The following is a 133,166-nucleotide window of genomic DNA, read 5'->3' as shown; positions in this document are numbered from 1 at the left end:
GTGACCAAAATACGAGAGAAGAAACAACACTGCAAAAGTGTCGTCTCAAACACACCTTTAAAGTGTTGTTATTTTTCAATCAAAGACAACACTTACCAAGTGTTGCTCTCAAAAGCGTTGCTTTTGAACAAAAAAGTGTTGCCTTGATCTAAGGCAACGGCTGCATATGCAACGCCGTCCAAAAATGTTGCCTTAGGTCCAAAAGTGTTGCCATAGATTAAAAGTAACTTTTTGTCAGCCTTTAGGCAACACTTTTTAAATGTTGCCTCAACCTGAAAATATTGTAGTATAAACTAGAAAATAAAAGAGATCAAATAGATTGAAATTGAATCCAAAGAGAATTATTTTACTTTTTATCCAATTTTCTGACGTAATAAGAAATGGACTCGTCAACCTAACTTATCCACGCTATAGTTCAAAAATTGAATTGAAGAATCTCCTCAACTTTTTACTAAATTTCCCTATATATACAACACTTTAAAATATATCAAATTAAATTAAACACTTTAAAAATATCAACTAAGAACTTCTAAGTTCTAAATAATAATTGAGTAAAAAGATGAAAAAAAAAATATTAGGAGAGAGAGAGAATTGCGGGATAGCTCTGAGTTTCTGAAATGGATGTGATTTAACGTTAAATACTGAGTGAGATACAATAAAAAGAACACTTGGCATGCCTATTTCATACTCTCTATGCCCTTTGTCACATCTTAAATCGTACTCTCGTGATGATATTTCATTCACTTAATTATGCTTAGCATTGATTAAAGCAATACAACTAACTCTATATTCTGCTAATTCTATTAAGTTGACAAAAGTACAAATCAAAGCATGGTTGGTTGATATCGTGCCTAGGCTGTGTTTGACAAATACATAATACATTGAAAAAAAAGAAGTATCTTTAAAATTTTTTGAATGTTTTATTTGTATGTTTGGTAATTTTTTATTATTTGAACGCAGAAATAATTTTACTCTTTAAAAAGTTACAAATTCTTACTTTTTTTTTTCACTTTTTACGTTAGACTGAAAACAAATTTTTGTATCAATTATATTCTTCATTATTCGTATATTTGTTATTTATTTTATAATATTTTTTTTCAATATTCTCCCATACATATTATTTTTTATAAAACTCTTATTATTTTTTTGTTTATATAAATTTTTTAACTGTTATTGTTATTTTTTTTATAGAATATTTTTTTTGTTTTGTATTATGATTCTATTAATTCTATTAGAATAAAGAATACTAAAAGTACTAAAAAAAATTAAAATTTATTTAAATATCTAAAATAAAATTATAATATAACATAAAATAATTATTTAAATTTATATCTTTTTTGTAATTTTTTATCTAAAAGTAATTTTAAATAATGTAATTCAAATAATATTTAATTTATTATAATCTATTTTAAATGAGAATTACCAAATATAAATTACGTTAATACCAACTTACTTTTAATCTAAATTAATTTTACAAACTTAATTTTATACAAACTTTTATTTAAAAACTGTAATCTAAGCACACAATTATTAGTTAGTTTTGAATGAAATCTATAACATGCTCCACCGACAGAGCTTGTTCTTCTTCCAATTGAATGCAGAAATTTCTTAACATGTTCTAACTTCTAAGAAAAATGAAATTGTTACTGTTTGTAATCATTTATGAAAAATAAGTAAATAACCAGGGCATTGGGCAAGGGTGAGTGACATGATATATTTATGAACAGTAAATAATGTAATATCAATGATGTTTTTACATACCTCTGATCATGTTACACTTTCTGATAAGATTTTAAGTCCAAGGTTATTCTGTATTCATATTCATTGCTTAAGCTCAAAAATAAACATGTGCTAATAATAATAATAATAATAATAATAATAATAATAATAATCTATGCACTCATCATCAGTAGATCAGGAACAGCTCAATGATGATGATTATCATGCAGGGCAAGAATCTCAATTAATTAAATTTTTATAGCTTCATGTCACGGTCTTGTACACACTCCAACGCTATTGTGTTGGCACTCAAATTTATTCAACCTCTTAAGCTAAAACCAAGTCAGCCTAACTCTTGGTATTTAACAAAAAAACTAAGAACACAAAAGAAAAAAAGTTTTGGTGGAAAGAATACTTTATTACTCAAGTGTTTGTTATAAATGACTTACACACGACTTACACACTCAAACTCTAACTCTCACCTCTTATTTATAGCCATCCATCTCCTTGATGGATGGTTAGGATTAAATCCAATCAACGGTCCAGATTAATCATCCAGAACCTTCATTACAAATATCTATCCTACCATAACTTTCTAAATACTTCTAGATTATTCCATACTACTCTTTATACTTCTATATACATCAAGACTCCTATAGATTACTCTATGTCTTTCCAAAGTCTTCTAGAATCTTATAGAGTATTCTGAGATCTTCTAGGACATTCTAGAACGTTCCGAAATGATCTAGAACATTCTCAAACACTCCAGAAAACTATACAAACGTCGTTAAATCTAATTAACTTTCTAAAATTTACCGTGACATTCTCCCCCACCTAATGCGCAGACGTCCTCGTTGCGTTCTGTTCATGATAGCGCTCTAGGTGTTCTTGGAATTGCGATAGATCTTCACGAGCTTTCCAACTAGTTTCAGTTATTGGGAGTCCTTTCCACTTGATCAAGTATTGGATACTTGGTGATACTCCTTTTCGTCGCACGACAAGATTAGCTAAGATCTCTTCGATTTCTTTATCAAAGGATCTAATCACCATAGGCGGAGCACGACTCAGTTCACCTCTACTCGGTTCATCTTGGTCTTCATGATATGGTTTAAGCATACTCACATCGAAGACCGGGTGGATCTTCATAGAGGGAGAAAGTTGTACTTTGTAAGCAACCTCCCCAAGACGTCCAATGATCTCAAATGACCCTTCGTATTTTCGGATTAAGCCCTTATGAAACTTGCGAAAGGCTTTGAATTGTTATGGAAGAAGTTTAGTCATTACCTTGTCTCCCACTTGATAGCTTGCATGCTTCGTCTTCTTATCTGCCCATTTCTTCATCCTCTTTGTAGCTTTGTTGAGGTAAGAACGAGTGACATTTGCTTGTTCTTCCCATGAATTAATCATTTGATAAGCTCTAGGGATCTTTCCTGAGTAAGAGGAAGAAAGAGAGTGTGGTGTAAGCGGCTGTTGTCTGGTCACAATCTCGAATGGACTCTTCCCTGTGAATTCGCTCCTTTGCAAATTGTATGAGAACTGAGCAATGTCGAGGAGTTTTGTCCATTCCTTCTTATTAGCGCTTACAAAATGCTTCAAGTAACACTTAAGTAAGGCATTCACTCTCTCAGTCTGCCCATCGGTTTGAGGATGGAAGCTTGTTGAAAAATGAAGCTCCGACCCAAGGAGTTTGAACAGCTCTGTCCATAGTCGTCCTGTGAAACGTGGATCTCAATCACTAATGATGTTCTTTGGCAATCCCTAGTACTTCACCACATTCTTGAAGAATAGTCGTGCTGTATCCTCTGCAGTGCAGTCAGTAGGGGCAGGTATAAAAGTAGCATACTTAGAAAATCGATCCACTATTACAAGAATAGATCCAAACCCCTCGGACTTCGGTAAGGCAGAGATAAAATCTAGAGAGACACTTTTCCACGGTTGCTCTGATGGAGGCAGAGGTTCCAACAACCCACTTGATGTCTTATTTTCAATCTTATCTTGTTGGCTCATAAGACAAGTCTTCACATAGCTCTCCACTTCATCTCTTATTTGAGGCCAATAATAAGAAGATTCAATGAGTGCCAAGGTCCTTCGCTGACCTTGGTGACCAGCCCACTTGGTGTCGTGGCATTCTCTCACTAATTTTCTTCTTAGATTTTTCCATTTAAGGACGTATAGTCTTCTCCCTTTAGTGTAGAGAAGGTCATCTTCTAGCCAAAATCTTTTGGTCTTACCTACTCTAGCCAACTCCACCAACTTCTTGGCTAATAGATCATAATGCAACCCTTCCTTGATGGTATGCACAATATCTCCTTCGACCATGAAAATGACTACCAACTCAGCCTTGCGGCTCAGCGCATCTGCTACTACATTAGTCTTGCCTGACTTGTATTCGAATTTGAAATCAAAATCAGCTAAAATATCTTGCCACCTAGCTTGTTTGGGGCTTAATTTCATCTGAGTTTGGAAGTAGCTTGTAGCCACATTGTCTGTATTGATGATTGGGTGTGAACCAAGCAAGTAGTGACGCCAAGTTCTCAGAAAATGTACTGCCACGGTCATCTCCTTCTCTTGGACGGTGTATCGCCTCTCTGTATCATTCAATTTGCGACTCTCAAAGGCAATAGGATGTCCTTATTGCATCAGAACCCCCCCAATAGCGTTGTTAGAAGCATCAGTGTGGACTTCAAACACCTTTGAGTAGTCGAGCAGTGCTAATACTGGCCCTTTTGTGATAGCAGCCTTCAACTCATCAAAGACTTTTTGACACTTCTTTGACCATTCCCAAAAGTGATTCTTATTGAGAAGATCAGTTAATGGGGCATTCTTGGCGGAGTATCACTTGATAAACCTCCGATAGTAATTAGCTAACCTAAAGAGTGACCTCAATTTAGATACCTTGTTTGGCGGATCCCATTCTTTGATAGCCTTCGCCTTTTCTTGATCCATACAGAGAGTTCCACCTTTAATGATGTGTCCCAAGAAGTGGACTTCGTCCCTTACAAAGGAACACTTTTCCTTCTTCACATATAGGTTATTCTCTCGCAAGATCTTAAACACGGTTCGTAAGTGTTTTACATGTTCCTCCAAGGTATTGCTATAGACAACAATATCATCCAAGTAGACCAATACAAACTGATCAAGATAAAGATGAAAGATCTTGTTCATCAAGGTACAGAAGGTCGCAGGAGCATTGGTCAAGTCAAAAGGCATTACCAACCACTCATACGATCCATACCTCGTGACACACGTGGACTTAGGCTCATCACCATCAGCAATCCTCACTTGGTGATATCTTGACCTCAAATCCAACTTTGAGAACCACTTGGCTCTACCAAGTTGATCAAACAAACTGGCTATCAAAGGAATAGGGTATTTATTCTTGATGGTTACCTTGTTAAGTGCTCAATAATCAATGCATAGTCTCAACGAACCATCATGCTTCTTTTGGAACAAGACTGGTGTGCCATAAGGTGCCTTTGATGGACGGATGAACCTAGCATCTAGTAAATCCTTGAGTTGCTTCTTCAACTCCTCAAGTTTTGGCAGTGCCATCCTATAAGATATTGAGGCAGGCGGCTTTACTTCTGACTCCAATTCAATCTTGTGGTCCACCTTTCTCCTAGGTGGTAGTTTTTTTGGCAACTCGGGAGGCATCACATCCTTATTTTCTTCAAGAACTTTCTTAATTTCGGGAGGAACGTCTTCTCTTTTAGATGTTGACTCCTTTTGTAATAGAGCCAAATATGTAATCTCTCCCTTCTTGAACCCTTTCTTGAGTTGCATAGCAGAAAGCATGGGTAGTCCTCCAGCTTTAAAGACCGTAGGGACCATGCATAGAGACCCTTTCTCCATAACGCATACTATGTCATAGTATGACATAGGTATTATATTTTCCTTCCTTTGCAAATCGAGTCCGATGACTATTTTGAAATCGTCCATGTGTGCTACTGAAAAATCCACAAGGCCCTTCCAAGAACCAAGAGTCATCTCAACTCATTTTGCTACTCCTTTAAGAGGTTCACCCTTGGTATTCACGGGTTTGAACTAGCCATTCTTTTTTGTGATCTTCAATCCAAGCCTCTTTGCTTCATCAAGCGTGATGAAGTTGTGTGTAGCACTAGTGTCGATCATAGCCATGACGGATTTTTCATTGATAAAGGTTTTGACATATCATCAAGTCTTTATTTTCTGTAGTGCTTCCCTCTTTGCCCTTCACAGAATTTATGAGTTGGATAGATCCAACACACTCATTTACTTGAGTTTGGGCCTCTCATTTCTCAGCGATAGATGCCAAAGTCCCTAGCTTAAGACATTCCTTCATTTGGTGTGGTCCCTTGCACACGAAGCATCCTCTTTTAGGCACAAAAGCCTTTTTCTTTTCCTCGTACTCTTTCTTTGAAGAGTATTTCCCTTCCTTCTTAGTTGAGAAACTCTTCCCCCTTGTCTCTCCCACCTTTAGTAGAACTAGGTTTAGAGGAAGACTTGGATTTAGAGTCTCCCCTATGATACTCAGTAAGTGATTCGACCACTACGATGGCCTCATCGACATTCTTAACATTCCTTCTTTGTAGTTCTTGCTTTACCCAAGGTTGGAGTCCATCAATGAAGAAGAACAATGCATCCTCTGATACTAAGTTGGGGATTTGAAGCGTGAGAGTAGTGAACCTCTTTATATAGTCGCTAATCGTACTCTTGTGCTTCAACTCCCTCAACTTCTTCCTTACTTCATAAACCACATTCTCAGGAAAGAATTGCTTTTTCAACTCCCTTTTGAAATCTTCCCATGTAGCTATGTTGCAAGTACCATTTTTCATATCTACGCACTTTCTCCTCCACCACAAAGTAGCATTATCAGAAAGGAAGAGAGCTGCAGTGTGTACCTTTATTGCTTCTTTGACCACCCCTTGGCATTCGAAGTACCTCTCCATTTGCCATAGGAAGTTCTCCACCTCTCGAGCGACTCTCACGCCCTTGAACTCCTTTAACTTTGGGAGATCAATCTTTGTCCTCTCCCTTACAATGGTTGGTCGAGATTTTGCCTTCTTGAACCAAACTCGAACTTCTTCAAATAGCTTCAAGGAATTATCAAGCTTCTCTTCGATTTGGAGTATGCTTTCTTTGAAAGCATCTAGTTCTCCTAACACGTGACCCTCGAGAGTCTCCTTATCATGTTCTATCCTTTGTAAGTGCTCATCCATAGAGGATAGAACATTCTCCAACATAGAAACTCTCTCCTCTAAGAAGCTAGAGTCCTTACGTCCAGTCTTACTTAAAGAACGGGCCTTCTTGCCTCCCCATCGAGAAGGAATAACATCCCTTCCTCTTTGAGACTCAACATGCTCCATGATTACACTAGAAGCCCTACCCACAAACCACTTGTGCTCCCTCTCGAATGTTGCTCTGATGCCAAATTATCACGGCCTTGGACACACTCCAATGCTACCGTGCCGGCACTCGGACTTACTCAACCTCTTGAGCTAAGACCAAGTCAGCCTAACCCTCAGTATTAGATAAGAAAGCTAAGAACATAAGAGAACACAAGAAAAAGAAAGCTTTGGTGGAAAGAACACTTTATTACTCAATTGTTTGTTACAAATGACTCACACACGACTTACACACTCAAACTCTAACTCTCACGTCCTATTTATAGCTATCCACCTCCTTAATGGATGGTTAGGATTAAATCTAATCAAAGGTCTAGATTAATCATCCAGAACCTTCATTACAAATATCTATCCTACCATAACTTTCTAAATACTTCTAGATTATTCCATACTACTCTTCATACTTCTATATACATCAAGACTTTTCTAGAACCTTCTAAGATATTCCGGGACCTTCTAGAACATTTTAGAACGTTTCAAAACCATCTAGAATATTCTCAAATACTCTAGAAAACTATACAAACGTCGTTAAATTTAACCTTTTAAAATTTAGCGTGACATTCAGGAAAACAGTATTTTTTTTAAAGTTCAATTTAATGTGAACTTCTAAGTTCTAACTTTTAAGTTCTAAGAAAAAAGCAAACTTTTCAAATTTTTTTTTTGAACCAACAAATAAACATTGTCAAAGTAACCAAAAAATCAAGCAACAATGCATCACTCAGAATGCAAAGAAAAATTCAAAAGATTAAAGGAACCAACTTTAAAAAAATGCAAAACAAAAAGGATGCACAACATAAACAGTAATATACATGCAATCCAAAGTTTTCAATAAATGAACAAAAATACCCAAACAAAAATTTAAGATAAAAAAATCTTTAATTAAGAACAGGGGTTACGAAAAAATTTTGAAAGCAAGAACAATTACAGAAGATGAAAAGTTTTAAAAAAGGAAATGGTGAGTGCAAACGTCTCAGAAAAGAAGTGAAAAAAAAAAGAAAGAGAAATGAATTTGAATTTTTATAAGGGACAAAAAAAATTTTATTCTCCCTCATTAATGAGGCACGGTTAATAAGGTAATCATTGAGTAACGTGCAGAATTACAAAAAGATGTAAGGCTTCAAAATCCTAAATCACATCGAACACCCGATCTAATCCTAGGTAAGACTGTCTGTCTGATTTGATATCTTACTCTACAAAGACGAATCGGATTTATAGATGCTTGAATTCGAGTTAACAAAGTTTGGACTCAAATAGAAACACTATTCATACTCTGGACAAAAAAATATAGTCAAGCCCAAAAAGAATAAAAGCTCACCCAATAAAAGTGACTTCATCTACTCCTATCCGACCTCACAAAGATTGGATGTAACGACGACAGTTTGACTCTTCTTATGTGAATAAATAATTAATTCTTAACATATCTTCTACTTATCTAAAAAATAAAAAAAACCTAAAAGAAAAAGTGGAGAAAAGAAGAAATGTGCGGTGGGTGTTGTCGTTTTGCTATGGATCATTAGACTTAGAGGACAATCTTTACCCAACTTCTCTCTCCGAGAATCGAATACTTTGTCACTCAATAGTCAATGCATCTATGGAAAGATTTGAATTTAATAGATTAGCAAGACTTGCTCCAAAGAAAGGGTTTATCCCAGGAGGAGGAGGGGCTGATTCGGGCATTACCGTTAACAACAACCCCACGACCACTTTTTAATTTATTTTATATCACTTTTACGTGAAGCAGGATTATAAATTTTAGACAAATATTACAAATCAATTTTTAAAAATTTGTTAGCAAAATATTTAGTCTTTAATAAATTTTAATTATTAAATTAATATTCAAAATTTTATTTTGATAGATAAATTAATCCTCACATTAGATTGGTCGTCTATATAAAAAGAAAATTTTAAAATAAAAAAAAACTGTTATATTTTTTATTATTTTTTATTAAAAAATGACGGAAATTTTATCTATTTTTTTAACTAAAATTTGACGTGAGAATTAATATATCAAATAAAATAATTAAAAAATCAGAAATTAATTAAATTATTTGACTAAAAAAATATTTAAAGACTGATTTAGGATATTATTCTAAATTTTATCATACATTATATATAGTTCCCTTTACAACAACGAACCTTTACTTGGACTTAGTATGTATTTGGTTCTTAATTATCTTTTTATGACTTCTTTTTATTTATTATCACTAAATGAAAATATTAAAAGACTAACTTTTTTCAAATTAAATAGAAAAACTGACAAATTTTCACTTGCCATGTATACAAGGATTGATTTTAACTGCATAATTAATTATAAATTTTTGTTCAATTAAAAAAATATTATCTACAATATATAAAAAGGATCAATAATTCAATCTGTGTTGGCCTAATATTTAATAGAATTTTAATTATCATAAACTGATTAATTTATTATTGGGATAAAATTTTGTTGACATAAATTTATATTTGACATTAATTTAATAGAAAATATTAAGGAATTAAGATTTTTATTTAATATAAAAAATACGAAAATTAGCTAGTAAATAGTATTAGTTTATATATAAGGTAAAAACAATAAAAGATTGTTGGCCACTTATAAATTTTTTCTTTTCAATTTTTTTATTACATTGCTTTCTCAAAAGATTCAATCATAAAATTTCAAAGAGATCTACTGGAACCTTGCTAGATCATACCAACTCTGTCATTATAAATCTCATCCTATTGAATATGACAGTTGATTATTTCAAGTTTTCAACATTATTTAATTTAAAACTTAAAAAGTATTCCATCCGTTAATATTTTACAAATCGCACACAACACGTTCATAAACCTAGGGCATCTTCCTTCGCTCTTTCTCTTTGAAATTAGTCCCATCATTATAACTTTTCTATTAATTGATATATCTGTGTGGAAAATTTTTAAATGTTACTGAAATACGAATGTTTTAGTAATTTTAATCATTAATTTTAATTAATATATATTATATATATTTTATAATTAAAATTAACGGTTAAAAATATTAAAATATCAGAAGAATTATGTGTTAAAAGAAATCTATAATATGTGTTAGAAAAATTAAAAAAAACAATAAAAAAAAATATGTATATTTTAATTATATATAATGATACAATATAAAAAAATATTTATAAATATTAAAAAAATTAAAATAATAAAAATATAATATTTTATAATAAATATTTAAATATATTAAATAATATTAATTAATCTAATTGATTCTAATTGTATTTTACGTATATGTATAAACACAAAATGTAGATGAAGCTTCGTTCTCTCCAGCCTCAATGATTTATGGAGAAAGATGCACACGCTTGTTTTGTTTCTTGCATGTCACGAATGCAAGCTGTGGAATCAACCACACATATTTATTAGATTAAGTTATATTCATATTATATTCATATTAAGTGTGACTCTTCTCTAAATCATACCTAAAACCCAAGTTATTTAAATTGAATTGTCTTCTATATATATAGAGAAAAACTTATATATCCAGTGGACCATATAAACCATTAGCACAAGAAGACACGGGATTCCCTAGATTTTAAAAGTAAAAGTTTTGTATATTTAATTAAATAATATAAATTTAATTTATAAATTAAATACAATTTATTTCAACTTATTTTAACTCGATCTAATTCATAAAATTAAATACGGATAATTCCATTTAGAGTTGGGATAATTTCAGTGTTCGAGATTTTCGTGTTGAATAACATAAAAAGCAAAATAATTTTATTTTTACATTTTAAAAATTGAAATATAATTAAGAGTAATTTACATATATTATTATTAGAAATTTTTTAATTAATAAAGAGAAAAATATTGGAATAAGTATCAACATTTTTATAGATTAGTACTATAATTGATCACAATTCAATAATAATTTTTTCTTGAAAAAAAATTAGAATGACATCTTGTTGAATAAGAGGATTGAGGAGTACTGAATGAATAGAGAGAAATTGGCAGAATAAGTAGAAGATGATTATTATTGTTCTGCATAAACTGGTTTATATACATGAGGTTACTTGCACTGTAAGCAATACTATCAATAACTACTAACTGTTATTAACTTCATCTAATAACTAACTCAAAACTAACTTAATAAACTAGTTGACAAATATTACAGTAAGCAATATCACAGTAAAATATCACAGTAAGCAATATTACTAGTAACTAGCTAATGCTAACAAAAAAATAAACTAAAATAATGAAAAGAAAAACCCATAGCAATAAGACTCTAATAATTATTGACGTATTGCACTATTGTACATGTTATTTTTCTTAGTGGCAGTTCCCGAAAGCATTGGCATAATTTATTTATTTATTTATTTATTTACTGGGTTGAATAAGGACCATTAGCTAAAACTTAGTCAAATTTGGCGACCTCATTTCTTAATTCAGTCAATGTTTATTAGTTAATTTGTCGTATTCTCAGTTCTTAATATGGGACGCGCTTCTCGTCCTTTATTCAATGCTCTATAATAAATTATTATCTGCACTTACAAAATAAAGAGAAATTTATCACTATTTAGAGAATAAAATGCCCAATGAGCAAAACATACTAAATTTATCACTATTTTTCTATTAATTATATATGAAATTAAAAATTAAAATTAGTTATTTGGATAGAAATATATATAGAGCACATATTCATATTGATGATTAATGATAATCAAATTTCATAAATAACTAATATTTTTATTTGTAATAATGGAAATATAAATTTTTTAAAATTATGGTCCACTTTGTTCTCACAGTATAGATTATTATGTATGGCACAAAAAAAATTATAAAATTAAAATATTTTTACAAAAAAAAATCGTTGATTGACAAAAATTTCTAGTTAAGAAAACCGAGGTATCTGTAGATAAAAAATCAAATAACAAGATTTTTAGTTATTTTTTTATATGAAAAATCTAATTTTTTATTAATAATTAATTTTAACATTTATTATCTAAAATTTAAAATAATTTAACGTATATACTTTTACATTTAATTAGGTATTAACTGTTAAGTCTGTTGCACAAATAGAAATAATTAATTCTTATACTTGCTATTTAAAAATAATATTTTTCCCTGTGTATATAAAAATATAATTAGATATTAGCATAAAAAATTATACTAATAATTATAAAATTAACTCAAAATTAATTTTTTTAAAAATAATTGAATCTTGATTCTAACTTTTAATTATAACATTAGTATTCTCTCTAAATTATATGTAATAAATATTTGAAAGAAAAGAAATACAAATATAAATATAGATTAGAAAGATAAGCGGTGAAAATTTAAAATTAAATAAAAAATTATGTATATAATAACAATAATAATAATAATATTTTTTATTTAAATTATATTATTTTGTTAATTTTGTTTTCTGTAGAAGTGAAAGATAGAAAAAATAGAGTATGAAAGAAAAGAGAGAGAAAGATAAAGATGAAGAATGAGAGTGAGAGTGAGAGTTTGTTAATTTTGGAAGAAAAAATTTTACTTTAACTATAAAAAAATATCGGATGACATATTTTGATTTGTTAAATTACTAATATAAAATATAAATTATATATAGAGTAAAAATAGTAGAGAGAAATAAAAAAATGGAGATAGATGAGAGAATTTAGGAATAGAGTTTATTAAGTTTGAAAAAAATATTTTCTCTCAATTTTAATAAGAGAGTGTCATGTGACACATTTAATTATTAAATTAGATAGTAATATATGATACATAATATAGGTATATTTTAATTTCAATTTTAATATTTTAATTTTAATTTTAATACAATTAAAGAATGTCATGTTGTATATTTTGATTGTCAAATTAGTAATTAGTCATTGATATTGATAATGATATATAAAATAGATAGAGTAGTTGAAGGAATGAGAGAAATAGAGAAAGGAAGAGGGAGGAGGGAATAACTCTTTAATTTTTGAGGAAAAGATTTGATTTCAATTGCAATGAGGGAGTGGCATGTGACACATTTTGGTCGTAAAATTAGTAAGAAGGGGGGAAGAATTCTTTAATTTTGGAGAGAAAGATTTAATTTCAATTACAATGAGAGAGTGTCATGTGGCACATTTTGGATATAAAATTAGTAAGGAGGAGAGGAGAATTCCTTAATTTTGGAGGAAAAAATTTGATTTCAATTGTAATGAGAAAGTGACATGTGATATATTTTAGTTGTGAAATTAGAGATATATAATAGAATAATAGATAATAGATATAATTATACCGTCAAAAAATTAATTATTGTATAATAAAAAATTTTAAAATAAATACTCAAATTTAGTTTTAAAAAATCAGATTAAATAATTTGATATTTAACAAACTTTTATTACTTTAAAATTGTTCAGAATAAATTAGTCTTTTTTCTATAAAAGGGTTAAATTATAACAATAAGTTTATGCATGGCCATCACTTCATGATCATTAAGGCGCCAGACCATATCATGTATTATATAAACATGAAACCAAGAGGGTTTCTGCTACTACAACAACCAAACCACACCGAACCAGACACAAACAAAAACAAAAAGAAAAATGGCCTTTTCTGATGTTTATTCTCCTCCTACACCTCCACCTCTCACGAAGTACGATGTTTTTATCAGCTTCAACGGTAAAGACACTCGTAACGGCTTCACCAGCCACCTTCACTCTGCTCTGTGCAGAAACCAAATCGAAACATTCATAGATTACAGAATTGAGAAAGGTGGTGAGATCTGGGAAGAACTCGTGCAAGCCATAAGAGACTCGTCCGTGTATCTGGTCATCTTCTCAGAACACTATGCGTCTTCAAAGTGGTGCTTGCGCGAGCTTGCTGAGATCATAGAACTCACAAACATGATGGAAAAGGGACACCACCGTATTATTCCTGTGTTTTACAGGATCGAACCCACGCATGTTCGGAAGCAGACTGGAAGCTACTACAATGTGTTCGCGGATTATGACAGAAATTTGAATTATCGCCTTGTGCGCCAGTGGAGGAAGGCACTCTTCCATGCAGCCAATATCTCCGGCTTCGAATATCAACCTCACCATAGCAGGTAAAATAAATTCACTGTAATTTAACTAACAATCCCCCTAAATAATTAACAGGAATATAGCTAATAACAAGTCAACAATTATTTTTGAATTGTATTTTATATTAATTAATTATCATTAATTAATAATTATTTAAATTTTATTTGTTAAAAATATAAAATTAATAATTATTAATTATAATTATTTAAAATTAGCTGATTAAAAATTATTTACTTATAATTTTTGTAACTAATTACTAATTAGGGTGCTTTTGTTAATAATTTATGTCTAAGTTAGAAAAGAGTATTAGAGACAGCAAGTTTTGTGATTTGTAACCATCAATTAGTTATTATTGGTATTTTTAATGGTATGAGATTCTTCTTTTTTCTTTTATTGGTTAAGTGTTGGCCAAATTTTAATAAAAATACTGGCCTCCTAAACTTTTTCAATAAATTAAGCAACTAATGTTTTAGGGTTGATATTATCAGTCTTCTTAAATTATTTTTTATTTAAATAATACAAAATCAAATAAAATATTTACTTTAAAAAAGTAACTAAAATCTATATTTATTCATAAATAAATCAAATAAATATATTTGAATATATTTAAATTTATTTAGTTTGATATTATATTGATTCATTATTATAATTGAATTATATTATATTCTTGATTTATAAATTAACACTCTTCGTTATGCTGATAGATAACATAATAGCAATACTGCAATAGCACTTGATATATTTAAGATATTATATATTTAAATATTAATATATAATATTTTAAATATATTCTAACAAAATTAATGTCCAGTCTTTATATGCCAACATATTCCATCTTTATAATTGTTATTATCTACATGCATGTTTTAACAAGCTACTTACTAACACACCAAAACAAAAGATCAGAACAAAAGGGTTCTTGTTGCATTGGTAAGGGGCTATCTAGGGTCGCGCACAAATTTAAACATCAATAATATATAATTATAGAAAAAGTATAGGTAAGCAACAAGATTTTTGAACAATGTGTAAATAATGTGAATTAATAGGGTTAAAAAAGTAAATTTGATTAGTAGCATTAAATTATAGTGTAGTGTATTTTCATTTGATTGGTAGTTATTCATATTATTCAAAATTTTCATTATTCCCCTAACACTGTCCATAATTATATACTCTTTAATAATTAAGATTAAGAAGTTCCATGTATTTCCACCGTTAAAATAGAGTTATAATAATATTTTTGTCCAATCCTCTCCTCTACACCTGGCCTATAATATTTTTAATTAGCGTTATCATAAACTTAAGCACGCACATACGCAACAAATATAAAATATATACTACTTGATGTATACAGCCATTAAGATAGCTAGGATAGTATATAACTTTTTATTAGAGTAATCAACCATTAGATACACCTTGGAGGAAATTGAAAACAATTTAAAGATTTGTAAGGATTTTTAATTTATTTAAAAATCTTATAATAGATTTAAAATATAACTACTGAATTGTTGTGGAAACCACAAATACAAATAAAATTTCCATAAATGAGTAAAAAATAAATAATGGAGTATAGATAAAACAGAGTAAAAATAAACGTGGTTAAAGGTAGAAAATTTGAGAGTTAATTTGATTGTTGAAAATTTAAAGGACTGATTTGAGTAATGGATAAAATTTGAGGGATTATTTAGCCATTTTGATACGGATTTGTCCTAAGAATTAGAGAGAAATTAAAAATAATCAGAAAGAATAAAAGAGAAATTTCTAGAATTAGAGTCAAAAGAGGAAAAATATAGTTTCTCGTTAGATTATGGATATCTTATATTATTACATCATACTCCTATTTATAGTATAATTTTCTAATTAGGTTAGCCAATACTAATTATATCATTACCCTATCTTTTAAAACAACCTTATCCTCAAGGTTGCGAAAAAAAAATATAAATCCTAATAAAAATTATAAAAACTAATTACAAATAATAAAAAAAAAATCAGCAATCCTAAAATAATATTGTCTATGTTACTGCTAAAAGAAATTTTAACCATCAAAATTCTATTAAAAAAAAATTTGTTCAATCCAAAACTAATAAAATATAATTACTGCAACAATCTGAAAATGAACCAAAAAACTGAAATCCTTAAAATTGAGTTTGAAGTCATTGTACCATTCATCACCTTCTGATTTTGGATTTCAGAAGTTAAAATAGGAATTGATTGCGCTAATTTTTATCTAATTTATTTTTTATAATAAATTTTAAATATTTAAAAATAAATTATTTTTATTTTTAATTAAATATTAATTTTTAATTTTCTTTTATAAATTGGGTATTATTTTTAGTTATTAAAGCAATCAATTTGTTATATACTTTTTTCTTATTTTTATTTTTCTATTTTTTGTTTTATTATTTCTTCTTTTTTCCCTTAATTTTTCTAGTCTTAAAATAATTTAAGGCTATTATAATATTTTAGTTATCTGAATTAAAATAATCTAACTAAAAAAAGTCCAATTCTAAAAAGAAAAATGTAGTAGAACTAGTCTAAAATATTGGCTTAAATTATAAATTATAGTTCATTTTATTATTTGTACAAAAATCAGTTTATTACTACTATTTTTATCCGTAATACTATTACGGGAATATAAATCTTTTAAAATTACGTAGGTCCTGGTATTGTAGATTATGACACAAAAAATTTATAGCATTAAACTACTTTTATAAAATAGTCGTAAGGGACAAAAGTCTTCGTCGGCTAAAAAGACCAGAGTCTTAAATAAAATTAAATAATAAATTTTTTATTAGTTATTACTTTCAAATGAAAGAGTTTAATTTTTTTTACTTAATTTTAACATTCGTTATCTAAAATTTAAAAGAATTTAACGTGTATATTTTTATATTTGATTAAGTATTAAATTTGTTAGACAAATAGAAATAGTTAATTTTTATGCTTGCTATTTAAAAATAATATTTTTTTTCTATATATATAAAAATATAATTAGATATTAACATAAAAAAATTTATATTGATAGTTATAAAATTAACTCATTTTTTTAAAAATAATTGAATCTTGATTCTAACTTTTAATCACAATATTAGTAATTTTTTTAAATTATATGTAATAAATATTTAAAAAAAAGAAGTAAAAATATATTTTAAAAAGATAAGCAGTAAAAATTTAAAATTAAATAAAAAATATGTATATAATAATATTTTTTATTTAAATTATATTATGTTGTTAATTTTATTTTTTGTAAAACATAAAGGTAGAGAAAAATAGAGAATGAGAGAAAAGAGAGAGAAAGATAAAGAAGAAGAATGAGAGAGGAAATTTGTTACTTTTAGAAGCTAAGAAAAATTTTTATTTTAATTATAATGAAAATATCTGGTGACACATTTTGATTTGTCAAATTACTAATATAAAATATGGATTATAAATTATATATAGAGTGAGAAAGATAGAGAGAAATAGAAAAAAAAGAGAGAGGTAGATAAGAAAATATAAGAAGAATGTTTTTACTAATTTTAGAGAAAAATATTTTCTTTAAATTTTAATAAGAGAGTGTCATGTGACACATTTTAGTTATTAAATTAGTTAGTAATATATAAATATGATATATAATATAGCTATATTTTAATTTTAGTATTTTAATTTTAATTTAATTTAAATACAATTAGAAAATGTTATGTTATATATTTTGATTGTCAAATTTATAATTAGTTATTGATAATGATATATAAGAGAGATAGAGTGCGTGAAGGAATGAGAGAGATAGAGAAAGTAAGAGAGAAGAGGGGAGAGTTTTTTAATTTTGGAGAGAAAGATTTGATTTCAATTGCAATGAGGGAGTGGCATGTGGCACATTTTGGTCTTAAAATTAGTTATAATAGATAATAGATAGTAGACAATGACTTTTATGAATAATGTGAATAATAGTCTCTAGAATTGACTCAATAAAGTAAAAAAATACTCAACTCCAAATTACCTCCTAAACCTTAACATTAGGATAACCATCGCACACTTAGTGAATTAAACATCCAGTCATTGGTAACTGTGCATAAATAAACCGAATCAATAGAAATAACCACCGTCGAACTAAGAATCAATATAATCATCTGCATACCTATTGAATTGAACATCTAATATATTCATTATTCATATTTTTTAGTAGGTAACCACTCAGATAAAGCCGCCTATTTCATCTTTTGCTAAAGATGTTTTCATGTTGTGTTTTAATTGGTTTCTGTATAATTTATTCGGTGTTCCTCGTCACATATTATTAAATTCTTCAAAAAATTTTCTTTTCAAAAATAATAAAAAATATTTAATTTGAACTAAAACCAAAAAAGTATTATATTAACTATTAGATTTTTTTAAAAAAATTATTTATATAAAAAAATATATCACATTCATCAAAAAAAAAAAATATATATATATATATATATATATATATAAAACAAGCTCAAGCCTCTTAAAATTTTTACAAATAAAAAAAATAATTAATTTATATTCGTACAATATATAAAACAATTACTATATTATTATATTATAGGTTAAAATTTATCAATTTAAATTTTTTTTTTCATTTTTAATATAAGCATTAGAAATAAATAAAATTTTTATAACTAAATGTAGTGTAGCAAAATATATATAATATTAATTAGTTCTTATAAAAAATTCTAAAAAAATAGTTTCTTTCATTTTAGTAAAATAACTATTTATTAAAGTAGACAAATTAATTATTTTCTTCTTATATACAATTTTTTTAAGACATAAAAGTAATTAATTAGAATATTGGTTAAGATAATTAAAGTCACTACTTCATTAAATTTTTAATTTAAAGAGAAATCCTAGTTAATTTTGGTATAGAAATTTCGAATTTGAAAACATTGATAAAAATTATGTTGAATTTTGATTTATTTGATTCTCATTTAAATTAATCACTATATAAGTCAAAGTTCTGTTTTAAAGTTATATTCGAACTTTAATATGATTTTTAAAGTTTCAATTTACTTAGTTTAATTTTTTAACTTAGGTATCCGTGACTCATATTAGAGTTTTAAGTGTTTAGTTGAAAAAAAATTAAAGTAAAAAAATTTCAATTGTCACATCATATAGTCGCTAGAATGTATAATGTAGCAGTCGTTAATCCATCTCAGCATATCGTTAACGATTTTGTGAGACAGTGACAAAAATAAGATCAGGAACCAATGTGAGTCATAACTATTAAGTTGGGAGACTAGATTGAGTAAATCGAAATTTTTGAAATTAGATTGAAATACGAACATAATTTCAGAGATCAATAAGTATTATCTCTTTGTTGACAATTAAGTTGTTTTAATGGTAATTAAGATCTAATAATGGTTTATAATAAAAAAAGCATTCTTTTGCAACAATGAACCTATAGTAGTAGTTAGGGGTGTTCATAGATTAGATCATATCCATAAATCCACAGTATTTATCCGTATCTGATCTGTAAGATGATCGAATTGGATCGAATCGGATCCACACTCTAATCAGATAGAAATAAATATGTTTAAAAAAGTAAACAAAAAAAATTATTGACTTTTTTTATAAAAATTAAATTTTTTAATATTTTTTATTTTATGAATATATTTGATATCTAATCCAAACATAAAAAATGCGAATATCGAATTTGATCTAATGAGTTTAGTGCGGATTGGATCCAAATTTCAGCCATATCCGATCTGTGAACACCCTAACAATAATAACTAAAAAATTATAATGATTATATTTTTAACTAAGAGGAAGTGCCAAAAAAAAGTATTAAATACAAGAACATTTAATCAAATATTAAAAGAAAATTTTACTTTAAAACAGTTGGACTTTTTTTGCTCATATATATATATATATATAATGTAATAATAATAATATGATAATTGTTTTATATATCACACAAATATAAACGTTTTTTCTGTGAGCCTAAGAAAGGTTTTGTAATAAGTCCTTAACTTTGTTATCGATTTTTGTAGTGTTAGTCCTCATATTATCAATTTGATTCATATATAATTCGAATGATAAATTATTTAGTAACGTGCTTCCTTTTTTACTGTGACATACTTGTTTTTTTTTTTTTTTTTATTATTATTATTATTATTATTATTATTATTATGTACATTAAAAAATAAAGGCCAAATTATTGCCATAACATAATAGAAGTATGGAAGTTTATCATTCTTCTCTAATGGAGGAAACAAAATTCTTTTCAATAGTTTATTTAATGTTTAGTAGAATAAAAATAAATTTTATTATAATAAATTTTAGTACGAGTTTAATATTTTTATTCATCATAAAATAGTTATAAAATTACTTGTAGATAAATTTTAGGAAAAAGAAAAAAAACATGATTTTTAATTTATTTTTAATTTTATTTTTAATTTTAAAATAAATTTTAATTTTATTTTTTAATAATATTAATTTTTTACCGTATATAATTATTCAATTATTTTTTAATTATATATAAATAAATTACTCTTAATAAGACTCTTTTGTGTTATTCAATTATCTTTTTTAAAAAATAATTAATTATTAAAATAATTAAACTTTTCACAACAAAAATAATAAAAAAAATTATGAACGAAAAAATTAACCATTATGATAATTTTTTGTATTTTTATTCATATTTTAATTATAAACATAAATATAATTTGATTATATTATTTATGAAATGTGACTATAGATGTAAATAAAATTTAGTTATATTACTTATATATAGTTTTATTGTATTGTATTGCTTATAAAGTTAGATTACAATAGAATTATTCTGGTATTTTTATATGTGTGACTAATTGGTGGTGTTAAAATATTACTCTTAATTATAAATAAGGTTTATAATTTAAAAAAATCAAAGACTCAATTAAAAAGATAAAAAAAAAGATGATGTTAAAATATTCTAACTCTTTAAAATAAAAATATTTGAAATTCAATTAAAAATTATTTAAAATTTAAACTCAATAAAAATTTATATTCAATGTGTTTTGTATTAAATATATTTAATAACCTATTATATTATATTGGTTGAAATTAGCTTTTATAATGTTAATTTTCTAATAACATTTTATTAGAAAAAACTATTTTTTCAGAATTTTTTAAAAATTAATTAATATTATATATATTTTGTTACACTACATCTTGTTATAAAAAAATTATTTATTTCTAATACTTATATTAAAAATAAAAATAAAATTTAAATTAGTGAATTTTAATCTATAATATAATAATAATAATATAGTAATTATTTTATATATTGTACGAATATAAATTAATTATTTTTTTATTTGTAAAAATTTTAAGAGCTTGTTTTATATAAATAATTTTTTTAAAATAATCTAATAGTTAATCTATTACTTTTTTGGTTTTAGTCTAAATTAAATATTTTTTATTATTTTTAGAAAGAAATTTTTTTGAGGATTTTAATAATATGTGATGAGAAATACCGAATAAATTATATAAAAACTAATTAAAATACAACATAAAAATATCTTTAGTAAAAAATGAAATAGACATCTTTATCTAAGTAATCACATTTTTAATATTCTTATTGTCTACCTATATTTTTCCTATATATATTATATATGTATTGATATTGGTTCAATTAATTTATTTAACCCAAATAAATAGGATACGTGTTACCTTGTTTAGCCTCGTCCTCACAAGAAGATACTTTTACCGAACCTTAATTATACATTTATACTATTAGTCTATTACTCTTTCCTATCTTTATTAATTAATTGGTTTTATTGCCATTTGTTCAATCTCCTCTTTTTTGGTGTGTATACATTTTAACTTTTTTGGGTTAAATTACACATGCCAGGACTGAATCTGACCTCATTGAAGGCATAGTCCAAATGATTGTCCGAAAATTGGATCAGAAATACACAAATGAACTCAGGAGCCCTTTTATACATGACCAAAATTATGCATGCATTGAATCTGTTTTGATCAACTCACAAGAAGTTCGAACCATTGGAATCTGGGGCATGGGCGGCATAGGAAAAACAACTATTGCGGCTGCCATTTTTCAAGAGTTCTCTCCCAAGTACCAAGGTAGTTGTTTCTTGGCCAATGTAAGAGAAGAATCTTCAAGGCATGGCCTCAGCTACATATTCAATAGACTTCTTTCTGAGTTGCTGCAGGAACATGTTCATATTACCACTCCAAAGATTGTGTCTTCTGCTATACTCCGCAGATTGAGGCGTAAGAAAGTTTTCATAGTGCTAGATGATGTGAATACTTCTGAGCTTTTAGAAAATTTGCTTGGAGTGGGACAAGATTATCTTGGAGTTGGTAGCAAAGTTATTGTTACCACCAGAGATAAGCATGTTCTTCTGAGTAGATCGGTTGATCATATCCATGAAGTCACAGAAATGAATGAGGAGAACTCTCTCAAACTCTTTAGCTTGAATGCCTTCAACAGAACCCATCCTCCTGAAAATGAATACTGGGAGCTATCAAAAAGGGCACTTGCTTATGCCAGAGGAAATCCTTTAGCATTGAAAGTTTTGGGATCATTTCTTCATTCCAAAAGTGAAAAGGAATGGGACAATGCATTGACAAAACTAAAGAGGATTCCTAATGCAGATATTCAGAAGGTGTTGAGGTTGAGCTTCAATGAATTAGATGATACAGAGAAGGATATATTTCTAGATATTGCATGCTTTTTTAAAGGAGAAGAGAAAGAAAAAGTGATAAGAATATTGAATGAGTGTGGCTTCTTTGCAGATATTGGAATAAGAAACCTTTTAGACAAGGCTCTTATATCAATAGCTACCAATAAAAGCATACAAATGCATGACTTGTTACAGGAAATGGGTCACAAAATTGTATGCGAAGAATCTCTCAAGAACCCTGGAAAGCGTAGCAGAGTGTGGCACCCAGACGAAATTTGCGACATATTAAAAAATGATAAAGTAAGTAAATGACATTTTAATAGAACATGTTTTTTGAAAAATTAGTTACACTAACATTGATTATTATTATTATTATTATTATTATTATTATTATTATTATTATTATTATTATTATTTGTCAGGGGTCTGCTACAATTGAAACCATATATTTGGATATGACTGAGCGGACAGAAATATGTATAAGCTCCGATGCACTTAGAAAGATGCCAAAGCTAAGGTTACTTGCTTTTGCTAACGACAATGGCTATGGACAAAAGAGAGTTGATTATACATTGAGTCTTCCAACAAATCTGGAGTTGCCGAATGACTTGAGATATATCCAATGGGATGGATGTCCATTAAAATCTCTGTCAACCACTTCTTGGCCTAGCAAGCTTGTTGAACTCTCCATGCCATATAGTGATCTTGAAAAGCTTTGGGATGAGCCCCTGGTATTTTCTTTTTCCTTAAGAAAGAGAATAATTAAAACTTATGTGATTATACAAGAATAATTCTATCTATTTAGAGTTTCCTAATTAACTTACTTGATCCATTATATGCTATTGCAGAATTTTCCAATTTTGGAGCTAATTTATCTGGCTAGCTCGAAACGAATGATAGAGTGTCCAGATTTATCCGGTGCTCCAAATCTAAAAGAAGTGTGGGTGAATGGTTGTGACAAATTAGCTCATCTTCACCCTTCTATTTTATCTCTTCCAAAGCTTTCAGGGTTATGTGTGTTTGGATGCACAGAACTTAAGAGCCTTTCTTGCACCACTTGTTCACCATCTCTTAAAGATGTCGTTGCTTATAATTGCCCAAATATGCAAGAATTCTCTATCCCAATTTCAAAAGATAATTCTCATATTAATCTGCATTTGAGGTCAACTGCCTTGAAACAACTACCTTCATCAATTGTGCATCTTCAAAATCTTGATAACTTCTCATTTCCAATCAGTGATCTCCTCATGGATCTTCCAGAGAAGTTCACCAATCAAATCATTCTTTCAGACCCTAATAATCATGAATGTGACACGGTGGCCACCTTAAGCACAATCCTACCCAGCCCAATGTTCCATTATCTAAAAGAACTGAAATTTGATAGATGTCCAAGTTTAACTGAACTCCCAGACAACATCTCTTTGTTATCATCATTGTTGTTGATAACCATTCATGACACTAATATCATGACCTTTCCAGAAAGCATTAAGAATCTTCCTCGGCTCAAACTTCTTTTTATTTGTCACTGTGAAAGGTTACAACTTGTACCAGAGCTTCCACCTTCCCTTCAAGCTTTTAAGGCCTGGGACTGCAAATCTTTGAGCACAGTATCAAGTTCCACAGAACAATTAAAAAGACAGCAGGGTACTACTTTTGCATTCCTGAACTGTGTGAAGTTGGAGGAAGAGTCATGCTTTACCATTTTGAAGGATGCCATTGTTAGGGCTGAAGCACAACAACTATCACCAACATTAGAAGAAAACAGAAATGAAGAATTCATTGTTGATTATGGTGATAGTTTTCTTAGTGAGCATGACGTCAGTGTTGGCAAGGTTTGTTATTTCTTGCCAATTAGAGGAAGTAAACTTGATGACTTGTTCCATCATTGCTCTTCACAAAATTCCATCAGCATTCAATTGCCGCTAAGTTCCAATTTCTCTGGTTTCATTTTCTACTTGGTTGTTCCTCCGATACAACCATGTGATAAGGGTGACATTGAAATGAGTTTTGGCTTTGAATGTTACTTGGAAACAAGTTGGGGTCAGAGGATCCATAAAGCAAGTTTGTCCTCACTGAGGTGGAGAAACTGTGTTTACATTGGATTTCAGATGAATCTTTTGTCGGATCATGTGCTATTGTGGTATGATTCGCAATGCTGTAAGCAGATAATGGAAATAATCAGAAGAAGAAAGGCCATTGATGATGATGACCAGAATGCAAATCTGGAAGTTAAGTTCTTTGCTCGGCTACCAAACAAGGAGCAAGTGGCGATAAAAGCGTGCGGCATCCGTTGGATATACCCAAATATGGAGGAGGAATCAAGAGGGTGCAGATTCAAGAGAAGCAGGGATGTTTTTGAGTTAGAAGCCATTGCATCTCCACATAAAGAAAAGGGGTTCGAATCTGATGATGAAGGGGAAGAACTAGTTCCTCCAGCAAAGAAATTTAAGCATAGCTTAATGGAAGTTGAATCAGTAGAAAACTTGAGGTAATCTTTTAATTAATTGGTTACTATAACGGAGTGTTAATCAGTTTAGTTTAATTTATGCATGCTTTAGCCAAGATATGCTAATAATATTTTCCTCTTTAAACAAAAAATTGAACAGGAAAAAACTTGAACAACTTTTGCACATTCAATTTGATGGAGGCTCTCTTAGCGCGGAGATCAAATTGGGGTACAATGTGTACTCCATTTACAATTAATTCTTATGAGCAATTTCAGTTTAAAGGTACATATTTTGATTACATTCCTTTTATTAATAACCTAGGACTGGATATTCTATCTAATATTGTATTATGTTAGTATCTTCTTTTTTCTTTATATGTATATATAAAGAAAGTGTGCTTCCCAGTTCCCAGGGTTTTTTTTTTTTGGGTGTCAGACCTTCTCAGTTATATTTCTAAAGATACTATTCTCTTTCTATTTGTTATTTTCTATTTTTCTTCCAATTATATTTCTAAAGATAGTAGCTAGTTTGGATGGATCCTATTAGGGTTTAAATTGCAGCTGCAATTATAAATGTGATCATGGTTATGATGGTCGTAATTACGGATATTTGAATTTTGTGATATTTATCACAGACTATTCCATACACGCTGCTGCAAAACCGAAAAAAAAAAAAAAAAAAACGCTGCCCTATCTATATGAATAACAATGAAAGAAACAAAAGCTTGAGCTTGCTGTTAATGGCCAGAGGTAGAAGACGCCATGCTGACTAGACCGGATCGTGAATTGCTACACTTTCTGTTGGGCTTGGGGCCTCGGCCAATTTCCATAATCAAAACAGGCTAGTGCTATTAGTCCATTTCAATTTGATAGACTAGTGTAGAGTCAAAAAACAAATATTTGATTCCAAAGAAAAAAACAAATATTTGATAGATTAAGATTAGTGTGCTCCATTATCTTGTTACTTTTGATTTTGACCCCCTTTTTTTTCACTTTAACTTTTGGTTATAATTTTATAACCTCACTATTTTAGAACCAAATATTAATTATTAAAAAAAAAAGAGAAATGAAAAAGAAAAAGGAGAGGAGCTATGCATGCATGTCAAATATTAATTATTAAACCCAATTAGGCTCGATTTATTTTGTTTATTAAATAAAATCGTGGATATTTATAAAGTCTATTTAATTATGGTTAATCTGTACAAAACAAATCTTTACACTAGTGCTTCCCATTAATTATATAGGTCAAACTGTAGAATTTTAAAATCCAACAAACAGACCAACTTTAATAAAACTGCTACTAATCCCTGCTTTCTAGGGGTGGTAATGGCGCAGGGGCGGATTTTTGCTCTATCTAACCCCGCTCCACCACACAACAACTCGTATAGAATCCGCCTCACTTTTATTTGCGAGTAATAAAATGTTAAACTCTAATCCGTCTTTGTGGGTATCTGTCCCGTCTCTATAATTATTAAAATTCAATAAATAAAATTAAATTTTAAAATTTATATAATCATCATCACATATATAACATAAATTAAAAAAAATTTAAATATAATACAATATTATTAATCATTTACTAATTATTTTACATATATTATACATATTATATATTAAAATTATATATATTATATATATAGAAGAGTGGGTAGGGACAAGTATTACCTAAACCTGATCCCACCCCGCTAAAAACCTGTCCCGGTGCAGAACGAGTAGGAACATAATGAGTACCTGCGAGTTTGGATGGTATTGCCTTTTCTATCGCTTTCCTTGTAGCATGAGAAACTGGCATTTCAATAAGTTCTTGAATCGAATTGAACCTTCAAAAAAAATTTTTTAAAATTTTTAATTCAAAGGTTTTGGACCACAAATAGTATGTTACCACATATGAAACTTCGCCTTGTTCCTGTTACCTTTGTTACCACATGTTCTCGTATTCCAAAGCAAAAAAAAATGTCTATTTTATTGGATTCCTTCAAAATTGTGAGAGAGACATTACAAGAATATTATCTCGTATTGGTATAGCTTAACTTAATGCTATTCAGAATATTTTTTTATTTTTTAACTCTGCGAATCTTCTAACAATGGAATTCATGCAACCTTTGGTATATTATTTTACATTCCTTATTTCAGTGTCAATACCGTGTGTAGTATGTATGTGCAGATGCTCGTTTCCATTTTGCGTGATAGTTTGTTTATCCATTTAATTAATTTGTACAATTTTCGAGTCCAGTTTAAATCCCTGGATGGTATTCAGTGGAAGATCTCACCCTTCATTGTATTCTCTCTCACATTTATTTCTGATTTCACTTGTAAAATTAAAGGTGAAAAATTACACTTTATTCTTTTCAATGACCAAAAAAATAGAAAGAATCCATTTCCTAAATCCCAAACCTAGTGTGCCAAGACTCAAGGAGCAAAATAGAATTGCTTCTTGTTATTACTATATATATCACTTCTCATATTGATACCAACAGCATATTTATATCTTAAAATTTATATATTTTGGTGAGTACACAATAAATTATTACTTTTACACTGTAATCCAACTCACACACAATATAACCGCATGTTATTATGTTAACAATTTCGTTACATGATCAATAAAAAATCTACTAACTTTTGCCAACTTTTACTTATAGCTTGTATTTACTGAAAGTATTTTTATAAATGTATTTAATAGAAGTATTTTTTTTATGACAGTATTTAATAGAAATATCTTTGTAAATATGTCTCGTGAATATGTCTACTTATACATGTATCTTCTAGTAAAAATATCTTTAATATTAATTATTGTTGACAATAAATTGACAGATAATATATTAGTACCTTATATTTTTTCTTATGTTAATTAATATAAAACATTTTGAAAGTGAGCTGGCTATTGAAGGATAAAAATTAAGCTCAGTTACTTTAATTTTAACTAAAAATTAACAGAATTCTATTAAAATTATATTGGAGTGAGCCCCTTTATTTGCACCTGGTTCTATCAATCTAATTCAAAAAAATATTTTATCCCTAGCACCATATATATGTAGGGAGATATATAAAAGTGCTTATATATATATATATAAATATAATTAAGATTTGATTAATTTTTTATACGTGTTAAACAATTTTTATCTCATGAATTGGTTCTTAAAATTAAATTATGCCCACTTAATTTCTATATGATATTAGAACTAATATTATACACAAATTCAAGCCATCAAAATTCAAGTTTCAAATTCTTGTTAGTTCTAAGAATAAATAAGTTAGGAATTGAACACTTTCTTACACGTAATACAAATTATTTCAGTTTTATCATTTGAAAATAATCAAATTATAAATAACTACTACTGTATTATATTAAACCACTCTTCCACCTTAGCCCATGACAACAATAAAGACGTCTCACGGCCCACAAATTCAGCCCAATAGAATACACAAATTAAATTATAATTTAGTCTTTATCTTATCTTATAGTTATCTTTATCTTTATCTATATCTTATCTTTATCTAATTTTATCTTTCATAGGCCAATACTCTATATATACTTAGTTTTACCTTCATAGTTTACAATTCATTCAATCAATAATCAATAAAATTTCTTCGTCTTTTTCTTTCACAATTCTTTTATTTTCCTATTCTTTCACAATTTTATTATGGTATCAGAGCTCCTCTTGAGCTCTGTTGACATCCATGGATCAAGGAGAAAGGGCACACCAGCAACTTCATCCGGAGTCTCTTTTGGACCTTTCGTCAGCCCAACACTTTTCTTTCATGGCACTTCCTTTCAATGAAGAAGCTCGTCCTTCAAACCAACTTGAGCTTCTGCCAAGTCCAACTACTCATTATCTTTGTTCTTTCAATACCTTTTCTACTGTTAACAATTCTTCAAATCGAGATTCATTCTTGAATACTTGGATCATTGATTCTGGTGCCACAGATCACATTGCATCAAATTTGTCTTGGTTTATTTCTTACACACAAATTTCTCCTATTATTGTTCATTTACCAAATGGTTCTCGAACTACTGTTTCTTATAAAGGCATCGTTCAATTTTCACCATCCTTGGTTCTTCATGATGTTCTTTATTTACCTCATTTCAACTTTAATATTATCTCTGTTTCAAAAATTACTTCAGCACTCATATGTGAACTCACTTTTTCATCTTCTTCTTGCACTATACAGAGCAACAATTTGGGGACAATTGATTTGGCCAGAATGAGAGAGGGATTATATGTCTTTGAACCTAATTTCGGTAAAAATTCATCCACTACACACTCCATAAATTCCATCCAATCTCCACCTATTACACCTTCCAATATATGGCATTTTCGTTTAGGACACCTTTCTGGGCAAAGACTTAATCATTTACATAAACAATTTCCTTTTATCTCTATGCATCATGACGAGGCTTGTGACATTTGTCATCTTTCTAAACAAAAGAAACTTTCTTTTTCTCAAAGTTTTAACAAAGCCAATGCAAGTTTTGATTTATTACACTTTGATATTTGGGGTCCGTTTCGACAAAATTCTATTCATAATCATAAATATTTTTTTACTATTGTTGATGATTTTAGCCGCTTTACATGGGTTACTTTATTAAAATCAAAAGGAGAAGTACAGAATCAAATAAAAAATTTTATTACTTTAATTGAAACACAATTCAACTCCAAAGTCAAAACTATTCGTTCTGATAATGGACCAGAATTTATTTTACCTGATTTTTATGCTTCAAAGGGCATTATTCATCAACGTAGTTGTGTTGAAACTCCTCAACAAAATGGAAGGGTAGAACGCAAGCATCAACATATTTTGAATATAGCTCGTGCTCTTATGTTTCAATCTAATTTACCATCATCTTTTTGGTCTTATGCTGTTAGACATGCTGTTTATTTACTTAATAGAGTTCCATCATCCGCAATTAATTTTAAAACACCATTTGAGATTTTACTCAATCTTCCACCAAATTATCATGACATTAAAGTTTTTGGATGTTTATGTTTTGTTTCTACCCAAATGGCAAATAGATCAAAATTTGATCCAAGAGCCAAAAAGGCTGTATTTATTGGCTTTCAATCTGGTTTTAAAGGGTATATTGTTTATGTTTTAGAAGATAAAAGAATTGAGATTTCTAGAAACGTAATTTTTTATGAAAAGATCTTGCCCTTAGTCACAAAAAATGTCCAATTTCAGACACTTAGCCCAACATTGCCAAACACACCTTCTCAAAAACAAGATTCGGTTAGTCTTCCAGTTGAACCCTCACCTATACCCATTGACCCAACTCCACCTAGTTCTTTATTTTCTCCAGCAACCTCTCCTTCTTCCTCACTATCGTTTCCTAACCAAGTTGAACCCATGACCACCGAATCCCTTTTAACACTAGACACCAGCCCACCATCACCTTCTCATCCCCCGTCACCTTCTTCACCACCTGAGCAACCCCATCCTCGTCATTCCGATCGGCCTTACCGACCTCCAGCATATCTCTCTGATTACTTGTGTAATTCCTCTCTCATCTCTACAAATCAATCTCCCTCAAAGTGCAAGTATCCTTTATCTTCAGTCATGTCTTTTTCTTCTCTTTCATCTTCACATAAAAAGTTTCTTTTATCTCTACATTCTGACGTTGAGCCAAAGTCTTTTAAGGACGCCAATCAACACTCTAATTGGCGTAGTGCTATGAAAAATGAGTTGGATGCTCTTGAGCTGAACAAAACTTGGCGTCTTGTTGATTGCCCTGCAGGGGTTAAGCCGGTTGGCTGTAAATGGGTCTATCGCATCAAACGCAAGCCTGATGGTTCAGTTGATCGATATAAAGCACGCCTTGTGGCTAAAGGGTTCACTCAAACTGAAGGTGTTGATTTCTTGGAAACTTTCTCCCCTGTTGTCAAGCCTGCCACTATCAGATTAGTTTTGGCATTGGTCTCTATGAAGCATTGGCCTATACATCCGTTGGATGTCAATAATGCTTTCTTACATGGGGATCTTTCTGAGGATGTTTATATGACTCTGCCACCCGAATTTATATCTCCTCAACCGAATCAATGCTGTAAGCTACTAAAGTCACTGTATGGTTTACGACAATCTAGTCGTATGTGGTATGACAAACTTTCTCATCTTTTGCTATCTCATGGATATCAGCAGACCTCATCTGATTATAGTTTATTTGTCAAATTCATTGGTGATCAAATTTCTATCCTTTTAGTCTATGTTGACGACATTGTTCTCACTGGTAATTCTATTTCTGAACTTGCTGCCATCAAGTCTATTTTACACCAACACTTCCGAATTAAAGACTTGGGCCCATTAAAATATTTTTTGGGTATTGAAGTTGCTCAATCAGAGAAGGGAATTTGCTTATCTCAGAGAAAATATTGTCTTGATCTTTTGGAGGATTCTGGTTTATTAGGTGCTAAACCTGCCTCTGTTCCAATGGATAGTACCACAAGACTATATCAAGACCAAAGTCCCTTGCTATCCGACCCTTTTGTATATCGTCGTTTGGTTGGCCGTCTTATCTATCTCACCACTACTCGACCGGACATCATGTATGCTACTCAACAATTAAGTCAATTCATGGCATCTCCTACTGAATCTCATCTTCAAGCTGCCAAGCATGTGTTACGATATCTGAAAACTAGTCCCGGCAAAGGACTTTTCTTTCCAAGGGAATCAGAAATTCAGCTTCTCGGCTTCAGTGACTCTGATTGGGCCGGATGTCCTGACACTCGGCGATCTTTAACAGGTTATTGTTTCTTCTTAGGCAGTTCTTTAGTCTCTTGGAAGACCAAGAAACAAACCACCGTTGCCCGCTCTTCCACGGAAGCAGAATATCGTGCACTTGCCAACACAACTTGTGAACTTCAATGGATAATAAATGTGTTACAATTTTTACGCATCTCTCCTATTCGCCCACCAGTTTTATATTGTGATAATCAGAGTGCTCTTCATATTGCTGCTAACCCGGTTTTTCATGAACGGACCAAACATTTAGAGGTTGATTGTCACTTGGTTCGACAAAAAGCTTAAGCTGGAGTGATGAAACTTCTCCCAATTCCCTCTTCTGGGCAACTAGCTGACATCTTCACCAAGCCTTTGTCTCCTCAACCCTTCCATCTTAATCTGAATAAGCTTAGTGTTCTTGACATCTTTCATCCTCCAGCTTGCGGGGGCGTATTAAACCACTCTTCCACCTTAGCCCATGACAACAATAAAGACGTCTCACGGCCCACAAATTCAGCCCAACAGAATACACAAATTAAATTATAATTTAGTCTTTATCTTATCTTATAGTTATCTTTATCTTTATCTATATCTTATCTTTATCTAATTTTATCTTTCATAGGCCAATACTCTATATATACTTAGTTTTACCTTCATAGTTTACAATTCATTCAATCAATAATCAATAAAATTTCTTCATCTTTTTCTTTCACAATTCTTTTATTTTCCTATTCTTTCACAATTTTATTATATTATAAAACACACGCATACATATGTTTTTATTGTTCTTAACTTTTTGATACATGATAGTCTTATGGTTTTTTGAATACTTTATTCATTTATTCATTTTATGCGTTACCATTTTATAATTGTTTAACGGATTGGTCTTTTCCTTTATTTTTTGTTCCCTTCTTCTTTATCATCTGTTAATTGAACTATTTTTATCATAGGGTTAATGTCAAATTTACATTATGTGAACAAGGACCTAAAAAGTAACTTTCTGGAAAACAATTAATAAGCATTTTAACCAGAACGATAGTGACCGGGAAACTGCGAGTAAAGAGCATGAAATGGAAACACAAAAGTGAACAAAAATTGGTGTTTCTAGTTAAGCTGGGTCCTTAACTTTACATCTGATTCTGCTGATTGTGAACAAAGAATTATAAAAGATTATTTACCATTTGGACGGGAGAATATTTTGAATGATCATTATATATATATAGCTATAATTACTTTGAATCTAATTCCGCTTAAGATGCTAACCTATATATAATTATTTTGTATTAGAGAAAGTATAAAACAACAACAAAATAATGCGAAAAGATTAGAAAAAAGGTAAAATTAATTTTAAAATTAAAAAATTCATTAAAAAAAAGCACTACGCCAACTGATTCTAATTTTATTTTAGAAAGAGAAAGTATAATTAATTGTGTTATTGTGTACCATGTGTATAATGAATTAAAAAAAGGTAAAATTAAAATTAAAAATTAGATCATTAATTAATTATTTAATTTTAAATTTTAAAATTTTAAAATTAAGATTAGTATTTAAATCCATTCACACTATATATGGTTATTTCTAATCTTACCGTAACCTCCAATACACGTCCAAAACTCACCGTCATCTTCTCTGGTTCTCACCTCGTGTCACTGAATTTCTCGCCGGCCATACCGAGGCCGCCGCATCCTCCCACCGACACTGTCCTCACCTTCGCCATTCATCCGATGCGCCTCGCCCTCTGACGTTCAGCCTAACGTTGCTACCGCTGTTTTCGTGCCTCTCTTCTGAACCGGTTTCGCTTTCTCCCATTCCTTCAAGCCTCTTCTCACCGATGATACCACCATGCATGCTATTCTTCTTCTTCGGATCCACGCATGGTTAGCTTCTTTCATAATTTGAGCCCTATGCTTCACAACAGTGCCGCTTTTGTCATGACTAGTCCTTCAAAATTATGTTTTACCACAATAATAGTTTCTTCTGTTTATTCATCTTCTTCTTCTATTTTAATGGTCAATTTAGGATGGTCATTTTAGTAGGTATGCGGATGGTTATTTTATTTTTATGTAGATGATTATTTTGATTGGATTGAGTTTAGTTATCTATAATTAAAATATATTTGATGTTCAATTCATTAGGTATGCGGATGATTATTTTTATCCTTAAGTTGATGGTTATTTTTATTAAGGGTGAGTGGCGTGTGGCAAACCAAGTAGCGACGGTGAAATGGGATGATTATTGATGAAGGTGGGGTGGCCGTCGGTTGAAAAAGAAGAGAGTATTGGAGGATTTCACTGGATTTTTTAAAAATTTGAAATTTGATGTGAAATAACTGAATAAGAATTTTTAAATTTATTATTTCGTGGATAATTTTTATTTTTAACTAATATTGAGCTAAATCAGTAACCCATTGTACACATTGTACAAATACCCCATTGGCTCCCTAGCGGGACTCAGAAAGAGAACTTTCTTTTTCTCTCTCTAACCGCACTTCCCATCTCTCACTAGCTGTCGCCCAATATCCTTCGTGGCGCCGCACGTATTCCTCATTGCATCACCCCCGCCCCGCCCCGTCGTGCCATCACAACATCTTCTCCTGCGCGCTGCAGCAACTATCGACCATGCAAGTGCAGCCACCGTTTGTCCTCTTCTCCCCTGCGTCGCACCGCACGTTCTGGACGAAGACTTGCCCACCCTGTCGCGCCATCACAGCTTCCTCCCCACGCGCCGCAGCAACCACTGACCATGCAAGTGAAGCCATCATTCGCCCTCTTCTTCCTTGCGTGGCACTGCGCGTTCCAAACTAAGATGCTACCGGTCTACTTCCGCATTCTCCAGTCGCCACCAAAGGTAGCCATCACATGCGGTACTTATCTTTCTGATGTTAGAATATAATTAGGATCAATTAGTAATGGGCAAAGCAATTGTTGTCGAGATGGGTGAGGAGGTGAAAGCAATTGTTCCCGAGTCTGTGCTTAAGAAGCAGAAGAGGGAGGAGGAATGGGCCTTGAAGAAAAAGGAGGAACTTAATGCTGCAAAGAAGAAGAGAGCTGAGAGCCGCAAGCTCATTTACAGCAGGGCAAAGCAATATGCAAAGGAATACCAGGAGCAGGAAAAGGAACTGATCCTAATTATATTCTAACATCTGAGATGCTGTCGTCCCGCGAAACCCGCGCAGTTTCTGCCATAATTAATTCATGATCTTTTTCTTCTACAGTTGCTATTGTTACCTTTTCTAGATCGCCACCTTTAATTGCTGTTTATGACTCCATGATCGCCGCCTTGAATTGTTATTCATTTTATTAGGTATGCAGATGATTGTTTTTATTCTAAAGTGGATGTTTATTTAATTTGGATTGGATTTAAGTAGAATTACAATAAAATTTGATAGATGTTCATTTTATAGGGACGGATCCAGAAATATTACTCTGAAGGGGCCAATAACATATATAATATTAAAAAATTATACAAAAAATTATAGAATGTAAAATATTTTATAAAAATATATTGATAGAGAATATATTTTAAAGTACAAAAAATATGTATGTACTTTTTATTAACGAAGTTGTCAGTTTTTTGTATCATAAAATTTATTGATAATAGAATCTGTGTCAAATTTTTCAGTAATTTTCTTTTTAATATAATTAAAAGACAATTAGCAAGAAATTAACCTTTCATTTTGTTTATGAGTTATTTTTGACAATATTCATCACTAAAAAAGATCTCTCACTTGTAATAGTTAAAACAGAGAGAATTAATACCAAATAAATCAAGAAGGATGTTCACAAGAAAAAAAAAATCTACTTTATGAAATTTGAAAAAATTTATTTAATTAAAAAATATTAGTAATAATATCTTTTCAGATTTTTTTTATATTGTTACTTACTTTTTTAGATATTAAAAATCATTAATATTTTGGTTAAGCTAGACTTTTATTTATATTAGACTAAATACTAAACAAATTTTTAAAAAATTAAATCATACTTAGTAACTTATTACTATTAATTTTTTTTTTTAAAAGTTGGGGTGGGCCGAGGCCTCTACTCGCCTCCAATAGATCCGTCCCTCTATATATATATATATATATAGCCAAACAATAGACACTACTCGCCTCCAATAGATCCGTCCCTCTATATATATATATATATATATATATATAGCCAAACAATAGACATTTAATTATCGGGACTTTCCAAATTAACCTAACAAGTAATAAGCAAGAAACTAAACATTAAATGAAAATATATATAAAAAAAAATAACACACAAACATCCCTAAGCCACAAGTATAAATCCTATAGCTAGAAGGCCAAAAAAGAAGAGAGAATCCCAGTTTTATTAATTTATTACCAAGTAAAAAGAGATGGGTTTGGTAGATATTGTTTATTTAAATTAAGGGTACTGTTAAGGAGTCAATGACCTAAGTGTACAATGTGTATAATGGGCTAAATCTTTAGTTTATGAATAAAATAAACATTATACGCTTAGGCCATTGGCTCCCTATACTTCCTCTTAAATTAAACGTTGGAATATATCTTTTAACAATGGGTAATGATAGGGAGACAAAAATACAGCAAGAACTTGCCTTATTTAGCATTCATTAATTGTCGCAACAATTAATAAATGATAAATAAGACAAATTATGATTATTTTTGCCTAATTTTCTTTGGTTACCAAACATTTCGGTTAACAATAATGTCCTTTATTAATTTGTAAGATAACATCATCCGGTGACGTCAACATAATAAGATCAGGCTAACCGCGGTTCAAATATAAAGGTGTTGTCTCCATTTGCACTCATGAACCCTAATGTGCAACAACAGGATCGGAGAATAATTCTGAATTGATTATTATTGACCAATATTGGGACCTGTAGAAAATTAGCAAACATGTAAATTAAACCTCTAATTTGATAATGGTTTCTCACTAAAAGCTTTAATTTCGAAAATAAGTGAATCAATTCAAAATTTAGTTAATAAAATAAGTTCTATAAAATATTACACATAAATAATATAATGCTCCACTTCATTGATTCCCACGGAGAACAGGTTCTTTTTCTTTTATATATATATATATATATATATATATATGAACCAGGATCAAAACATATATACAAACTATAACAAGCAAGAAACTAAACAAACCTAAAATCGAGCAAAATAGACGACTTTGAGAGAAACCTAACTTTAATTTACCAATAACAAACTAAAGATGGTTTTTGTGGATCCTTATTATTCATCCCCGTCTCTAATTTCTGATGATCTCAAGAAATACGATGTGTTCATCAGTTTTAGAGGCGAGGACACCCGCGAAAACTTCACAAGCCATCTCCATGCAGCTTTGCGCCGAAACCAAATCGAAACTTACATAGACAACAGGCTTGAGAAAGGAGAAGAGGTTTGGACATCACTTGTCCAGGCCATCAAAGACTCCATTGTTCTCCTTGTTATCTTCTCAGAAAACTATGCTTCTTCCACGTGGTGCTTGAATGAGATCGTTGAGATCATGGAGTGCCACAACAAAAATGGAGGACAACATGTTATTCCTGTGTTCTATAGAGTGGATCCTTCGCATGTTCGGAGGCAGAAGGGAAGCTATCATGCAGCGTTTGCCATGCACGAGAAGAGTTCTAAGCACTCTCATGAGATGTTGGAAAAGTGGAAGGATGCTCTCCTTCAAGCAGCAAATTTATCTGGCTTTGATTCAAGAACTTACAGGTACGTACTTAGTTTCTAATATCAAACTAACCTACTACTTAATAAGTTTTAAACCATAGTGATATTTTTCTTTGGTTTTTGCTAGGAAATTATTTTTTTTACTAATAATTAGTGAACAAAATAATGAACAAAGATTAGGTTTTTGTTATGAGAAAAAAGAAAATTAAAATAAAAAGAAAAATATTCACAAATTATTAGCTGAAAAAAAAAAGTTAGTTTCTAACTAGCTAACATTTTCTTGAGGACAGATACTGAGAGGAGTTTGATCTATAAATTTTAGGAAAAGTATGAGTCAATGGAATATTTGTATAATGTGAATAATAGAGGTTTATGGAGTATTAGAGATATAATCATTAGTCTTACCTTTTTTCATCAGCGTAAGTTTTTGGGATGAGTGGTATCATGACATAGTATCAAAGCTCTAGATCCAAAAGGTCGATCCTTGGTGAATCCCAAAATCAATAGATATTATGGAGAATATTCATTTTGTAACTCATATAACCCATTGTACATATTGTATAAATATTCTATTGTCTCACTAGCAGGATTCTAAATTTTATTTAAATATTTCTTATTTTGACTAACATCATATATTTATATTATTATTATTATTATTATTATTATTATTATTATTATTATTATTATTATTATATAGATAAATATGTACATTACTACTTATTAATCTACCATATAAAATATTTTTCCAAAGATAATAATTATTCCTTTAGAAAATTAAACCACAAAAAATTTATCCCAAAAAATTTAGCTACGATAAAATTACTGTTGAAAGATCAAAACAATAAAAAGAATCTTAAAATATTTTATAATATAATAAAAATAATTAAGTATTAAATATATATTCTTTGAAAGAATTTTAAAATTAAATTTTAATGTATTCTTTGCAAGCATAATTCAAAAATAATACATTTTATTCATTTTAAATTTGGTGATTTTACGATCTTATAATTATAAATGATTACAAATTTGAAAATATAAAAAATCTAAAAATCAAATTGTGTTCTAATTTTTTTTATGTATATTTTAAATAATTATTTAAATATTTTCATGAAAATTTCGATCAAATGCACAGTTATAACTGTGCTAAATATGAAATCTATTTGTCAATTATAAAGAAGTTTTTTTTAATCATGTTTTTAACCCTTTTTAATCTTTTTTTTTCTTTTCATAGTAAAAAGCATTTTTAATTATCAGCTTTATCTATGGTTATAACAAATAAACAAAATAAAAATGTATACGTTTTTTTATAGGAAAAAGTATTTTTAATTGGGAGTCGTTCAGATAAAAATACTTAAAACGTCTTTTTCTAAAGATATTTTTTAATAACTAAAATTTAATATATATAATTCATTAAATTATATTATTTTTATCAAAATTAAAAAGAAGAGAAGGGTTAGGATTTAGAGTTCTTAAAAAAAAATATATATATATATATATATATAAGGAATATTGTAGTCATTTTTTATAAAAAATATTAATTTAGACTAGTTCAAAATTTGGTTTATTAATTTTTTTAGTTAAATCGATTTGTCCGGCCTGATTTTAACAAAAATACTATGGTTTAATTGATTATATGTGTTAAATTTTAATGATTAAAAAATATCTTTAAAAAAAGATGTTTTAAGTATTTTTAGGTAAATGACTTCTTTTTTTTATTGTCTCCCTGTCTTGGATTTGTATTTATTTAAGAGGAGTGCTAGAGGCCAACAAATTTTGTGATTTGTAGCCATCAATTAGTCATCACTAATATTTTTAATGGTGTGAGATTTCATCCCATAATGTAAAATTACTCACTTTTCTTTTGATTATGACTAAATTTTCATAAAAGTTCTGTTCGTCTTCATTTAATAATTTTGGGTTACATTTACACATGTTAGGACTGAATCTGATCTTATTGAAGACATAATCCAAATGATTGTCCATAAATTGGACCACAAATATACAAGTGAATTCAGAAGCCCTTTCATATATGATCAAAACTATGCATGCATTGAATCTGTACTGACTCACTCAAGGGGTATTAAAACCATTGGAATCTGGGGCATGGGCGGCATAGGAAAAACAACTATTGCGGCTGCCATTTTTCAAGAGTTCTCTCCCAAGTACCAAGGTAGTTGTTTCTTGGCCAATGTAAGAGAAGAATCTTCAAGGCATGGCCTCAGCTACATATTCAATAGACTTCTTTCTGAGTTGCTGCAGGAACATGTTCATATTACCACTCCAAAGATTGTGTCTTCTGCTATACTCCGCAGATTGAGGCGTAAGAAAGTTTTCATAGTGCTAGATGATGTGAATACTTCTGAGCTTTTAGAAAATTTGCTTGGAGTGGGACAAGATTATCTTGGAGTTGGTAGCAAAGTTATTGTTACCACCAGAGATAAGCATGTTCTTCTGAGTAGATCGGTTGATCATATCCATGAAGTCACAGAAATGAATGAGGAGAACTCTCTCAAACTCTTTAGCTTGAATGCCTTCAACAGAACCCATCCTCCTGAAAATGAATACTGGGAGCTATCAAAAAGGGCACTTGCTTATGCCAGAGGAAATCCTTTAGCTTTGAAAGTTTTGGGATCTTTTCTTCATTCCAGAACTGAAAAGGAATGGGACAATGCATTGACAAAACTAAAAAGGATTCCTAATGCAGATATTCAAAAGGTGTTGAGGTTGAGTTTCAATGAACTAGATGATACAGAAAAGGATATATTTCTGGATATTGCATGCTTCTTTAAAGGAGAAGAGAAAGAAAAAGTAATAAGAATATTAAATGAGTGTGGCTTCTTCGCAGATATTGGAATAAGAAACCTCTTAGACAAGGCTCTTATATCAATAGCTACGAATCAAAGCATACAAATGCACGACCTGATACAGGAAATGGGTCACAAAATTGTATGTGAAGAATCTCTCAAGAACCCTGGAAAGCGGAGTAGAGTGTGGCACCCGGACGAAGTTTGCGATATATTAGAGAATGATAAAGTAAGAGAATGAAACTCCAACGTTTTCTAAGTTAAAACAGTACATGTTTTCGTATAGAAAATTTAGCATGCTTACATTATTGTGTATATTTTTCAGGGATCCGCTACGATTGAAACCATATACTTGGATATGACTCAGCATACAGAAATTTGTATAAGCTCCAACGCATTTAGAAAGATGCCAAAGCTAAGGTTACTTGCTTTTGCTAGCAGCAGCATTGATTATGGGAGAAAGAGAGTTGATTATACATTGAGTCTTCCAACAGCTCTGGAGTTGCCTAATAACTTGAGATACATTCAATGGGATGGATGTCCATTAAAATCTCTATCGACTACTTCTTGGCCTAGCAAGCTTGTTGAACTCTCCATGCCATACAGTAATGTTGAAAAGCTTTGGGATGGGCCACAGGTTAGTCATATTCTTCATATAAATGGTTTCTTTTTTTTGGTAAATTCTAAGGGCCTAGGTGCTTAAAGACTGAAGAGGATAGCGTGTGTTTGTTTTGGTTTTATTTGGTAGAATTTTTTTTTTCAAAAAACAATCTTTTTGTTAAATAGATATCATAGTTGTTAAAATTAAACTGATGATTAAATCAATCAAATTATTAGTTTACTAATTTATTGGTTCAATTAGTGGATTACTGATTGAACCAGTTAATTTGGTCTCATGTAAATAGAAATTATAAAATAGTTAAAAATTTAAAATTAAAATTTAAAATATATATTTTTACTAATATTTTAAAAAGTCTCAATAAGTTATAATTCATTTATTATTAAATAATTATATAAAATTCTAATATTTTAAATAATAATTTTGTAATTTTACTTTTATATTAAAGTAATTTTTTTTATTTTAATAACTAACTAATTAATTTATATTTATTATATTATATACTATATATTATTAAAAAATAATATTAATAAATATTATATAAACATAAAAAAATAATTATATTGTAATTAATAAAAATATATAATATTTTTATTTATACATGTTTACTAACATTTATATTCATATTAATAATTATATATAACAAAAATATAATTAATTTAAATATAAAATTAAAATAATTTCTAATAAAATTATTGTATGTTATTATTATATAATTAATAATCATTTAAAATGATAAAGAACAGCATAATCTAATAGCAAAGAGAGTTTGAGTTCAAATCTCATCTTTATCAATTTTAAAGTTTTCACTTGTGCATTCTATGTGATTGCAGAGTTTACCGAGCTTGGAGGAAGTTTATCTCAGTGGTTCGAAGCGAATGATAGAGTGTCCAGATTTTTCAGGTTCTCCAAATCTCAAAGCAATATGGCTAAATCATTGTGAAAGCTTGCCTCATGTTCATCCTTCTATTTTCTCCCTTCCAAAACTTGGATTTTTAGCTGTGTATGGATGCAAAGAACTTAAGAGCCTAAGCAGCAACAACTGTTCAACTTCCCTTGAAAAAGTTGTTGCCTATGGCTGCCCAAATCTGCAAGAATTCTCAATCCCAATTTCAAAAGATCATTCTGATATTCATGTGCATTTGAGGTCAACTGCCTTGAAACAACTACCATCATCAATTGTGCATCTTCAACATCTTGTGAACTTCTCCTTTCCAATCAGCGATCTCCTCATGGATCTTCCTGAAAAGTACACCAATCAAATCATGCTTTCAGACCCTAATAACCAAGAATCTGACTCAGTGGCCACCTTACGTACAATCCTACCTAGCCCTATCTTCCATTATCTAAAACAACTGAAATTTGATGGATGTCAAAGCTTATCTGAACTCCCAGACAATATTTCTTCATTATCATCATTGTTGTACCTAAGCTTTCATAACACTAATATCTCAGGCTTTCCAGAAAGCATTAAGAATCTTCCGCGGCTCAAAGTTCTTTTTATTTGTCATTGTGAAATGCTACAACTTATTCCGGAGCTTCCACCTTCCGTTCATTGCTTTAGGGCTTGGGATTGCAAATCTTTGAGGACGGTGTTAAGTTCAAGTGAACCACCAAAAACACGGCAAGGTATTTTCATATAGAAAATTGCATAAATATATAGAAAAGTTACACGTCTATTCAATAATACTAAATTATCATAAATATATTGTTGTACATGTTCAATGATTTTTTTTTCTTCCGTTCAAAACTCAAGCGAAAATAAACACGGAACATCTTCTCGTGTTCTGTGTACTTTTCTATGAATAATTAATTTTGTTACTTTAAATAATAGTCACTTATTCTTGTAGTAGAATGAATACTGTAGAAAAAATTGATACAATATATTTTAGAACTTTATGTAAAGTTAATAGTTAAGACTTGAGAACCATTAAATAAAAATTTAGTCAAATCAATTAAATTATTTAAGCAGTTTTCAAAACCTAAATTTTTACTTATATTTTAATTTGTTTATTTTATTATTACTATAAAAAATTGGCATTATATGCTTCTGTAATATATTTAAAAGGTTGGTAAAGTGATTTTTTATTTTGTTTTTCTTTTCTTTTTTTCATATATTCATTTCAGCCACTTTTATATTCCTAAATTCCTAAATTACTATACCATTCTGAAAGATGCCATTGCTAGGATGGAAATCAGGGCAAAATCACTATCAGCAACAAGAACAGAAAACAGAAATGAAGAATTCACTGTTGTTGATAATGATAGTGATGATTATATTTATGAGGATAATATCAATGTTGGCAAGATTTGTTATTTCTTGCCAATTAGAGGCAATAAACTTGATGACTTGTTCCATGCTTCTTCTGCACAAAATGCAATCACTATTCAACTGCCCCAAGGTTCCAATTTCTTTGGTTTCATATTCTACTTGGTGGTTCCTCCAATACAACCATGTAACATGGTTGAAGAACTTGAAATTAGGTTTGGATTTGAATGTTACTTGGAAACAAGTTGGGGCCAAAGGACCCATATAGCAAGTTCGTCCTCAATAGAATGGCACTGCGACTTCGGGTCTGGATTTCAGATGGATGTTATGATGGATCATGTGTTGTTATGGCATGATTTGCAATGTTGTAAGCAGATAATGGAAATAATTGGAGGAAGAAATGCCATTGATGATGACAAGAATGCAAATCTGGAAGTTAAGTTCTTTGCCCGGCTACCAAACAAGGAGGAAGTAGCGATAAAGGCGTGCGGCATCCGTTGGATATACCCATATATGGAGGAGGAATCAAGAGGGTGCAGATTCAAGAGAAGCAGGAATGTTTTTGAGTCAAAAGCCATTGCATCTCCAAATGAAGAAAAGGATTCGGGATCCGATAATGATAAAGGGGAAGAACTAGTTCCTCCAGCAAAGAAATTTAAGCATAGCTTAACGGAAGTTGAATCAGTAGAAAACTTGAGGTAATTTTTTTAATTAATTAATTAATTGGTTACTATAGCTGAGTGTTAAACAAATAAGTTTAATTTAATTTATGCATGCTTTAGCTAATATTTTCAATGAACAGGAAAAAACTTGAACAACTTTTGCACATTCAATTTGATGGAGGCTCTCCGCTCTCTTAGCGCGGAGATCAAATTGGGGTACAGTGTGTAGTCCATTTACAATCAATTCTTATGAGCAATTTCAGTTTAAAGGTACATATTTTGATTACGTTCCTTTTATTAATAACCTAGGACTGGATATTCTAGCTAATATTGTATTATGGTAGTATCTTCTTTTTTTCTTTATATATATATAAAGAAAGTGTGCTTCCCAGTTTTTTTTTTTTTTTTGGTGTCAGTGCTTCTCAGTTATATTTCTAAAGATACTATTCTCTCTTTCTATTTGTTATTTTCTATTTGTCTCCCAATTATATTTCTAAAGATAGTAGCTAGTTTGGATGGATCCTATTAGGGTTTAAATTGCAGCTGCAATTATAAATGTGATCATGGTTATGATGGTCGTAATTGCGGATATTTGAATTTTGTGATATTTATCACAGACTATTCCATACACGCTGCTGCAAAACCGAAAAAAAGAAAAAAACGCTGCCCTATCTATATGAATAACAATGAAAGAAACAAAAGCTTGGGCTTGCTGTTAATGGCCAGAGGTAGAAGACGCCATGCTGACTAGAGGAGATCGTGAATTGCTACACTTTCTGTTGGGCTTGGGGCCTCGGCCAATTTCCATAATCAAAACAGGCTAGTGCTATTAGTCCATTTCAATTTGATAGACTAGTGTAGACTCAAAAACAAATATTTCATAGATTAGTGTGCTCCATCTTGTTACTTTTGATTTTGACCCCTTTTTTTTCACTTTAACTTTTGGTTATAATTTTATAACCTCTCTATTTTAGAACCAAATATTAATTATTAAAAAAAAGAGAAATGAAAAAGAAAAAGGAGAGGAGCTATGCATGCATGTCAAATATTAATTATTAAACCCAATTAGGCTCGATTTATTTTGTTTATTAAATAAAATCGTGGATATTTATAAAGTCTATTTAATTATATAGGTCAAACTGTAGAATTTTAAAATCCAACAAACAGGCCAACTTTAATAAAACTGCTACTAATCCCCGCTTTCCTTGTAGCATGAGAAACTGGCATTTCAATAAGTTCTTGAATCAGAGTTGAACCTTCAAATTTTTTTATTTTTATTTTTAATTCAAAGGTTTTGGACCACAAATAGTATGTTACCACATATGAAACTTCGCCTTGTTCCTATTACCTTTGTTACCACATGTTCTCGTATTCCAAAGCAAAAAAAAAAAAAAAAGTCTATTTTATTGGATTCCTTCAAAATTGTGACAGAGACATTACAAGTATTAGGGGTGTTCGCGGTGCGGTTTGGTTCGGTTTTTAAGAGAAATGTCATCCGATCCGATCGTTTAATTAAACTGCGGTTCGGTTTGGTTCGGTTTTTTTGTCGAAGCCATCCGAACCAAACCAAACCAATTAAAATCGGTTTGGTTTGGTTCGGTTTGTTCGGTTTTTTCAATCAATTCAAAAAAAATACAATACTATTATAAATTACCAAAGTTGCAAGAACAAATTAGAAAGAACAGAACCAAACTAATTCATTGAATAGCATTACTGTAACAACACAAATACACAATCCACATCATTGACGAAACTTAACTCTCTTTTCAAGTTAATAATTCTCTAAGTACATAAATTCTTTTCTGGAGTCCTACTCTTTGTCTGCACAAAGATGTGGTACACAAGTATCCATATTTGCTCAACACACTTTCTATTTTTGAATTATTGCACATCACCACAAACAGTAAAATGTTTGCCATCGGGAACATTTATATCAACAAGAGAAGGCAAAGCTTTCAACATTTCTCTGGTTTGCAATACAATCTGGAATGCATAACTAATACAAGAACCAAGACAAAACAAGCAAAGTTAGTAAGTGATAACACTTAAAGAAATTCAAAGTTATTAATGAACTCCTATGCTTAAGTACCATTTGTGTAAGCACTTTTGATTCTTGAAATCATCCATCATTTTCTTCACAAAATCCAAAGTAACAACATCCCCCTCTATTCTTGCTCCTGAATATTGTGGCTCCACATCTAGCATCAAAACAAACTCCAAGTTCTCTTCTTATATCCTGCCAAAGACCAATACCAGATAATGAAACAACAAATACTAGGAATCAACAACAATGAACAAATAATTAAAAAAACAGAAGTAGAAACACAACAAAATAGGATTACCAGCATTCAGCAACAATGAACAAATAGATTGAGCAGAAATTGAATACAGATAAATCACAAAATCAACCCAAGACAAGCAAAAATAAATTAAACCCAGTAGCTCAAAATCACAGAATCAGAATTATTAATAAATTAAATCACAAAATCAACTCAAAACAAACAACTAAAATTAACAAAATCAGTAAACAAGCATAGTAACTCATCAGTATTATTAACAAAATTTCAAAACAAGCAAAATAAGTGCAGAAAACCAAAAATCAATTCAGAATCACATAATCACAGAATCAGAGAATCACAGAATTTGAACTAAGTAAAACAAGCAAATTTGAACCCAGCAACTCAGAAGCACAGAATCAGAGTTATTAAGAAGAAAATAACAAAACCCTAAACAAATCCAGCAACTCAGAATCACAGAAATTATAATTAACAAAATCATACCCTAACTATTTCATAATTATAAACCTAATATGTCTAATTAGCTTCAGATACATAGAAGGAGAGAAAATCATGAGAAGGAGGAAGAGCACTGGAAGAGGGCCAACCGGTGCCTGCTGTGTTGTGGGTGGGAGATTGAGGAGTGATGTGTTGTGGGTGCCTGGGTGGCCAGAAACACTGCTACGCCTGGGTCAGTGGGTGCTCTGCCGGGTCAGTGGGTGCTCTGTTAGACTGCTACGCCTGGGTGCGAGGGTGGTGCTGGTGTTGGGTCTTCGTGGTGCTCTGTCCGTGAAGAGGTTCGACGGCGTTGGGAGGAAGGGTCTCTCGCGGCGCTGGGAGGTGCTGCAACGTGAGTTCGCTGCCGGGTGGCGTCTCCGCGAAGAGGAAGGCTTCGGCGTGGTGCTGTGGGTGGCGACGGCGTCGTGCTTTGGCGATTTGGAGAAGAGAGAGCAAGAGCGACTGGGATTGGCGAGAGCGAGAGCGACTGATGATAAAGACTAGAGAGTAGAGAGCGCAGCCGCAGGTTAGGGATTGGGGATTTGGGGGGTTAGGGTCAGGGACGGCTGGGGGAGGGGGGCGCTCTCACACTCGCGCAGCAACCTTTGTTCGTTTGGGGGTGGGGGTCTGGGGGGGTAGGGTTAGGCATTTTTAGGGCTTTTTTTCGAACCGGTTCGGTTCGGTTCGGTTAGGGTTTTGAGAATAAAAACCGAAAACCGAACCGAACCGCACAAAAAACAGCAAAATGAGTTTTTTTCGGTTTTTTCGATTTTCGATTAATTTAATTCTCGGTTTTTTCGATTCGGTTTGGCGGTTTAATTCGGTCTGGATCGGTTTTGAACACCCCTAACAAGTATATTATCTCGTATTGGTATAGCTTAACTTAATGCTATTTAGAATATTTTTTTATTTTTTAACTCTGCGAATCTTCTAACAATGGAATTCATGCAACCTTTGGTATATTATTTCATTCCTTATTTTAGTGTCAATACCGTGTGTAGTATGTATGTGCAGATGCTCGTTTCCATTTTGCGTGATAGTTTGTTTATCCATTTAATTCATTTGTACAATTTCCGAGTCCAGTTTAAATCCCAAACTTAGTGTGCCAAGACTCAAGAAGCAAAATAGAATTGCTTCTTGTTATTACTATATATCACTTCTCATATTGATACCAACAGCTTATTTATATCTTAAAATTTATATATTTTGGTGAGTACACAATAATTTATTACTTTTATACTGTAATTCAACTCACACACAATATAACTGCATGTTATTATGTTAACAATCTCGTTACATGACTAATAAGGATTCTGGTAACTTTTGCCAACTTTTACTTATAGTTGTATTTAATAGAAATATTTTTGTAAATGTATTTAAAAGAAATGTCTTTTTTATGATGGTATCTAATAGAAGTATCTTTGTAGATGTATTTTTTAAATATATCTCCTTATATATGTATCTTCTAGTGGAAATGTCTTTAATATTAATTGTTAAAAACAAGAGACTAGACTGAAGAAAGAATTTGTGTATTATTGAGTGTATTCAAATTGTCTATAATGATATAATATAGAATGGTATTTATAGGTACTAAAAGAATCGTAATAATAAAGACGTAATATTCTATAATAAATATTCCGATATACGAATTGGTCCTAATTGATCCTAATTATATTCTAACATCCCCTCAAACTCAAGTGACAACTTGAGTTTGAAACTTATTTAAAACAATGAAATAAAGAGAAAAAAAAACTGCATAAACTGATAAAACAGGTGCAGACAGAATTGCCGGAAGGAAGCGCAGATGGAACTGCCGCTAGTCTGAAGAAAGCACAGACGGAATTGCCGTTAGTCTGAAGGAAGCGCAGACGAAACTGCCGCTAGTCTGAAGGAAGCGCAGACGAAAGTGCCGCTTGTCTGAAGGAAGCTCAGACGGAACTGCCGCTATCTAAAGGAAGTGCAGACGGAACTACCAGAAAGAAACGCAGACGGAACTGCCACAAGGAAACACAGACGAAACGCAGACGGAACTGCCACGAGAGAACGCAGACGGAACTGCCACGAGAGCAAAAAATATATGATTTCTTCATGAGAATAGGTAAGCAGCGGATGACAATGGCGTTTGATCATTCGACTCAAAAAAACATAAGACAGAGAAAATAGGCTAGTCGGTGAGGTGAAAAAGTATCAAAGGAGTGATAAAAGGAAAATAAGAATGACATAGAAAAAAAATGCAAAAACTACGGTGATTTCACCGCAAGGAAAATAATCTATCCTCTTCAAGGAGGATACCATAGCTCTGATACCATGTTAAAAACAAGAGATTAGACTGGAAAAATGATTTGTGTATTATTGAGTGTATTTAAGTTGTCTATTCAAGTTGTCTATAATGATACAATATAGAAGGATATTTATAGATGTTAAAAGAATCGTAATAATAAAGACGTAATATTCTATAATAAATATTCAGATATACTAATTGGTCCTAATTGATCCTAATTATATTCTAATATTAATTATTATTGACAATAAATTAACAGATATAATATATTAGTATCCTATATTTTTTTTATGTTAATTAATATAAAATATTTTAAAAGTGAGCTGGCTATTGAAGGATAAAAATTAAGCTCAGTTACTTTAATTTTAACTAAAAATTAACAGAATTCTATTAAAATTATATTGGAGTGAGACCCTTTATTTGCACCTGGTTGACTGGTTCTATCAATCTAATTCAAAAAAATATTTTATCCCTAGCACCATATATATGTAGGGAGATAAAAGTGCTTTTATATATATATATATATATATATATATATATATATATATATATATATATATATATAAAATTAAGATTTGATTAATTTTTTATACGTGTTAAACAATTTTTATCTCATGAATTGGTTCTTAAAATTAAATTATGCCCACTTAATTTCTATATGATATTAGAACTAATATTATACACAAATTCAAGCCATCAAAATTCAAGTTTCAAATTCTTGTTACTTCTAAGAATAAATAAGTTAGGAATTGAACACTTTCTTATACGTAATCCAAATTATTTCAGTTTTATTTGAAAATAATCAAATTATAAATAACTGTATATAAAACACACGCATATATATGTTTTTGTTCTTAACTTTTTGATACATGATAGTCTTATGGTTTTTTGAATCAGTTCTGCTACGTTACCAACAGCATATCTGCCAACTTCTGCCAATTTTTATTTATAATTGTGTTTTATGGAAGTGTGTTCGTGGATGTGTCTAATAAAAATGTCTTTTTTATAGCTGTGTTTAATAGAAGTGTTTTTATAGATATATTTTCTGGATGTGTCTATTTATATATGTATTTAAAATATATTAATTATTAGACACATCCACGAACACACTTCCATAAAACACAATTATAAATAAAAGTTGGCAGAAATTGACAGATAATATATTGGTACCCTACTTGAATACTTTATTTATTTATTCATTTTATGCGTTACCATTTTATAATTGTTTAACGGATTGGTCTTTTCCTTTTTTTGTTCCCTTCTTTATCATCTGTTAATTGAACTATTTTTATCATAGGGTTAATGTCAAATTTACATTATGTGAACAAGGACCTAAAAAGTAACTTTCTGGAAAACAATTAATAAGCATTTTAACCAGAACGATAGTGACCGGGAAACTGCGAGTAAAGAGCATGAAATGGAAGCACAAAAGTGAACAAAAATTGGTGTTTCTAGTTCAGCTGGGTCCTTAACTTTACATCTGATTCTGCTGATTGTGAACAAAGAATTATAAAAGATTATTTACCATTTGGACGGGAGAATATTTTGAATGATCTCTATATATATGTAGCTATAATTACTTTGAATCTAATTCCTCTTAAAATGCTAACCTATATATAATTATTTTGTATTAGAAAAAGTATAAAAGAACAACACATATAGGAAATAATGCGAATAACAGATTAGAAAAAAGGTAAATTAATTTTAAAATTAAAAAATTCATTAAAAAAAATATTACGCCAATTAATCCTAATTTTATTTTAGAAAACCTTCTTTTTCTCTCTCTAGCTGCACTTTCCATCTCTCACTAGCTGTCGCCCAGTATCCTCCGTGGCGCCGCACAAATTTCATTGCATCGCCTCCACCCTGCCCCGTCGTGCCATCACAACTTCTTCTCCTGCGCGCTGCAGCAACTATCGACCATGCAAGCGCAGCTGCCGTTTGTCCTCTTCTCCCCTGCGTTGCACCGCACGTTCTGGACGAAGACTTGCCCATCCTGCCGCGTCATCACAGCTTTCTCCCCATGCGCCGCAGCAACCACTGACCATGCAAGCGAAGCCATCATTCGCCCTCTTCTTCCTTGCATGGCACCGCGCGTTCCGAACGAAGACGCTGCCGGTTCACTTCCGCATTCCACAGTCGCCACCAAAGGTAGCCATCACATTCGGTACTTGTCTTTCTGAGATGTTGTCATCCCGCGAAACCCGCGCAATTGCTGCCATAATTAATTCATGATCTTTTTCTCCTACAGTCGCTGCTGTTACCTTCCCTGAATCGCCACCTTTAATTTCTGTTTACGACTCCAGGATCGCCGTCTTGAATTGTTATTCATTTTATTAGGTATGCAAATGGTTGTTTTCATTTTAAAGTGGATGTTTATTTAATTTGGATTGGAATTAAGTAAAAGTACAATAAAATTTGATAGATGTTCATTTTATTAGGTACGTGGATGGTTATTTTTATTCTAAAGTCGATATATATATATATATATATATATATATATATATATATATATATATAATAGCCAAACAATAGACACTTAATTAACGGGACTTTCCGAATTAACCTAACAAGTAATAAGCAAAAAACTAACACTAAATGAAAAAATATATATATAAAAAATAACACATAGACATTCCTGAGCCACAAGTATAAATCCTATAGCTAGAAGGCCAAAAAAGAAGAGAGAATCCTAGTTTTATTAATTTATTACTATGGTTCTGAAAATCGAATCAGACCGGTCGGTTCAACTGGAAAAACCGAAAATTGGTTACCTAGCCGGTCCAAGTAAGGTCAGAAATCACCTAACAAAAAATCGATGAGAAAATCGGTCGAACCGACGGTTAACTGATGAACCGGGAGAACCGTCCGATTTTTTAACAGTTTTTGGTTTGGATATTAAACTACTAAACGACGTCGTTTTGAAGGTAAAAAAAAAAAAGAGAAGTTAAACGCAACGAACCCTAATCCTAATCTCAGTCTCACACTCTCACAAGAGAAAGCACAACATAGCCACCACGGGAAGAGAAAGCACCCACGGGCCACGATCGAGCAGCCCCTCTTCGCCGTCGCATAGCCACCACCATCGCCACCGCATCCCACCGCCATCGCCACCGCATCCCACATCCCACAGCCCCTCTTCGCCGTCCCACGGCCCCTCTTCGCCGTCGCCGAGCTCCCCTCCTTGTTAGTCATCGCCGAGCTCACCTCTTCCATCGTCGTCGCCGAGCTTGCCTCCTCCTTCGTCGCCGTTATTCGCCACCGGTAATACTCTGTTCTTATTCGTTTGCGCCTTCCACCTCGCCTCCTGTTTAATCGTCGCCTCCTCCTTCCACCTCGCTGCCTTCTGATTTTCTGTTCTTGATTTTATGATTTATTAGCTTGCGATTTGTTCATGATTTGTTATCTGTGCTTGATTTTATAATTTTTTTGTTCATGACTTGTTATCTATGTTCATGTTTTGTTATCTGTGTTCATGTTTTGTTATCTGGATTCATGATTTGGTATCTGTTCATGATTCATTATCTGGATTCATGATGAGGTCATCAGAAAAATTCTGTTTGAGTTGCTGTTCATGATTTGGTATCTGTTCATGATTTGTTCACGATGAAATGAGTTGCTGCTTCATGATTTTGGTTGCTGAATTATTTATTTGTTCATGTTGGATTACATGATTTTGGTTGCTGCTTCATGTTTATATGGATTACATGGTTTTCTGAAGTTATTTTTTGGCCTTTGATTTTCTGATTGTTACAGATGGAACAATCACAAAGTAACCCACAGCCACAAGATAATGCTATTCAAGATTCTCAAACTGGTTCATCCAGAGGTAAATCTAATTCAGCTTGGCAATATTTTATAGTGAAGTATGACAAAAATAACAAGGCTCAATATGCATGTATTTTCTGCTTGAATACTTACAATGGAGGGGGGATATATAGAATGAAATATCATCTTGCAAAAATCCCTGGACAAATTAAAGTTGATAACAAAGTAACTGAAGATATTGAACTTTAATTCAAAAGGCTTTTGGAGGAAAATAAAAAAAAAGGCAGAAAATTATGAAGTTGTTTGTGAACCTCTAATAATAAACTTTGATGTTTGAAGTTGTTTGTGAACCTCTAATATTAAGTTATGGATAATTTATTATGTGAAATTTTAAATTTTATTAAGTTAGAAATTATTGAATTTATATATTTAAAATTATTTTTAGGGTTTTTAATAATTTTATTTAATATTTTATTAAACCGGTTCAACTCCGGTTGAACTCCGGTCGAACCAGTGAACCATTGAACCAGCGACTTCACTGGTTTATTGACCGGTCCGGTTCTCGCAACCTTGTTTATTACCAAGTAAAAAGTGATGGGTTTGGTAGATATTGTTTATTTAAACAACAATGTTAGGGAACCAAAAGGGTATTAGCCAAATATCTTTGGGTGAATCTAAAATCTCTACGAATTAATATATATGGATGTTTCTTCTGTTAAGTATCAGAATATTTCTTTTTCATACTAAATGGATGTTCTTTTATATATTTTTCGAATTTTTTTTATTACAAATGTGGATGTCTCTATTTCTTTAAGAATTTCATAATTTTTTTTAAATTTTATAGATATTTAATTATTTTTGCTAAAATATAACTAGATATTTCTTTTGTTAAGTATTAGGATGTTTTTTTTCATATTAAATGAATATTTTTTTTATATTTTTGTAATTGTTCAAGGGCTCCTTTTGGCTCAGATCAAGTGTGTAGTTTGCAGTTTCTTTAATCATCAAAACGGCACCTAATATCCCAAAACGCAGAGAGCAACGAAGTGACATAAATATCCACCAAATTATAGGAGAACTAAATGCGCATTCCCCCTCATCATTGAGAAGATCTGAGGAATATCACTCCAAGATGCATTCTTTTGCTACAACACATGCAATGTTTCTTCAACTTGCGTTTGAAATCATACTAACATTTCTATGCTTTGTACATACTTCGGAATCTGCACAAATCACAATCTCACCGAAGTGTGATTCCATGTGTGGAGAATTTGAGATCCTTTACCTGTTTGGAATGAATGATCCCGCGTGCTATGCGGGTAAGTGGTTTGAAATAGAGTGCTTGAACACATCCATGAACAACGTTCCCACTCTCACCCCTTACCTGAAAGCCGCAGATCTGGAAGTGAGATCCATCGATGCGTTGCGCAGCACGGTTACGGTGGGGAGGCGGAGAGGCCTGACGATGGAAGAGAGGGGTCTGTGTGTGTGATTGTTGGAGGTGGGTAGGTTAATGTGAGAGAGAAGACGAAGGTTTTTATAGGTTTTAATTAGATTTACCTAATCAATTTTAAATTTTTTAAATTTTGAATTTAAAAAATTTAAAATTAATTAATTATTAATATAATTTTAAACAATGCTAGGGAAACAAAAGGGTATTAGCTAAAAACCAGCCAAATACCTCTGGGTGAATCCAAAATCTCTACGAGTTAATATATATGGATGTTCTTTCTGCTAAGTATCAGAATGTTTCTTTTTCATACTAAATGGATATTCTTTTATATATTTTTCGAATTTTTTTGTATTACAAATGTGAATGTCGCTATTTTTTTAAGAATTTCATAATTTTTTTTAAATTTTATAGATATTTAATTATTTTTGCTAAAATATAACTGGATATTTCTTTTGTTAAGTAATTAGGATATATTTTTTTTATATTAAATGAATATTTTTTTTATATTTTTATAATTGTTCAAGAATTCTTTTTGGCTAAGATCAAGTGTGTAGTTTGCTGTCTCTTTAATCATCAACTACCAACGTGAAATGTGGCTGTTATCCCTTTAATGAATGTGGTAAAGGCAATGTTTAATATTAGGAAAAGTATAGGGTACCAACATATTATCTGCCAACTCTTATTTATAATTGTGTTTCATGGAAGTGTGTTCGTGGATGTGTCCAATAATTAATATATTTTAAATACATATATAAAGAGACACATCCAGAAAATATATCTATAAAGGCACTTCTATTAAACATAGCTATAAAAAAGATATTTTTATTAGACACATCCACGAACACACTTCCATGAAACACAATTATAAATAAGAGTTGGCAGAAGTTGGCAGATATGCTGTTGGTAACTTAGTGGAACCGTTAATATTATTGTTGCTGGTGTAATGGTGTGCGCCTAGTATAGCTTTTGTGTGCCAGCTGGCACTTGGAGAACCTGGGGTCGCTCACCTTCTTGCACCCCTCCTCCTCCATTCCAATATTGATGAGATCGTCTGCCGGGTGGACCTTGGTGTCATAGGCCACGTGGTACGACTCCAAGCCGGGAATCCTCTGTTGGACTTGGTTGATCTAGGCCTTGTCCTCCTCCAGGAACACGGTACGCCCGCCGTAGTTGAGGGACGTCCACATGAGACTGTCATGACCCAGGCTGAACAAGTTCAACACCAACTGCAACGGCGGCTTCAGTAACACATCTGGTTCATGAAAGAGAAGTGATTTTTGTCAATGGTGGTGAATCCGACGAGACAGATGTCGGTGATAGAAGAGGAGTGGATCGCGGTGGGGAGGCGGAGAGGGCCTGACGGTGAGAAAGAGGGGTCTGTGTGTATGATTGGAGGTTGATAGGTTGATGTGAGAGAAAAGAGGAATGTTTTTATAGATTTTAATTAGGTTTACTTAATTATTTTAAATTTTTTAAATTTTAAATTTAAAAAATTTAAAATTAATTAATTATTAATATAAATTAGAGAAAATTCCACTCCCCTCTCCTGCGAGATAATAAAATGACACTCCCCTCCCCTCTATTTTATAAATGTACATTTCCCTCCCTTCTAACTTTTAAAAAACCTCCTCTTTAATCCATTTTAAATTTTTTGTGTTAACTAATGTTAACTTTATCCATTTTTAAAGAAAAAATAAATTATTTTTTAAAAAAATATCAATTAAACAAAATTTTATTTTTTATCATTAAATTTTACTTACCAAAATATCCTTTAATAAATTATTCTTTTATTGATTAAATTGTATTTTACCAAAATATTTTTAAAAAAAATTAATAATTAAATTATTTTTTTCTAAGATACCTACCCTTCAATAATTTTAAATTATTAAATTGTGATTTTACTAAAATTTTTATTAACAATTATTTTTATATTTATTATTAATTTTTTGATATCAATATATATTATTTTAACATTAAATAAAAAAATCTTACCACTATTAATATGTATAACAATTAATATATATTGATATTAAAAAAATAATCTTACTAAAACTTTTTTTTAATGTTAAAATAATATATATAGATATCGAAAAATTAATAGTAAAATATAAAAAAGATTATTAACAAAAATTTTGGTAAAATTATAATTTAATAATTAAAAAATTATTGAAAGATATTTTAGAAAAAATAATATAATTATTAATTTTTTTAAAATATAATTTAATCAGTAAAAGAATAATTTATTAAAGAATATTTTGGTAAGTAAAATTTAAAGATAAAAAATAAAATTTTTGTTAATGGATATTTTTTTAAAAATAATTTTTTCTTAAAAAATGGATAAAGTTAACATTAGATAACACAAAAAATTTAAAATGGACTAAAGAGGAGATTTTTTAAAAATGAGAAGGGAGATGAATGTACATTTATAAAATAGAGGGGAGGAGAGTGTCATTTTAGCATCTCGCAGAGAAGAGGAGTGGAATTTTCCCTATAAATTAATGTGATTTTGTTTAATTTTTGGATAATCCTTTATTTTCATATACTTTTCCTCAAATTAAAAGTTGGAATATATCTGTTAACAATAATGTCCTTTAATTTGTAAGATAACATCATCCGGTGACGTCAACATAATAAGATCAGGCAAACCGCGGTTCAAATATAAAGGTGTTGTCTCCTTTTGCACTCATGAACCCTAACGTGCAACAACAGGATCGGAGAATAATTCTGAATTGATTATTATTGACCAATATTGGGACCTGTAGAAAATTAGCAAACATGTAAATTAAACCTCTAATTTGATAATGGTTTCTCACTAAAAAGCTTTAATTTCGACATGAATAAGTGAATCAATTCAAAATTTAGTTAATAAAAAAAGTATTATAAAATATTACACATAAATAATGCTCCACTTCATTGATTCCCACGGAGAAGAACAGGTTCTTTTAATTTTCTTATATATATATATATATGAACCAGGATCAAAAGAGTAGTGCTAGGGAGCCAATGGCCTAAGTGTACAATATGTACAATGGGCTAAATATTTGGTTTATGAATCAAATGAACATCACCTATGATGCAGAATAATCATCTGGATAGTAGGGATAATAAACATCTCATGTTATAAAAAGCTAATTTTGGGTTCACCAAGGTTCGAATTCCTGACCTTCCGAATCTAGAACTCTTATACCATGTCCTGAAACCACTCATCCCAAAAGCGTAACCTAACAGGACAATGTAATACTAATAATAATATCTCTAATACTTTTTAAACTTTTATTGTACACATTGTACGCTTAGGTCGGTCATTGGCTCCCTATACTTTCTCGGATCAAAAACATTTGATACAAACGTAAAATCGAGCAAAATAGACTTTGAGAGAAACCTAACTTTAATTTACCAAGAACAAACTAAAGATGGTTTTTGTGGATCCTTATTATTCATCCTCGTCTCTAATTTCTGATGATCTCAAGAAATACGATGTGTTCATCAGTTTTAGAGGCGAGGACACCCGCGAAAACTTCACAAGCCATCTCCATGCAGCTTTGCGCCGAAACCAAATCGAAACTTACATAGACAACAGGCTTGAGAAAGGAGAAGAGGTTTGGACATCACTTGTCCAGGCCATCAAAGACTCCATTGTTCTCCTTGTTATCTTCTCAGAAAACTATGCTTCTTCCACGTGGTGCTTGAATGAGATCGTTGAGATCATGGAGTGCCACAACAAAAATGGAGGACAACATGTTATTCCTGTGTTCTATAGAGTGGATCCTTCGCATGTTCGGAGGCAGAAGGGAAGCTATCATGCAGCGTTTGCCATGCACGAGAAGAGTTCTAAGCACTCTCATGAGATGTTGGAAAAGTGGAAGGATGCTCTCCTTCAAGCAGCAAATTTATCTGGCTTTGATTCAAGAACTTACAGGTACGTACTTAGTTTCTAATATCAAACTAACCTACTACTTAATAAGTTTTAAACCATAGTGATATTTTTCTTTGGTTTTTGCTAGGAAATTATTTTTTTTTTTACTAATAGTTAGTGAACAAAATACTGAACAAAGATTAGGTTTTTGTTATGAGAAAAAAGAAAACTAAAATAAAAAGAAAAATATTCACAAATTATTAGTTGAAAAAACCAAAGTTAGTTTCTAACTAACATTTTCTTCAGGACAGATACTGAGAGGAGTTTGATCTATAAATTTTATTTAAATAATATTTCTTATCTTGACTAGCATCATATATTATTATTATTTTTCCAAAGATAACAATTATTCCTTTAGAAAATTAAACCACAAAAAAAATTTGCCAAAAAATTTAGCTACGATCAAATTACTGTTGAAAGATCAAAACAATAAAAAGAATCTTAAAATATTTTATAACATAACAAAAATAATTAAATATTAAATATATATTCTTTGAAAGAATTTTAAAATTAAATTTTAATGTATTTTTTGCAAGCATAATTCAAAAATAATACATTTTATTCATTTTTAGTATTTTAAATTTGGTGATTTTACGATCTCATAATTATAAATGATTAAAAATTTAAAAATATAAAAAATCTAAAGATCAAATTGTGTTCTAATTTTTTTTATGTATATTTTAAGTAATTATCTAAATATTTTCATGAAAATTTCGATCAAATGCACCAGTTATAACTGTGCTAAATATGAAATCTATTTGTCAATTATAAAGAAGTTTTTTTTTTAGTTTTTTTTATCATGTTTTTAACCCTTTCTAATCACTTTTGTTCTTTTCATAGTAAAAAGCATTTTTAATTATCAGCTTTATCTATGGTTATAACAAATAAACAAAATAAAAATGCTTACGTTTTTCATAGTAAATAAAAAGCATTTTTAATTATCTCCCGGTTTTTGGTTTGTATTCATTTAATATTTTTGGGTTTTATTTACACATGCTAGGACTGAATCTGATCTTATTGAAAACATAATCCAAATGATTGTCCAGAAATTGGATCACAAATATACAAGTGAACTCAGAAGCCCTTTCATATATGACCAAAACTATGCATGCATTGAATCTGTACTGACTCACTCAAGGGGTATTAAAACCATTGGGATTTGGGGCATGGGCGGCATTGGAAAAACCACTATTGCGGCTGCCATTTTTCAAGAGTTCTCTCCCAAGTACCAAGGTTGTTGTTTCTTGGCCAATGTAAGAGAAGAATCTTCAAGGCATGGCCTCAACTACATTTTCAATAGACTTCTTTCTGAGTTGCTGCACGAACATGTTCATATTACCACTCCAAAGATTGTGTCTTCTGCTATAATCCGCAGATTGAGGCGTAAGAAAGTTTTCATTGTACTGGATGATGTGAATACTTCTGAGCTTCTAGAAAATTTGCTTGGAGTGGGACAAGATTATCTTGGACTTGGTAGCAAAGTTATTGTTACGACCCGAGATAAGCATGTTCTTCTGAGTAGATCAGTGGATCACATCCATGAAGTCACAGAAATGAATGAGGAGAACTCTCTCAAACTCTTTAGCTTGAATGCCTTCAACAAAATCCATCCTCCTGAAAATGGTGGATATTGGGATCTATCAAAAAGGGCACTTGCTTATGCCAGAGGAAATCCCTTAGCTTTGAAAGTTTTGGGATCATTTCTTCATTCCAAAACTGAAAAGGAATGGGACAATGCATTGACAAAACTAAAGAGGATTCCTAATGCAGATATTCAGAAAGTGTTGAGGTTGAGCTTCAATGAATTGGATGATACAGAGAAAGATATATTCCTAGATATTGCATGCTTTTTCAAAGGGCAAGAGAAAGAAAAAGTGGCAATGATATTAAACGAGTGTGGTTTCTACGCAGATATTGGAATAAGAAACCTTTTAGACAAGGCTCTTATATCAATAGCTACGAATCAAAGCATACAAATGCATGACTTGATACAGGAAATGGGTCACAAAATTGTGTGCGAAGAATCTCTCAAGAACCCTGGAAAGCGGAGCAGAGTGTGGCAACCAGATGAAGTTTGCGACATATTAAAAAATGATAAAGTAAGAGAATAACACTTTAACAAAACACATCTTTTTTTATTTAAAATATAGTTTATATAATACAATTTTACTCTAATTTTAATTATATTATATTTATTTTTCAGGGATCCACTACTATTGAAACTATATACTTGGATTTGACTCAGCAGACAGAAATATGTATAAGCTCCAATGCATTTAGAAAGATGCCAAACCTAAGGTTACTGGCTTTTGCTAGCAACAATGGTTATGGACAAAAGAGAGTTGATTATACATTGAGTCTTCCAACAAATCTGGAGTTGCCTAATAACTTGAGATATATTCAATGGGATGGATGTCCATTAAAAAATCTCTGTCAACCACTTCTTGGCCTAGCAAGCTTGTTGAACTCTCCATGCCATACAGTGATGTTGAAAAGCTTTGGGATGGGCCACAGGTAATTTTTTTTCCCTTCTAAATTTATCCCTTACAGTGATATAAGTTTAAGAAAGGAAATGAATATTAACTTGCTTGATTCATTGTATGTCACTGCAGAATTTTCCAAGTTTGGAGAAAATATAACTGAATGGCTCGAAACAAATGATAGAATGTCCAGATTTCTCAGGTGCCCCAAATCTAAATTCAATATGGCTGAGTGCATGTGAAAGCTTGATTCAAGTTCATCCTTCTATTTTCTCCCTTCCAAAACTTGACTATTTAGCTGTGCACGGATGCAAAAAACTTAAAGAGCCTTTCAAGCAACAATTGTTCATCGTCTCTTCGCGCAGTGGTTGCCTACGATTGCCCAAATCTGCAAGAATTCTCAATCCCAATTTCAAAAAATCAGTCCAATATTCATGTCCATTTGAGGTCAACTGCCTTGAAACAACTACCATCATCAATTGTGCATCTTCAAGATCTTACAAACTTCTCATTTCCAATAAGTGATCTCCTGATGGATCTTCCTGAAAAGTACACCAATCAAATCATGCTTTCAGACCCTATTAGTCATAAATCTGACCCAGTGGCCACCTTACGTACAATCCTACCTAGCCCTATCTTCCGTTATCTAAAACAACTGAAATTTGATGGGTGCCAAAGTTTAACTGAACTCTCAGATAGCATTTCTTTGTTATCATCATTGTTGTTCATAATCCTGCATAACACTAATATCATGACCTTTCCAGAAAGCATTAAAACTCTTCCACGGCTCAAGATTGTTATAATCTGTCATTGTGAAAGGTTACAACTTTTGCCAGCGCTTCCACCTTCCGTTCATGACTTCAAGGCCTGGGACTGCAAATCTTTGAGGACAGTGTCAAGTTCCACAGAACAACTACAGAGACAGCATGGTACTACTTTCATGTTCCTAAACTGCGTGAAGTTGGATGAAGAGTCATACTTTACCATTTTGAAAGATGCCATTATTAGGATGGAAATTAGGGCTAAAGCACAACAACTATCACCAAGATTAGAAGAAAGCAGAAATGAAGAATGCACTGTTGTTGATGATGGTGATGGTTATGTCAGTGAGCATAATCCTAATGTTGGCAAGGTTTGTTATTTCTTGCCAGTTAGAGGCAGGAAACTTGATGACTTGTTCCATCATTGCTCTTCACAAAATTCCATTAGCATTCAACTGCCACTAAGTTCCAATTTCTTTGGTTTCCTATTTTACTTGGTTGTTCCTCCAATACAACCATGTAACATGGGTGAAGTATTTGAAATTAGGTTTGGATTTGAATGTTACTTGGAAACAAGTTGGGGTGAAAGGACCCATATAGCAAGTTCGTCCTCAATAGAATGGCACTGCGACTTTAGGCCTGGACTTGAGATGAATGTGTTGTCAGATCATGTGTTACTGTGGTATGATTCACAATGCTGTAAGCAGATAATGGAAATAATAGGAGGAAGAAATGTCATTGATGATGACAAGAATACGAATCTGGCAGTCACGTTCTTTGCTTGCCTACCAAACAAGGAGGAAGTGGCTATAAAAGCGTGTGGCATCCGTTGGATATACACAAATATGGAGAAGGAATCAAGAGGCTGTAGATTCAAGAGAAGTAGGGAAGTTTTTGAGTCAGAAGCCATTGCATCTCCAAATGAAGAAAATGGCTTGGAATGGATAGAACTAGTTCCTCCAGCAAAGAAATTTAAGCAGAACGTTTTGGAAGCTTCCTCAATCCTTGAAGTTGAATCAATAGAAAACTTGAGGTAATCTTTCAATTAATAAACTGTTTATTATAATTGAGTATTGAGCAATAATTAAGTTTAATATATGCATGATCTAGCCAGATTTGTTAATAATAATAATAATTTTCCTCTTTAAACAAAAAAATGAACAGGAAAAAACTCGAACAACTTTTCCACATTTAACTTGATGGAAACTCATGTAATGCGGAGATAAATGAATGATTCAATGGTCCCTCTATCGGTCTATCCTTTTTTCTTTTTACCATGCTGGTGAAATCTAAACCAACGGTTAGATGCAAGAAAAATTGTGTTCACTTGCTATACTTATTATTTTTATATGAAAGTCAGTTTAAAAATTATTTTGTAAATACAAAAGAGCTATCAAATCAGTTATACTCACCATATATTTAATTTGCTTACATTTATACATGTTGCTTTATATAATCTCTTTTTCAACAAAATAATTAAACTTGTATATTATTAACAACATAATTAATTTTTTTATGAACACAAAATATGTATTTTTATACTGTGAGGATTTGTCGGCTGCTTTTTATATCTATTTATGGTTGATTTTTGTTCTATATCAATGTTTTAAATTTTAATGGATTTTTTAAGATGCATTACTTTTGATTGGTTTGTGTTGATAATATAGCAAGTAATGAAAATGATAACTGTTAGTTACAAATTAGTTATAAATAATTTTGCATATCCGATCCTTTTCCATTCTCAGTCTCATTGTATATAAATACCTCTATTATTCTGTAATACACAGCAATGCATGAGTAATAATACAATCACAACTTTATTTTCACTCTCTGTACACAATTGTCTTTTGTTCTCTGTCTTTCTTGCAACACAAGATTCTGAATTCTCTCTGTGAAAAAAAAAAAAAAAACAAATTCTTCTTTTGGTTTGACACAAAATTGGCTAGAGGTTACAAGTGATATAAATGGAGCATAATGAAGTTTCAAGAAAATTAAAAAATATTATAAAACTTAAATTTGGTTTAGAATCAAGTATGAGACAAATGGTTCTTATCAAGTTAGAAAACTCATGAAACTACTTATAAGTTGTCCAACTTGCATAATCAAAATTTTAGTCAAAATTTGTAACTTGAAGATAAGTTAGGTTAGTTGCAATCTTTGTCTTAGTCAAAGAATGAGTTGTTACATAAGTTGATATTTATCAACTTGTTATACAACTTGATAAAGATGAATGTGAAATAAAACTCTAGTACACACTTGTACAATTTGTGCATAACTTGATCAACTTGTAAATCAAATGCACCTTCACAAAATACTATATATAAGAGGTAAAGGCATTTGCTAATGTATGCCATGTTTTGCATAGATTAGTGAGTGAAACCTAGAGTGAAAAGTAGTAAGGTCTCTCATATGTATAATTCCTTTGTAAGAATTTTCATAATACGTAAGAGAGTATTGTAGACTTCTCTATGTATTGTGAGAGATTGTAATTTTACCACTTTGTCATATTATTTTCACTATTGTCTATATTCTTGTTCAATTCCATCTATTTCTCGTTCACAAATTTTAGTTTTGTTATTTTGTCCCTATTAACTCTGGTACCTAACAGTGGTATCAGAGCTTTAGGTTCTTAATCTTCCGCTGCAAAAGGATAAGCTGGTGTCAGAATCATGGCAACAAAATTTAAGATCGAAAAATTCAATGGGGATAACTTTTTCCTTTGGAAATTGAAGATCAAGACAATTTTGAGAAAGGAGAATTGCTTAGAAGCAATAGAAGGCAGGCCTACCGACACTAATGATGACAAGTGGAAAGAGATAGAGAGAAATGCCGTTGCTAATTTACAGTTGGCTATGGCAGATTTCGTATTATCAAGCATCTTAGAAAAACAAACAGCAAAGGAGATTTGGGAGGCACTCACTAAGTTGTACGAGACAAAGTCACTTCACAATAGGATATTCATGAAAAGGAGGCTTTATTCTCTTCGTATGAGTGAATCTGCATCGATGACAGATCACATCAACAATCTTAATACTGTATTTTCACATCTGACAGCCATGGAGTGTCAAATTATAGAAAATGAACATACTGAACTTCTTCTCCAAAGTTTACGAAACTCGTATGATCAACTTATCATCAACATCACAAATAACAATATTGCTTATCAACTTCGATTTGATGATGTTGCTGTCGCTATTCTTGAAGAAGAAAGCAGGCGCAAAAATAAAGATGATCAAACGGAGAGTTCAAAGCAAGCAGAAACTTTGTCGTTGATGAAAGGCAGATCAATGAAACGTGGCTCTAGTGGGATTCAAAATTGTAGTAGATCAAGGTCTCAAAAGAAGAACCTTACTCGTTACAATTGTGGCAAGAAAGGACACTTAAAGAAAGATTTTAGTTCAACAAAAAGAACACAGAGAAAACTGCTAATGCAACTACCGCACATGGTTGTATTGCAAACACCTGATGGAGATGTTTTGTGCATCGAAGCTACTATTGGTCATGAAGACAATAAATCACTAGCTGATGTCTGGCTATTGGATTGTGCAGTAACATATCACATTACTTCACATCATAAGTGGTTTAGCACTTATGAACCTATTTCAAAAGGATCTGTACTCATGGGAGATGATCATGCCTTAGAAATTGCAAAAATCAGTACCATCAAAATTAATATGTTTGATGGTTCCATCCATACAGTTCAAGGTATAAAACATGTGAATGACCTGAGAAAAAATTTGTTATCTGTTGGGCTGTTAGATTCTCAAGGCACTACAAGAAAATAAGCTTTCTGCCATATTTTTAAAGCGTACCGAAAAGTACAAAAAGTGTGCTAATAGCTTTTTGCTATGCTTTTTGAGCTATCGGCACGCTTTTGAAAGGGTCACATCCGCCAACATGCCGGTTGCTCTATCGCGACGCTTTTGTAGATTTATCGGCACGCTTTTTTTGTTGGCAAGCTTTCATTTCTTGCCACGCTTAAAAAGTGTGGCCATAGGTCTTAACCTATAGGTACACCTTAAAAGCATACCGAAAAGTGTACATATCGCCACACTTTTGAAGTGTGCCGATTAGGTTGGTTTTGGGTACGCTTCAAACATACAGTCACTTCAAAACCGTGGCTTGCCAGTTAAAATCTTTCGCCACGCTTTTTTGTCAAATTAAAAAAAAGGCAGAAAATTAGAAGGTATAAAAAATTGATTTTTTATTGATTTACATGAATTATTTACATGCTATAATTATAATTAAAAAATCACAATACTTTAACAAAACTAATAACTGAATTAGGACAAAATAAGTTCACCATTAGAACTTAGAAGATCATTAAAACTATTAAATTTGTGGCCAATTTGCAACCATCACAGTACAGATTTAATCAGCTAAATCTTGATTTAGAAGTGGTGATGCAGCAATGGTTACGTGCCTGAACTCTTCATAAGAAATCAAAGTGCCATGCTTCACATCAGCCAATGTTTTGGGAGTCACCTGCATAACAGGCACAAAAAATATAAGTAAATTAATCAAAATCATGTGAGGTCTACAGCTCAAAGGCAGTTGCTGATGATAATGATCGTTCTTCACCTCCATGCAGTATTCATTCTTGTTTTGAATAGTAATAGTTACGATTCTTAAAAAGGAAAAAAAGATTGAAATATAAGACTTTGTCCATCTACAAATAAAAATAAATTAAGTTCTGGTGTAAACATGTGACAATAGTGCATCAAGTTTTCCACTATTCAGTAATGATGGGAAGATATCTCCATGGCCAAGAGGGTACCTATGCATGAAGGAATCACTCATAAACCAAGCTTAGGAAGCTATGAGCAAAGACATGCTGAAAGACCAAAGTTACGGCGGCTAATTAATGAACACACGATACATTCCACAACAACAACAAAAAATACACGTGTTTAAGATGTACTCGGAATATAATATCAGTAGAAAGTGCACACAAAAAATACACGTGTATTTATCAGTGGAAAGGACACAAAATAAAGGCCAAGCAAAGAGCGGACCGTAAACTAACCTCAATTTGGATAACAACTAAATCAAGAGAAGTCAGCCCATCACGAACTTCAATGACAGATCTGCATTACATTTATACATAAATTAAGACTTACATACATGGCATGGAACAATGTGATGTAATATATTAAAAAATAGTTTCCATAATTTTTCTCGTTCACGAATCTATAAACTTTCATGATAATACTAATAATAAAGTGACGAAGTCTAGCTTGAAAGGAAATTATTTTTTAATTTTTGTCTTTTTACTGGTGATTAAATAACCAAGCTGAAAAACCAATTGAAATGCCTAGTGATGTTCCAAATTCTAGTCAATAAAGTTTATCAGACTAATCATTGTGATAAGTATCAAAGAAGCACGAACCAGTAACCAAGTAATTACATACTGAAAATTCCGCATCTAAACTAAGCATAAAAAAATACAAATAATTACAATAAACAAGTAAAATAATAAAATCAGATTCAGCATATTTTGGACCAGTGCAACCCATAGTTGTCTCCAAGTTTCCATTGAGCTTAAGCACCATAAGTTTGTCCAAGAGGCTCTTCACCTCGGAAGAGGCTACACCAGTTTCAGTTCAGGCAGCAAATACATTGATTAGCTACATTAGATTCAAATCAACTAATCAGACAAAAGAAAAATGCAAAAAAGAAACTTACCTTCAGGAGTAGTTGGAGCTAGACTGTCATAACTTATAAGGCACAACAACTTCATCTGTAGGCATCTGGATCTTGCTCCATTCAAACTAGAGAGCCGCATTGACCTAAATAGAAATGAAGCTGGCAGTTACAAAAACGAAGATGTAACAACAAAAGCAAGCAACAATCATAAAGGAAAAAAATTGTTGAAGGTTTAAGAAAACAATGTATCCCATGTTTGAAAATTCTAAAAAAGTGGAACTGAAAGGTTAGAAAGCCCTTATATAAGGTGTTTGTGTTGAATTTTTTACATTATTTGTAACAGCGAGAACAAAGGACCTATTCGTAGCAGCGAGAACAAGTACACGCTTTTAATTTACTAAGCAACTCATTCCAAAAAGTAATTGAAGAAAGAAAGCATAAGTTTGGGTTTTTATTTACCAAATCTCCAACGAGCTTGAACAAGAGCCATGTCAGGATTGCCAATCAAGAAGGGAATGGCTCTTCTCAAGAAATCAGGTTCAGGCCGAAAATCAGCATCGAATATTGCAACATATTCAGTGTTTGACATAGCTACGCTTTAAACCTTCTTTAAGTGCACCTGTTTTGTATCCTGTTCTGTTCTCTCATATTTGGTATGTTATGTTTATGCCTTTACTTCCATCTCTGGCATTCCATCTCCATCATTTACTGCATTATTTTTTATTTCTTATTAGCAACACATATTTCCTAAGACTCATTGATGCAACTTCAGTACCTAGTTAAATAGAAACAAGATCGCATTAACGAAATGATGATTGATGGAAAACACAACTACTGAAGATATAAAAATAGATCGTGGAGGTACTTTCTCTGAAGCCGCTCTTGAATCGGCAAGGCACGTGATGGAGGTAGCTCATCCTGCCAGTGCCGGTGGTCTTTCTGCGGATGGCCTTCACACTCCAGTTATCTGTAATAAAAAACACAGACTATCACTACAGTCAACAAGTCTCACATTAAAGAAAACATCATTCCAGGTTCTGTGATTAACCATGATTGAACTACTAAACATAGACATCCCAACATATATATGATTTCATTACAATTTACAAAGTACAAACCACACACCATAGTAATTTTCCACACAATGAAACCTCAATTTTCCACCAAAAACACCAAACGAAAGAAACCTCAATTTCACCAAAAACACCACACACAATGAACACCAAAAACCCTCCAATTTTTCACGTCACATGAATTTCACCAATTGAAACTACAAACACAAATTACTAAAAAGCAGCATTCATCAGAGATACACGTATTCAAATAATAATAGCAAGAAGAAGTGAGATTAGGATGACAAAATGAATACATAACAATATTCATGTGTTGCATTTCCTTGAGGAGAGAAATCTTGCGAATTGCAGTGCTAAGAACGCCTTCATTCTCCTGCTCAAGGCGAATCTTCTATTTTACAAATTAAAACAGTAGCACAGCAAGAGCTAATCACTAATCAATTCAATAAAAATTTAACAGCAGAAAACATTTAATAATCATCCAATTTTCTTGATTGATTTCTAAATGGAGCATTTTAAAAAAATGAAGATGGAGCACAACTGAGCACTAACCTTCGAGCAGCACGGTGAGCATAACCACGAGAGAGAGGCGAGCAGCACGATGATCTGAATGGCGAGAAGGACGACAAGCAAAACAACAAGAGGAATGGTGAGCTAGTTAACACAACAACGAACCTGGTTGCGATCTTGAGCGCAAAAGGTGGCAACGGTGAGAAAGATGGTGGCGTGATGGAGGTTAGGGTTTTCTGAACCTTTCAAGGAAAATCCATTCAAAACCCTTTGAAAGCAGCGTCGAGGAAGACAACGACTACTGACGGTGACGGCGACGACAAGCTCGAGGAAGATCACTGTAATGAATGATGAAGATGACCATGAAGGCGATGAAGGGCAGTGATGAAGATGATAATGAAAGCGATGAAGGCTAGGTGCGATGAAGATGATGATGAATGACGAAGGAAGGGTTCGAAGGTAAAGGTGAAGCTGACGACGCGGTTTAGGGTTTGGAAGTGAATTTTAGGGTTAAAAGTGAATTTGGTAACAATGTAAAACTAGTGTGTTGTTGTTATCATTTTTAGGGTTAAAATTGAAAACTTAGCAAAAAAAAAAGTTAAGTGTGGAAAAAAATAGGTGGGACAAAAAAAAAGCGAGGCCGAATTTCAAATCAGTGGCCACCTTCATAAAAGAATGCCAATTTCCCTTTATGGCCACGCTTTTCAAGCGTGGCAATAAAAAAGCGTGGCCAAATTTTAAATAAGTGGCCACCCTCGTAAAAGCGTGCCGATTTTTCTCTATGGCTACGCTTTTCAAGCGCGGCAAAAAAAAGCGTGGCCAAATCACAAATCAGTGACCACCCTCGCAAAGGCATGGCCATTGACCACTTTTGGGCACGCTTTAAAAGCATGGCAAGAAAAAAGTATGCCGACAAGCCTTTTTTCTTGTAGTCAGAGTACAAGATTAATATTGAAAATGGATCATTGAAGGTGACTAATGGTGCTCGTATGATCATGAAGGCAAAACGGATAATAACCAATTTCTACTTGCTTTCTGGAGATATAGTTCGAGATGTAGAAGCATCAGTTGCATCTGTTGACCAAGATGCAACGATGATATGGCATTGCAAATTAGGCCATATGTCAGAACGTGGTCTACAGGTTCTTGCAGAACGTAATCTCCTTTCAGGGCTCAAAACGGTGAATCTACCTTTCTGTGAGCATTGTGTGACAAGCAAACAGCATAAATTGAAGTTTAAAAGATCAACTGCTAGAAGTAAGCATATACTAGACTTGATTCATTCTTATGTATAGGAATCACCAGAATTATCAATAGGAGGGGCAAAATATTTTGTCTCTTTCATAGATGATTACTCACGAAGAGTGTGGATATTCACCATCAAGAAGAAGTCAAATGTGTTTCTAGTATTCAAGGAGTTTAAAACACGAATAGAGCTTGAAACTGGAAAGAAAATAAAGTGCTTGAGAAAAAATAATGGAGGAGAATACACTGATGGTGATTTCATTGCATTTTGCAAGTACGAGGGTATTCAGTGACAATTCACAGTTGCATATATACACCTTAGCAAAATGGTATTGCAGAGCGGATGAACAGAACTCTTCTAGAAAGAACTCGAGCTATGTTGCGGAATGCAGGATTAGCCAAGTCTTTATGGACAGAAGTAGTCAAAACAGACTGCTACGTGATTAACAGATCGCCATCAACAGCAATTGGATTAAAAACTCCAATAGAGATGTGGCAAGGTAAGCCACCTGATTATTCTTCTCTCCGTATCTTTGGATGTTCTGTTTAGGTGATGTTCAATACCCAAGAAAGAACAAAGTTTGATCCTAAATCAAGAAAGTGTATCTTCTTGGGTTATGCTGACAATGTAAAGGGGTATTGTTTGTGAGACCTCACAGAGTTATTGTCAGTAGAGATGTTATATTTGCTGAAAACGAGTTGCAAAAGGAACAAGAAAACAACAATAGCACTGAAGAAACTACTTCAATATACATGACTGATAAGTTTAGAGAAAAGAACTCTTCTGAAGTAGAACCTGAGTATATTGTACAAGGACTAGCTGAAGCTCAAAGAACAACATATGAACTGAGAAAACTATCATGGCATGCCGACTATGTCACGACTTACCATGATGTATATTGTTTTGTTACAGAAGATGAATAACCATCAACCTTTCAAGAGGCTGTTGAAAGTCCAGATTCTTCTTTATGGATGACAGCCATGCAAAAAGAAACGGAAGCACTATGCAGAAACAAGACATGGGAGCTTGTCCCACTCCCGGACAGAAAGAAAACAATTGGTAACAAATGGGTTTACAAAATAAAGTGCGACAATCATGAACAGATAGAACATTATCGTGCAAGACTGGTGGTGAAGGGATTTGCTCAGAAAGAAGGTATTGATTTCAATGAAATTTTTTCTCCAGTAGTTAGAATTTCTATAATAAGAGTAGTTCTTGCTATATGTGCTGTGTAACTTATATCTAGAACAACTAGATGTAAAGACTTATTTTTTTATGGTGAACTTGAAGAAGAAATATATATGCTCCAACCAGAAGGCTTTGAAGAATCAGAAAAAGAAAACTTGGTTTGCAAGTTAACCAAATCTCTGCACGGCTTAAAGCAGGTGCCGAGATGTTGTTACAAGAGATTTGATTCCTTCTTATTAGTCTTGATTACAACAGACTTCAGTCAGACCATTGTACATATTTGATACGTGTTTCAAATGTTCGTGATATGAAGAGTTCAAGTGTTATTTAGAAGATATTAGTTTACATTTTTAGAATATTTTAATTTAATTGATATATTTTGATTTCGTTTATTTAATTATTAGATTGATCCTTATGTTTGTGGACTTAGAGTTTTCTATATTTTAACCTAATAAGAGGTTATAAATACCTCATAAACTAGGGTAGTCGGAATACAGAATGATTTAGAGGTTTGATAACCCCTTTTTGGTTTCGTGATAAAACCATGATGTGGACAATTGAGGTTGAGGAGTCGCTCTCTTGTTGCATCGGGGTATTGGGTAAAAGGTTGAGGAGTCCTTTTCTTATTGCGTCAAGAAATTGGGTAGAAAGTATAGTGATTCTCTTTGTACTCAATTTCAATCTATCTTTTTTGTTTCTATTTCAATTTCAATGTATCTTTTTATTTAGTTTGAATCTTTATCTTCTTGTTTATCTTTTATTTCTTTATCATTTGGTCTTATAAACTCTTATTAGGTTAAAATAAAGAAAATCCTAAAGCCCATAAACATAAGGCCCAATCTAGTAATTAAATAAATAAAATCAAAACATATCAAATTAAATTCAAACATTCTAAAAATGTAAACTAATAACTTCTAAATAACACTTGAACTCTTCATATCACGAACATTTGAAGCACGTATCAATATTACAAGAGGTTTAGTAATGGTGATTTCATCATTTTGCTGTTATACGTGGATGACATGTTGGTGATAGGGCCCACAAAGATCGTGTCAAGGAATTAAAGGCTCAATTAGCTAGGGAGTTCAATATGAAGGATTTGGGACTAGCAAACAAGATTTTGGAGATGCAGATTTGCCGAGACAAAAAAGATAGGAAGATTTGGCTATCCCAAAAAAATTACTTCAGGAAGGTCTTGCGGCGCTTCAACATGCAAGAGTGTAAGCCAATATCTACCCTACTTCCTGTTAATTTTAAATTATCTTCTGAGATGTGTCCTAGCAGCGAAGCAAAGAAGATAGAAATGTCTCGAGTACCGTATGCATCTGCAGTGGGAAGCCTTATGTACGCCATGATTTGCACCAGACTAGATATTGCTCAGTCTGTCAGGATAGCCAACAGATTCATGGCAAATCCAGAAAAAGAGCACTGGAGTACTGTAAAGAGGATTCTAGATATATTAAAGGAACCTCTAATGTTGCTTTATGTTTTGGAGGATCTGAATTTACCATCAAAGATTATGTTAACTCTGATTTCGCAGGAGACCTTAACAAAAGAAAATCCACTACAGGATATGTCTTCACACTTGCAGGAGGTGCAGTAAGTTGTTATCAAAATTACAAACAATTGTAGCATTATCAACTACAGAAGATGAATATATGACAGCTACACAATCTTGTAAGGAAGCAATTTGGTTGCAAAGATTAATGGAGAAACTCGGGCACAATCAGAATATGATTCCAATATTTTGTGATAGTTAGAGTGCCTTGCACATCGCAAGGAATCCAGCCTTTCACTTAAGAACGAAGACATATGCGTTCAATATCATTTTGATCATGAAGTAGTGGAGTAAGGAAAAGTGGATATGCAGAAAATTCACACTAACGACAATCTTGCAGATATCATGACAAAACCAATCAGTACAGATAAATTTGATTGGTGCAGATCTTCTCTTGGCCTATTGAAAATATGAGTAGCATGAATACACTAAAAGAATAATTTTGAGTGGGAGATTGTGAAAAAAAGAAGTAAAATTCTTCTTTTGGTTTGAAGTCAACAAAATTGGCTAGAGGTTATAAGTGATATAAGTAGAGCATGATGAAATTTCAAGAAAATTAAAGAACATTATAGAACTTAAGCTTGGTCTAGAATCAAGCATGATGCAAATGGTTCCTGTCAAGTTAGAAAACTCATAAAATTACTTGCAAGTTGTCCAACTTGCATGGTCAAAGTTTTAGTCAAAATTTGCAACTTGAAGATAAGTTAGCTTAGTTGTAATCTTTGACTTAGTCAAAGAATGAGTTGTTACATAAGTTGATATTTATTAACTTGTTATACAACTTGATAAAGATGAATAGGAAAGAAGACTCTAGTACACATATTTGTGCAATTTGTGCACAACTTGATCAATTTGTAAACTAAATACACTTCTACAAAATACTATATATAAAGGGTTAAGGTATTTACTAATGTATGCCATGTTTTATATAGAATTAGTGAGTAAAATTTAAAGAAAAAAAATAGTAAAGTCACTCATATATATAATTTCTTTGTAAGAATTTTCATAATATGTAAGAGAATATTATAGACTTTTTTATATATTGTGAAAAATTATAATTTCACTACTTAACTTTATCATATTATTTTTATTATTGTCTATATTTTTATTTGATTTTATCTATTTTTTATTCACAAATTTTAATTACATTATTATATCTTTATTAACTCTGGTACTTAACACTCTGTGGCTAGTCTCAGGCCTCAGAGCATCTTCTCTTTCCTTCAACCAAGTTCACAGATTGTATTGTTAAGATAAATTAACAGGCATTGCCATAGTCAAATCCAATACTGTCTAAGAGAAAGATCCATAACCAAAAGTGTATGTAATTTCTACATTAAAATCTATTTTGAAGTTGCTTGGAAAGTAGTAGTTGGAAAAGTAAGAATAAATAACGGAATTAGAAAACGCGTATTAATGCGACTTTGTAACTATTGACCAATTAATTTGCTAATTATCCATGCAATACAATTTGTTGATTCGTCGGAAGTTGTATTAGTGACAGTGACAACCGCGTTAGTTTGGATTAACTATAATAAATGGACTAAGGAAAAGTATAAATAATGAACAATATTTTTGAATAATGTGTGAACAATATGAATTAATAGGGTTAAAAGAATAAATTAATCTTAAATTTAATTAATAACATTAAATTAAAATGTAATGTATTTTTATTTAATTAATAATTATTCATAATAATCGTTATTTACCTAACACTCCCCATGCACTAAATGCAAAGTTAGTGGTAATTGCTAATTGTTGAACGGATAAAATCATGCGTCAGATGATTAAGAATGTCCAATCGAATTTAATAATTATAATGTAAACAATTAGGTTTATTATTATTGTTATAATAAATTAATTTTGTTCTAATTTATTAAAAAATAAATTATTAATCAGTTTAATAAAAATGTCCAATAATAACATGACACATGTAAATATTTAAAAAAAATATATTTTTAGTATCTTTATTAAAGTGGTCTCTTCTTTTATATGTAGCATTCATTTATAGTCTGTTTGGTAAAATATTTATTTTTAAAGGATAATGTTTTAAATACGATAATATTTATATTTAATAAATAAAATTAAAAATAATTTTTAACAAACATAAGTAATAATAATTGTATTTAGTAAAATAATTGTTAAAATTTAAATAAATTATAATAAATGTAAATATATTGATAAAGATTGAATTTAAATATTTATTAATATATAAAATTATATTAAATTTTAAAATTTTGATAAGTATATATTATCTCTTCTTTTAAATATTTTCAAAAATATTTTTGTATAAACTTTTTAATTTATTATAAAGAGCTTTACAGGCAAGACTTGATAAAGAGCTTAGACCAAGAAGAGAGGGAAGCCACTGGGTAACTACTTGATGACTATGAGTGTTTCAAATATAATTATATATACCTGAATAGAGGACCATTTCTTTCTCTAATTAACTCACTACATACGTAAATCCCGATTAACTGTGCTGAACATATGGCACTTTCCCTTGCTTCTTCTTCTTCTTCCTCACCTCTTACTACTCGATATGATGTTTTTATCAGTTTCAGAGGCGAGGACACGCGTAACGGTTTTACCAGCCATCTTCATTCTGCTCTCCTCAGAAATCGGATCGAGACGTTCATAGATTACAGAATCCCGAAAGGAGGTGTCGTCTGGAACGAACTTGTTGAAGCCATCAGAGACTCAAAGTTGTTTGTTGTCATCTTCTCCGAAAACTATGCTTCGTCTAGCTGGTGCTTGAGAGAGCTGGTTGAGATCATGAAGTGCAAGAAAAAGAATGAACAAGTTATTGTGATTCCAGTGTTCTATAAAATAGAGCCCACACGTGTTCGCAAGCAGAGTGGAAGTTACCGCAGAGCCTTTGATGAGCATGAGAGATCCTCCAACCGTAAACATGTGCAGCAATGGAGGACGGCACTCACTGAAGCTTCGGATCTCTCTGGCTTCACTTGCAATCACCACAGGTAAAGGGCCCTAACCTTCTTAAGTTTTAAAAATCAATAATAATATGGGGAGTTCTGGTAACATTAGTTTTGGTGGTTAAGAATGACATAAATTTGACTTACAAATAAAATACTAACACATGATATGATAAATCTATGACTAAATTAATTCTATCTTTCTTATAATTTTTTATGATTATTTTTATTAAAATAATTTTTTATAATTATTTTTATAATTATAAAGAATAATTTTAAAAAAATAACATTAAAATAATTTTTTAATTATATTTATAGTTATTATTTTATTATTTTATTTTTAAAAAATAAGTTTTTATCATTATTTTACTAAAATAAGTTTTTATAATTATTTTTATTTTTTAATTATTTATTATTATTATTATTTTTGATAATTTCTAAAACTAACACCAAAATTATTTTTTAATTATTTTTATTTTTAAAAAATAATTTTTTATAATTATTTTTATTATTATTTTTATCAAAATAATTTTGTTATAATAATTTTTATTTATAATTTTAAAAAACTAACATCAAAATAATATTCTCTCTTGGTGTTACTTTAAAAATAATGAGAAAAAATTATAAGAGAGAATATATTTTAGTGTTAGTTTTTGAAAATTACAAAAAAAATTATAAAAAAATTATTTTGGCAAAAATAATAATAAAATAATTATAACTTTTTTTAAAACAAAAATAATTAAAAAATAAAATTATAAAAACTTATTTTAGTAAAAATAATTATAAAAAATTATTTTTTAAAAAGAAAAATAATAATAAAATAATAATTATAATAAAAAAATATTTTGATTTTATTTTTTTGAAATTGTTTTTTATAATTATAAAAATAATATAAGAAATTATTTTGATATAAAAGTAATAATAAAAAATTATAAGAGAGAGAATTATTATTTTAGTCATAAATTTATCATACTATGTATTAGTATTTTATTTGTAAGTCAAACTTATGTCAATTTTAACCACCAAAACTAATGCTACTACAGAACTCTCCTAATAATATACCTGTGTATGCTATGATGAAGAGGAAATGAAAATTTACTCTTAGATATTTATCTAAAAATATATGTCATTTTATTTTTATTAATTTTTAAAAATAAATTTATACACTTTTTTTTTCTTCACCGAAAAACTATTTCATCAAAAAATTATAACAAATTAAAATATTTAACAATAAGAAAAAAAGTCTAAATTTATTTTATTTTATTTTATTTTTGTGTTTTTTTATTATTACCTTAACAAAAATATAGAGTAGTCAAATAATGCTGAATAACATTGCGATAAACCGACATACAATTAATATCATTGGTTAATTATACTAACTAATAGATATAAAAATTGTTTTTTATAAGCTTTCTAGTAGTTAAAAAAGTAAATTTATCATTTATATCCTTTAGATAATTAATTAATTATAGTGAGTGTTGATTAATTATTATCCATTTGTCACCCTTCTAACAATATCTAATTTATAATCAATAAGTATTAATTATAATTACTATTCTTGACTATAAATACAATATTATATAATTATTTTTTTATTTTAATATATTTTATAAATTATATATTATTTAATTATTCATTTATAAAAAAATTAAGGTGTAAGAGTTAAGACTTTCGGTCAAAGTAAAAGTTTTAGGGTTTAAGGCATTTATTTAGTACTTAAATTTGTTTTATTATATTTAACAAATATTGCTTCAATATACCTTAAACAATATAATCTTTTGTAATTATATTCATAAACAACATATATATATATATATATATATATATATATATATATATATATATATATATATTCAGCAACTAACTTTATAGTCTAAATTTACAAATTAATATTAATTTTAATATTTTCGTATATAATATTTATATTATATTACTATAAATTTAATTGTTTTATCAGATAAGTTATTATTATTATTATTATTATTATTATTATTATTATTATTATTATTATTATTATTATTATTATTATTATTACTTAAAAAATAATTAATATGTTATCACATAAAGCCTAATTTTCACATACTACAGTAACTATTAAAGATAGATTTGTGTGTCATGAATTGATTTGTTGTCAAGTAACTCTTTTTATTAATACAAATATATTAAATATTGTTTTTATCACTTATTTGAATAAATTATTAAAATAGTATCAGAAAGTTTATCATGTTGATAAAAATAACCATTAAAAATATAAACGACAAATAAGCTATTAAATGATTTAAAAATACGATAAAAATAATTACCAATACATATTATATATTTTATAAGTAGCAAAAAAATTATAATTAACAAATAAATTATTCATTTTATCCAAATTTTTGTGGAGACATTTGAAGAATTATTAAAAAAATGCATATAAAAAAATTGATCTCTAAATTTTTTTTCAAAAGAACTCTCATTCACAACAAAATAATTTTAAAAAAATTTGCTGGATATAAAATTAACAAATTTTAAATTTAAAAATATTTTATTTTTTAATAATATTACAAAAAATTATTTAAAATTTGATTTCTAAATTTTTTTTTTAAAATATATATTTAATAACTTAATGAAAGAGACCTATGTGGCACTTAACATTCCTGATGTGGACGTCGGATCTCCGCTAAGTGTCATGCTAGTGAATGGACAATGGTCAAGGGTCGATTTGTCTTTTTATGAGAAATGATCAAGAGTCGATTTGTTTCTCTATGGTAATGGTCAGGGATCGATTTATCCCTCTTCATTCACGAAAAATGACGTCGTTTCAGGTACTGCACTGAACCAAAACCTATGCTATTTGGGATGATTATTCATCTCAGCTGAAACCTCTCACTCCTCTTTCAAATCAAATACGAACCGTAGGACGCTACAAGAAATTTGCCAAAAGCCATTGGATTTACCAGCGAAATTACCAAAAAACCTGTTGGTAAATTTATTATCGTCAGATTTAGTGGCGGACAAATTTAAATGGTAAAATCTTCATCTAATTACCGGCAAATTTAAACCTCTAATTAGCAAATTTTTGGAGGTCGTCACCGTCTTTTTAATGGTAATTTTGGCCTCATGAATTTGTTTTTTGTGCATTTCTCACCGTCAGATTTACTTCCCGCTAAATTCGACAGAAATATATTACACATCAAGAATTATATTAATTAATGCCGGCGAATTCAACCGGCGGTAAATCTTAAAGGTTATGGTCATGTGGTGGATAATAAAGTGAAAGAGTTAGAGAAAATATGATGGATAATAAAGTGAAGGTTAATTAGATTAGAGAATAAGTTGAAGAAGTGTAGATTAAAAATCAATGAAAACAGATGTGCCTTAGTTTTGAATGTAGTGCTTTTGTATTTTTTTGTGGGGTTGTAACTTCAACATATGCATTTTCCAACTTTAAAGAAAGCATAGGTGGATAATAAAAAAGCAATTTATCTTTGACAAATTAACACCTAATAATAGCATAATATGGACAGCAACATTGTCCTAAGACCCAAAAAAAAAAAAAATCAGAACATTTGTCCCAAAACAAAAAATATTGTATCACCGAAAGGTTTTAAACAAGTAAAGTAAATAGTCAAAAAACAAAATATATGTCCTTAAGCCTTATAGTTAATATCCACACTAGCAACGTCTTAGTTATTTAATATCAGTTTTTCTTATAGGTTTTGATTTAGTGGAGCATATGAAACAGCATTGTTTTGGTGGATAAAAGAGGATAAATTGACTCTGATTATTATCTACGGAGAAATAAATTAATTCTGACCATTGTTTATAGAGAGTCAAATTGACCCCTAATCATTACTCATTAGCCAATATGACATTTAATGGAGACTCAGCATCTATATCAATAACGTTAAGTATTATATAGATCTTTTTTATTAAATTTGGTGAGGAAAGATGACGGAAGAGTCGTCATGTCTCACAATAAACAGAGACAAAGATTGAAATGGATTTATTTTTTTTTGTTCTGAACAAAAATCGCCTTATCTTATTTTAAAATAAACAAAAATAGGATTGAGTATTTACTCTAAAATCAAATTAAATGCAACTATATGAGTTTTTTTTTTTTTAATAACTATTTTATAGTTCGAAACTTTGCTCGGATTTCTTTTTCTTAATGTAGGTTTGATTTTAATATTTTTTATTGGAAGAGTCATAAATGTATTTTTTATTTTTAATTTTATTGATTTACGTGCATTACTCTTTTAGCCCAACTTCAATATAATAAAAAATGAAAATGCTATACCCAAAAAAAAATCTAATAAGATCTTTGATTGTCTAGAATTCGATCTAACCATAACAATTCCAACAAAGGCTTGATCTTGTGGTGCTGTGAATATAACACTAAATAATAAGTGTACTAATTGTTTCAAATAATAAAAATAATGAGTAAAGTATCATTTTTATAAGGAATTGTCAAATGTTAAATTTGCTTTTTCAACTATTATTTAAATTTATAAAACTTAATTGTATTGCTGAATTGATTGTATGCCATAAAATGGAAAAAATATAAATAGTAAAAGAGCAATTAACTGAACTTTTTTGTATGCAATAAATAAAATTATAATTATTAGGAAATTCGGTTTCATCACATTATGAAATTGACTATGTTGGATTTTGTATTATTCAATGTATTTGTTGTGAATTCAACCCAGGTTGATTAAACAATGATGAAATTTTTCATGGAGGATAAACAACCATGTTAAATAAGTTGGTAGAAAATAGCATGGGGAGAAAGTATATTTTCAGTTTCTTTTTTTGCTTTATTATACCTAAAAATAAGAAAAGAAAGTAATGGAATAAAACTATATAAAATAAAATAAAAAACAAGTGCTTTATTAAAAATTCTTTAAAATTAAAACAATTACTTGTAGTAAACATGATAAAAAAATTAACTCTTGTTGAAAAGTTATCATCTTGCCTTTTTTTTTTTTTTAACTAAAGATAAGAAATTCAAACCCGCAACCTCTTAATTGAGTATGAGAAGACTATGCCATTTGAGCTATTACTCGTCGGCAAGTTATCATCTTGCTTTGTGCATAAAATATAATGATTTTACATTGAAATCAGTTATAATTTAAGATGCATTCCAGATACTAATTAGGAACTATGTGTATCTATTTTTACTTTCAAGTGGGGCTATTTTTCTTTTTAAATAAAATAAATTATTTATTACTCAAATAAATCATAATACACAATTTTACAGTTTTAAATATTTAGTTATGTTTTCATTGATGCTAACAGTAAAAAAACACTGAAATTTTTTTGTATTTTCACTATTGCTATCAGTAAAAATAGAGCAATTTTTTCTCCTGCATTTATACTGTCACTAACAGCTATTTTGTCCATCACTCACGTTTTTTTCTTTCCTGGTAGTACAAGCATAAACGTGGGAATTTTTGTTTTTGTTGTTTTTGTCTGCGAAAACACCACTAAATGTACAAATTGATAAATTTCTGTATTTCAATTTAAATTAATAAATGAAGAATTTATTTTATTTAAATAAAGAAAAAACTCCTTTATCTAGTTATATATTTATTGTTTTATTTCTAATGTAATCTTTACTTGCCATGCTAGGCAAGAAGCTGAGTTGATCGATGAGATTGTGAAAGCAATTTTTCCAAATCTGAATAGCAATTGCTATAGAGATGAACTCAAAAGCCCTTTTATTTGTAACAGAAACTATACTTCTGTTAAATCCTTATTGAAATTCAAGTCAGAGAAAGTTCTTGTGATTGGAATTTGGGGTATGGCCGGTATTGGCAAGACAACTATTGCTACTACTCTTCTTCATGAGTGCTCCTCAGAATACGAAAGTCATTGCTTCTTAGCCTTTTCAAAAAATTTAGAACGAAAAGGTCTTAATCACATATGCGCTAAACTTCTTTCTAGATTGTTAAATGAAGATCTTCGTATCGATAATATTCGAGTAATACACTCTAGTATTATCCGTAAAATCAAGCATAAGAAGGTTTTTGTTGTGCTAGATGATGTGACTAATTCACAAATTGCAGTTGATTTAATTCAACTCTTTCGTAACTGCCTGAGTTCTGGTAGTAAAATTATTTTGACAACAAAGGATAGAAATGTACTTACAAGTGGAGGAGTTGAAGAAATTCATGAAGTGAAGGAAATGAATTTTGAGGACTCTCTTAAACTTTTTAGCCATAATGCCTTTTGTGATTCTCATCCTAAAGAGGATTATTATGAGCTATCAACAAGAGTCGTAGCAGATTATGCCAAAGGAATACCATTAGCATTAAATATTTTGGGATCATTTCTTCGGACCAGAGGAAAAAGTGAATGGGATAGTGCATTGAGAAAATTACGAAGGTATCCCAATCCAGATATTCAGCAAGTGTTGAGATTGAGTTATGATGCATTAGATGATGATGAGAAAAACATCCTTTTAGATATTGCATGCTTTTTCCACGATCATGAGATGAAGAAAATAACAAGAATATTAAAGTCTTGTGGTTTCTATGCAGACATAGGGATAAAAAGTCTGTTGGACAAGTCTCTTGTAAGTATTTATTCAAATGGTCGTGATGAATGCATAAAAATGCATAGTTTGATACAGGAAATGTGTCGGAAAATCATTCATGAAGAATCTAGCAAAAATGGTGGTCGACAAATAAGACTGTGGAATACCGAAGAAGTCTGCAATATTTTTCAAAATGAAAGAGTAAGGAAATCATGCTTTAATGATTTGGTCTTCAAGAAGAGTGTATGTATATATCAAAATATTGCTTACAGCAATATAGTACTAACATTGTATTGCAATGCTTTTCAATTTTGCAGGATATTTATGGAGTTGAAAGCATGATTGTGGATATGAATGAAATTACAATAGATCCACGTATAATCATCATTGCATTAAGAAAGATGCCAAAGTTAAGGTTACTTGCTTTAAGAGGAAATATCAACATGGATCTTGAAGGGAACAGAGTGTTTCTACAGGATTTTCAACTTCCTAATGACTTAAGGTATATTGAGTGGAATAAATGCCCACTTAACTTTGTGCGGTCGATTCCTTGGCCTCAAAAACTTGTTCAGCTTTCTATGCCAGATAGCAATGTTCAAAAACTTTGGGATACACCACAGGTAGGATCATATTTATATTTTCTTTATGATTTTTTGGATACTTTTGTTAGATACTAAAATAAAGATTGATATATTATAGAAATTAGTTAGTATAAAAAGCGAAATTTTAAAAGAACAAAAAATAGAGTAGTTTTGGTGTAAGTAATATATATTAATTATGGGGCGTTTATTTTAAGATTTATAATATATAATCTTACTCTATTATGTAAGATTAATTTATTCCTATATATTATAAAATATTCTGGCATGATAATTATTTTTTAAAAAGTCATATTTTCATCATTTAATCAAGAGAATTTTTTCTATATAAACTTTTGTGAGAATAAAATATCACACTAAAATATTTCAAAACATTGAGAATAATTTGTTTTATTACAAAAAAAAGTCACTACAATATCACAGAATAATTAAATAAGTTTTGATGAGAGAACAAAGAGTATTTTATAAAAAGAAAATAATAATAAAGTACAAGACTTAAATTCAAATGACATATATATAAATAGATAAATATTAGACTACAGTCAATAATTATTTATATATAGCCATCATAATTTTTTTAATTAAAACAAAGAACATAATTGGTTCTCAATAGTTTCTTGTCATTCAACATTTTCTTGTTTTGCTACATCATATTAATTTACTATATCTCATGATGCAATGCTTTATTTCTTTATGAAAAAGAGAATAAAGGTAATAATCAACCACATCAAAGGGTTTTCACTTTCGAAAAATTTTCGCCCCAAACGGATTTTTCACTTCCATGATGAATTGTATATAGATGATGTTTAATTTGAATTAACCAACAATATATATACTAAATACTAATCAAATCAAGTTCCATATTCCAAGTTTCGAATAAATTATCTATTATTTTAATATTGTAATGGACAACTAAAAAAGTTCATACGCTCAATATGTTTTTAACTAAATTAAATTTCAAATGTGTTTTATACCTATTCTAAAAATATTTAGTTGTATTGATTAGCTGGAAACACTTTTTTATATAGGTGTAAGAATAAGAAGAAAAAAATTGTTGAAAAACATAGTTAATTTATTCTAAAAATATGAAAAACTTATTGTCATTTAATATTTGATATTAGATGTATAATAATTTATAAAAAGAAAAATATAGATAATCAACAATATTGGTAAACAATATGAACAATAGATATATCAGATGTTCATTTCACTAAATGTGCGGATGGTTATTCTAATATTAAGATTTAGATCGGTAATTTAGAGGTATAGTGTGTTTTTATTTTATTGATAGTTGTTCATATTGTTCAAAGAAGTCATTTGTTACTTTAACATAATCTTGCAATAATTAAAAGGGTAACACATTAAACAATAAAACAACACTTTTTTCCTCCACTAGTCATGTACATGTGTTAATAAACTTAATATGTTTGTCGGGATTGACAGAATCTACCAAGTTTGGAGATTATTGACCTCCGTGGCTGCAAACGCTTGATAGAGTGCCCAAATTTAGCAGGTGCCACGAATCTCAAATTAATATCACTCTATGGCTGTGAAAGCTTACAAGATGTTCATCCATCTATTTTCTCTCTCCCCAAGATTCAAAATCTATATGTGAACTTTTGCACATCCCTCAAGAGGCTTTGCAGTGGTTATTGTTCTCCCTCTCTCTGTACCTTGTGGGCCATTGGTTGCTGCAATTTGGAAGAGTTCTCAATCCCGATCATGAGTGATCATTCCAACCTCACGTTAATTTTACCAGCAACGGCTTTGACTGAAGTGCCATCCACTATTATGCATCTCAAAAATCTTGAGTGGTTCGGTTTTAACATCAGTTACTCTCTTCAGAAACTTCCTCTAAACTTTGCCTCCAAAATTTCGCTTAAGGATCCAATAAAACATGAAGATGACACATGCATCATGTTAAGTAGAATATTGCCCACCCCTGCCTTCTTGTCTCTCAAGCAATTATCTTTCTTCGAATGCAAGAGCTTGTCTAAACTCCCAGACAACATTCATGTCTTACAATCATTACAACTATTACATCTGCAAAGTTGTCATGTCATTACAAGTTTGCCAAAAAGCATTAAGAATCTTCAACAGCTCATGGGACTTGTGATCATGGATTGTAAAATGCTTCAATACGTACCTCCACTTCCCCCATCTATTATATACTTTAATGCACTAAACTGCAAATCTTTGGAGACACTCTCAAGTTTAACCAGTGAACCACCCAGAGAAGACCATGCATGGTTTGAATTCCATAACTGCACAAAGTTGGCTGATGATGCATATGAAGCAGTTTTGAAAGACTTGAAATCCAGGATAGAACTTGTGGCAAATAATGATGGATATCCGCATAATGAAGCAAGACACTTCTACTACTATTTACCAAGTAAAGAGAGCATAATTAATGAGTGGTTCCCTGACTACTACTCTAGAGAAGCTTCGATCATTGTTGAAGTTGCTCCAGATCACAAGATTTCTTCTTGTCTTGTTGGCTGCATCTTGATTTCTCAATACCAATCTTGCAACCTTACGAAGAAAAATGTGATATTTGGATGGGAATGCTACTTGGGAAAGGGTTGCAACGAGTGGGAATTGATCGCAACTTCTGCCGATGGAGTATCCTTGCACGGTTATTTTGTCGAAGGGATTCAATTGGAAATGGTATCAGATCATAAGGTAGTATGGTATGATGGAGAGGGTTCCAACAAGATAACGGAAGCAATCAAAGAGAGAAAGAGGGACACGGCTTGCAATCCTATCCTTAAATTTGAGTTCTATGCAAATACAGAAGATAATGAGAAAATAGTGATAAAGGGGTGTGGGATCCGTTGGATGCATGTCCATGTCAATGATGATGGAGAGATTAGTCCAGATGCCACTCATGAGGGATATGAATCTCATGACTCAGAGTTGGAGGACCTTGAGGTAATGCTTCTAATACTAATCTCGATAGTTTTCACACATTATTGTTGTATTGTGAATTGTTTAGTCTAGAGATCCACAACAAAAATTAAATCATTCAAAACTGATTTTGGAATATATATAATGGTTGTGAACGAAAACAGAGAGTTGATGAATTATCTACGTGCTTGAATTTTCTTTTTGTTTCTTCTGCACAACCTAGCTATACAATGTTAACAAAGCTTCTTTGCTTCAATTTTGTAGATATATCTTGAAAAATGCACCACTTTTTAATATACATCCGATCCTTTTTAATATCGAAGTAAGTTAAATGATTTGATTTTGATCTTGAATCATAGAAAGGTTTACTATGCTCTTTACTAATTATAAATGGACATCTTAACATTTGTTATTGCATAGCAAGTGTTTCACTTTTTCAATAAAAAAATTCACACAAATGATAATGTCATAATGATGATTTAGTAATGATATAAAAAAAACTTTACACCTTGAAAACATCAAAGCTACCAAACTAATACATCACTTTACAAAAGTTATACTATTTATGTATAGACAAAAATTTGAAATAAAATATTTTTGTATATTAATATTTATGTTCATGATGTGTTGTCAATTTTATACCACAATATGTTGTTTAATTTGATATCGTTCTTGTTTGTGCGGTTAATTATCATATCGTAGTAACAATATATCAAATGTGGGGGATCATAAGGAATTATATTGTTGTCGCAGAGTGAGACTGTCAGAGAACGGAAAATCGGAAAAAGAGTGCATTTACATTGTGATTCCAAAGATTACTGGTAAGTTGCCTTATTATATTATTAGCTAAGCTTTTGATTATACTTGATGAAATTACTATTTCTTAAGCAGCTTACTTTTTATATTATAATTAAGTTTATTTTACTATATCGACTGCTATTATATGAATACATATATTATTTAACTCATTTTTAATGTATATTTTATACTACTAATTAATTTTAAAGACTACTTTTAGTGTATATCTAGTATGGTCGATAATTTTATATTTGTCAATTTTATAATAGTGATGGAGAACAGAGACAGAAAAAAAGATATAAAAAAAGAATACTCCAAGAATAGTGCAATATTTTCCTGTTAAATTAAGGTACAATATCTTTTCTTTTAATTATTGTAAATTTGTATGTATTTTCTATCTGCTTTGTTTCTTTTAACTAATCATTGTTTTTGTAACTTAAAAAAAAATAATAAAGAAAGGAAAAGAAAGAAAGTATAGCAGTGGATGCAAAATGCAAGGTCTTGTACGTGGCTTGGCTCATATGGGTGTGTTTCTTTCTTTTAAGTTTTAACCTTTTTGTCCCCTTCTAACAGAGCGAGAAGAACATATCATATGAGAATTCGACGAGAAAGGCTTCATTTGGGAACACCCAAACTTCCTTCAGTTCATTATTGTTGTAATAGTCGTCTATATATTTGGTCTTTTTATAGCACACTTTCTCTGAGAACACACCACTACTTATTTTTACTCAATTTATTGTTGTTCAATTTTCCTGTCAACTCGGCAGTGCAGTTTAATTTGTATATTGTTTTTGGCACTTTCACATTCGGTTTTATACTCATAATAAGATATTATCTATAAGTCTATTAGTTTCTAATAATTTTTTTTACATTTTCATTCCTTGTTTAGTTTGATAATGATAAAAAATGTCATGTTGACACTTTCTAACAATTATTTAACGTAAATATCACATAAAGTTATAGGACAAGAGAAGAACATAAGGTGATACACGGTTTCCGAGCAACTCCACAAAGTACACAGCTCTCCATCTCCTTCGAGAATAAACCACTTACTAAGTTTTTCTTTAGTGTTTGATCAGTTTTTCCTGTAAAACAAACCAAACCAGCATTTCTACATGGGGTGGCACTAAGTTCCTCCACAATTGATTTATAATATTAGGCATGTGTTGTTTATTGGCTCCCGCAATACTCCTTTGTGTTGTTTCTATAAGGAACTTCACTGTAAACTCTCCTGATCCTTCGTATCTCTACCTTATTTCATCCTCCTTGTTGGGATAGATTCCAACCCTCCTCAAGATGAACAAAATCTTCTCTAGACTTTCCTCTTCCCACACCCTCAGATCGCACCTCCAATTCAAGCTCCACCTCCATTCAAATCCATCACACATTCCACAATCACTAATAGTACGGTATTTGCGTGTGGATAAAGCATAAAGCCTCGGAAACATATCCTTTAGTTTACCTTCTTTAACCCGTGTGCTATGCCAAAATTGTGTTCTCGTTCTACTATCTACTATGATTTTCTTCCCTTGCTGAAATTGGGATGGATTGCCTCCTGATCTCTATATATCAATGTTGGCAATAAGTGATCAAACATCTCTGTTGAAAACTCAATTTTGATTCATTAGTGGCTGCTCCCCTGAAATATTATTACATGAGCAAGTAATTCTTTTACACAGGACACAATACTCTTTATCGAAATGCCACCACCATTTGAACAGCAATGCGGCATTCTCTAAAGGAAAAGTCTAGGGGCCAGCAATTTTATTGAATTTTGGCCAGCATGTAACCAGCAGAGGAAGGTGAGCCATTGGATGAAATCTCACACCAATCTCACACCATCAAATTATCATTGATGGCTAGTTGATGGCTAACAATCACAAAAATTGCTGACTCCTAGCATTGCTCTTCTCTAAAATTATGTCACCGACGCCTACCAAAGATACTGTATATTGAGTAATTATAAATTTAAAATCACCGATAGATGGAAATCGTATTGTGTGATTTTAGTGTTGCTTGTACCATGGCGCTGCTTGGTCACAATCGACAATGTTGTTTTCATGGTTTATGGCAGAGATAATAAAGCAAAAGGTATAGAGTAGACTCACACTGAATTTTAAAACAGCTAACCAAATCTATGATGGGGACACTTCATCAAAAATGGATAGCCATGTGCATCTTACCCCTTAGTTCTTTGCTTGGCTACCAAACAAGGAGGAAGTGGTGATAAAAGAGTGTGGCATCCGTTGGATATACACAAACATGGAGAAGGAATCAAGAGGGAGCAGCTTCAAGAGAAACAGGGGTGTTTTTGAGTTAGAAGCCATTGCATCTCCAAATGAAGAAAAGGGGTTCGAATCTGATGATGAAGGGGAAGAACTAGTTCCTCCAGCAAAGAAATTTAAGCATAGCTTAATGGAAGTTGAATCAGTAGAAAACTTGAGTTAATTTTTTAATTAATTGGTTACTATAACTGAGTGTTAAACAAATAAGTTTAATTTAATTTATGCATGCTTTAGCCAAGATATGCTAATAATATTTTCCTCTTTAAACAAAAAAAATGATCTGAAGAAAAAAACTTGAACAACTTTTGCACATTCAATTTGATGGAGGCTCTCTTATTAGCGCAGAGATCAAATTGGGGTACAATGTGTAGTCCATTTACAATTAATTCTTATGAGCAATTTCAGTTTGAAGCTACATATTTTGATTATATTCTCTTTATATAATAACCTAAAATTGGATATTCTAGCTAAGAGTGTATCATGTTAGTATTTTCTTTTTTTTTTTATAAGATAAAGTATGTTTTTTTTATTTCTGATGTCTTTGCATTAAATATAGTCGTGACAACTAATTTTTTAAAAAATTTAATGTTCAGGCTAATACTATTAGTCCATTTCAATTTGATAGTGTGCTCTTCGATTCCATTTTGTTGAGCAGCTTGATTTTAGTTTTAGAAGGGAGTAGATCTAACTCAAATTCATACCCTTAAATAATATGGCAAATCTATTCTCTCTCATAGCAAAAATGTACCTGTAATTTGTGTCCTATAATCAACTTTTTACCGATATAAAAATAGCTTAAATAAAAAACTAAATAATGTATAATTGACCTTAATACCGTTATACAAGAATATCATATAGAATTTTAAAGATTCATGATCTACTTATGTGCAATTAAATTGTGAGAATGTCCGTGGCTAAGATATGTTATGTAGTGGTAAAGATATTTCCCTTAAATTAAGTCACACCAGGTTTATGTCGTAGTAGTGGCTAGTTAGATTAGTGTGTATGAGTGTGTTTGTATGAACAAAAAAAAATGTAATTATTTAAATAAAAATAGTAAAAATATTCTTTTATGAATATGTTTTTTATGAAGATGATTTATTTAAAAATTTAATTTATTTAATTAGTTATATATTTTTATAACATATTAAAATTTAATCATACAATTTATCATTTAAAAGTTAAAAAAATATTTTTATACAAAACATAATTATAAAATCTTAGTTGTAGTATCCAACTAAAAAAAATGGTAAGAATGTCCTTAGCTTTTCAATAACCTACCCAGCACATTGAAAGAGAGATACTATGAGAAAGTATGAGGAGCTAATAGAATATTTGTATAATGTGTACAATGGAGGTTTAGGGAGTATTAAAGATATAACCATTAGTGTTATCTTTTTCCATTCGCGAGAAGATGTTTATTATCCTTAGTACTCGGATGATTATTCTAGATAGTATAAAAGATGTTCATTTAACCAATTATACACTCTCCCTAGCGGGATCCATACTATATACACTGTAGTGATATTTTCATCATTTCGGACCCACACGGAAAAGAAAGAAGAAGCACAATAGCAGATGCACCGAAAGTAAGATGTTTTTTTCTCAGCTGTGTCTGCGAAGTTGCAAGGAAAGCCTCTTGTTTACTTAGTTGACTTCAGTCAAAGAAAGTAGAAACGCGGATCCACGAAAGTAAGATCTGTTAACACTTTCCTTTTGTTTTTCCCTTCATGAGATCACAAGTCATGACCATATAGCAAGAGAGACAAAATACAACACCATTTCTTTCTCTATTAACTCAATTCCCACACCACTCATAACTGATTTACCGTAACTTAACATACACATCATGCCACTTTCCGGTGCTTCTTCTTCTTATTCTCAAGCATCTGTCACTCATCAATACGATGTCTTTATCAGCTTCAGAGGTGAGGACACGCGTAACGGCTTCACCAGCCATCTTCATTCTGCTCTCCGCAGAAATCAGATCGAGACGTTCATAGATTACAGAATCCAGAAAGGAGGGGCCATCTGGAACGAACTTGTTGAGGCCATCAGAGACTCAAACTTGTTTCTTGTTATCTTCTCTGAAAACTATGCTTCCTCAAAGTGGTGCTTGAGAGAGCTGGTGGAGATCATGGAATGCAAGAAGGAGAATGAAAATGTGATTGTGATTCCAGTGTTCTACAGAATACAACCCACACATGTTCGCAAGCAGACCGGAACTTACCACACAGCATTCGCTGAGCACCAGAAATCTTTGGAGCGTAGCGTTGTGCAGCAATGGAGGACTGCACTCTTTGAAGCTTCCAATCTTTCTGGCTTCCATTGCGATCATCACAGGTAAAGGGCCCCAACCTTCTTAAGTTTTAACAACAACATATTCTGAGTTTAACAGAATTGCATAGTCAAATGCTTGAGTAAGATTGTCATAATTCATAAGCCGATAGGGGCAGTGTTATTTTATTTGACTTCAATTTTGAATCAACAAGTGGTAGCTAATGTATATAACAAATACTTGCCTCTGATTATTTTTTTTTAACTTAGTATTTATAATTTTAGTATATAATATTTATAATTATATATTTATGATATTTAATATTATTAAATTCTTTCAATAATAATTAATAAATATATATAAGATAAGATAAATAATAATTAAAAAAGGTGTTTGCTACGGTACGATGATAAATTTATACGTACCGATATATTTAAAATATAGACAAGTAATAATAAGGCCGTGGAATTTATTTTTCACATCAGCATTTAATTTTTTCTTTTTTAAATATATATTATATCACCACTTTTACTAATACACCCTTTTAATTAAATAAAAATAAAAAATATTTTTTATTTAATTTTATAAAAAATCTTAAACATCCTTAATTTATTTGATTAGACAAAAATACCCTTTTAAATTAATCAAATTTTAGAATTCAATCAATCCTAATTTTATAGTTTCAAATAATTTAAACAACAAAACAAAAATATAAAAAAAAAAACTAAAAATCAATCGTTCTTTATCTTCTCTAATTTCCCTAATCATTCGTCCCCTCCATATCAAAAAAAATAAAAAATCAATCATTCTTCATCTTCTCTAATTCTCTTAATCATTCTTGCCCCCCTTCTGAAGCAAAGCATTGAAAGTCCCAAATCAAAATGGCAAAACCTTAGCCCTAGATTCTTTGCCGCCGCTGTCCCCAAGTTCTCAGCACTTCCGCTTCTTCCTATTCCCCTTTCCAGAACCCAGGTAGCTCGACACGTCGTTTTGCATTGCCTTTAGAAGCCAGAATCAAATGCTTAGCTACACTACACAACAACACAATCTTGCAGCCATAGATATTAATCAATTACCTCAGTTACGGGCTCCTTCAAAGTCTTCCTAGTGACGCGAAACCTTATTTCCAACTTCTCCAGTTCCCTCGACAAAACCTTAGAAATGGCAGAGGTGCTCCTCAAATCCTCCTCCAATTTCTCAATCCTCTGCAGCAAGTTCACCTCCAAGCCATCCTTCACCGTCTCCCTACAAACCCTCCTCCATTGCCGTCTCCTGATCCACGCGCCACTCAAACCTCCAAAAATCAGCGCCAAGATTCTCCAGACAGCAGCCTTACTCCCAATCGTGGCCAAAAGCTCCTTCTTCAAACACGCAACCACGGCGACACAGACCGACGCGAACGCAGAAGAAAGTAGGCATGAGAATTCGATGAGAGAAAGGAAGTAGTCGAAATCAAAACTGCCAGCGCCAGCAGCATGTTTGGGGAAAGAGGGAAGAGGAAGAAGCGGAAGCGCTGAGAACCTGGGGACGGCCGCGGCAAAGAACCTAGGGTTAGGATTTTGCTGTTTTGGTTTGGGACTTTTAATGCTTTGCTTCAGAAGGGGCAAGAATGATTAGGGGAATTGGAGAATACGAAGAACGATTGATTTTTTATTTTTTTTGATATGTTTTGCTTTGCTTCAGAGGGAGGGGACGAATGATTAGGGAAATTGGAGAAGACAAAGAATGATTGATTTTTAGTTTTTTTTTATGTTTTTATTTTGTTGTTTAAATTATTTGAAACTATAAAATTAGGATTAATTGAATTCTAAAATTTAATTAATTTAAAAGGATATTTTTGTCTAACCAAATAAAGTAAGGATGTTTAAGACTTTTTATAAAATTAAACAAAAAATATTTTTTATTTTTATTTAATTAAAAGGGTGTATTAGTAAAAGTGGTGATATAATATATATTTAAAAAAAATCAAATGCTGATGTGGAAAATAAATTTCACGTGTCTTATTATTACTTGTCCATATTTTAAATGTATCGATACGTATGAATTTATCATCGTACCATAGCAAACACCTTAAAAAATATAAAATAAGATAATTTAACTTTTAACTATTTTAAATTATTTTTTATTTTCTTTAAATATTTTTTTATTTTCTGTATCAACTACTATTTATAATTGTAATTACGACTTAGATATTCTGACAAGTGAATAAAAAAGTAAATATTCAATCCAATTTCTCTCCATTCTAAAATAGAACAAAATCATTTCTGCAAAAAATAAAAATAAAAATAGACCCATCCCAGTCAGAAACGGATTGGGGGGGGGGGGACGGGGAACCTTGTAACAGTGAATGTGATGCATAAAGTGAAGCTCATCGTGTAATGGTATTAAAGTAAATTAGTTTTACGAATTGGAGTTTGCATAAAATGATTTTGTAAATTTGATTTAGATAAAAAATATGTTTGTGTTAAAGTAATTTATATTTGATAATTTTTGTATTAAAATATATTATAATAAAATAAATATTTTGATTTATACTATTTAAAATTATTTTTAAATAAAAAATTATTAAAATAAATATCAATTTAAATAATTTTTTATATTATTCTATTATTTTAATTTAGATATTTGAATAAATTTTATTAGTTAATTTTATAATAAAATTAATATTTACTTACTAAAATAAAAATAACATATAAAAATAGATCAAATATATTTTTAAATAAAAAATAATATAAATTTTAGATATATATATATATATATATAATATTTAATCAAATATGTTATATTTTTTAAGTATTAATATGAGAAAGTTAATTTAGTATTTTTTTATATGGTACTTTTATTTTAGTACTCTCAATAATCTTATTCTTAATATTATTAAAATTTAACGTTTATGATTTTATTATTATATATGATTAATTTTTTATTTAATTTATTTTTTTAATGGAATCATATTCTATATTATAAAAAAATTATACTAAAACATAGTACACGAGAATTACAATTATAAAAGAAAGTACTACAAATAATAAAAAAATTAAAATTTATTTTGTAGTAATTGAAATAAATTTAAAAGTTTTTGGTGATGTTTTTTATATACTATATTTTTAGTATTTTTAGTACTCTTTTTTAGTATGCTATAATTTTTTACTATTATTATTTACGTTTAATTTTTTGTTTAATTTACTTTACCTAATAGGATCAATAAATCATATTATAAAAACATAATAACAAACATAATACACAAAAATCACAATTATAAGAGTATATAATGTCAAACAAATAGTTGACAAAAAAATAAAATAAATAAATAATAAAAAAATAGAGCTCATATAAATACAAATAACAAGAATTCTATAAATAATATAATAACATGCATAAAGAATAAAGTTGGTAAAAGATAAATAAATGTTTAATATTCATGGCTAAAAGCTCGTTAAGAAAACGTAGAAGTTAGAAATTGTTGCTTCTTGTAAACGTACCAAAATCACTTTGTGTTCATCTAAGAAAATATTTACCAAACCAAAAATTGAAGTTTTCAAAAAATTTAAACGTATTTCTTCCCTTCTAACGTGTTTGTCAAACACATCCTTAATATATTAATATAACACAGTTCAAACTATACTTATGCATTATCATTATTTATTTATTTTTTTATAATTAATTTTTACACCTATTATCATATGAAAAATACCTTAATGTTTATAATAACATTATTTTTTTATTTTATTTGATTGTTACTTCTTCTTTTTTTTTTACTATTTTTCGCTTAATTTTTATAGCTATTATTATATAAAAATAATTTAATATTTATAATAACATTAACATCTAATTAAATGTTAAAAAATTTATATATATCATAGTAAATTGTTTTAAAATTTATTTATTTTTAATTTGTCATGATATTAAAATAATAAAATATTAAATAAATCTATTAAAATAAATATATTTTACATATTTATTCCCGAATATATTTAAAATTCATATAACAAAATTATTAGAAAAATTGATCATATTATTTATCTCATATTTTTTACGATATAAAACATAATAAAAATACAACTTACAATCACTTTAATATTTAATAAAATAAATCAATTAATAAAAGATTTCAAAAATAGATAATTTACATATTTTATTGAATCTAAAATAAAAAAATTATAAAAACAAAAAATGAGGTAACTTTTTTATTTAACAAACACTTATTAATATTTTTTAAAAATTATAATTATATATATTACCAAATATATGATATTATATTTAATTATATAAGATTTTAATTTTTGAATCCTCCTTTACTAAATTTTTGGAACCGTCTTTGGTTTCGGTCTCTGTTCGTATCTGCGAGACATAGCAGCTCATCTGTCATCTTCTCTCATTAAATTTAATCGAAGAGGCCTATATAGCATTTAGCATTGCTGATGTGGACGCTGGATCTCCGTTAAGTGTCATGCTAGCGAATGGACAATGGTCAATAGTCGATTTGTCTCCTTATGAGAAATAGTCAGGGGTTGATTTGTTCCCCTATGGTAATGGTTAGGAGTCGATTTATTCCTCTTTATTCACGAAAAACGACGTCATTTTAAGTGCTGCATTGAACCAAAACCTATGCTATTTGGGATGATTATTCATCTCAGCAAAAACCTCTCATTCCTCTTTCAAATCAAATACGAATTGTAAGACACTAAGAAATTTGCCAAAAGCGGTTGGATTTATTAACGGAATTACCAAAAAATTTGCTGGTAAATTTATTATCGTTGGATTTAGTGGCGGACAAATTTAAATGGTAAAATCTTCACCTAATTACTGCAGACTTAAACCTCTAATTAGCAAATTTTTTGAGGTCGTCACCGTCTTTTCGATAGTAATTTTGGCCTCATAAATTTGTTTTTTCACGCGTTCCTCATCGTTAGATTTATCTCCCGCTAAATCCAACAGAAATATATTATTCATCAATAATTATATTAATTAATACTGGCCCGACGGTAAATCTTGAAGGTCATGGTCATGTGGTGGATAATAAAGTGAAAGAGTTAGAGAAAAGGTTAATTGGATGAGAGAATAAGTTGAAGAAGTATAGAATGAAAATCAGTGAAAGCAAATGTGCCTTAATTTTAAATGTAGTGTTTTTGCATTTTTTTTGTAGGGTTGTGACTTCAACATTCATTTTCCAACTTTAAAGAAAGTATAGATGGATAATAAAGAAACAATTTATCTTTGACAAGTTAACACCTAATGCTAGCATAATATGGATAGCAACATCGTTCTAAGACCAAAAAATAAATAAATAAATTAGAACATTTGTCCCAAAATCTAAAGTATTATATCACCGAGAGGTTTTAAATAAGTAAAGTAAACAGCTGAAAAACAAAATATATGTCCTTAAGACATGTAGCTAATATCCATACTAGCAACGTCTTAGTTATCCAATATCAATTCTTTTTATAGATTTTGGTTTAGTGGAGCATGTGAAATAGCATTGTTTTAATGAATAAAAGAAGATAAATTGACTTTTGACTATTCTCTATATATAAAGAGACAAATCAATGGCTAACCATTATTCATAGGGAGTCAAATTAACCCATGACCATTATTCATTAGTCAATATGGTACTTAATGAAAACTCAACATTTACATCAGCAATGTTAAGTGTCACGTAAGTCCTTTTCATTAAATTTGGTGAGAGAAAATGACGGAATGACCGTCATGTCTCACGATAGATAGAAACAAGATCGAAACAAATTTATTTTTTGATAAAAATCATCTTGTTTTATTTTGAAATGAACAGAAATGGAATTGGATATTTACTCTAAAATTCAGGGTAAGTTTGATTTTAATTTTTTATTGAAAGAGCCATAAATGTTTTTTTTTATTTTTAATTTTATTGATTTACATGCATTACCCTTTTGACCCAACTTCAATATAATAAAAAATGAAAATGCTAAACCCAAAAAAAAAAAAAAAATCTAATAAGATCTTTGGTTGTCTAGAATTCGATCTAACTATAACAATTCCAACAAAGGCTTTATCTTGTGACGTGCTGTGAATATAACACTAAATAATAAGTGTACTAACCAACCAACTTGGGTTGGTCGAGTGGTCAGCTCACTCGTCCGCTTAAGTAAGTGTCGGGAGTTCAAACCTCGTCTTGTGCATGCAGCAACCCATTGGCCAGCGACAGACCCTTAAATGGAGCTCAGATCCGCGACGGATTAGTCCTTAACCTGTCGGGTTGGGGGATACCGTTTGGGTAAACCAAAAAAAAAAAAAAATAAGTGTACTAACCGTTTCAAATAATAAAAATGAGTAAAGTATATCATTTTTATAAAGAATTGTCAAATGTTAAATTTGTTTTTTCAACTATTATTTAAATTGATAAAATTTAATTGTATTGCTAAATTGATTCTATGCCATAAAATGGAATAAAAATATAAATAGTAAAAGAGCAATTAACTGAAAACTTTTTTGTATGCAATAAATAAAATTAGAATTATTAGGAAATTTGGTTTCATCATATTATGAAATTGACTATGTCATATTTAGTATCATTCAATGTATCTGTTGCGAATTCAAATTGGTTAAGTTTTTTTAATGTAATTTCTAGTTTTTCTTATGATCACAAAACTTTCTTAAACTCATATAAATACACTAATCTCTTAGTTACAATTTACGTGAATAAAGGATTATGTATTTTTGTGAATAAAGGATTATGCACATAAATTGCATTTTGTCTATTTCTAGTGTTTGCTCAATTTATGGTATTTATAATTAGTAGCTTCATTTATAACTTCATTCTCAAGTGCATTGTAAATTAACATGTCATTTAAATAGTGATTAAGTATCTAAAAGCATTAAAATTGATTATAAACATATATGACTCATAACACCATTCATTGAATAACATTAATTCATAATATATCAATTCACATAATGGGCTTATCAATGTTCTAGCCAATAAATTTAGATCATAATGAAATAAAATGAAATAGAGATTATAATTAAAATTGAGAGAAAGTACATGATTGTAGTTGACAAGAGTTTGGCTCTAAGTTGCTAACTTGCTACATTGATTCTTCCATTGCTTTCAGTCAGAAACTCTAAATCAACCATCAAATATGTTTGTGTATTTTTTTGGTTCCTTCTTTCTCTTTTTTCTTTCTTGCTTTCTTTTGTGCGACTCCTTTATACTCAAATGATCAGCACATTGGTCATAAAGCTCTATTTTTTATTTGCTTGTCATTCTTTCCATTTTTAACAAAAAAATATTTTAAAGATAGGCTGATTGAAAGAATGATGAGATTTTTCATGAAGGATAAACAACCATGATAAAATAAGTTGGTAAAAAATAGCATGGAGAGAAAGTATATTTTCAGTTTTTTTTTTGGCTTTCTTATACCTAAAAATAAGAAAAGAAATTAAAGTAATGGAATAAAAATATATAAAATAAAATTAAAAACAAGTGCTTTATTAAAAATTCTTTAAAATTAAAACAATTATTTGTAGTAAACATGATGAAAAAATTAACTCTTGTTGAAAAGTTATCATCTTGCCTTATACATAAAATATAATGATTTTACATTGAAATCAGTTATAATTTAAGATACATTCCAGATACTATTAGGAACTATGTGTATCTATTTTTACTTTTAAGTGGGGCTATTTTTCTTTTTAAATAAAATAAATTCTAGTTTTAAATCATAATACACAATTTTATAGTTTTAAATATTTAGTTATGTTTTCACCAATGCTAACAGTAAAATAACACTGAATTTTTTTTTGTATTTTCACTGTTGCTGTCAACAAAAATAGAACGAGTTTTTCTCCTACATTTATACTGTCACTACCAGCAATTTTGTCAATCACTCTCACGTTTTTTTCTTTCCTGGTAGTACAAGCATAAACGTGGGAATTTTTGTTTTTGTTGTTTTTGTTTGCGAAAACACAACTAAATATAAAAATTGATAAATTTCTATATTCCAATTTAAATTGATAAATAAAGAATTTATCTTATTTAAATAAAGAAAAAAGCTCTTTTATCTGATTATGTATTTATTGTTTTATTTCTAATGTAATCTTTACTTGCCATGCTAGGCAAGAAGCTGAGTTGATCGATGAGATTGTGAAAGCAATTTTTCCAAATCTAAATAGCAATTGCTATAGAGATGAACTCAAAAGCCCTTTTATTTGTAACAGAAACTATGCTTCTGTTAAATACTTATTGAAATTCAAGTCTTTTTCATGAGTGCTCCTCAGAATACGAAGGCCATTGTTTCTTAGCCTTTTCAAAAAATTTAGAAGGAAAAGGTCTTAATTACATATGCGCTAAACTTCTTTCGCAATTGTTAAATCAAGATCTTCGTATTGATAATATTCGAGTAATACGCTCTAGTATTATCCGTAAAATCAAACATAGGAAGGTTTTTGTTGTGCTAGATGATGTGACTAATTCACAAATTGCAGCTGATTTAATTCAACTCTTTTGTAATTGCCTGAGTTCTGGTAGTAAAATTATTTTGACAACAAGGGATAAAAATGTGCTTACAAGTGGAGGAGTTGAAGAAATCCATGAAGTGAAGGAAATGAATTTTGAGGACTCTCTTAAACTTTTTAGCCATAATGCCTTTAGTGATTCTCATCTTAAAGAGGATTATTATGAGCTATCAGCAAGAGTCGTAGCAGATTATGCCAAAGGAATACCATTAGCATTAAAAATTTTGGGATCACTTCTTCGGACCAAAGGAAAAAGTGAATGGGATAGTGCATTGAGAAAATTACGAAAGTATCCCAATCCAGATATTCAGCAAGTGTTGAGATTGAGTTATGATGCATTAGATGATGATGAAGAAAACATCTTGTTAGATATCGCGTGCTTTTTTCACGAGCATGAAATGGAGATGGTAACAAGAATATTAAATTCTTGTGGTTTCTTTGCAGACATAGGGATAAAAAGCCTATTGGACAAATCTCTTGTAAGTATTTATTCAAATGGTAGTTGTAAATATATAAAAATGCATAGCTTGATACAGGAAATGTGTTGGAAAATCATTCATGAAGAATATAGCAAAAATGGTGGTCAACAAACAAGATTGTGGAATACCGAAAAAGTCTGCAATATATTCCAGGATGAAAGAGTAAGGGAATCATGCTTTAATGGCTTGGTCTTTAAGAAGAGTGTATGTATATATCAAAATATTGCTCATAGGACTGTGGAATACTAACATTGTATTGCAATGCTTATCAATTTTGCAGGATATTCATGGAGTTGAAAGCATGATTGTGGATATGAATGAAATTACAATAGATCCACTTATAATCATCATTGCATTAAGGAAGATGCCAAAATTAAGGTTACTTGCTTTAAGAGGAAATATTAACATGGATCTTGAATGGAAGAGAGTGCTTATAGAGGGTTTTGAACTTCCTAATGACTTAAGGTATATTGAGTGGAATAAATGTCCACTTAAGTTTGTGCCGTCTATTTGTTGGCCTCAAAAACTTGTTCAGCTTTCCATGCAACATAGCAATGTTAAAAAACTTTGGGATACAGCACAGGTAAAATCATGATTATATTTCTCTTTATACTTTTTTAATACTTTTGTTAGATATTAAAATAAAGATTGATATATTATAGAAATTGGTTAGTATAAAAAGCAAAATTTTGAAAGAATAAAAAATAGAGTAGTTTTGATAAAAGTAATATTAATTATGGAACATTTATTTCAAGATTTATAATTTATAAACTTACTCTATGTAAGATTAATTTATTTCTATATTGTAAAATATTCCTGCATGCTAATTATTTCGTAAAAAGTCATATTCTCATCATTTAATCAAGAGAAATTTTTTTATATAAAATATCACATTAAAATATTTCAGAACATTGAGAATAAACTTTTATTAAAAAAATAACTATAATATCACAGAATAATTAAACAAATTTTGATGAGAGAATAAAGAGTATTTTATAAGAAGAAAATAATAATCAAGTACATGACTTAGATTCAAATGCGATATAAAAGAGATAAATATTAGACCACACCCAATAATTACTTATATATATCCATCATAATTTTTCAAATTAATTAAAAAAATAACATTCACAAAAAAAAATTTAAAACAAAGAATATAATTGGTTCTCAATAGTTTCTTGTCATTTAACATTTTCTTGTTTTGCCATCATATTAATTTACTATAATACTATATGGACAACTAACAAAAATTATATTCTCAATATATATGTATAATTAGTTGTATTGATTAGCTGGAAACACTTTTTTATATAGGTGTAAGAAATAAGAGAAGAAAAAAATTGTTGAAAAATATAGTTAATATTGTCATTTAATATTTGATATTAGATGTATAATAATTTATAAAATTAAAATAAGTGAGAGTGCAACACATTAAACAATAAAATAAGACTTTTTTCCTCCACTAGTTATGTACATGTGTTAACATGTTTGTTGGGATTGACAGAATCTACCAAGTTTGGAGTTTATTGACCTCCAGGACTGCAAACTCTTAATAGAGTGCCCAAATTTAGCAGGTGCCACGAATCTCAAAGAAATATCACTCATTGGCTGTGAAAGTTTACAAGATGTTCATCCATCTATTTTCTCTCTCTCCAAGATTGAAGAACTAAATGTGAACTATTGCACAGCGCTGAAGAGGCTTTGCAGTGATTATTGTTCTCCCTCTCTCCTTCGCTTGCTGGCCACTGGTTGCTCCAATTTGGAAGAGTTCTCAATCTCCATGATGACTCATCATTCCAAGATCGAGTTATGTTTACCATCAACGGCTTTGAGTGAAGTACCATCCACTATTATGCATCTCAAAAATCTTCAATTGTTCGGTTTTAACATCAGTTACTCTCTTCAAAAACTTCCTCTAAACTTTGCCTCCACAATTGCACTCATAGATCCAATAAAACATGAAGACGACACATGCATCATGTTAAGTAGAATATTTCCCACCCCTGCCTTCTTGTCTCTCAAGCAATTAGCTTTCTACAAATGTAAGAGCTTTTCTAAACTCCCAGACAACATTCATGTCTTACTATCATTACAAGAATTAGAACTGCAAAGTTGTCATGTCATTACAAGTTTGCCAAAAAGCATTAAGAATCTTCAACAGCTCAAGAAACTTGTGATCGCTAATTGTGAAATGCTTCAATACGTACCTCCACTTCCCCCATCTATTAAATTCTTTGATGCAGTAAGCTGCAAATCCTTGAAGGAATTCTCAAGTTTAACCAGTGAACCACCCAGAAAACACAATGCATGGTTTGGATTCCATAACTGCACAAAGTTGGATGATGATGCATATGATGCAGTTTTGGAAGACTTGAAATCCAGGATAAAACTTGTGGCAAATAATGATGGATATTGGCATAATGAAGCAAACAATGGTAATATATTCTTCTACTACTATTTACCAAGTAAAGAGAGCATAATTAATGAGTGGTTCCCTGACTACTATTTACCAAGAAAAGAGCGCATAATTAAGGAGTGGTTCCCTGACTACAACTCTAGAGAAGCTTCGATCATTGTTGAAGTTGCTCCAGATCACAAGATTTCTTCTTGTCTTGTTGGCTGCATCTTGATTTCTCAATACCAATCTTGCAAGCTTGTCGAGAAAGAAGTGATATTTGGATGGAAATGCTACCTGGGAAAGGGTTGCAACGAGTGGGAATGGATCGCAACTTCTGGCAATAGAGGACTCTTGACCGGTTATTTTCCCATCAATAAGATTCCATTTGAAATGGTATCAGATCATAAGGTAGTATGGTATGATGGAGAGCGTTCCAACAAGATAACGGAAGCAATCAAAGAGAGAAGAAGAGACACCACTTGTAATCCTATCCTTAAATTTGAGTTCTATGCAAATACAGAAGATAATGAGGAAGTAGGGATAAAGGGGTGTGGGATCCGTTGGATGCATGTCCATGTCAATCATGATGAAGAGATTAGTCCAGATGCCACTCATGAGGGCTATGAATCTGATGAGTTGGAGTTGGAAGATGAATCTGATGGCTTGGAGTTGGAGGACATTGAGGTAATGCTTCTAATACTAATCTCAGTAGTTTTCATACATTATTGTTGTATTGTAAATTGTTTAGTCTAGAGATCCACAACAAGAATTAAATCATTCAAAATTGATTTTGGAATATATATAATGGTAGTAACTGAAAACATAGAGTTGATAAATTAGCTACGTGCTTGAATTTTCTTTTTATTTCTTCTACACAACCTAGCTATAATTTTTTATTGTTTCTCTTACAGAAAGCTTCTTTGCTTCAATTTTATAGATATATATCTTGTAAAAGTCACTACAGGAATTACAAAAATGAAGGTTTACTATGCTCTTTACTAATTATAAATGGACATGTTAACATTTGTTGTTGCACAGCAAGTGTATCACTTTCTCAACAAATTTAAATCACACAAATGATAATAATAAGTTTTTACTAACATAAAAAAAAAAAACTTTAGACCACAGAAAACGTCAAAGCTACCAAACTAATACATCTCACTTTGCAAAAGTTATACTATTCATGAATAGACAAAAATATTCATGATAATTTTTTAATAAAATTATTTTGTATTATATGGTGAGATATTACATGATTCGAATTACGCATAGGGAACTTCGAATTACTCTTATTCAAATTATATGTTGAGCAATTCGAATTCTATACAATACTCTTATGCCCATTCTTGATAGCTCATGAATATTTTTTAATAAATTTATTTAAATTATACCATAAAAAATATTTTATTCTATGCAAAATAATTTAAAAAATGCCTTAAAAGATGTTAGAAGTAATATACTATAAAAATTTGTAATGTCCTAATGACTTAAGACATTAAAGAAATACTCCACATAGTCACTAATAATTTAGAAATTAAAGAAAAAATATTTTTATCATGTATTTACCTAAATCACTAGAATATTACAAACTTTTATAGTACTCATAACATATTTTAAGCCATTTTTTAAAATTATTTTGTATAGAATAAAATATATTTTTAATTATTTTGTATGGAATAAAATATTTTCTTTCATTTCTAAATTATTATTGACTATGTAGAATATTTTATTTAAAATTTGAGTACATGCATGTATTTACCTAAGTTATTATAACATTACAAATTTTTATAGTATTCCTAACATTTTTTAAGCCATTTTTTTTAAATTGTTTTGCATAGGATAAAATATTTTTTGTAGTATAATTTTAAAAAAATTATTAAAAAAATTTATTAAAAAATATTCATGAACTATTAAAAATGGACAGAAAAGTATTGTATGGAATTCGAATTGATAGCTCATTAATATTTTAAAGAAGTCTCGTAATTAAATATTTTGTTAGCTTTTTTTAACATATGAAATAAAAAAAATATTTTTTTAATTTTTAAATTATTAATTTTTTTAATAAATTTTTTAATAAATTTTTTTAATAAATTATTAATTTTTTAACAACATAATTCGAATTATACCATGAATTACTGTGTGTGTAATTCGAACCAAGCTGGTTCGAATTAGTGTGTGCGTGTGTTTGTGTGTAATTCGAACCAAGCTGGTTCGAATTATGTGTGTGCATGTGTTTGTATATAATTCGAACTAAGCTGGTTCGAATTATGTAGAGATGTAGTTCGAACCAAGCTGGTTCGAATTACATAAAAATAGCTTCTGGCTTATTGCTGAAACGATTTTCAGTTTGGCGTATTTACGTTGCACTATTTTTGGCTTGGCTTATTAAGGTTTTTTACCCTATATTTTTTATCTACAAGACATCATATTCACATTGAATATATTTCAAAAGCACGTAATAATTAGTTACAAAACATAGTAATCTCTCAATAGGACCAACAACATTTTATTTATAAGCCGCTATCTTGCTAATAATATGAGATTCACCACACTGATATCTATTATCTATCTCTATTCAAAATTCTCTAAACTTGTTTGACAAGTTTCTTTCATTTTTATTTATTTATTTTATCAAAATATAGTTGAATAGGACAAGAGATGAAGTCAAAAAATATCTATTGTGTCACAAAAATGTATGTATATTCTCTATTGATGAAAAAGGAAAGGATGAATTGCTAGTGCTGCAAGTGAATATATACTTGGGGTTCAAGTTTAATCATTTCTGCACTTACGTTTCTTTATTTTATACTCATTAGTTGTTGCTGAAATAAATAACTAATTTTCAATATAATAAACATATAAATATAAATATTATATATATAAAATTATAAATATCAAATTAAATAAATAAAATTTAGGATATTCTTAAGAGAATTTTAGTTTGTAAAGTAATTTCACGAGTACATTTATTTTTAAAATAATATAGAAGCAAAAAATGTATGTACTGGTTGGAGAAGACGACGACATCTAAATGTTCTGCCTTATTTTTTGAAAAGGGATAAGTATGATTTTGGTCCCCAACGTAGGGGCTGAAAATTTATTTCGTCCCTCGCCTTTTTTTCGCTCTAAAATGGTCCCCAAGGTTTCAGCTTATTGTAAAATGGTCCTTCGGACAAAAATACCCCTCCCTCCCTCCCCTCTTCTTCCTCAACCAGAAACAGAAGCAGAAGCGCAAATGCAGGCAGAGGAGGAGCAGCGGCGTGGAGCGGCTGTGGCGGTGTGGAGCTGCTGCGGCGGCGACCTTCCCCCTTCCCCCTTCCCCCTTTCCTCTTCCCCCTCTTCCCGAAACAACACGCCCCTCCCGCTTCTCTTTCTCCCCCCTCCCCCCGTCTCGGCGGCGCTGTCTTTTCTCCCACCAGAACCCACCACCACCACCACATTATCATCATCATCATCATCATCATCATCATCATCATCATCATCATCATCAGAACAGCACCTAAACCACCATAACAGAACCACCACCACCACCAGAACCCACCACCACCACCACATTATCATCATCGTCATCATCATCATCAGGGACGGACCCAAACATAACAATGAGGGGGCACTTGCCCCATGATGTTTTTAATTTTTGTTTTAAAAAATATAGTTATATATAATATGCCCCCACTTCAAATTTTAAATAACCCCACTCTACAAATAAAATAAATTCAATTAGCTAAAGTTTTAAATTTATTTTTTTTATTTTTTTATCATTTTGAGTATTATTTAACCTAATCAAATTTAATTATTATACCGTCAATTCTCTATTCTCTTAAACCCTCTTCTTATTTTTATATTTTTAACCTTTTTTTCTATTCCTTGTCTAATGGTCATCTTCTCTTCATCAAAAAGTAAATTTTAAATTTTTCAATTTTTTTTATATAGCTCTCCATGACACTATGTATCTTTCAATTTCATTATTTTTCTTTTTGATATTTTCAATTGCAATTTTTAATTCAAACAATTATAGTTTAGATATCAATCTAATATTTTATTTTTTTTGTGACTTTATATATTTTATTTTATTCTCGATTTATTCATCCTTATTACTTATTTTTTATCTTTTGTTCTATTATATGTACCTATGTTGCATATAAAATTTTAAAATGAACTGATTAATTTACTAATTTAGAATATATTTTTTATTTTTAAAAATAATAATAAAAAATATTTTAATTATAATATATAATTAAACAGATACATAAAATATTTTATCTAACATTATATCAAAATTAAATTAAAAAATATATAACAAATTTAATTATTTAAAAAAAAATAAAAAAATTGTAAAAATTATGTTTTTATTATTTTATATAAACATACTTTTCATATAAAGATTTAATTTTTCTAGTATTTATATATAATTCTAATTTCAAATTATAAATACTAATGTATCATTAGGCGTTAATATGCCAGTTAATTCAGTCTGTTATTATTAAATGTGTATAAAAAGATTAGTTAGGATAATAAGTTATCTATAATTTAATTAAAATATTTTAATTTTAAATTTTAGAAATAAAAAAATATTTTTTTATAAATTATATATAATAAATAATATTTTAAAAATAAAAGTGTTAACTAACTCTTTTTAATTTTTATATCTCTATATAATTAATAATATTTAACAAAATTTATTTAATATATATATATATATTTGCCCCCACTCCTAAAATTTTCTGGGTCCGTCACTGATCATCATTATCATCATCATCATCAGAACAGCACCTAAACCACCATAACAGAACCACCACCACCACCAGAACCCACCACCACCACCACATTATCATCATCGTCGTCATCATCATCATCATCATCAGAAATCCACAACAATATTCCACAACAAATTTAAGCAACAACAATATTTCACAACAAATTTAAAAAAAAATTCAGAAATTTCACAAGCAAATCAAGTTCACAGAAGAAGAAGAGGAATTGGTGGTGCGGTGGTGCGGCGGAAGAAGAAGAAGAAGAAGAAGAAGGTGGTGGTGGTGCAGTGCGGTGGTGCGGCGAGGGTGCGGTGCGGTGGTGCGGCAGGGGCGATGGTGCAGTGGAAGAAGAAGAAAAAGAAGAAGAAGAAGGTGGTGGTAGCGCGGTGCTGTGCGGTGGTGCGACGGGGGTGCGGTGCGGTGGTGCGGCAGAGCGGCGGGCGGCGGGGCGGTGGTACGGTGGTCCCCCTCCTTGTTCTCGCCTCCCGTTTCTTTTTCTCCCCACCCCCTTCGTATCCCTTTCTTTCTTCTTTTTATTTTTTAATTTATTTTATATTTATTTTATTTTATAATTTTTTTAATGAAGAATAATTTGGTAATAAAAAAAATTAAATTGGTAAAAAGGATGATTTTAAAATAAATTAAAATCTTAGGGACCATTTTAGAGCGAAAAAAAGGCAAAAGACAAAATAAATTTTCAGCCCTTACGTTGGGGACCAAAATCATACTTATCCCTTTTGAAAATGTTTACGATCATTTTTATGACGCGTGTTATATATATGTTGAAAAAGAAGAGAGATGCATTATAAGTCAATATATACGACTTTATTTTCACTAAAATTTTTTAAAATGTATTTTCAAATTATAATTATTTATTCAGATATCTCCATTTTTATCAGAATTGAAGTTATATTATTGTTTTATCGATTTTTTGTAAATTCAAGGTGATTCGATTTTAATGGTCTGAAAGCAAAATCTACTCCTCTTTTGCAGGTACTAATTTTTCTATAAATGTATCAAAGATCTTCGAATTAGTCGAGAAGTAAAGGAAAAAACTTTTAAAAGTAAAATTGACTGAAATTGGAAATTGAGTGTGTTGAATTTAAATAAAAAGATAAATTTGACAAAAAAAATTAAATGATGTTTAAAAGATAAATTTGTAAGAAAATTAAAATTTGTAGAAATTGTAAATAAAAGATAAAAACAATAGAAGAAATCCTAGAAAAAACTTCTGAAAGTAAAATTGACTGAATTGAGTGTGTTGAATTTAAATGAAAAGATAAATTTGACAAAAAAATTAAATGGTGCTTGAAAGAAAAATTTGTAAGAAAATTAAAATTTATAGAAATTATAAATGAAAGATAAAAATAATAGAAGGAATCCTAGAGTTTAAAATCTTCAATCTTTTTCATAAAAAGATATTACATCCAACTCAAAATCTTAAAGTGTCAAATTAATGGATTTTTTATCTTATAAAATTCGCATTCTTCTTTGCTTTCTTTGATGTGGGACTAACTTCGTACACTCCTCACACTTAAACAGTTTACTCAATATTTCGAATCGCTTCTACCTTCGAATACGATTATTTCCGACTAACAAATATTAACTAAAAAAGTTTTTAGGAATGCAATTTCAATTTGAAGATACTCTTATCTTGGTGAGAGATAGTACCCGAAACCATTTATACTATCCTCTTTTGTAAGTAACAATGCAATTTCAAGGCTCCTTCTTGTATATTGTTTTGGACCCACACGGAAAAGAAACAAGGTAAAGTTCCTTTTCCCTCAACCTTGTGCTCTTGAGTCTTGACTCTCTATTGTGTGCAGTGTAAGCAGTAGTATTAATGGATTGAAAATACTAAAATATCAATATTTTTAATGGAAAAAAATAAGAAATTAATTAACATTAATTCAATATTTTAATTTTAAGAAGCAACACCTAGTCACCTACAACCCTCTGTTCACCGATAATGGTTTTAATCCTCTTTATTCTCCCCGCCAAGCCCCCAATTACGGTTACAACAAAGATAATAATTTTTTATGGACCCCACGCGGAAATTGAAAAGATGGGTTCCTGTGACTTTCTCGACCACTGCACAGGCAATGGCTCTCTTATTAATTAAGTGCTGAATCACTTCATTCATTACCATCATAGACACATGTCACTTTCGGTTGCTGCTGCTGCTTCTTCTTCTCAAGCACCTGCGACTTATCGATACGATGTTTTCATCAGCTTCAGAGGGGAAGACACGCGCAAAGGATTCCTCAGCCATCTTCAAGTCGCTCTCCGCCAAAACCAAATCCAAACATTCAGAGACGATGACGGCATGGACAAAGGAGGTCTCATCTGGGACGAACTTCTTCACGCCATCAGAAACACAAACTTGTTTGTTGTTATCTTCTCCGAAAACTATGCATCCTCTAGGTGGTGCTTGAAAGAGCTGGTGGAGATCATGGAACGCAAGAACAATAACAAAGTAGTGATTCCAGTGTTCTACGGAATAGAGCCCACACATGTTCGCAAGCAGACTGGAAGTTACCGCAGAGCTTTTGATAAGCATGAGAGATCTTCGGAGGACCGTTGCCATGTGCAACAATGGAGGACTGCACTCACTCAAGCTGCCAATCTTTCTGGCATCACCTTTGATGATCACAGGTAATATGACCCTGTTTTGCTGAATTTGTAAGAAAATATTTATTTTTGAATTTTTTTTATATTTTAATATTTTATATAAATTATTTTTTATTTATCAAATATGTTTAGATATAATAACATAAAAATATTATTTATTTATTTATTATATAAATTTTTGTTTAAAGAAATTAAAAAAAGATATAAATTATAATTAAAAAATATTTATTTTTATTTTTATTACTAAAATTTTGTTAAATAAGTTAAAAAAAAATCTTTTTTTCTATTAAGTTAATCACACCCAAACAACCGCTGTATTAAGGTCATTGGTCAAAGAAATAGATCTATATATTCAATTAATTGTTGAAGCCACAGGTACTAATTAATTACATTCTTCTTCCTTAATTGTTTTGGATTCAAATTACAAATACTAAATAATCAATTATGTTTAATATATTATTTGTTTGTGTTGTTGTTATTAGTTGTTACCTTCTTCTTGTTAAACTTGAATACAGTCTATTGTTGTGTTTGTTTTGTTGTTTTTTCTCATCAACTCAGCTTGACCTTCAGGATTTTGTCTACGGTTTGTAATTTCTTTCTCAAGGATAATAATAATAATAATAATATTTAAATTAGTATCTTTAACGTGAAAATATTATTTTTTGTCTAAAGAAGAAACACCTCTCAATGTCAACTTCAATGCTATAGCAATGGCAAAAGAATATAAAAACGTAAAATTCAAATAATGACATCTTCGGAAATCGTAACATTCATTATGATTTTACATTGAAATCAGGTATATTGTTCAAGATATATTGGTGTTACACGATATTTTTTTTCATGATATATATACAAATTTACTTGACTAACTAAAAGAGAGTATTATTATACTCCAATTAAAATAATGGATTGCAAGGAACTATATATGTTTATCCATTTTCACTTCGATCTATGCTGTGGTTATCTTTTGCCAGGGATGATGAAGCTAAGTTAATTAGTGACATTTTAAAAGCAATTTTGCCACATTGTCTGAAGAACAAGTGCTTCATAGATGGACTCAAAAGACCTTTTATTTGTAACACAAACTATACCCGCGTTGAATCTTTGATGAGACTCAAGATGGAGAAGGTTCTTGTAATTGGAATTTGGGGTATGGGCGGTATTGGTAAGTCAACCATTGCTGAGGCTCTCTTCAACAATTACTCTTTTCAATATGAAGGCTCTTGCTTCTTGTCAAATTCCAGAGAATTAGGAAAACCATGTCTCAGTGACATATGCAGCAGACTTCTTTCTCAATTATTAAACCAAGATCTTCATAATACCAATATTGGAGTACTAGACTCTCGCACTAAAAGTAAACTCGAGAAGAAGAGGGCTTTGATTGTACTGGATGATGTGGTTGATTCGCCAATTGCAACTGATTTGGTTCCAGGTTTGCGTACTTGCCTATGTTCTGGTAGCATTGTCATTTTGACAACAAGGGACAGGAGTGTGCTTACAAGTGGAGGAGTTGAACAAATTCATGAAATCAAGCAAATGAGTAATGGAGACTCCTATCAACTTTTTAGCCATTATGCCTTTTCTGATTCCCATCCCAAAGAGGGGTATGGTGAACTAACAGCTAGAGTCATAAATTATGCTAACCGCATTCCATTGGCTTTGAAAATTTTGGGATCATTTCTTCGCGGCAAAAGTGTAGGTGAATGGGATAGTGCATTGAAAAAATTAAGAAAGTATCCCAATGCAGATATTCAGAAAGTGTTGAGATTGAGTTATGATGCATTAGATGATGATGAAAAAAATATCCTTTTACATGTTGCATGCTGTTTCCACGGGCATGAAATGGAAAAAATAACAAGAATATTAAATTCTTGTGATTTCTTTGCAGATATAGGAATAAAAAGTCTATTGGACAAGTCTCTTATAAATATTTATTCGAATGGTCGTTATGATAAATACATACAAATGCATAGTTTGACACAGGAAATGTGTTGGAAAATCATTCATGAAGAATATAACAAAAATGGAGGTCAACAAATAAGACTGTTGAATACCACCGAAGAAATTTGCAATATTTTCCAAGATGAGAGAGTAAGAAAATCATGCTTTAATGGTTTGGTCTTCAAGATGAGTGTATATATGTTTGTATCAAAATATTGCTTACAGCAACATGGTACTAACATTGTATTGCAATGCTTATAAATTTTGCAGGATATTCATGGAGTTGAAAGCATGACGGTGGATATGAATCAAGTTACAATAGATCCACGTATAATCATCATTGCATTAAGGAAGATGCCAAAGTTAAGGTTACTTGCTTTAAGAGGAAATTTCAACATGGATCTTGAATGGAACACAGTGTTTCTAGAGGGTTTTCAACTTCCTAATGACTTAAGGTATATTGAGTGGAATAAATGTCCACTTAAGTTTGTGCAATCTATTTGTTGGCCTAAAAAACTTGTTCAGCTTTCTATGCGAGATAGCAATGTTGAAAAACTTTGGGATACACCACAGGTAGGATCATGTTTATATTTCTTTTTATGCTTTTTTGATAATTTTGTTAGATACTAAAATAAAGATTGATATTATATTATAGAAATTAGTTAGTATAAGTAATATTAATTATGGGACGTTTTTTTCAAGATTTATAATTTATAAACTTACTCTATTATGTAAGATTAATTTATAGCAGGTAAAAGAACTAAATTTTAGTTAATAAATTTTGTATTGTAATTCTATTCTGTATAATAAAAATTTTTAGAAAAAGGACTGAGCCTTTTTATATATTGTAAAATATTCTTACATGCTAATTATTTCTTAAAAAGTCATATTTTCATCATTTAATCAAGAGAATGTTTTTCTATATAAACTTTTGTGAGAATAAAATATCACACTAAAATATTTCATAAGAATAAAGTTTTATTACAAAAAAAGTAACTATAATATCACAGAATAATTAATAAGTTTTGACGAGAGAACAACGAATATTTTATATAAAAAAAATGATAATAAAATACATGACTTAGATTCAAATGACATATATATAAAAGAGATAAATATTAAACTACACCCAATAATTATTTATATATAGCCATCATAATTTTTTAAATTAAAACAAAGAACATAATTGGTTCTCAATAGACATTTCTTGTCATTTAACATTTTCTTGTTTTGCTACATCGTATTAATTCACTATATGTCATGATGCAATGCTTTCTTCAACAAAAAGAGATAATAAAAGTAACAATCAACCACATCAAAGAGTTTTCACTTTCGAAAAATTTTTTCCCCAAACGGATTTTTCACTCCTATGATTGTATATAGATGATGTTTGATTTGAATGAAGCAACAATATATATACTAAATACTAATAAAATCAAGTTCTATATTCTAAATTTCGAATAAATTATATATTATTTTAATATTGTAATGGACAACTAGAAAAATTCATATGCTCAATATGTTTTTAACTAAATTAAATTTCAAATGCATTTTATACCTATTCTAAAAATATTGAGTTGTATTGATTAGCTGGAAACACTTTTTTTATATAGGTGCAAGAATAATAAGAGAAGACAAAAATTTATTGGAAAATATAGTTAATTATTCTGAAAATATGAAAAAGTTATTGTCATTTAATATTTGATATTTTCATTGTTCTCCTAGCACTCCCCATTTGTAGGAAAAGTATAGGTAATCAACAAGATTTTTGAACAATGTGTAAACAATGTGAATTAATAGGATTAAAAGAGTAAATTTAATTAGTAGCATTAAATTAGAGTGTAATGTATTTTCATTTGATTGGTGGTTGTTCATATTGTTCAAAATTTTCATTGTTCTCCTAGCACTCCCCTAATTTGTAAAGTTAAAATAAGTGAGAGTGTAACGCATTAAATAATAAAACAACACTTTTTTCTTCCACTAATCATGTACATGTTTTTACATGTTTGTTGGGATTGACAGAATCTACCAAGTTTGGAGTTTCTTGACCTCTGTTGCTGCAAACACTTGATAGAGTGCCCAAATTTAGCAGGTGCCACGAATCTCAAATCAATAAAACTCGATGGCTGTAAAAGCTTACAAGATGTTGATCCATCTATTTTCTCTCTCCCCAAGATTGAAGAACTACACGTGAGCTATTGCACATCGCTAAAGAGGCTTTGCGGTGATTATTGTTCTCCCTCTCTCCATTGCTTGTGGGCCACTGGTTGCTCCAATTTGAAAGAGTTCTCAATCTCCATGATGGCTGATCATTCCAACCTCAGGTTACTTTTACCGTCAACGGCTTTGAGTGAAGTGCCATCCACTATTATGCATCTCAAAGATCTTGAGTGGTTCAGTTTTAACATCAGTTACTCTCTTGAGAAGCTTCCTCAAAACTTTGCCTCCATAATTGCGCTCACGGATCCAATAAAACATGAAGATGACACATGCATCATGTTAAGAAGAATATTGCCCACCCCTGCCTTCTTGTCTCTCAAGGAATTAGTTTTCTACAGATGTAAGAGGTTGTCTGAACTCCCAGACAACATTCATGTCTTACAATCATTACAAGTATTAGAACTGCGAGGTTGTCATGTCATTACAAGTTTGCCAAAAAGCATTAAGAATCTTCAACAGCTCATGAATCTTTTGATCATTGATTGTGAACTGCTTCAATACACACCTCCACTTCCCCCATCTATTATATACTCTTATGCAGTAAACTGCAAATCCTTGAAGGAAGTCTCAAGTTTAACCAATGAACCACCCAGAAAACACAATGCATGGTTTGTATTCCATAACTGCCCAAAGTTGAATGATGATGCATATGAAGCAATTTTGAAAGACTTGAAATTCAGGATACAACTTGTGGCAAATAATGATGGATATCCGCATAATGAAGCAAACAATGGTAATATATTCTTCTACTACTACTTACCAAGTAAAGAGAGCATAATTAATGAGTGGTTCCCTGACTACTACTCTAGAGAAGCTTCGATCATTGTTGAAGTTGCTCCAGATCACAAGATTTCTTCTTGTCTTGTTGGCTGCATCTTGATATCTCAATACCAATCTTTCAACTTTGGCGTCAAAAAAGTGATATTTGGATGGAAATGCTACTTGAGAAAGGGTTGCAATGACTGGGAATGGATCACAACTTCTGGCAATAGAGGACTCTTGACCGGCTATGCTTTCTCTGATGTGATTGATCAATTGGAAATGGTATCAGATCATAAGGTAGTATGGTATGATGGAGAGAGTTCCAACATGATAACGGAAGCAATCAAAGAGAAAAAGAGGGACACCGCTTGCAATCCTATCCTTAAATTTGAGTTCTATGCAAATACAGAAGATAATGAGGAAGTAGTGATGAAGGGGTTTGGGATCCGTTGGATGCATGTCCATGTCAATCATGATGGACAGATTAGTCCAGATGCCACTCATGTGGGCTATGAATCTCATGATGTTGAGGTAGTGCTTCTAAATTCTAATAATTTTCACACATTATTATTGTATTTTCAATTGTTTAGTCTAGAGATCCACAACAAAAATTAAATCATTTAAAATTAATTTTGGAATATATATATATATAATGGTAGTGAACGAAAACATAGAGTTGATGAATTATCTACGTTCTTGAATTTTCTTTTTGTTTCTTCTGCACAACCTAGCTATAATTTTTTATTGTTTCTCTTACACAAAGCATCTTCGCTTCAATTTTATAGATATATATCTTGCAAAAGTCACTGCAAGAATTACAAAAATGAAGGTTTACTATGCTCTTTACTAATTATAAATGGACATGTTAACATTTGTTGTTGCACAGCAAGTGTTTCACTTTCTCAATAAATGTAAATCACACAAATAATAATAATGACTTTTTAGTAGTTTTTACTAACATAAAAAAAATTGGAAAAGTATAGGTAGACAATGAAAATATTAAACAATATGAACAATAGATATATTGCACGTTCATTTCACTAGGTGTACGGATGATTATTTTAATATTAAGATTTAAATGGTTAATTTGGAGGTGTAGTATGTTTTTATTTGATTAGTGGTTATTCATATTGTTCAAGATAGTCATTGTTTACCTAACACTCCCAAAAAAATTTAGACCTCCAAAATGTCAAAGCTACCAAACTAATACATCACGTTGCAAAAGTTATACTATTTATGAATAGACAAATTTGAAATAAAACATTTTCGCATATTGATGTTTATGTTCATGATGTGTTGTCAATTTTATACCAAAGTATGTTGTTTGATATCGTTCCTGTTTGTGTGGTTAATTATTGTATCATAGTAATAATGTATCAAATGTGGGGGATCATAAAGAATTATATTCTTGTCGCAGAGTGAGAGTACAGAGAACCGGAGAAAGAGTCGATTTACGTCGTGGTTCCAAAAATTACTAGTAAGTTACCCAATTATGTTAGCTAAGCTTTTGATTATACTTGATCAAATTACTATTTCTTGAGCAGCTTACTTTTTATATTATAATTGAGTTTATTTTTAATATATGATCTCCTATTATAATTGTAATTATAGTAGCAACAATCAATCAATATTTTAGTTTTTTTCTATTTTAATTCTACTTTTTTTTTTACCCTTTTTTTTACTTTATTAATTGATTATTAGTTGGAAGAAAGTTAGTTTTCTAACAAAACCCAAAGTCATTGTTAATTTGGTGATTATCATATTGAAACCGTGCTATGTTACTGTATGTAATTGTATATATATCATAACTTCAAACATACTATAATAAATAGAGTTGAAAATATATTCAAATTCAAATTGCAAGAAAAAGAAAATTATACCACATAAACCACAATGCGTATTATTATAAAAGCTACAATATCTAGAATCACCACACTTAATTTTATGTTATTGATTTTATAACTGTTGTATGTAGAGAAAATACCGAAGAAGAGATACAAAGAAATATCACTCCAAAACGGAATAATATCTTTCTCTTAAATTAAAGTACAATAACTCTCATTTCTTTTGCAGACTGTGTTATGCAATATCTTTCCTTTTTTTATGTGTACTTTGTTCTTTTTCTCTCTTCAATTGAGTTGGTTTGTGATTATGAAAAAGATAAAAAGAGAAAAGAAATTAAAGAAAGTATAGCAGTGGATGCTGGCTCAACTCATATATATGTGTTTCTTTCTGTTAACTTATTTTTTCTGCCTTCTACAGAGAAGAACATATCATATGACAACTCCATCCAACAACCAAAGCTTCTGTGGGGAACACCTGCACTTCCTTTTGTTCGTTATTGTTGTAATAGCATTTGTCTATTTGGTCACTTTATAGCACACTTTCTCTGAGAACACACCATTACTTATTTTTGCTCCTTTGTTGTTGTTCAATTTCCCTATCAACTCGACAGTGCAGTTTAATTTGCATATTGTTTTTGCCACTTTCACGCTTTGTTTTATATTCATATTAAGATATTATCTAATATCTATTATTACAAGACAGGTTTTGATGATAATATTCATATAAATAAATATTATATTATACAGGATGTCATTATTTCAATACAATACTTAGCTTGTTTGCGACGTACGTGTGGTCAGTGGTCACCATTCAAACTGAAAAATAACAAAATTACTCTTTATTCTATTTTACCCTAATTATTATCTCCTTTAACCTTTTTTTTTTAATGGTGAAGAATTCAGATCCCAGAAGGTCCAGGACTCAACTTGTCACTTGCCCCACATTATTGTAAAAGGTCCCCTAGTGTGGTTTCTTTTTCTTTGTTTAAGGAGAGTAAAATGCAACTAAATAAATGAATTAACTCTTACAAATATAAAGAAAATGTTTGATTTGATTAAATCCTAAGTTGCAAAACATAAGTCTATTAGTCTCTAGTAATGGTCTTTCGGAAAGTCTTCGGGGCCATCAATTTTGATAAAATTCTAGCTATCATATAGCCAGCAAAATTTTTGCTACGCGCCAAATCATTTAACCATCAATCCTCCTCTCCATCTCTCTGTTTGAAATACCTATGCTGGTTACTCGATGGCCCAAAATCTAAAAAACTGCTGCCCTTAACACTGCTGATTTTCTTTTTATACCTTCATTCCCTGTTTAGTTTGATAATGACAAAAAAATGTCATGTTGATCTGTCTAGCAATTATTCAAACTGTCATGTAGACATCACATAAAATTATGATCAAATTAATGTTGATTAGTAATTTATCATATTATATTCAGTAATTACAATAGTGTCAAAATATAGTATAAGAAGTATTATTAAAAACTGATTTAGAGTATTATTCTTATTAAAAGAATAACAGTTTAATAATAAGTTTCCAACTTTCCATGAGCTTTGTAGTTAAATATTTTTTAGCAAAAAATATTGAGTAATTAAAATCACCGACAGATGGGAATCGTATTGTGTGATTTTTGGGTGGCTAGTACCATGGCCATGCTTGGTCACAATCGACAATGTTGTTTTCATGGTTTATGGCAGAGATAATAAAGCAAAAGGTATAGAGTAGACTCACACACTGAGTTTTGAAACAACTAACCAAATCTATGATGGGGACACTTCTTCGAAAATGGATAGCCATGTGCATCTTACCCCTTGATTTTTCCTAACCACCCAGTTTCTTAATCTCTTTAATTAATTTGGGTATTTATACACGGATTAAAAGAAAAGAAATGGCTCTATGGCGCTATCAGAGATTATTGGTTAGTAATTAGTCCTACATAAAGTTCCTAGCTAGTTAATAATTAGGGTAAGTTTGCGTTAAATATCAATGGATTAATCCAATGAGAAACTAGCTCGTGAAAAAAAGGGGGTAAAATAAAGAAAATAATTACTAGGCTCACAAAATAATATACCGTTAAAAGCATACCCTACTAATAAAAGCAATTGATGTTGTTGGGAAAAACGACATAAACTTCACTAAATAAGAAAAATATCCAAGAAAAATCCGTAGAGGGTCCTACAATAATAAGTGACATATAAACAAAAGTAAGAAAAAAGGGTCAATAATTTTAAAGATGATATTGCTGTTGATCGAATTGTTAATCAATATATGTCTACCCTAATGCTTAAGTTTGTCACAATCATTTCAGCAATGTCCTAAAATATGTTGCTCGTGGTTTGCTTCATCAAAATTAAGATCATAAAGAACTCAAAATTCTTTTCTACTTTTTTTTTTTAATTTTACGCATGTATGTTCAAATTAAATTTATTTATTTTAAAATGTGTTAATAATTAGTCACTTTTGTGATAATTATATTCATTTAATAAATTTATCTAATTAATAATTTTTTTCTATATGCATAGACCTAGTAAGAAATTATTCCGTGCGTGAATATTTGACTTTTAAGTACTAATTTGAAAAATTAGAAGTATATATAATGTTCTGATTTATTTTAAAAACATTTTACATTTGAATTCTTTTATTACTATCCAACCCTCTACTTTTATCAAAATTCCTACACTACCCTTATTTCTTTTACCAAACTCTAACCCTAATTAACACCCAATTATCCCTTTACCCCAAAGAAACCCTACCCCCCTTTCTTTTGCAGCAACAAATACACACCTAACAGCAGTAGCTGGGAATGAGAGAAAAAAACAAAGAAAGGAAGAGGGGAGGAAGGAAAGGGGGAGAGCAGAGGGGAAGGGAGACCGGTGAAGGGAAAAGAGAAGAGGGAGGCGGCGCGGTGGGTGTTACTGCCACCGTCGCCGCCGCTATTGACATGAGAAGAGAGGGAGATCTGAGAGAGTAGTGATATCCGAGAGAGAGAGAAGGGAGAAGATGCAGCGGCGCTGGTGGGCCTCATCGCCACCGTCGCCGCGCTTGCCAAGTCGCCGTCGCATAGCCGTCGCCGCCTTGCTGCTGCTTCGCGGCCACCACGCTTTGCCGCGTCACCGCCGAACTCGCCAAGCCGTCGTTGCACACCAGAGGAAAGGGAGATCGAGCAGAGAGAGAGCAGTGACACTGCCATCGCTGTTGGGGCTGTCGCGGTGGTTGCCGTCGTCACTGAAGGAGCTTGTTGCTGAGCTGCTGTGTCGCCGCCATAGGAGAACTCGTTGGAAAGCTGTTGTCCTATCCGGTCGTGCTCTATCCTCCATTCTTCCTCCACTGGTTCCGCCATTATCTTTGTCCTTTGAAAACGTCGTAAGAAGCGTTTCACACCTCTGTCAGTTCTGTTTCACCACCGTTCAAGCCTGGTTAGTGGTTGTTATGTTTTGTTTCTGTTTCCTCTACTGTACTGTTTTACCACAGTTGTTGATGTTGTCGTCGTTGCTCTGCCTTTAGCCGTTCGTCACTTCTGTTCTATTGTGCCTCTGTTCGCTGTTTTGCTTGCCTATTGGAGCTACTGCTGCCTCCGTCCAAATTTTGCGCTCTTTCGTATCCTTTAGTTTGGTACTCTGGGTTTGGTATCTTCAGTCCCTTGAGACTAAGTTGTGAGTAGGCTTTACATTTATAATTATTTGGCTTTAAATCTATAATTATTTTGATATATGCTGCTTGAATTTATGACTATACTTACAAGTTATTAACAAAGGATTTGAATTTGGTTTTAATAATGGATTTATTAGAACTAAATATTATTTTTGTGAAATTCGAATTTTTAATCTGCACATGAGACTATATACATGTTTGATGAAGTTTTGTATTATTTTAGAATATTCGATTTTATTGAATATGTGTTTTTTTTTTAAAACGTTAAAGTATTGTGAATACTCACTCATATACTATGAATTTGTAAAGTATATTTGACATTTCATATGATTGAAAAGGCTTTTTGATAAGAAAGTATTATTTGATTTGATTTGATACTGTATATATTTGAAAGATTAAAGATTGGTTGTATTTGAAATTATATGTTTTGAATTGGTTTGGGAGGCTCGTATTAGAAAACTGTAGTTAACGACGATTATGACGTTAACCTAGATGCATCTGCTCAGACCTCAGGTAGCAGGGGCGTTGCTAGCCTAACATGTAGGCCACACGTTGGATCTGTTATTCCGTACAGACACACTAGAGGAAAGGTCTACCCTTAGAGGTGGAGCCGCCCAAGTGTGGACTATTTGATTTGATTTCTGTATGAGAACTCCCTTATTGATTCACTTATTCATATAAATTATTATTTTTATAATAATGTTTAGATGGTCTCATGTGAATTATAGATGTATTGTCTAGTCACTGAGTTGCAAAACTCACTCCGTTTTCTAAAAATATTTTTCAGGAATAAATATTTGATTATGTGAGCATTTCTATTCAAGAGTAATGATCTGCAATGGGTATCTGTTCTTTGTTGGGTTCTTAGACGTCATCTACTCCATATGTCACAGGCAAGATCCATCTATATTTATTTATTTTATTTTTGTTCAATTATGTAATTATTCATTCTAGAAAGTGTAAATTTATCAAAAATTATTTGTAACCTTTTTATTTATCTTATATTTGAATCTGTTAGGCTTGCTAGGGAACTCTTTTTCCTGAGCGCCAGTCATGGCTCATTTTGGGCTGTGACAGAGTGGTATCAGAGCTTAGGTTTAATCTGTATAATATGGAACAAGTTTCCTATGGTAGGATCACAATTGTATAAATAGAAGCGCGCCTATTTATACAAATTCTGGCACTATCAGAGGCCTATAGGAATGTCATACTTTTCTTTTTGTTATTCTTGTCTTCTGGTTCTTGTCATCATGAGTCATCCATTGATTCTTGCCACCTCTTTTCTCTTCTTTGTATCCACCCTTGAGTTATTATTTGGTAGCTTTTCTTGAACTTGCTTTTGCAATGACTTTAGTTTCGGTTCCGGTTCGCAACTCCTGCCTTGTAACGAGTTCTAATCTTCCTCGCTTTTGTGAATATTTGCTTTAATCTTCTTCATCTTCATGTTGTTTCTATGGTTTCTGATTTCAAGATTTCATCCATTATCTAGAAGATTCGATATGTTTTTCCTGTGAATTATTATCTTATTCCTCTTATAGAACAATATTTGGATTTGTGGATTGTGGATTCACTTAGCTGCTGATTGAGATGCTTTATTCTGGATTTCGATAAAACAAGTTTGTTCTTCTTATGTTAATGATCTTTGAAGTTAACATAATTTTGAACCACTCGTGATTCTTTCTTTCGAATCAATAATTCCAAAAAACTGTTATTCGGTTGCTCAGGTAGAAGAACTACATGACGAATATATGCATGTAGTGTTATTCTTGTTTGCTAGATTGGAATTATAATTTTCTCCGTTTAGGTGTGGCAAAATTTTTTTTTATGATCTGTTAGTTGAATTGAAGATCTTTTTCGATCTGAAAGTTTGGTTGAACTTTTTCTTGTTTGATATTCTGTTCTGCTATGGTTTTGTTTGTTGAACATGGCTTTTCTTTCAAGGGCACTATTTCTTCTGGGAACCTTCAAATTCTTCCCTTTTTAATCTTAGGGTTCCTTTGATTCTAAAATTTTTGGATTTCAATTTTTAACTCATTTTGCTTCTGCTCAGTTACTGACAGCACTTCATATTTTCATGGTAAAATGACTCAAAATAGCATGCAAATTATGGGGCATGAATTTTTGTGCATAGAAACTTTTGTGTAGTAATAACTTTTTCAAAACCCATGCTTTCTTTTTTTTTTTTTCTTTTTCGTTTTCCTACTGATTGATGCTGCTTTGGATTAATACTCTTACCTTGTTGTGAAAAAACAACTCAAACCAATTTAGTTTATTGTGTACTGAATATTGCATTGAATTCTGAAGAAGGGTCTTTCTTTCCTCCTTCATTTGTTTTTCAATCATGTTCTGAAATCTAAGATTCTTTTATTGTTTTTCAACACTCGAGTTGAGCATTGTTTTCAATACCTTTCAAAAGTTTTGAACTTATACTTGTTGGTTAGTTCTCTCTTTTTGTGCATTTTATTTATTTGATTTTTTAATACTGTAACATTATTTATTTTATGGGAAAGTGCTTTGAATGTTCAAGCTTCCTTCCTTTATAGACCTTTGTTTTAAACTTTTCATCAATGCAAGTTTTACCCTCGCACTTCTGCAATGCTTTGCTTGTTTGAATTTTCATTGAAGACTCTTTACTCACAAGTTCCTAATCCGTTTACTGATTTTCAGTTGTTTCCTAGTTCCAAATTTATGATCCGAAAAAGCATTTTACTTGAAGTTACTTTATCTTGTGCAAGTTAACCATGTTTTGGTTTAAACCTTGAATTGTTGCATATGTAGGGGGTTTAATTTTAAATGATTTTAATTTTAGAATACCCATAAAGTTTATTGAATAACTGCAAATAAGTTTAATTGTTGTGAGTAATTGATTGATTAAATAAAGGCTGAATTGTGACTGTGAAAATGTGATTGGAATTGTTGATTTAGTGATATTGGTTGATTATGTGAATCGTGAATTGTTTGACTAATAATTACTGGAAATTCTAGATTTTTGGTGGATTACATTGGATTGATTGTCGTTAAGCTTGTTAATTGATATATTGTAATGATGGTGAACTTGACTGATGGTTGATTTGGAATTGATTTTGAGAGGTATTAAAAGGGTTGAATTTTGAAATACTAAACTATTTACTGAAAATCTGAGTTTTGAAATAAAACGGCAACTTTGAAAGTGAACCAGTAACTTAATAGTGATTGGAATGATATGAGACTAAAAGCTAAGTAAACTACAACAAGTATAGTTATTAATATTCAATTTTGAAGGTTTTGTATTAACTGGAGAATTAGTTATGATTTTTCAAAGTTGAATTATAAAATCTGACTTTTGCATTATTTTAAACAAAGTTAGAAACTTTGAAAATCTATAACTAATTCTATGATGATCGAAATTGTATGGGACCAAGTCTGGATTAAGCTTGGGAATATAAGGAGCTGGACTGGTGAATTTGAGACATTTTCGTTAAGTTTATGATTTATGGTGAATTTTTGAATTGTGGATGTCAAATCTGATTTTTCTGCAGAATGCTTAACACAACAGCAACTTGTTTCCTCTACTGGGAATTCTCCAGTTTGAAGTTCGAAATGAAACTAGTTTTAAATAAAAATCTAGTCTTATTACTTTAATTTCATAAAATTCTTTTGCTATGTGCTTGAATTATATTGAAAGCTAAATTACGTTCAAAGATTTAGACAAAATAAAAAGTAGTAGTTATTATAACTAATTTTAGTTTAAGTTAATTGCAATCACGTCAAATTTTAGTTTTATTTTCATTATCTTACATGTGCTTTATTTGTAAATTAAGTCATAACTATGTGATCGTATGAAAATATTTGAGTGTATTTTACAATGATAATAAGTTAGATGTAAATGTTGGCTTAGAGGATAATGAGATGATTGCTTACATTCTTCCGTCATGTTTTACATAATCTATCAATGAATGACATAGTTACTTAATATCCAAGGTCATGATAATAATCTAAAGGCACTTCGTTGAAGGTTTCTCTAGAACGGGAAAGGAAGTATACTGATTTTTGTGACACTGTTTTCAATTTATATTACTGTCAAGTTGACTATTCTAAATTGTGTTGTCGTATTTTTAATTTATGTTTTACTTTGCTTTCTCTGTTGTTAATTTTTTCCTTTTGCTTATGCATATCCCTGCTTGATTGTGTTCCTAATCATTCTCTTAAACCTTCGTGAACATTGCGATCGACTTTAGTGGTCATCTCGTCTGAGCTAGTTGCTCTTTTTATTCAGCTTGAATTTGTTTGATTTAATACTCCATCCTTCTTTTATTGCTTCCATCAAAGATCCTTGTTTCAGATTTTCTTGTTAGGATGCGATTGATTCTCTTTCTGGCACACTTCATTGTTTTTGTACAGTTTAATTGCGATCTTATACATCCTTCCAAGTTCTTGCGAACACCATCTATGATGTTTGCTTTTCCCTTCGTAAGTTTTGTATCCTTTTGAGTAAACTTGAGCTTGTTTCAGTGTCATGTACGATTCCTAGATATAGCAAGCGATACGCTAGTTTTTAGGACACGGCTCGTAGACTTGGAAGGTGAAACTTGTAAGTGTGCGACGTCATAAGAAGATTATGAAGTAGGAGTGTTATAAGGGGGAAATTAAAGAGATTTTGGTACAATTTGAAAGGTTAGTCCTGATGTTTAATGTTCGGATGTATTTTAGGAGTGATGAACAAAGTGAAAAGTGCTATGTATAGTGAGTTGTCAAGGGAACAAGAGTAGATGAATGTCAACCACGTTATTTTAACACAAATCTATTTTGTAACGTTTGCATTCCATTACATTTCTTTCTCATGTTTGGTAAAGTGTTAAAACCACATCACATTTTGCATACTATATCAATTTTCGAGGACGAAAATTTTTATACTATATCAATTTTCGAGGACGAAAATTTTTATAAGGAGGGTAGAATGTAACGTTCTGATTTGTTTTAAAAATATTTTACATTTGAATTCTTTTATTAATATCCAACTCTCTACTTTTATCAAAATTTCTACACTACCCTTATTTCTTTTACCAAACCCTAACCCTAATTAACACCCAATTATCCCTTTACCCCAAAGAAACCCTAGCCCCCTTTCTTTTTCAGCAACACACACACACACACACACCTAACAGCAGCAGCTGGGAATGAGAGAAAAAAAAAAGAAAGGAAGAGGGGAAGAAGGAAAGGGGGAGAGAAGAGGGGAAGGGAGACCGGTGAAGGGAAAAGAGAAGAGGGAGGCGGCGCGGTGGGTGTTACTGCCACCGTCGCTACCGCTGTTGACATGAGAAGAGAGGGAGATCTGAGAGAGTGATATCCGAGAGAGAGAGAGAGAGAGAGAGAGAGAGAGAGAGAGAGAAGGGAGAAGATGCAGCGGCACTGGTGGGCCTCATTGCCGCCGTCGTCGCGCTTGCCAAGTCACCGTCTCAAAGCCGTCGCCGCCTTGCTGCTGCTTCGCCACCACCACGCTCTGCCATGTCACCGCCGAACTTGCCAAGCCGCCATTGCACACCAGAGGAAAGGGAGATCGAGCAGAGAGAGAGAGAGAGCATTGATGCTGTCGTCCCTGTTGGTAGGGGTGTTCGCGGTGCGGTTTGGTTCGGTTTTTTAGAGAAAAGTCATCCGATCCAATCGTTTAATTAAACTGCGGTTCGGTTTGGTTCGGTTTTTTAATCAAGACCATCCGAACCAAACCAAACCAATTAAATTCGGTTTGGTTTGGTTTGGTTTGTTCGATTTTTTCAATTGATTAAAAAAAAACGTCATACTATTTCACAAAGCCATAACATGTAATTATACAACACAATAACTAACAAAAGTCTTAATACAATGAAATTCAACGACAAAAGAAATTATAATATGACAATTAAAGTCATTAAAAGTTCAATAGTCAATACAATAAAAGATAAAAATAATTTTTCAGCAAAAGAGAATCATGTTTTGGTGCTCTCGCCTGCAAAACAGCCAAACATCTTTAAGCAAACCAACCTGAAATCAAAAGGCAAATAATAATAATAATAATATAGCACCAGTGATTAAAACGGATGGAGGAGATGCTATCTTTACATTGGTACCTTTGTTAACAACACAATTATTTTTAACAGTGATAATGCAAATGAAATAGAATACAGACTAAATTTAAACCAATAATAACATCTCCTTTCATGTTCACAAATCCAGCAAGAACTTCTAAGTGCACCTTCAAATCTAGTTAGCACATTCAATCAGGAAAGGATTCAAGTGTCAACACAAAAAATATCAAATTCAAGCAAGCTCGTATAAAACTAAACTAGAATAAACAAAGACAAACATAGCTAAAACCAGAATCATAAAAACATAATTATACAATTCACAGATTCACAAATTACACATAACTTCCTGAAAATTTTTTGCTTCAAAAGTAACCCCAAGTTACATTTCATAAGATTAATACAATAGAAAGAAAGTACAATGAACGATTAACTGAGTTATTTGAACTAATGCTTCAGGTCAAATTACCAAAATCACAGGCATAAGTGCATAACCATCAACATAATTCACTATATGCTGTACGCTGTACATAAATCAGGTAATTTATTTGAACTAATACTTCTATACGCTATACATAAATTAGGTGATTTAAAACTCTGTCTTCTAAAAAAATATTAAAAAAATATGAAAGTTGCAGCAACATAATTCACTATATATTGATTATGTTTTACAGCTCAATCATTATTATCTCTAACGATTGAATTCAGCAAAGAGAACCATAACCAGATAATAATATATATCCAAAAAAAATTGAATATGATGAGTTTGGAAAACTCTAAATTAACATATGTGATGACTAAATATTATTAATTTAATTAATTACAAATATATTAATTCATATATAGTGATTAAATTAATTTTTGCTATGCAGATTTAACATTGGGCCAAAATTCAATCATGATCATTATAAGCCCAATATGATTGTAAATACCCAGCCTTGGTTAAAATGATTAAGTGATTTGGCTGAAGCAAATTGTTAGTTGGGCCAGTTTTAATTATCATTGATACAAGCCCAAATAATTTTGCATGCTTGGTCCGAAACCTAATGAGGGAAAGCAAATATTCTTTGCCTCCAAGGGACCTCAAGTTTTAATCATGTGGTGGAATTCAAATTTCATTAAAGTGAAGTTAATACTTGTATGAGAACTATGAGAGAGAAGTTGTCATTGATTTGATTGATGGCTTTATTGCTACATGCAACTCAGAGAAGTAAAAGCAACTTACTTTAATTAATGTGTTCTATTTCATTTAATTGCTTTTCTTTCAAACTCTATCTTCTCTCTCTCATTTTTATTTCTTCTATTTCGGTCATTACCCAGCAACCATAGAAGCTACACCTAGCCACCGAAAAGAAGATGGTGCAAGCAACAAGACCATCACAATGATGGCAAGAAAAAGCAAACTAAAAGTATGCTGTGGCTAAGATCCTTTTTCACTTGTGGTGAGATTTTGTGAAAAGATCTTGGCTCCTCCATACCAAAAATAGAAGTGAAGATTTTGGTCAGTGAAGAAGATCCTTAGAGAGGATGGCTTGTCTCTGATTCTGCTCAGCCACCACAGAAGGTAGCTAGAGTGGCTACGTGATGCAAGAGGCAGATATTGGAGCAGATGAAGCTATCATCATCATGAAGCATCAAGGGCCAGAAGTTCATCTTGGAGGGCAAGGCAAGGATGAAGGGTTCAGATTGATGAAGAATGGTGACCAAGGAAGGACTAGAGGTAATTGCATGTTGGGTTTTGCATGAGTTATCTCTTCTCTCTCCCTGGCCGAACCGGTTCAAGTTGAAGAAGAAGAAGATTGGCTTGGTTTGTTTGGTTTCAACCTTGAAGGCTTCTCCCTATAAGTAAAGGTGAATAGTCAGGGTTTGATTCAAGAAGTGAGAGTGCAAAGCACAGAGTTTCTATAGCTCCCGAAGCTAACATATTTCTTCTCCTTCAATGTTTTTCATTTTGTAATTTTCTGTTTAATTTTGTCATGTCTTGAGTCTCATGGAAAAAGGCAAACAGTGAGGTTTGTATGAAAAATCAATAGAGCGGAAAAAGGCAGAGAGTGCAAAATTAAAAGAAAAAGCCATAGATGTCCTTAGAGGTCCTTTGTGCATCTGTGTTGTGTTTCATGATTCTGTAGGAATCCCCTTGTAAGTTGGGTTAGCACTTTACAGTTGAAAGCTTGGCAGTGACCAAGTCAAGTTCAGTTTGGGTTTAGATTCTGGACTTGTCCCGGATAGGAACGGTTGTTCCTAGGGAGAATTGGTTTTTGTAATCAAGGATGATTATAGTGAAATTCCATCATTGTTGTGATGGAAACTGGATGTAGGCTACCTTGCACTTAGCAGCTGAACCAGGATATATCTTGGTGTAATTCTCTCTTTCTTCTACTCCATTACCGCTGCCCAGGAGATAAAATTGAAAATATCTCGTGCTGACTGACGAGACAAAAAAAAAGTCTCGTGGCTGGGGACGAGACAAAAGAAAAAGTCTCGTGGCTAGTTACGAGATAAAAAGACAAAAAGTTTCCAGAAGTTGTTTCAAAGGCCAGCAAGTTTTATCAAGCAAAAAAATGGGCTAAGATTCAACCCCCCTTCTTTTAGCCACTGATTACCATCAATTGGTATCAGAGCTTGGTCTCAAAGAGATCAAGCTTTGCAGCTTGGAGAAAAGATCCTGATGGCAGAAAACAGTGGCTCAAATCTGGTGTCCTACAACCTGACTGAAGGACAATCAAGCAACAGACCTCCTCTTTTCAATGGAAAAAACTATACCTTTTGGAAGGAGAGAATGAAGATCTTTGCGCAAGCAGTGGATTACAGATTGTGGAAGATTATCCTAGAAGGTCCTCAATATCCAACCATCACAAGTGCCGAAGGAGTTGTCACTCCTAAACCAGAAGCAAGCTGGACCGAAGAAGACAGAAAAAAGGTTGAACTCAACGCCAAGGCTATCAACTTACTCAACTGTGCTATCAGCTTCGAGGAGTACCGACGGGTATCACGATGCACAACAGCAAAGAAAATCTGGGACAAACTCCTAGTTACTCATGAAGGAACCACCATTGTAAAAAAGACCAGGATATATATGTTAAACAGAGAATATAAAATGTTTGCAATGAAGGAAGGAGAATCCATTGATGAGCTATTTGAGCGCTTCAACACCATTATTGTTGGCTTGGATGCTATGGGAATCAAGTATCCTGAATTTGTGCTAGTGAGAAGAGTGTTGAGATGTCTCACAAAAGAGTGGAAAACAAAAGCTTTAATTATTTCTGAGAGTAGTGGTCTTGACTCCATGACTTATGATGATTTGAGAGGAAATTTACTTGCTTTTGAAAACACCTATTTGAAAAAAGATTCAAAAAAGAAAGGAATAGCTTTCTCATCTGTTACTAACCCTCTGGATGATGAATCTACTGATAACTCATCTAAAAATAAATTTGTGTTGTTTTCAAAAAAATTCAGGAAAATGGTAAAGCTCAAGGAAAGAGGCAAAGGAGGCAGTTCAAGAAAACAGAAGAAAGATTTCAGCAAGGTGACTTGCTACAACTGTAAAGAAACGGGACACTTCAAATCTGACTGCCCTAAGTTGAAGAAAGAAGAAAAGCCGAAGAAAGGAAAGAAAAAGGGACTGATGGCATCATGGGAAGATCTTGAAAATGACTCTGAAGACGATGAAGAATCTGAAACAAAGTCTCAACCATGCCTTATGGCTGACCACGTTGAGCAGGTAATCATTCCCAACCCTGACACTGAATCTCTTCATCTTATGATAGATCATCTTTCTGGAAAAATAAGATGCTTTTTGCTGGATAATCAAGAACTTGAATAACAAATTATCATCCTTAAAGCAGAAAATGGATTTCTAAAAGAAAAGCTAAGGGAGGCCGAAACTACTTGTGATCTTGTTGAAGAAAATAAGCAATTAAAAGCCCAACTTAGGAGCTGTGAAAGTGACCATTCGGTTGTTGCATATGTTGATTGTTTTAAAAGGAATGAAGAGTTGCTTAAAGAGGTCAAAAGGCTTAAAGAAGACTTAGCCAAGTTCACACAAAGTTCTGAAAATCTGAATCAAATCTTGGCTAGCCAAAAACCTCTTTATGATAAAGTTGGCTTGGGGTTCTATAAATCTATTGAAAAATCTCATTTTGAAAATATTGCTTAATCTTCCAATGATACAAGATTTCAAAACCCAAGAAGCTTTAACAAAATAGCAACTCCAAGATTTTGCAGATTATGTAACCGAAATGGACACTTTCCCATACAATGCTTTTTTGGTGAAAGGATGATAGGTGATAAAGTTTACAAGGTTGTTTTTTATTATAATGGCTTAGGACATAAGAGATGGTTTAACGTGAAAGGATCCAAGAAAATTTGGATACCTAAGGTCACTTGAGCTTGTTTTATAGGTATGCTTAGCATCCAAACGGAAGGAAAATATGTGGTATATGGACAGCGGATGCTCTAGGCATATGACCGGAAAGACAACCTTCTTCATAAAGCTTGATGAATATGATGGAGGATTTGTCACTTTTGGTGATGATGCTAAAGGAAAGATAGTGGCTGTTGAGAAAGTTGGTAAAATCTTTTCATCTTGTATAAATGATGTTCTTCTTGTAAATGGTTTGAAACATAATTTACTTAGTGTTAGCCAATTGTGTGATTTAGGCTTTGAAGTTATTTTTAGAAAGTTTGTGTGTTTGGTTGTGTGTGAAAAATCTGGGGATATTTTATTTGAAGCTAAAAGGTGTAATAATGTGTATGGATTGACTCTTGAGGACTTGAAAGAACAAAATGTAACATGTTTTACCTCTCTTGAATCTGAAAAATGGCTACGGCATAGAAAGTTGGGTCATGCTAGCATGTACCAAATTTCTAAGCTAGTTAAGAAAAATCTGGTTAGAGGAATTCCAAATATCAAATTTGATAAGGATCTTACTTGTGATGCTTGCCAATTGGGCAAACAAGTAAAATCATTTTTTAAACCAAAAGATGGAATTTCAACTAAAAGGCCACTAGAGATGTTACACATTGATCTTTTTGGTCCAACAAGAACTCAAATTTTAGGAGGTAAATACTATGGTCTTGTGGTGGTAGATGATTATTCTAGATTTGGTTGTGTACTTTTTCTTGCTCATAAAAATGATGCTTTTCATGCTTTTTCAACTCTTTGCAAGAAAATTCAAAATGAAAAAGATTTAAAAATTGCCCATTTGAAAAGTGATCACGGAAGAGAATTTGAAAACCAAGACTTTGAAAAATTCTGTGATGATTTTGGAATTGCTCATAATTTTTCATGCCCTAGAACCCCTCAACAAAATGGGGTGGTTGAGAGAAGGAATAGAAGCCTTCAAGAGATGACTAGGGCCATGCTTTGTGAGAATGAGATTCCTAAATTTCTATGGGCTGAAGCTGTAAATACAGCTTGTTATATTTTGAATAGGACAATTATTAGAAAAGGGTTGAAGAAAACTCCTTATGAGCTATGGAAAGGAACCCCTCCAAATCTTAAGTATTTTCATATTTTTTGATGCAAATGCTTTGTACTTAACAATAAAGAAAACCTTGGTAAATTTGATCCAAAATCCTATGAAGGGATGTTTGTTGGATACTCCACCACTAGCAAGGCCTATAGGATTTATCTCAAAGAACATAGGATCATAGAGGAATCCATACATGTTACTTTTTGTGATTCTAATTCAATTCCCAGTGCTGTGTTAGATGATGATACAGATTGTGAAGATGTTGTCAATAAAGGAACCAATGAAGAAAATTCCAAATCTACTCAAAATGAAGAATCTGCCAGTCCATTTTTGTCTCGTCAGATTAGAGGAGACATTTCCATTTTGTCTCCTGAGCAGGCACGAGAACTGAAACAGTGAGACCACCAGAAACTCATCAAAGCTTAACACCACTCCGGAAGCCTAGAGAATGGAAGTCTATGAGGGGTTATCCTCATGACTTTATCATTGGTGATCCCTCTCAAGGTGTAACAATAAGATCCTCAACCAAAAGACAATCCGAACTAAGCAATTTTGCCCTCTTGTCACAAATGGAGCCCAACAATGTCAAACAAGCTCTTGAAGATCCATCATGGGTCAAAGAAATACAAGAAGAGCTTGCTCAATTCGATAATAATGAGGTTTGGACACTAGTACCTCATCCGGATGGTAAGAAAGTTACGGGTACTAAGTGAGTGTTTAAAAATAAACTTGGTGAGGATGGACAAGTTGTTCGTAACAAGGCTAGATTAGTGGCCCAAGGTTACGATCAAGAAGAGGGTATAGATTTTGATGAGTCTTTTGCTCCGGTAGCTAGAAAGGAAGCAATTAGATTGCTTCTTGCCTATGCTGCCCATAAGGGTTTCAAAATGTTTCAAATGGATGTTAAATGTGCTTTCCTTAATGGCTTTATTGATAGAGAAGTGTATGTGGCACAACCCCCCGGTTTCGAACATAAATATTTCCCAAATCATGTTTTTAAACTATCTAAGGCTCTTTATGGTCTTAGACAAGCTCCAAGAGCTTGGTATGAAAGGCTTAGTGCCTTCTTGTTGGAAAATCAATTTCAAAGGGGTACCACCAACACTACTTTATTTATTAAAGCATCTAATGATGATATTCTCCTAGTTCAAGTTTATGTGGATGACATTGTATTTGGTTCGACCAATGAGTCCTTGTGTGAAGAGTTTGGAAAACTCATGACTAGTGAGTTTGAGATGAGTTTAATGGGAGAGCTTACTTTCTTTCTTGGCCTCCAAATTAAACAAACTCCTAGTGGTACCTTTATTCACCAAGGAAAGTATACAAAAGAACTTATCAAAAAATTTGGCCTAGAAAGTTCCAAACCAATGGGAACACCAATGCATCCTAGCACGAAACTTGAAAAGGATGATGATGGCCAAGATGTGGATGAAACAAGGTATAGAGAAATGATAGGTTCACTCATGTACCTTACCTCTTCTAGACCGAACATTGTTCATAGTGTGGGTGTATGTTCAAGATTTCAATCTCACCCAAAAGAATCCCATCTTTCAGCCGTTAAGCGCATCATTAG

The 133,166-nt window shown here is 31.0% G+C and overlaps 5 protein-coding genes, 2 long non-coding RNA genes and 1 pseudogene across 15 annotated transcripts; 6 read left to right on the top strand and 2 right to left on the bottom strand.

The window, feature by feature from the left end:
- Nucleotides 1-13,505: 13,505 nt before the first annotated feature.
- LOC112779917 (TMV resistance protein N-like) lies at nucleotides 13,506-26,170 on the top strand. Its single transcript, XM_025824269.2, has 6 exons — nucleotides 13,506-14,151; nucleotides 21,951-23,046; nucleotides 23,169-23,477; nucleotides 23,595-25,234; nucleotides 25,353-25,475; nucleotides 25,828-26,170. Exons 1-5 carry the CDS (start codon nucleotides 13,649-13,651, stop codon nucleotides 25,447-25,449), a joined length of 3,645 nt encoding a protein of 1,214 aa, XP_025680054.1. The 5' UTR covers nucleotides 13,506-13,648; the 3' UTR covers nucleotides 25,450-25,475; nucleotides 25,828-26,170.
- A 10,943-nt stretch (nucleotides 26,171-37,113) lies between these two features.
- LOC112777813 (TMV resistance protein N-like) lies at nucleotides 37,114-43,971 on the top strand. Its single transcript, XM_025822201.1, has 5 exons — nucleotides 37,114-37,619; nucleotides 39,515-40,610; nucleotides 40,707-41,018; nucleotides 41,834-42,629; nucleotides 43,175-43,971. The coding sequence occupies exons 1-5, from the start codon at nucleotides 37,114-37,116 to the stop codon at nucleotides 43,969-43,971; spliced, it is 3,507 nt and encodes a 1,168-aa protein (XP_025677986.1).
- Nucleotides 43,972-45,603: 1,632 nt separating this feature from the next.
- LOC112779724 (uncharacterized) lies at nucleotides 45,604-47,331 on the bottom strand. The gene is made up of 3 exons (XR_003190836.3): nucleotides 46,816-47,331; nucleotides 46,021-46,167; nucleotides 45,604-45,927 (listed from the first exon to the last, which is right to left on the bottom strand). It is a non-coding gene; the product is annotated as an uncharacterized lncRNA (long non-coding RNA).
- Nucleotides 47,332-57,620: 10,289 nt separating this feature from the next.
- Nucleotides 57,621-63,969, top strand: LOC112777812 (disease resistance protein RPV1-like; annotated as a pseudogene).
- Nucleotides 63,970-65,543: 1,574 nt separating this feature from the next.
- On the bottom strand, nucleotides 65,544-69,025 carry LOC112779238 (uncharacterized). 4 transcript variants are annotated; one of them, XR_011877136.1, is made up of 7 exons: nucleotides 68,636-68,988; nucleotides 67,876-67,977; nucleotides 67,470-67,785; nucleotides 67,050-67,153; nucleotides 66,868-66,951; nucleotides 66,391-66,451; nucleotides 65,544-65,849 (listed from the first exon to the last, which is right to left on the bottom strand). It is a non-coding gene; the product is annotated as an uncharacterized lncRNA (long non-coding RNA). The 4 variants fall into 4 exon arrangements; XR_011877138.1 differs by lacking the exon at nucleotides 66,868-66,951 and having other exon boundaries at nucleotides 67,876-68,474; nucleotides 68,636-69,025; XR_003190616.3 differs by lacking the exon at nucleotides 66,868-66,951 and having other exon boundaries at nucleotides 68,636-69,025.
- Nucleotides 69,026-74,861: 5,836 nt separating this feature from the next.
- Nucleotides 74,862-87,202, top strand: LOC112780108 (disease resistance protein RML1A). Of its 4 annotated transcripts, none has more exons than XM_029295427.2 (7): nucleotides 74,862-75,566; nucleotides 81,135-82,242; nucleotides 82,359-82,661; nucleotides 84,084-85,571; nucleotides 86,301-86,368; nucleotides 86,615-86,694; nucleotides 86,919-87,202. In XM_029295427.2, exons 1-6 carry the CDS (start codon nucleotides 75,076-75,078, stop codon nucleotides 86,667-86,669), a joined length of 3,513 nt encoding a protein of 1,170 aa, XP_029151260.1. In that variant the 5' UTR covers nucleotides 74,862-75,075; the 3' UTR covers nucleotides 86,670-86,694; nucleotides 86,919-87,202. The 4 variants fall into 4 exon arrangements, with proteins under 4 accessions (XP_029151260.1, XP_072083145.1, XP_072083146.1 ...); XM_072227044.1 differs by having other exon boundaries at nucleotides 86,801-87,202; XM_072227045.1 differs by lacking the exon at nucleotides 86,615-86,694.
- A 3,055-nt stretch (nucleotides 87,203-90,257) lies between these two features.
- Nucleotides 90,258-103,124, top strand: LOC112780109 (disease resistance-like protein DSC1). 3 transcript variants are annotated; one of them, XM_025824449.3, is made up of 4 exons: nucleotides 90,258-90,973; nucleotides 99,843-100,039; nucleotides 100,158-100,460; nucleotides 101,382-103,124. In XM_025824449.3, the coding sequence occupies exons 1-4, from the start codon at nucleotides 90,835-90,837 to the stop codon at nucleotides 103,026-103,028; spliced, it is 2,286 nt and encodes a 761-aa protein (XP_025680234.1). In that variant the 5' UTR covers nucleotides 90,258-90,834; the 3' UTR covers nucleotides 103,029-103,124. The 3 variants fall into 3 exon arrangements, with proteins under 3 accessions (XP_025680234.1, XP_025680235.1, XP_072082556.1); XM_025824450.3 differs by having other exon boundaries at nucleotides 90,449-90,973; nucleotides 99,935-100,039; XM_072226455.1 differs by lacking the exon at nucleotides 90,258-90,973 and having other exon boundaries at nucleotides 99,000-100,039.
- A 5,810-nt stretch (nucleotides 103,125-108,934) lies between these two features.
- On the top strand, nucleotides 108,935-117,174 carry LOC112780107 (TMV resistance protein N). Its single transcript, XM_025824447.3, has 6 exons — nucleotides 108,935-109,684; nucleotides 110,635-111,751; nucleotides 111,872-112,174; nucleotides 113,624-115,114; nucleotides 116,001-116,060; nucleotides 116,846-117,174. Exons 1-6 carry the CDS (start codon nucleotides 109,188-109,190, stop codon nucleotides 116,960-116,962), a joined length of 3,585 nt encoding a protein of 1,194 aa, XP_025680232.1. The 5' UTR covers nucleotides 108,935-109,187; the 3' UTR covers nucleotides 116,963-117,174.
- The last annotated feature ends 15,992 nt before the right edge of the window (nucleotides 117,175-133,166 follow it).

This window comes from Arachis hypogaea, chromosome 19 (assembly GCF_003086295.3).
Source record: "Arachis hypogaea cultivar Tifrunner chromosome 19, arahy.Tifrunner.gnm2.J5K5, whole genome shotgun sequence".
In the NCBI taxonomy this organism is placed as follows: Eukaryota; Viridiplantae; Streptophyta; class Magnoliopsida; order Fabales; family Fabaceae; genus Arachis; species Arachis hypogaea.
Note: the sequence above shows the minus strand (reverse complement) of the source record. Positions and strands in the feature narration are given on the sequence as shown.

Bases quoted from the DNA above. Each gene is read 5' to 3' on its own strand.
- LOC112780109 (XM_072226455.1), top strand. From the start codon at position 99,488: ATGAATTTTGAGGACTCTCTTAAACTTTTTAGCCATAATGCCTTTAGT. The intron at 100,040-100,157 runs GTAAGGGAATCA...TCAATTTTGCAG, and splicing joins ATATATTCCAGGATGAAAGA to GATATTCATGGAGTTGAAAG. The intron at 100,461-101,381 runs GTAAAATCATGA...TGGGATTGACAG, and splicing joins AACTTTGGGATACAGCACAG to AATCTACCAAGTTTGGAGTT.
- LOC112777813 (XM_025822201.1), top strand. From the start codon at position 37,114: ATGGTTTTTGTGGATCCTTATTATTCATCCCCGTCTCTAATTTCTGAT. The intron at 37,620-39,514 runs GTACGTACTTAG...TACACATGTTAG, and splicing joins TTTGATTCAAGAACTTACAG to GACTGAATCTGATCTTATTG. The intron at 42,630-43,174 runs GTATTTTCATAT...CCATTCTGAAAG, and splicing joins ACCACCAAAAACACGGCAAG to ATGCCATTGCTAGGATGGAA.
- LOC112780108 (XM_029295427.2), top strand. From the start codon at position 75,076: ATGGCACTTTCCCTTGCTTCTTCTTCTTCTTCCTCACCTCTTACTACT. The intron at 75,567-81,134 runs GTAAAGGGCCCT...TTGCCATGCTAG, and splicing joins TTCACTTGCAATCACCACAG to GCAAGAAGCTGAGTTGATCG. The intron at 82,243-82,358 runs GTAAGGAAATCA...TCAATTTTGCAG, and splicing joins ATATTTTTCAAAATGAAAGA to GATATTTATGGAGTTGAAAG.
- LOC112779917 (XM_025824269.2), top strand. From the start codon at position 13,649: ATGGCCTTTTCTGATGTTTATTCTCCTCCTACACCTCCACCTCTCACG. The intron at 14,152-21,950 runs GTAAAATAAATT...TACACATGCCAG, and splicing joins TATCAACCTCACCATAGCAG to GACTGAATCTGACCTCATTG. The intron at 25,235-25,352 runs GTAATCTTTTAA...AAAATTGAACAG, and splicing joins GAATCAGTAGAAAACTTGAG to GAAAAAACTTGAACAACTTT.
- LOC112780107 (XM_025824447.3), top strand. From the start codon at position 109,188: ATGTCACTTTCGGTTGCTGCTGCTGCTTCTTCTTCTCAAGCACCTGCG. The intron at 115,115-116,000 runs GTAGTGCTTCTA...TTCTTGTCGCAG, and splicing joins ATGAATCTCATGATGTTGAG to AGTGAGAGTACAGAGAACCG. The intron at 116,061-116,845 runs GTAAGTTACCCA...TGCCTTCTACAG, and splicing joins CGTGGTTCCAAAAATTACTA to AGAAGAACATATCATATGAC.